The 144,179-nt window shown below is 42.5% G+C and overlaps 2 protein-coding genes and 1 pseudogene across 4 annotated transcripts; 1 reads left to right on the plus strand and 2 right to left on the minus strand.

Moving 5' to 3' along the window:
* Positions 1-26,614: 26,614 nt before the first annotated feature.
* On the plus strand, positions 26,615-61,651 carry ELF5 (E74 like ETS transcription factor 5). 3 transcript variants are annotated; one of them, XM_054439068.2, is made up of 7 exons: positions 26,615-26,732; positions 34,653-34,777; positions 46,740-46,973; positions 50,394-50,444; positions 57,929-57,997; positions 59,460-59,655; positions 60,113-61,651. In XM_054439068.2, the coding sequence occupies exons 2-7, from the start codon at positions 34,657-34,659 to the stop codon at positions 60,207-60,209; spliced, it is 768 nt and encodes a 255-aa protein (XP_054295043.1). In that variant the 5' UTR covers positions 26,615-26,732; positions 34,653-34,656; the 3' UTR covers positions 60,210-61,651. The 3 variants fall into 3 exon arrangements, with proteins under 3 accessions (XP_054295043.1, XP_054295044.1, XP_054295042.1); XM_054439067.2 differs by lacking the exon at positions 26,615-26,732 and adding an exon at positions 28,687-28,867; XM_054439069.2 differs by lacking the exons at positions 46,740-46,973; positions 50,394-50,444.
* A 6,725-nt stretch (positions 61,652-68,376) lies between these two features.
* Positions 68,377-102,316, minus strand: CAT (catalase). The gene is made up of 13 exons (XM_054440009.2): positions 101,814-102,316; positions 91,510-91,681; positions 89,765-89,875; positions 88,661-88,791; positions 87,666-87,770; positions 86,935-87,060; positions 83,894-84,085; positions 83,281-83,433; positions 78,747-78,885; positions 75,902-76,032; positions 72,056-72,163; positions 69,395-69,478; positions 68,377-69,068 (listed from the first exon to the last, which is right to left on the minus strand). Exons 1-13 carry the CDS (start codon positions 101,877-101,879, stop codon positions 69,003-69,005), a joined length of 1,584 nt encoding a protein of 527 aa, XP_054295984.2. The 5' UTR covers positions 101,880-102,316; the 3' UTR covers positions 68,377-69,002.
* Positions 102,317-109,249: 6,933 nt separating this feature from the next.
* LOC129008610 (corepressor interacting with RBPJ 1-like) lies at positions 109,250-110,019 on the minus strand (annotated as a pseudogene).
* Positions 110,020-144,179: the final 34,160 nt, after the last annotated feature.

The raw sequence follows: 144,179 nt of genomic DNA on the forward strand, positions 1-144,179 counted from the left end.
CTGTTGTAATAACTAGAGGATGCTACTGGCTTTCACTGGAAATGCAAAAGACAGTCTCATAAAAAGAAAAGTTGTCCTCCCCAAAATGCTAATAGCACTGAGGTTTATTAGAGAAAAAATTAAAATCAATCAGCATTAAACTGCTATTCAACAAAATGTTCTGCGTGTTGAACCACCACCTACCAGAGTTTTTTAGGATGCTCGCCATTCAAAAATTTGGCAGAATCTACGGGGCAAAAAGTTCTAAGAATCAAATGGGCAAAAAGAATTTAATGGGGAAAAGTTCTATTTACACAATCCTACTTTACAGTTAGACAAAGTTTTGCATAAAACCAATGCTTCTCCACCTGGAGTCAGGCAAAACGTGCTATATTCTGAACAAAATACCTACAAATCAAAAAAAAAATATATATATATATGTTTACTGAACACTCTACTACTACCAACCAAAGACTATGGATCATGAATACTGAATTTCAGCCCAGTATATAAAGAGTTAAGTTCCTGGCTTGTTCTTGGTGTGTGTGTGTGTGCGTGTGTGTGTGTGTGTGTGTGTGTGTGTATTAAGTGCAGTGTACCACCTAATCCTTGTGGTTTCTTTCCTTACCAGCCAGAAAGTATTGTCTTAACTCATATGCTTCTCTCTTAAGCTTCCTTTACAGTCGCTGTGTTTAAGAAATAGCAGAAACAGAAGTATTATTTTCACATTTAGCATTCCCCTAAAGTGAAGCAAAGGATCTCTTGTCCCTGACCACAGGGCTGGGAGCTAGCAAAGTAAATTCTAGTGAAGAAATAAATAGTCTAGAATGCTAATCCATCAGTCAGCCAAAACTACAAACTATTTCCCCAGCATTAATCCTGATTCCCACACCAGGACTGTGAAAGCTGCAGTAGCTTCTATATAGTAGACAAGCAATGAATATGTGTTGAGTGAATGAATGAAATGATGAAACAATGTACACTGGGTAAAGGTGAGGTCTGGATGCTGCCTCAAGCCACCTAGAAGTCAATTCCTAAAACTCTGCCCTATCTCCTACTAAATATTCAGTAGATTTGTATAGATTTATAATAGCAACCACAGCTGTTACTAAGTTTTTCTTACATGCCAAGCACTAGACTAATTCTCCATCATTTTATTTAACCTTCACAGCAACGTTAAGCAGTAGGGTTCATCGTTATCCCTGCTGTACAGATAAGAAAAGTGAGGAGGTAATGAGGAGTTAACCTACATGCCCAAGATCCTATGGCTAGAAAGTGATGGAACAGGTTTTCAATCCCAATCACTCGTCTCTAGAATTTAGCCACTCTGCCCCCTGGGAAGGGAGAAAGGGGAGTTACTGCCTTCCAATTAGCCAAAGCCCATAGGATTTCAAAATGCCTCATTCCACGGTTTTTACAGGCTATCCCAGAGAAATGGGAGTTGAAGAAGTTAATTCTGAAGCCTGAAGCATCACTACCGAATACTTGAGGAGCACAGTGGTAGGCAGTGTGCTCAAAACTCATTAAGAACCAAAGGATAGATAAAGAGCTCCAGAAATCCCACGGCTATAAGAACTAAACAGGCCTGAGAGGGAATAGGGTCAGGGATGGATTCCCTGAGATGGTAGCATCTGACAGCCCTGGAAGATAATGGGATTTGGGGAGTGAGGGGAGCCATGTGGGGAAGAACATTCCAGACAGAGGGAACAGCATGTTGAAACCCCCAGCTTCCAACATCACTACTTCCTGCTATTAGATTGGTGCAAAAGTATTGCAATTTTTGCCATTGTAAAACAAAGGAGCAGGAAGAACCATCTCGAAGGAAGAATTTCACTTTCCTGCCTTCTCATTCCTGCTGTTAAGACCCAGGGGCCAGGCCTCAACCTACTAAGAGTAATCGTCACAAGCCCAGCACCCAACCTCTGGAGGAACTTTTATGAAGGCAGTTACAGGGTGACAGGAAAGAGCCTGGGACCAGCCACCATGATGAGAAGTTTAGAACCCTGGGGTCAAGAGTGAGTATGCACAGGTGCTCAGATCAGAAAAGGCTACACCTCTGCCCTTTAGGAGATTATACATTAGAAGCATATACATCTCCCCGGAGGTTCAGCTTTCATGGGATCCTTTAATTGCTTCAAACTGGCACTGAGTTCCAGTTTATTTATTCATGTGTATTCTAGAATTTCTCACCCAACAACTCCCTGAGTCCCCAGGCAAACCTGGGGCTCTGTTCAAGATGAGTCACTGGAGATCTCCAAGGTGTTCCTCTGGGTTGAGCCAGTCCTGTCCCCAGCAGGGGATGCTGGGAGCAGGTGTAAGGTGTTTATCCTCCAGCTAGGGCAGCCAGAGAAACTGCGGAGGTCACAGAGGGAAGAGGGTGGAAATAGTTGATGAGGGCTCCTGGATCATCAAAGGGCTGGCATTTTGGATGTGCTCATTAATAGTAATTGGCAGACAAGGCTCCTCAAGGATATTCTCAGGGGAGGAGGATTAACAAGATCCTTGTTTCTTTATAGCACAGAACAGTTTCAAAGACTAGGTTTGTAAACTCTGTGCTGCCAAGAATATTGTCCATTCTATTGGTCATGACTCTTCTAATACAGGTAAGAGACCCAACTCAAACTAGCTTTAAGAAAATAAGAAGAAAAAGAAGAAAGAAAGAAAGAAAGAAAGAAAGAAAGAAAGAAAGAAAGAAAGAAAGAAAGAAAGAAAGAAAGAAAGAAAGAAAAGAAAGAAAGAAAGAAAAAGAAAGAAAAGAAAGAAAGAAAGAAAGAAAGAAAGAGAAAGAAAGAAAGAAAAGAAGAAAGAAAGAAAGAAAAGAAAAGAAAGAAAGGAGGAAGGAAGGAAGGGAGGGAGGGGGAGAGAGAGAGAAAAAGAAAGAAAGAAAGAAAGAAAGGAAGGAAGGAAGAAAAAGAAAGAAATGATTGACTCATCCAAGTGAAAATTCTAAGGGGACTTCAAGCATGGCTGGCTCAAGGATCTCAAACAATCAACAAGATTTGGTCTCTCTGTGTGTCAGCTCTGCTTTCCTGTGTGGGTGTCACACTTGAGCATCCTCCTACCACATGATACATTCCCAGCAGCTCCAGGCTTTCACCTTCCCTGCTTCAAATCCAGGAGAAAGAGAAATTCTTTTAAATAGCTCCAAGAAAGATCCCAAGATCAAGTCTCTTCACAGCCTGGTGGCTGAGTTCCAAAGTAAACATCTCAAAAAAGCTATATAATGTCGCTTCCACTGTAGTCATGGTCCCACTCAGACTTGGGGGAGGTGGGGGAGGTAGACTCCAGCTTTCAATGGTTGGCATGTCAAGGAAGAGTACATGGGGAAAGACATATTGTTGCAGCCATCTTTGAAAAATACAATCTGTCCCAGTACTTTGGGAGACCGAGGTGGGCAGATCATGAGCTCAAGAGATAGAGACCATCCTGGCCAACATGGTGAAACCCCGTCTCTACTAAAAATACAAAAATTAGCTGGTGTGGTGGTGTGTCTCTATAGTCCCAGCTACTCAGGAGACTGAGGCCAGAGAATTGCTTGAACCCGGGAGGCAGAGGTTGCAGTAAGCCGAGATCACACCACTGCACTCCAGCCTGGTGACAGAGCGACACTCCATCTCAAAAAAAAAAAAAGAAAAGAAAAGAAAAACACAATCTGCCAGTGACTAGTGTGCACATTAAATTTTGTGAAGCCCTGCACTACAACAATGTTGGGCTCACTGTTTATTTGACACTCTGCTTTCCAAATTTCCTAATATGTACAACCAAAGAAACATAGTGAACGTTATTTATATTGTAAATTCTCCTTCTGTGTGCACATAGTAAGTAGGAAAACAAGATATTTTTTAAAGTAATCTCCATTTTTCACTTATCTGTTCACTCAGTAAATATTTGTAGAGTGTCACTTACATGGACAAGGCACAGTCCCAGATGCTAGGATAGAGTCATAAACAAGATGACATGGTCCCTGGTCTTGTGAAGCTCCAGTCCAGCAGGAAAGACAGTTTTTGTAGGGTAATTGCAGCTATAATGATTGTAATGACAAAGGAAATAAATATACCATGGAATCTAAAACAGGGAGCATTCACCTTGTCTTGGGGTTCAGGGAGGACCTGAAAGATGAGTGGGAGTTACTGGTCAGCTGTCACCTTTTTTTTTTGAGACGGAGTCTCACTGTCTCCCAGGTTGGAGTGCAGTGGTGTGATCTGGGCTCACTGCAAGCTCCACCTCCTGGGTTCACGCCATTCTCCTGCCTCAGCCTCCCAAGTAGCTGAGACTACAGGCACCCGCCACCATACCTGGCTATTTTTTTTGTATTTTTAGTAGAGACGGGGTTTCACCATGTTAACCAGGATGGTCTCGATCTCCTGACCTCGTGATCTGCCTGCTTCAGCCTCCCAAAGTGCTGGGATTACAGGCATGAGCCACTGCACCCAGCCAGCTGTCACCTTCTTATTAAAATTCCCACCACTGGCCCCCACCTACGCACACACCCCATCCCCCTTCCTGGCTTTAGCTTTCTCTATATCTCTTTCCTTCATCTAACATAGCACATAGTTCATGCATTTATTTTTCTTTTTTGTCTTTCTACTCCTACCAAGATATAAGCTCCATGAGGGTGGAAATTTGTGTCTCTCACTGTGGTATCCGCAGTACCTATACAAGTGCCTGGCACATAAAAAGCACTCAATTAATATTTTTTAAGTGGATGCAGAGGATTCCTGGAAGGGGGACTGTCATGCTCACAGGACTTGAGAGAAAGAGTGTGGAACTAAAAGGAGAAGTCCAGCAAATCCAGAATGTTGAAGGAGACAGAAAGTAGAGTCCACTACAAATAATCCAATCATGTATTCACCAACTACTTATTGGATGTCTACTATGTGCCAGGCACTGTTCTGGGCATACATTTTGAGTGTTCAATAAAAGGGCAGAATTCATCACTAGGCTTCAATCAATAACTAGGTTTTATATGAACGTGTAGTCAAAACCAGTTTGTAAAGGCACTGTCACAGTGAATTCTGTAAGCTTAATACATCCCTGCTATGGACAGAATTGTGTTCCCCAAAATTCATATATTGAAGCCCTGACTTTCAGCGTGATACTGTTTGGACATGGGACTTGAGGTAACTAGATATAGATGAGGTCATGAGGGTGGGGCCCTCATGATGGGATTAGTGCCCTTATAAGTAGAGACCAGAAAACTCTCTCTCTCTCTTTCTCTCTCTCTCTCTCAATCTCTCTCTCTCTCTCTCTCCATCCATCCATCTCCACATCTCCATCACTCTCCTTCTCTCAGATTTACTGCTCTTTGCATATTAGCCTCCTTCCTTCATCTGATGATGGCTTCCTCCAGGTAGTCAGGGAAAATGTCCCCGAGAATCACCAAGTTTATTGTCCTCACTATTTCTTCTCCCAGAGGAAGAGAAACCCTCCCTTTCTCAGGACCTCTATCTGTCCCTAGTGAGAACTCTGATTGACCCTGTTGGGGCATATGCTCCCTTCTGGGCCCATCAAGAGACCCAGGAAATTGGAGAACTCTCATTGGCCAGCCTGGAGAAGGGCCAAGAAGTGATTGGAGCAGGGAGAAGTGACTTTGATAAAGGAAGAATGAGTGTTGCCAGAAGAAGAGGAAAGGAATACTGGCCAGGTAACAATTACTGAGATCCCCTGCATCACTCAGTGGCTACTTGCCTCTGGGCCTATGTCCTGTCTGGGACCAAAATGGCATTGCAAATGACAGTGTAATGAAGCCTTCCTCTGCATCCGCCCAATCCTGACACCCTACCAGCCTTCATGCCTCAATCCAAATGCTACCACCTCTGTGAGGCCTTCCCGATTCCCTAAGATCAAAAGTAGTCATCCTGCCCCCATTGTCAAGGATATACAGTGGCCAATGACGGTGCTAGGCTCTTACATCATCTCCCAGATCCTCACATCTCCGGGAAATAAGTACGGTTATTGCCCCCTGTATTTGATGGCTACGGCTGCCGTAACAAAGACCCATAAAAACTAGGTAGCTTAAACAACAGTCATGTATTCTCTTGCTGTTCTGGAGGCAAGATATCCAAAGTCAAGGTGTCAGTCTGGCTGGTTCCTCCTGAAGGCTGTGAGGGAAAGTCTGTTCCAGGCCACTCCCCAAGCCCTAGGCATTCCTTGGCTTGGAGATGACCATCTTCTCCCTGTGTCTTCACTTCGTCTTCTCTCTGTACATGTCTGTCTCTGTTTCCAAATTTCCCTTCTTATAAGGACAACTCACCTTAGATATTGGATAGATATTGGATTAGAACTCACCTTAAGAACTTCATCTTAACTTGATCATCTGCAAAGACCCTGTTTCACATTCACAGGTACTGATGGTTAGAACTTCAACATCTTTTGGGAGGCATGTAATTCAATCTATTAAGCCCCCCTTTTTTTCTCCACATGAGGAAACTGAGTCAGAGAATTTAGGTAATATTCCAGGGCCACAAAGCCAGTAGGCGTCCTAGATGCTAAGGCCTGGGGGTCTTAACAACTTCACTATGTCTCTATTCTTGTTTTTCTCCAGAAATTTCATCTCTCTTCAGAACACTCAACAGACTCAACAGGACACTATTTACGGGATTCGTGTATAATTTTGCGTCACCCGTCTAGACTGTAAGCTCCTTTAAAACAGGAGTTGAACCTATTATTTCTTTTTTCTTTCTTTTTTTTTTTTTTTTTTTTTTTTTTGAGACGGAGTCTCACTGACTTTGTCACACAGGCTAGAGTGTAGTGGTGGGATCTCAACTCACTGCAACCTCCACCTCCTGGGTTCAAGCAATTCTCCTGCCTCTGCCATCCATGTAGCTGGGGTTACAGGTGTGCAACACCATGCCTGGCTAATTTTGTATTTTTAGTAAGAGACAGGGTTTCACCATGTTGGCCAGGCTGGTCTCAAACTCCTGACCTCAAACGACCCACCTGCCTCAGCCTCCCAAAGTGCTGGGATTACAGGCGTGAGCCACTGCTCCTGGCCTGAACCTATTTTTTCTGTTTCCCCAGCCCACCCAGCAAGGGCCCAGTCAACAGCTCTCAGATGAATAGAGGTGAACACCAAGATCAGAGGAAAAGCTGGCTGGTGTTCTTCCTGGAACATTTCATTTTTGAACCAGAGAAGGCTCATCTTGAAGGGTTAATAAAGAAGCTTTTATTTGTCCCTTTGGCTTATTCATTCTCTCAACAACTATTTAATGATCCCCTCCTATGAGTCGAGCATACTGCTAGGCACTGAGATAAATCAGGCAGAACCTACACCCTCTTAGAGCTTACAACCTGGTAAACAAGACAGATGAGTCAATAGATCCTTGTAATGCAATATCTCAGGGAGCACTTATTTCTCAAGTAAAGATTGTTTTGGTGTCAGGAATCCTCAGAAAAACAATGAAGGCAGGACTTGCCTTCTAAGGCAAGGACTTGAACGACTTCTAAGAAGTTGGAGAAGAGGCCCTATAAGCCAGAGACCATCTTAAAACATCAAACTATAGGTCAGGCACGATGGTTCACAACTGTAATCTCAGTACTTTGGGTGTCCAAGTCGAGGACATCACTTGAGCCCAAGAGTTTGAGACCAGCCTGGACATCATGGCAGGACTCCGTCTCTACAAAAAATAAAAATAAATTAGCTAGTCATGGTGGTGCCTGCCTGTGGTCCCAGCTACTTGGGAGGCTGGGGTGGGAGGATTGCTTGAGTTCTGGAGGTTGAGGCTGCAGTGAGCGGTAATCATGCAACTGCACTCCAGCCTGGGCAATAGAGTGAGACCCCACCTCCCAAAAAACCATTAAACTATAATACAAGAGAATTCCAGAAAATAATCTCCCTGCTCCTGGTATGGCAGAGAGCCAGACTGAAAAGAGTATGCTTGAGACACTACCTTGGAGCTTGGTCTAAGCCAGCAAACCATAGAAAAACCTCACATGGGTTTCAAATCCAGGCAAGCCTGGGTTCAGATATAGACTCTACTACTCATTAGCTACATGCAGTTAGGGAAATCTCCTAATCTTTGTCTTAGTTTCTTCGTCTATAAAATGGGATGATAATAACAAATTGACCCAGTTCTTATGTGGATTAGGTGAAACAAATACACAAAGTACATCCTGTAGTAGAAAAGGCACTATAAATGTCATCAAAGCAGATTTTGGACACATCAGACCTGGGTTTGAATTCCAACTCTGCTCAATGCCACCTTGGGAAGCTACTAGACCTCAATAAATCTCAGTTCCCCCCTCATAAAATAGGGAAAATAATGATCTGCCTCATGGAGTTGTTATGAGATTCATGGAATAAATATATAAAACACTTAGTGCATAAAGGTGAGTCATTGCTCTGTTTTGCCTGTCCACGTGGCCCTGTAGCTCTTGCTATTATCTCCTGTTTTTTTCCCATCTTCTTGTCTGGGATTCCTAGATGAGCTCTGACCATTTCCTTTTCTTTTCTTTTTTAATCGTGATAAAATATATATAACACACAACTTTCCATTTTAACCCTTCTTCGATATGCACCTCAGCAATGTGGCGTATATTCACAACGCTGTGCAACCATCACCACCATCCCTCTCTAGAACATTTTAATCATCCCAAACTGAAACTCTGTACCTATTAAACAACACCAACATCCCCTGCCCCGGCATTCCTCCTCCACTGTCCCACACCAGCAACTACCATTCTATTCTCTATTTCGATGTATTGACTCTTCTCAGCATCTCATATAAGTGCAATCATACAGTATTTGTCTTTTTGTGGCTACCTTTTTCACTTAGCATAATGTCTTCAAGGTTCATCCATGTTGTAGCATGTGTCCAAATTTTATTCCCTGACCATTTCTTTTCAAGTTCAAGTCCATTTGTTGTTCCCTCCTCCAACTCAGCCCACCCCTCTGCCGATTGGAAATATGGAGGCATAATAACACACAAGACAGTATCTGTGTACAAACGAAACACAAACTGTCTTTTTCCTGCCTACAAAAGTAATGCATATTCTTTCCTATGGGCATTTGATGACAGTTCCAAATTCCTCTGAAGGCCACATCAATATCACCCGTGGCCCCTTGGATGACGAATGTGTTTCTTGCAGGGAATGGCTTTGTTAGTTTTTCATCGTATAGGGTGGGGCAGGGCTGAAGCAACAGGCAGCTTTTAACCAATGTTTATTCCAAGCAACACCATCACATATCCACAAATCTACATTCACTGCGTCACCTATCTTTCTCTGGATCCAAAGCTGAAAACACCCTATTGCTCTTCTCCTTTGGGACATAAATATTTCCTTGATCCTATTAATTTTTTAAAATAGATATTGTTGTGGGGTTTGAAACCACTCTGTCATGCTAATGAGCTTGGCTTTGCCTGCCCACCACCTCCGTCCCAACCCCAGAGACTCATCTATCACTGGTTCACTGGCTGGGCTTTGGGAGGCTTACCCTGTACTCCTACCCCACCCTGCCCCCAGGAGCTATCATGGAAAAGATTGTGCAGTGTTGCCTGTAACAGTGGAAAGTGGAAGCAACCTAAACATCTGACATTAAGAAATTAGTTAAATAAATGGAAGCACATTCATAAAACAGAATAGCATGGAAGCTGTTACAATTATGGTGAAGAGCAAAAAAGCATGGAAAGGTATTCAGAATAATCCCATTGTGTGTGTGTGAATGTGAGTGTGCGTGTGTGTGAACCTTCACTATGTGAAGAAGAATTACTGTGACTTTTCTTGTCTTCTTTGGCCTTGTCTCCATTTTTTGTGTTAGATTCCCAGAGCTGCCATAACAAATTATCACAAATTTAGTGGCTTACAAAAACAGAAATTTATTTTCTTACAGTTCTGGAGGCCAGAAGTCCCAAAACAAGATATCAGCATGGCCATGATCCCTCCAAAGGCTCTGGGGGGAGCCCCTTCCTTGCCTCTTCCGTTTCTGGTGGCTGCCAGCATTACTTGGCTTGTGTCCACATACTCCTATCTCTGCCTCCACATCACGTGGCTTCTCCTCACCTTCTCTTCTTCCAAGTGTCTGTCTCTAAACTCCCTCTGCCTCACTCTTATAAGGATACATGTGACTGCATTTAGGACGCACCCAGATCATCCAGGATAAACTCTTTTTCTCAAGATCCTGAATTTAAACACATCTTACTTACTCCTGACCACATAATGTAATATTCACAGGTTCCAGGGGATTAGGACATGGACAGATCTTTTGGGGATCCACCTTTCAGCCCAATTCACCTTATAATCAACAAAAAGAAACTTCATGTTTTCCTTTTAAGGACTCACTAGTTCACACATGATTTTAGCTGGAATCCCCACTGCCTGGCTCATGATAGACACAAAGTAAATATTTGTTGAAAGAATGAATAAACTGCCCAGAGTAGGCACTGTGTTCAGGGTGAGAAATTATAAGTGGCTTCCTTCCTGTTTAATTTTTCTTTGTTATTTTTTATTACTACTGTTTTCAGATGCCAAAAAAGATATTTTCTTCTCCCTTTAAAGTTAGGAAGCTAACACTTTCCTAGAGTCCAATATTTCAGCACAGGACGGGGATTTCAGTTTCCTTGGGCTGTCTCCATCCAAAGAGGGGAAACACATGAAGAACTCTCACTCTCGGTGCCTTCCCACCCAGTTTCATTTCTGCAGTCACTTCACAGCAATGTGAAGCCAGACACTGACGTTTTAAGACAGGATCTCTTGTCATTTTGCTCTTCTCCCTTCTGGCACTGGGAACATTGCTGAGCACCAGAGCCAGAGGCTGAGCATCTGAGTGAGATTTATTACCTAGTCTCCCACCTGAGAACCCCTTCCACACAACATACCCCTTAATCCCATTTAAGCAAATAGCACTGAATCTCTACAGGGTCTAGTTTAAGAATGATGAATTGATGCAACTATGCTCCACCTGCCATACACACACACGTGCACACATACACACGCACATTGCAAATTGATTGTGACAATCTTTACACAGAGCAACAAGAGCCTTCTAAACACAGCTCCTTGGGCAACCATGGCCATTGGTCCAATTTGACATGTGAGAGAAAAGCCATTTGCCATTCCTCATCTAGCCTTGGCGAAGAATATCTCTTCATTATCAACAAACAGAAATGGATTGAGCTCCTAACGCTTGTAGGGTTTTACAACCCAGATGTGGATTCAGGGAATGGGATTCAGGGAATGTACAAAAAAAGAGACACAAGGCAAGCCAGGTAGCCTGAGCTAAGGGCCAAAAATGTGATGTACTCAATGTTTTGGAGTAATTGAGATGTCATTGGTGGCCGTGAGGGCTCCAAGAAAGCTGCTGGGAAAGTTATACTAAAGAAGACCATCAGGCTGTGTGGGAATAAGATTTAGATGAGTGGAGGGGGGTGACAGGTGGACCAAAGTCTCAGAAATCACCACTAAAGTACTTATCCATGTAACCAAACACCACCTGCTCCTCAAAACCCTATTGAAATACAAAAACTAAAATAAAATAAAATGGGCTGGGCGTTGTGGCTCACACCTGTAATCCCAGCACTTTGGGAAGCTGAGGAGGGTGGATCACCTGAGGTCAGGAGTTCAAGACAAGCCTGGCCAACATAGTGAAACCCTATGTCTACTAAAAATACAAAAAATTTGCTGAGCGTGGTGGCAGGCACCTGTAATCCCAGCTACTTGGGAGACTGAGGCAGGAGAATCGCTTGAACCCAGGAAGCAGAGGTTGCAGTGAGCCAAGATCACACCATTGTACTCCAGCCTGGGCAACAAGAGTGAAACTCCATCTCAAAATAAATAGATAATAAAATGAAATAAGATGAGTGGAGGAAAATGGAGAGAAGAATTCAGACCTCAAGGAGAGTGTGACCTAAAGCTCAGAGACAGACAGGAATGCATGGGGTGTCTTCCAGGAATAGACAGCAAATTAATTTAGCTGACACCAAAGTCATTCAGGCTCCTGCCCAAAGGTCACCTGTTAACAGAGGCCTTCCCCCACCAGTCCAGCTAAAACAGAGACTTTGATTTTCTTCCTTGTCATCTAGACTATGAGCTCCACCAAGACAGAGACCTTGTCTATTGCGTTCCCCACAGTGCTCCCAGCACCTGGGACATCTTCTGCTCAGAAGATAATTCATTGAATGAGTGAAGGCACCAAGGGCTCCTGCAGGGGCACTTTCAGGAGCTCAGTATGGAGAAATATGTGGGCTTAACTGCTATTGCCTTTGAATATCAAACTAAGGATTTTGGCCTACTGAAGAGTATTCCCATCCAACTCCATGGGATGTACTAGGTCAAAAACAGGAATGTCATGTTAAGGACCCTTTTGGAATACTGGGCTAAACAAAGTTTAACATTTTTTTTCCTGTAGTTCTTTCATACACATACACATTTACCATATCACTGTGGATATCCAAGTGTGCCCAAGTATTAATACATAGCACCCTTTTTTTTTTTTTTTTTGGACAGCAAGTCTCACTCTGTCATCCAGTTTGAAGGGCATGATCTCAGCTCACTGCAACCTCTGCCTCCTGAGTTTTCAAAGGATCTTAGTGCCTCAACCTCCCAAGTAGCTGGGAATACAGGCACGCACCACCATGGCAAGCCAAGGCTGGTCTCGAACTCCTGGGTTCAAGCAATCCACTCCCCTCAACCTCCCAAAGTGCTGGGATTATAGGCGTGAGCCACCACACCCAGCCCCTTTTCCCTTTTTTTTTTTTTTTTTTAATACATCACTCTGGATTTAGTGCTTCCCTGATGACACTTTGGGAAATAGAGCTGCAGAAAGTGGGAAGTTTTAAAAATGCCGGAGTGGGAGGTTCATGCATACACAATGATATGTTAGGATTAACCTGATAGTATAGATTGGCATAGGGGAGGGACTTGAAACAGGGAGCCCAGTTTGGGGAATATAGCGGGGGTCATTCCCTCAATTAGTAAGCCACACATATGATGTGCCAGGTACTGTTCTAGACAATGAGGATAGTGTAAAAACCAAAACAAAGTCCATTCCACATGGACAGGGCAAAAACATGTTCTGGTTTGCCTAGGACAGTCCCAATTTCTGTTTGTTGGCCCTATATCACTATTAAATAGTGCCATATTTATTCTCAAAAGTGTTTTGGTAAAGTTAATAAACAGTCACCCAACTCATGGAGCTTACCTTCTATAGAAGAGATCATGAAGTTAGCCCACCTGGTGCCTCTGTGTAAATTAGACAGAAGGTCTTCCTCTGGGCAGACAGAGCTCACAGGTGTGCAGTTGGACAAGTAGATATGCCCCTTGTGCAAAGTGAATAAAGACCTTTTATGGAATGCTCAGCCTGGGAGGCAGAGCTCAGTGTGCATTTCTGCCTCTGTTCCCTTATCAGGTGCAGGGATTTGCCATCCAGGTGTGGATTCAGGAATGAAACAAAAAGACACAAGGCAATGACCTATCCCTATATGTAGTGAACAGCCTGCATAACAACTAGTTGATGTCCAGAAGATGATCAATAAGCAAATAAATATATAAGCAAATACAATGTCAAATAGTGGAATGTACCCTGAAGAAAATGAAAGTGAAATAGGGACACTGAGAACAATGAGGGCAGCCATCCAATGTGCACAATTCCAAAAAGCACCCATTGCATTGTGGTCTATGGAAATGGCACCCTTGGGGTTGAGCAACATGGCCACCCTGACAGGAGGTACTATTTTAGAGAGGGTGGTGAGGAAAGGCCTCTCTGTGGAGGTGGTAGATAATTTGACACTGACTGTAAGAAAAGAGGGATAAATATGAAAGAAACATCACAGTCAATGTGACATGGTGGCTGGTTTCATGCAAGGGCTTGGGGAATGAGTTTTCAAGAGGACCTCAAGCTTCATGACTGAGAAACTAGGGAAATGAAGGCGCTGCTCAGATCTGCCCAACACACCGAGCCTGCCACAAGTGGGTGGTGCAGAGAACACACTGGCTGATGAAACAGGCACAGTCCCTTCTCTTGGGGAGTGGACTATCTCAATGAGGATTTCCCAATGTGCGTCTGGTGGAACACTAGCTGGGTGGTATGCTAATGGGTGTTACGAGAAAGAGTTGCCTAAATAAATTGGGAAAATGCTGGGCTAAGCAAAATTAAACAGGTTTCTTTACTGAAAGGCTTCTTGGAGCTTTTAATAAGCTGATACGCTTTGTGAACCCCAGGCAGGGAATATGGAGGTCAGCCTCTCCTAACTTAGCTGCCCAAGGAATTTTTTCTTTGCAAGGTATTTCAGGAGGCTCATGTTCCCAGGGAGGGAAATTGGGCTCTAGACAAATGTCAGATAGGCCAGAATAGAAAATAGAGTCAGGGGGCTGGGCACCGTGGCTCACGCCTATAATCCCAGCACTTTGGGAGGCTGAGGCAGGTGGATCACGAGGTCAGGAGATCGAGATCATCCTGGCTAACACGGAGAAACCCCGTCTCTACTAAAAATACAAAAAATTAGCCAGGCATGGTGGCCAGCACCTGTAGTCCCAGCTACTCAGGAGGCTGAGGCAGGAGAATGGCGTGAACCCGGGAGGCAGAGCTTGCAGTGAGCGGAGATCGCACCACTGCACTCCAGCCTGGGTGACAGAGCGAGACTCCGTCTCAAAAAATAAAAATAAAAAAAATAGAGTCAGGGAAGGGATATGAGGGAGACACAGCCAGCAGAGATAAGGGAGCCACCTCGGTGCCTTCTGCACAGCCGCAAGGAGGGGAGGGGTTGGATCCCACAGCTTCATGGGGCAGAGGTGCCTGTGGCTGTCCCCGCAGGCCTGGCTTCACCCAAGCTCCAGTGGTAACTTCTGAGTCAGCCCCGCTCAGGACCAAGTTTAGCCTCTGACTGGCTAAAGTGGTTGTCTGACCTCCCTGGGCCTCTACTTGCCCTTCTATAAAATGGGGATACAAATATTGCCCTCCCTCTCCTGAGTGGCACGAGGCTCTGATAATTACTATTTGGCAGGGTGCTGAGGTGCTGACAAGCCCTGTCTGACACATTTCTTTCTGGGTCCTCCAGACGCTGCACACCTCCCCTCCACTGGAGACCACAGACCCATCAGCAGCACGCGGAGACTTCAGCCACTCACCACAGAGCAAGAGTCTCTCTCTGGCTGTCTCTCTCCGTGGTAGCTCATGTCAAAACAAAAGACTTGCCTAACCCTCTGCTGACCCCTGGGCATTGTGGAGGTGGAAGAGCCACCTGTCAGCTGCCACTCCAGGACCCTGCTGCACCTGGGAGGCTGCTCGGGGCCGGGACACCCAGGGGTGGTGTCCCCTGCCTGGAGGCAGCCATGCAGTGTCCTTCTCACTGAGGAGGAGGGGCCGATCCAGCCGGGGCCCTCGCAGGGCTGGGTGATGACAACATTGGAGGACCCGAGTCCAGCCCAGCCTGGTGGGACGAATGAGCTGAGGTGGGTGCTGCGTGGGTCTGAGTGTGCAGGGAGAGGAAAGGGCACCTAGGGGGAGAGGAAATGCTGGGGTCCAGCGGGCAAAGCTGCCCTTGCCCCAAGCCAGCTGCCAGGGAGGAAGAAGAGATGGCTCCCCTAGCAAATGGCAAGGAAACTAAGGCCTTTTTCCTTACACCTTAGCCTGCAAGCCAGCCCCCAGTGCCCTCCTAAGGGGTGGGACAACCCTCTTTAGGAAGCAGGACCATCTTTCATAGCTACTTTGTCCTATTTAGTCTGCCTGTGTGATGCATTTTTATTTTTACCCAATTTCATCCAGATGGGGAATGCCGGGAGTCACAAAGCTATGCACAGCACACTGGAGCTTGGGCTGGAGTCTCTTGGAGACAGCTCTGCATATGGCTAACGTATGGCCTGGCCCCAGGTAGAAGAATGGAAACAGATGTTGGGTCTCCTTGCATGATTTTGAGATGCCACTGTGCCCACCTGCAGAATGGGACCAGAATGTGAGCTCATTCAGTTGGCTGGAATCAGAACTCATTCCCGTGTCTTGGGCATTTTACTGTGATCCAGTCATTCATATTGACGCATACCTTGCTTGTTTGTACAGACATGCCTTCTGCTCAGCCCAAAAACATCCGCTTAGATAGTGGGCTTTTGTTTGCATGCTTGGCTAAATTCAGCTGCTGTAAAAAGCATAAAATAGAGCTGAGACCCATGAGGATGCCGATCCAAATCTCCAGACCCTTGGTATTGAATGCCAGTCTAAAATCAAGATTTCTTAATTCCCGAAAAATGGGAAGTGGGGTCGGGGCCGGGGGGTGGCGGACAGGAGAGGGGCTAGATTAGGGGCCTGTCTAGCTGAGTTTCCAGACCCATGCCTTCTTTAAAAGCAGTCGCTGTCTTTAGCCCTAGCATGTTACTGAGTGACTTGTCAATGTCAGGGTAGCCACGCAAAGAATCTCCGGCATGTCATTAACCTCGTTCCAACATGTAATTAGCCTGAAAAGCCTCCTTGCTGCCTCCATTCAGCATTACATCATAAAGAATAAGATATTTTACTATTTGCAGCACACGGTGAAGACTTTAAAGAGTTAATTATGGCTCACTGGAGCTCGTCCCCAAGATCCCAAGACACAGAAATTAAACTGATTATTTTCAAGTGTCAGTCTTCAAGAGAGCATTCCAGGCAACTTCCTCTGTGGAATCTGAGGTTGACGCTGGTTTGCAAGGTGACCCACCAGGATACGCAAGGGTGGGTTGGAGGAGGTTATTTGATTTCGGCCTTCTTCTTGTATTTGGCCATGTATTTTCAGAGATCGCATCATCTGTACAGGCTTGGAGAGAAAAGAAAAGCAAGGAGAGCTGGAATTCTACTTACCTTCTTGGTTCTGTGGGGTGAATCCACCTAAAGCCATCTGTAATCTCTGAGCTGGAGAGACCAGCAATGTGGCCAGAGTTCAAAGGGAGTTCAGCTGTAATCTGGATGTTACAATCTGAGCCAATCTAACCATGCAGGCTCTGAGGACATTATTATCAGTCAAGTGTAATTATAGATAAAATAGTTTTATTAATCAGCTTCCTAAGGGGACTGTGTTTATCTGATGGCTGTGTGTATAATGTGTGCATGGGAGAAGAGGGAGGGGTCTGTGCTGTGTGTGGTTGATCTGTACAATGGGGAGGACAGGCTGTCTGTGGGGAGAGTGTGGTGGATGTAGGGGGTGTGTCTAGATGCTAGGTGAACTCTACGCATGAGGGATGGAAGTGTATGTGGTAGCACCGACAGCATGCACACATGCATGTGTGTGTCTGTTTGCCCAGGTTTATTCAGCTGGACTTGAAATTGTGCCTGTTTTATCCACTATACCTTGGATTTGTCATCACCCTTTTCCCAAAAAAGAGGCTTTTCTATAGCTGTACAATAATTAGCTAGAGTCTATAGAGTTCCTAGTTGCAAACTCCACCTGCAGGTGCCCTCCTTGGCTGCTAATTGTCAGCCAAATTTTCAAATCTTATCTCCAGACCTATCATGGTTTGTCTTAAATGTCCATCACCTTAAAAATGTTTGTCAGTTGCAAAGTATCTTGAATGGGTAGGGCTCCTCCTGAATATTGTTTTGTCTGGCCTAAAGTCAACTTCACTCAGCACTGGGTAGGAAAAATGAACTTGCAGGGCCCAGAACTGCAGGTTTGATTTAAATTTGATCAGGCATCAGTGGGGAGGTGGGTATCCAGTAACACTCCGAGGCTAGGTTCCCGCACAGTGAAGCTGAAGGCCAAGAAACTGCCCAGAGACTGTGGAACAGGCACAGCCAGCCTGGTTGCCTCTGCCCTTCCTGGCAATCTACCTGAAGCATTAGTGCCTGGACCAGCCCTCTCCACACACAGCCTTTTTCTGCTGGCTGACTGTGCAACTTGCTGCTCACCCTGGCTGGAACACTTGACCCAAATTATTCCCCACTTCAGAGGGCCTTGTGCAAAATCTGCCCTCTTGCCTTTAACTTGGCCCAGATGACAGCTGAAACCTGGGGTGGATACAGCCTGAAAGCCAGAAACACCAAGTGGCTGCTTCCTTCCTGTAGAGGTAGATAGCATCCATTCTCCCATGGGCACCTCAAAAAGGCAAGCTCACCAAAGCCCCACTATTAGGACTTCTGATGTCACACCTATTGGCCACTCTGCAGAGTGATTTGCTGGGATTCCTGGAGCTTCTTTGCTCCCAGAAGGGCACATAAGGGCCCAGGGGGGAAAAGAACAGTTTAGATAAGGAAATAAACATTTTATAAAACTACTGCTCCATTTAAGATAAAAGAGGACTGTTGGCCAAATAAAGTGGCCTTCTCCTAACTCCCAGGGTTTGTAAACTTTTGATGGATTCCAAATAAACTGAAGGTGAAAAAATGGATGGATGAATATCTACGATGTGCCAGACACATACACCTTTATTATTTCAATTGATCTAGTGAGTAGTTAACATTATTTTCATTTCGCTAATTTAGAAACGGAGACATCACAGTAATAATCATTTATTGAGTATTTAATATATGCCAAGCACTGGGCTAAGTGCTTCATATATTACATGTATTATGTTATCTCATTTAATTGTCACCAAAAGTGTATGAAGTGACAATTTATTTTCAGATGAAGAAACCAAGTCTCAAAGAGATAAGTAACTTGGCTACCAAGGGATAGAACTGAGATTTGAACCCACGTCAATTAGACTCAAATCCCAGTGCTCTTTCTGTTACTGGTTTTTCTTTAACTGCCTTCTTGTGTGGCTTATGTTCTTTGCAAAACCATGGATATCTTTTTAAATTATTGCATCACTCAAAAATATTCAGCCAAGTTCCACATTTCACTTGTTCTTTGGAACCAGAGAGATATCACTGTCCATAGTATATGAAATACCCATCTCCCTTCACACATTGAGAAAGAATTAAAACATAGTTTCATGAACAGGGATGTGGGTAAGAGTGATGTCTGGGACATTGAAGACACCTGTCAAATTGCTTCACAATAATTTCCAAAAATTCCAATCCCAGACATTCACCTTAGGGGTGGACAAGTTCTAAGGGGAGCCCACTTAGGCCTACGGCTTGGGGTACAAGTGAGTCCATGTTGACATGAACCTGTGGGTGAGTCTTGGCAGCTTCCCAATTTTGAGGCCTCTCCCCTTGGATGTGTCAGTACCAGAATCATTGGATTTCTGTTGAGATATGATGTTAAACTCTGTAATAAAGTGACACATCAGAAAACTTCATAATAGTTTTGTAAAAGCATAATACCTAAATTCTTATACCATTCTGTGTTTGCAAAAGAGACTTTCTCTAAACGAGTTCCCAAACAGAACCAAACTCAGGAAATTTCAGTGTATAATTTGGACATGTAAACTTTTTAATGGCCAATGAAACTGTGGAAGATGGTAAAAGATTGCAAAGACATGGATTTAAAAAAAAAACAACAACAACAACAGTACGGGCCAGGTGCAGTGGCTCACACCTGTAATCCCAGCACTTTGGGAGGCTGAGAAGGGCAGATCACATGAGGCCAGGAATTAGAGACCAGCTTGGGCAACATGGTGAAACCCTGTCTCTACTAAAAATACAAAAATTAGCCGGGTGTGGTGGTGTGAGCCTATAATCCCAGCTACTCAGGAGGCTGAGGCATGAGAATTGCTTGAACCCAGGAGGCAGAGGCTGCAGTGAGCCGAAATCACAACACTGCACTCCAGGCTGGGTGACTGAGTGAGATTCTGTCAAAAGGAAAGGAAAGGAAAGGAGAGGAGAGGAGAGGAGGAAGGAATGAAAAGAAAAAGAAAGAAAGAAAGAAAGAGAGAACGAACGAAAGAAAGAAAGAAAGAAAGAAAGAAAGAAAGAAAGAAAGAAAGAAAGAAAGAAAGAAAGAAAGAAAGAAAGAAAGAAAGACAGATGCAACAGTATGACTCCCAGAAAAATGTAGGAGTCATATTTTATTTTATGGGGCAAGAGTAAGAGCAGAATCAAAGCTGGTGACAAAGTCTCGTTTTGCTGCCCCACACAAGTTTGTTCCTATATAGCAGACAAAATCAGAGGCCTTTTCAATATTGAGGTCCCCATTAACAGTCAGAGGTCCCCTTGTTCATAGGTGCTGATATTCCAGACACATGATTCACAACTTACCCAGGACTGTCACATAGTGACACATGTAAGACTTCCTACTCCCATGAGTAGGAAGTAGCAGTCATGGGCTATCCATGCCTACTCTCTCCTTCCATGCACGACCAGGTTTCCTCTTGGTTGAAAGCGCCCCCCAGACACTGCAGAACACAGTGGACAATGGGCCTGAGCTTTGAGTTAGGTTATCCTAGGATTGAATCCCAGCTCTGCTACTTAGGTGTGTGACCTTGGGCAAATTACTAAAGCTCTTTGAGCCTCAGTTTTCTCTTCTGTAAAATGGGTATAATAACAGCCCCTACTCCTACAGCTTTTGTGCTTGGCACATAATAAGCATCCATATCTAGCAGGTCATCCCAATCCTTCATCACCCAACTCAAATACCAAATCCTACAGAAAGTTTTTTTCTGGATGCTCCAGCACTATTAGCTCCTCTTCTCTGAAGTCCTACAGCCCCTAACTCAAAATTTGGCTTGAAATTAATTAATGCCTCTAAATATTTCTTCTTGAATTCTCTGTTAGGTTACCTATTCCTTGAAGGCCACAACTAGGTCTTACTCTTTTTCACATCCCTCTTATTGATATTAAATACTGCCCTATTGGGTTTTTTATTGTTATATTTATCAAATTCACATTTTAACATTTCTGAAATCAGGACAAGCTTTATTATCTATCTGCATATTAAATATAGCGCTTCCTCTAAGACAATTGTTTAAATCAATGACGTATCTTATAACCAACAACATCTTAGCATTAAGTCTTGTTTGACTGATGAGGCTAGATCTGCACGGATCCAGCATCACTTCTCACCTTCCATGCTCCATCTTCACATCCTTCCACTCCCATCTTTTGACCAATGACATGCCTACGGGTGACAGTCGGCAGGAGTGAGGTGTTTAGTCTAGAGATATGGAAGCCAATGTGTGTGGTCACACACATTATCAAGCTGCATGTGCGATCATTCACATTGGACAGGTGAGGAAACAGATTCAGAAAGTTACCTCCTCTCAGCAAGTCCAGTGTTCACTTGCCTGCAGAAAGAGTAAGTGTTTAATAATTGTATGATTGATAAGCTATTGATAACCTTCATTAGCATGATTCCCAGATTCGTCAAGCTAATTAGCCTGATCGGGAGGGACCACCCCATTCACTACCCAAGATTCCAATGGCAGCACCATTACCCCAGTCCGTCCTCTAACAACAGTATGGGCTGGCCACAGGGTCATCCATTCCCCAGACTACCATCCCAAACAACTCTCTCAGAAAGCACACCTCATGCCTGCCACTTCCTGTGTGTGGTAGGAAAACATCTAAAGAAAATCCTGTCTTCAGGAATCCTTCCTATGAGAAGGGTCCTCTTGGCTGTGCCTCTCAGATCTGTGCCTTTATAGAGGCATTATGGCTTCAGATTCACTGGGCTTACCCAAAATATACAAACCTCAAATAGGTTGACTTCCAGTGTCTTTACTGGAAGAAGAAAGACCAGCAATATGGTCATGCAGTTGCATCAACTATTTCACAAACATTATCATAATTAAACCTATAACTATAAAATCATATTTTTGTTACAGATTTTAATGAAATCAAATTCTGTCATTTTATATTACAATATTCTCCATTGACTTTGCCATTGTTTAACCTCCAGGGTGCCTTCAGTACTGGAAATAACAGAGACCTTTACTGTCCTGAGGCTCATAGCCAAGGAAGGGTTATTAAGGGGGGCCACCTAACTGTTGCTCTCAATTGAATCCGGGCTTCTGGTCAGGAAGATGGTAGCATGAACAGCTAAAGAGTGAGTTGGATGTAGGAGGATGAGGGAAAACACCCAAAGAGGAAACAAAGCAAAGAAAGAAATCCGACTAATCAATCAACCAATTGACAATCAACCAATGAGAATTGCTTAAGCACCTACTTTTGCACAAATCTGTGCAAGGCATTTTGGGGGACAAAAATTTATGACTCTTGTCCTTGCTTTCAAGGATCCTACCAGCAATTTGGGATGTCTAAGAAAATTGGTATCTCTTCAACCTAGATTCTGCCTCACCGAGAGGTACCAAATGGTAGCGTAATGGTAAAGCTTGTGGACTCTGGTGCATAGGCTCCATATGTGGTGCATTGGTGTATCCTGCAGAGGCTCCAGTACTGCTTTGTATTCCACATGCTATGTGATATTGGGCAAGTTACTTCAACCCTGTATCCCTGTTTCCTCATCGGTAAATTTTAGGTGATAATAATGGTACCTACCTTGGAGGAATGATGTAAGGATTAAATGACTTAAAACCTGTAGCACGCCTAGACAGTTCTTGGCACCCAGTAAATGCTCAGCAAATGGTAGCTGTTATGATTATTCATTGTGGAAGAGGAAGGGCAACATTATCCTACTTGTTATGGTAATGCCCAAAGGTTGGGGCTCTCAACCAATATCTGTGTCTCTCTCTATAGCCCATTACAATAACTGCCATTTATTGAAACTTACCATGCACCAAGAATCATAGTAGTAGATACTTCACTGGTGAGGAAATTGTGACCCTGAAAAGCTGATAGCTCATCTAATGTCTCCCAGGTGGCAGGTGCTAGGAGTTTGTTGTTATATACACCCACTGACAGAAATCTTTTTGTTCTCAAATATTTGAGCCAATAGAGCATAGAAAATTGCATTTTCTCCAACAGACTCTTTTCTAAAAATAATACGAGAATAATAGTGACAGGGGTCTAATCCAAAGCTAGTGCATTTCACCATCACACTGTAAATCTCTCCTTCCAATGGTATTATCTATGAATCTACCTAAACTTGTTTTTCTAACTCGCTTTTGTTTTCAGCCTGTGCTGCCTCTGGGGATGCTGGTGAAGGTGGCAGGTTGAGGGAAAAAATAAATGACGAAGAAATGTTGACCTTGGTTAAAGAAAGCAGGTTCTAGGAAAAGCATCTGAGATGTGAAGCCTGTTATATGTAGTGAAAAGAATAGGATGGAAGCCTCCAGCCTCTGTCAGATGGTATGCCCTTTAAGTCACATGATTTTATGATCCATGTAGGTATTGAGTGCATTCTTGATCCCAAGAACGATACTAGGCACCAGATTCAGTGAGGTACCAGAATTTCCACTCTATACTAACAGACAGATTGTGCCAGCAATAACCATGAATCCTAGAAATCTTGAGCCAACAGAGAGAGATGGGCCACCTTTTAGGCCAGTGTTGAGGCCAGAGCAAAAGAAGAGAGGCCAATTTAAGCTCCTGTTTCCACAGCTTGCCTTTAACATTGGTCAGGCCTGAGTTTAATGCAGGTTTGGCCACTGACCAACTGGATGAGCCCCAGCAATCGTGGCACCTCTGTTTCTTTGTCTTAAAAAAAGAAAGTAGTGATAGCTACCTCCCACGATAATTATGAAAAATAACCAAGGAAATACAGGTGAGTCATCCTAGCACAATACTTGGTACATCATAGATGCTCTTTAGGTGTGATTCTCTCCTCCCTATCCCCAAAGAACTGCCCCAGGAGCACCCAGAAACTGGTTAGCACAGCAGTTAAGAGGATGGGCTCCAGAGGCAGGCAGCCTAGACTAAAATACTTGCTCTACCACTTAGTTGTGTGACGATGAACAAGTTACTTAACCTCTCTGTGCCTCAGTTTCCTCATCTGTAAATTAGAGATGATCGGTAACTTCCTTGTCGAATATGTATGAAAATTTAATGTAAGGAATACAACAGGTCAAAATGTAAATAAGCCACACTTAGTTAGGGTTCCCTCTACTCCCCAAGTTTTCACTCATTTAATTCACACAACAACCCTGCAGGAAATGTATTCCTTTTTTCCCATTTTACAGATGAGGCAACTGGGATGCAGAGATGTTCAATAGGCTTCCCAGACTCACCCAGACAGCAAATGGCAGATCAGAGATTCAAACTTAGGAAGTCTCCTTCCAGAATCTGTTTTCTTAGCCACTGTGTTACAATTATAAGCCCAATTAGTGTTACTTAGTATTGCTGTATAGCCAGGACACCAGAAGCAGGATAGGCTGGGAGTTCTCAAATGTCTCATTCCTTCTTCTGCCCCCGTCCCCCAACCCTAGTCCTTTTACCTTCCTCTTCCATCCCCAGGCCCCACTCTTGTTGTCATTCAACACTCATAATGCATTTCTTAGATGCTTCGTGTTCAATGTCATCCAAGATCTCCGCTCCAATCAAATTGAAGTTTAAAGTGATAGTTAATTAGAGTCAAATTCCTCTTTTATTTTGGGTTTATCTTAATCGTCCCTTTTATCCACTGGTCCAGAAGCCTGTAATTTCACACACGGGCACCCAGAAATGCTATATTATTCATTTGGGACCGTGAGACAGAGTTCATGGTCTTATACATCCATTCTCAGAAGACTTTTACACTCAATAATTGAGTCAGTTGGGCAGCCACAGCCCCTGGGGAAAAAATTGAGCCAAGAGAGTATAGAAAAAATATAATTTCTCCAAAGACTCTTTTTTTTTGAGATGGAGTCTCACTCTGTTGCCCGAGCTGGAGTGCAATGGCGCGATCTCGGCTCACTGCAACCTCCGCCTCCTGGGTTCAAGCGATTCTCCTGCCTCAGCCTCCTGAGTAGCTGGGATTACAGGTGTGCACCACCACGCCCGGCTAATTTTTGTATTTTTAGTAGAGATGGGGTTTCATCATGTTGGCCAGGCTGGTCTCGAACTCCTGACCTCGTGATCTGCCCGCCTCGGCCTCCCAAAGTGCTGGGATTACAGGCATGAGCCACTGTGCCCAGCCCAAAAGACTCTTTTCTAAAAACAGTATCAGAATAACATGTTTTCCCTAAAAACTTCTCCACTGAGAAGAATGTATATGTTCAGAAAGAAACACTGGTAACATTTCAGAAACCAGTGACAAGATAGGCCAGTGCCCAACAATGGAAAACACAGTGTGTAGGACTATCACAGTCCACAGTCCCCTAGAAACCAAAGAGGAAGAGAAGTTCAGAATTTTAAAGCGCGGAAGAAGCCCAAAGACCATGTAATCCAGCTACTTGCAAACGCTTTCTAAGAGCAAATTCTTTTGTTCAAATGAAATCTTACCCGGAAGATTTATATAAAAGCTGAGATGCTCTATTGAGTCAGGAAGGAACGGGGTGGTCTAGAGCCTAACCCATTCTACTCCACTCCCATCCTCTCACCCGCAAAAGTCCTTGTAAGGGCTCCAGGGAGCCCCTGGGGTTCCTCAAGTCACAGTTTGAAAAAAATCACTATTTCAATCCCACTTCCTCCTTTTGCTACTGGGCAAAAATGAAGCCCAGAGAAGTCCAGGTTACCCAGCCAAGATAGGGGCCTAGGCAGTCACCTATCTTTCTTCAACAATTTTTCCATGATGACACCCCGAATCCTCTCATGAACTGCCTTTTGTTTCTGCAGGCTATATGCGTATTTGTATTTGTGTGTTTGTACCCATGCCCAGTGATCCCAAGAAAACATAACAAACCAGTCCCTGCTTTCGCTTTAAAGCTTGGAGTCTGCCATTTGAATACAACATCTCAGCTGCCCAAGATGGCTAGAAGCAGAATGCAAAAAGGCACAGGGTTATAAATACCTGTCTCATAGATGACCTGGGACACTGTGCTTCGCAGCCTAAATTAGGCAGAGTTTCTGTTGTCACGGAGAAGTACTAAAAAGCGGGCAGTTCTCAGCGAGACACCTGAGAGCTGGCATCCACATCAGGCCCCCTGGTCTATTAGCTTTGGACACCTGACTGGGCCACTAAGCCTCTTCATTTCTCCATCTGTGAAACAGAGGAGGGGAAAGGGAGGAAGCCGCTGCACGGCTCATTACATCCAAGTGTTCAAAGTTTAATAAGTTAATGTGTCTGATGTCCTGATGGTGCTTAGGGAGAAAAAGTGGAAGAAAAGGCCCTAAAATAGTTATCCAAGCTGCCTGTTCCCTTCACCTGGTTGGAAGGTGTAGGTTGGAAGAAATAACGAGGGGGAATCCTGCTGAGCGTGCCCTATCAAGGACAATGCCGCAGTCATCATAGCTAATGGACGGCTTGCCTGGCCTCCTGCGAATCTCATAATAGCCATGAGGAGAGGCCCCATCACTTACATTACACTCATGAAGCCCAGAGATGTTAGCTACATTTTTCTAGGTAGCACAGCTAGGAAATGATGGATACAGAATTTGAATCCAAAGGCAATTAGCTGCAAAACCTGAGGTCTTAACACCGGACCTATAATGTTCTTCCTTCTCACCACATGGGAAAAACGGAGAAAGACATGATCTTACAAAAGCGCTGGGCTCAGCCAGCGTGGGAGAGAGGCAGCGCAGACCGGCACCAGGGTAGAACCTCTATGTTTCCCCTCCAGCTTGCACAGAGGAAAATTCCTCAGCAAACGCACGATCCCGCACAGCTCCCAGGGACAAGAATTTTCTGCTTGTTTACTGAGTCCCCTGGGCTGGGAGTGGGGGGTTGCAGGGCAGGGGTGAGCTGGGCACAAAAGCAGGATAAAGGTAAACTTTCTGCATATGAGAACCATTTCCCCCCTCCAAGGAGCCGTGTCACACTGTATGTCACCGTCATCAAAGGGGCTGTGCGTAAACCTGAAAAACCAAACGGACCTGTCTGTAGGTGTCACTTATATCACAAGGCTACAGGTGTCTTTATTTCCACTGCACGCTGGTGCTGGGAGCGCCTGCCTTCTCTTGCCTTGAAAGCCTCCTCTTTGGACCTAGCCACCGCTGCCCTCACGTAAGCGCCTTTTCTTTGCTTTTTTGGATGAATCGTAAAGGGTGTCAGGGCTCAGAGGCTCGGCCTGGGGCCTGGGTCTGCTCGTCCCTCTCCAGCTCCAGGGCCGGCACCTGCGCTGGGTGCGGTCCCAGGCCCTCCGGGAGCTGTTTGACACGGATGTGACGGTTTGCCTGAGAGAGACCTGTCTGCCTCCGCAGGCCGTGCGGCCACCCGCCCTGCCCACAGCCCCCACTCCCTCTGGATCCCTTAGCTGAACCAAGCGGAATTAAGAGAACGCGCCCAGGCGCTCAGTTCTCTACCCTCCCTAAAGCTTCTTTAGGAAGGGAAGCTGGATTTTACTCAGAAAAATATTTAGCTTCAAGGAAAGCCCCCCACCTACCCTTCTGCCCTGACTGGATTCCTTTCCCCACCGGCCTGCCCACTGTCCCCCACCCCCTCGATACAGAGAACTGCCTTATTATAGTTTGGGGCATTTTCAGGAATTTGTACAAAACAGTTTTAAAAGAAACCCATTTGCCCTCTGACATCTCCCCAGAAGAGAATGCTTCCAGAAAAGCAATGGTTAGGGTTTTTCCACTGTGTTCTCAGGCCTTGTCAGACTCTGCAGTGCGTGGGGTTTCTGTGGGGTTGCCCCCTGCTGACAGCGACAGGTAGCACAAGCTCCCTCCTCAGGCTGAAGCCGGGCCTGTGTATGGATGCCTTTTGTACGTCCGAAAGTGTGTCAGACATCACTAGGTGCAATCGCTTCATGTTACAGATGAGGAAACTGAGGCCAGAAAGGCTAGATGACTTAGGGAGGCAGCTCTGTGTTTCAGTCTAGTCCAGAGACCCAGGGAAAGGGGTGGTTTGCCCATCCGAGTGAACGCTTGATTCTTTTGTCTTCGTGTTCTCTGCGATACTGTTTTTCACAATCTAAGGTATTCTCGGGCCGGAGTTTTCAGTTTGGTCATCTTCCTTTTTCAGAAGTCACCAGAGTGGCAAATTTTTAGATACATTGTTGATGGCTGATTTTTCCCTCTAAAACAGGATTGAGTATATGTATTATGCCCCATCCTTTGCATATATTGGATTGCATGATTTAAAAAAAAAAAAAAATCCCCATTTTAGAGATGAGGAAACTGGAGTTCAAAGAGGGGCATGAATATTTATATACCACATCTATATGAAAAAAAGCTTAAGAATTTCAGCAGGCTGGGTAATAAGAAATATGCCCCACGTTCGCGGCAGCAGAGGTAGGATTTAACCCCTGATGTATGTAATCCAAAACTGGTAAGCTTTGCATCAAAGCCTACAGCAAACTACATGGCATACCTTTTCAGATCTTCGCTGCACCTTCAGAAAAACAGCTATAAACAAACAAACACGCAAACTCCCTAAGTGAGCTAAAGAAAAATGAGGAATCACTTGACAAGAGGTCAGCAAATTGGTTCTCACAGCTGCTGGGGTTCCTCCCAGAAGAACAAACACTCCAGCACCCAACCCTCAATCTTTCTTTAGCAGTAAGTGTTGAAATACTCCACTGGGTTCTCCTCAATGGGCCCCTTCTTAGGGAGGTCCAAGGGCTGGGAAATTGACCCTCCCTTGCTCACAAGGCTTGGGATGGAGTGGACATTTGGGTATCACTGAGGCTTTAGGGAAGGAAAACCGATTTTCTTCCCAATGATACCACTCAGAGGATGGGGTTGAGGAAGCCCAATCTTGGCCCCTTTTTTCTATATTTTGCACCCTATGGCCTTGTTCTGCCCAGTGATGATTTGGCCTGTAAACAGCCAATGTATAGAGGCTTAATTGGGCCAATTTTTGGTCACATGCCCAGAGTGAAGTTGATGATCACCACCAGAGTCAGGAAGGAATTTTCCTCCTCTGGCAAACTGGCCAAGGCTGAGTGGTTTGCTCCTTCCCCTCTCTCTGGGAGGCTGAGCAGGGGTGCCGGGTTGCTCAGGCCATGGGAGCCACACCTGTTATTGCTGCCTCTGATTTGTGTGACGCTGAGAAGCCCACAGGCCTGTCCCTCTGACTCGGTGGACCCTCTCTGTGTGCATTTGGTGTGTGAGCCAGCTCTGAGAAGGGTTCAGAAGCCACTGGAGGCATCCGGGGACCTCAGCTTCCATGCCATCTCTGCCTCACTCCCACAGGTACCTGCAGCCAACTTTCTCACGTGTGAAGTGAGCCCACCTGATTCCTCCACCCTGTGTTAATCATTCTTGAGCCTTTCCTACTTACTAGGCAGCTAGAATGATGACTACATTTGGGGGAAACTGATTCCAGCTTTCACGGATCTATCGGTGGGCAGTGAGTGAGGGTCCAGAGTGTTTAAGGTACCCGGCTAGCCTGGGCAAAGAATATCCAGCTGTCCTGAGATATCTACATACAACTGGGGTAGAAGGCAGTGGGCACAGGAGAAAAGGGAGAAGAGGAAATCAGGGAGCTTTTTCAGCACTAAAAGTTCAGTCTGTGTGTGTAGTGGTTGGATTTTCCTCCAATTTGGTGGACTTGCTTGACCAAAAAAATGAAAATATAATCAATGTGTATGCATATGTGTGTGAGTGCCCGGGTTTGGATGTGTTGGCTCAATCAGGTGGGTGTCTGCAGAAATTCACAGAGTTAGGGCAGACCTTGGGGGCTGTCTTATCTGTGTTCTTGTTTAGTAGTTGAAGAACTGAGATTTGGAGAGGGGCAAGAGGCAGAATCATAACTCCAGGCCCAGGGCTCCTTCCATGATGAGCCAGCTAGTCCCTCACAAAATGAAAAGTATATCCAGAACAGCAGGCCAAGAGACCTCCCAGGAGATCCCTGTCTGTACTGACGCTGACACTAGGTTGATCTATCACAGCGCTTCTCCATCTTTTTTTATCACTTCTCCTAAGGACACTTTTTAGGTCACTTTTTCTTAATCATCTCCCCACCAGAAATGTGAGTACCAGAGATAAACTATACATCTACTGTAGACCTTTGGAGTGTGATAAAACACTGTAATTAATAACTCAGTTTTTTTACCCCCAAGAACCCATTTTTGTCCCCTAAAGAGGGGGGCAATATCACCCCCCTTGAGCAGGCCTGGCCTAACCTCAGGCCTGTGTTCACATATCCCTGGGCCTCAGTGTTATTTCTGAGAAAGGGGGCTCCGAACATCTGCCTTTTCCCACCTATCCTGCTCTACCTCCACTAAAGAAGTCCTTAAGAGCTAAAATGTTCAATTATTGCAAGGACCTTAGAGGGCCTAGAGAAGAGAGGCTACTGAATACAAAGCAGCCACTATTCTTGAACTCTCACACCTACTGCATGCTGGCTAAGTAGCCAAGGTCTTTTGTGGAGAGCCCAGAGTTAATAACACCCACTCCTGCTGTAACAGGAAAAAAACAAAAACAAAAACAAAAAAAAACACCTTTTTCTGCTTTTATAAAAGATATTTTTTCCAAAAGCAAGAAATAATTACAGAAGAAAAATAGCATGCTGTACACCGGAGAAGGCCCTTTACAAAAACTTAATGGATATAATTTGCCTTAGAAGGAATTACCAAAGGGAATCAGATACAGCATTGTGTATAGCACTAGAGAGATTACAGATCAAGAGAGTGGGCCGGTGTAAACAGGAGAAAGAATAACAATATTAAAGGAGGTAAAAATACTATTGATCAAAAAATATTTCTAGTTTTTATATAATGCCATTCAATTTACCAAATGACCTTTTTTTTTTTTAATACCAAATGACTTTTGAGAGTAATTAGTGAGGCATAGATGAGGAAGATCTCATTCCCACTGTCGTGTTTTGTATTTGATGGATTCCTTATTTGACTCTGAAGACCTGGGGACTGTTTTCTGTTTTCTTCCATGTGGAATTCACCTCTCCTTTCTCCCAACCCAATGAAGGTCATATCACAGGCCTGCTATCCTCTTCTTTAGTTTTCTGAGCCTTCTGGCCCAGAAGAAAAGGGATATATTTGTCTTCAGCGCTCACTTAAAGGAACTTTTCTGAAGTCCAGTCCAGAAAGCAGAAGTGGCTTTCAGCACCTGAGGCCCTTCCCTTCCTCATAACCTCTCACCCCATCCCTCAGCATCCTACCCCCTCCCTCCCCCCCACACTCAGGATATAAAACCAGCCAATCCGTGGGAAAATCACAGCCCAAACCCAGGCAGCCTTGACATCTGTTTGATTGGGCTCCCAGGAGGAGATCCATGCCCACGATAATCTGCAGAGCACATTAACCCTCTCCAGGCATCAGCGAAGAGACTTCCCAGCAAAGTCTGGAAACTCTCGGGTGATGGCCCAGAAAAGGTGCCTAAGTGTCAGAATTCAAACTCGGTTATGTATTTACATCTGGAGAGGAGTTCTCATGCATGTTTTTGTTGTTGTTGTTGTTGTTTTTGAGACACAGTCTCACTCTGTCACCCAGGCTGGAGTGCAGTGGCACGATCTCAGCTCACTGCAACCTCTGCCTCCCAGGTTCAAGCGATTCTCATGCCTCAGCCTCCCGAGTAGCTGGGATTACAGGTGTGCACCACCATGCTCAGCTAATTGTTGTGTATTTAGTGGAGACGGGGTTTCGCCATGTTGGCCAGGCTGGTCTCGAACTCCTGACCTCAAGTGATCTGCCCACCTTAGCCTTCCAAAATGCTGGGATTACAGGCATGAACCACCACACCTGGCCTCTCATGCATATTTGATGGTGATGATGATGGTGGTTGGAGATTTTCAAGCATCTGCAAAGAATTGACCTTTGGTTTCAGAATCACACAATCCTTCCCCTCTTAGTACTGAGGTTTGATTTGCTATATAAGTGTGCCTTGGGGCTCAATTGTGTTTTCAGAAAGAGAAGCAGATGGGTCAGAAGCAGATGAGTCAGAAAACTAAGGATCTCCCTGCCACTTAACTCTGGCATCCACTGGCTATGTGACCTTGAGCTAGTTACACAAATTCCGAGTCTCAACTTCCTCAACTGTAAAATGGTGGAGGCGAGGAGGGAAATTGGACTAACTCAGTATTTTCCAACATGTGGTACTTACATCAACTGGCAATATGTCAGATGAATCTGGTTAGGGGTTGCAAACTTTTTCTTAAAGGGTCAGGTATTTTAGGATTAGCAGGCCAAAAGGCAAAATCAAGGATATGATGTAAATATTTATATAACCACTTAAAATATAACCACTTAAAAATGTAAAGTTTTTTTTATTTTTTATTTTTTTGTGAGACGTAGTCTTGCTCTGTTGCCCAGGCTGGAGTGCAGTGGCACAATCTTGGCTCACTGCAACCTCTGCCTCCTGGGTTCAAGTGATTCTCCTGTCTCACTCTCCCGAGGAGCTGGGATTGCAGGCATGCACCAACACACCCAGCTAATGTTTGTATTTTTAGTAGAGACGGGGTTTCACCATGTTGGCCAGGCTGGTCTTGAACTCCTGACCTCAGGTGATCCACCCGCCTCAGCCTCCCAAAGTGCTGGGATTACAGGCGTAAACCACTGCGCCCAGCAGTAAAATTATTTTTAACTGCAGGCTTTACAAAAATAGGTGAGGGACTGCATTTTGCCTGTAGGATGTAGTTTGCTAACCCCTGATTTAGGTGGCGCATGAACCATTTTTATTCAAATGCTTAAATATTTATTTTTATGTATGTTTAAAAAATCCTGACTTTCCATTTATACTGCTGATATAAAGTTTTCCTTTTAATTAGCATATTTATGTTAAAACAAAAAGGGAGTTGATGATTTTTTTAAGCATTTTAAGTAAATAATAGTGCTCATAGTATAGGGATTGAGGGAAATTATCACAGTCATAGGCAAATGACTGAAATTTAGGAAACACTGGACTAGATAAAGATTCGCTCCTGCCAATCTTAAAATTTCATGTGTTTAATATCCCAAGACACTTACCAGTGGTGTGATCTTGAGCAGCTATGTTCCCTTTGCAAAATGAGGAAAGAACCACTCTATGTCATTTCAAGAATCAGAAAAAAGAGTTCGGGTGAACAGATTGTTTTAATTCACCAAACATGGATTATTATTTTTTCTGAATTGTGGGGAGATGGGATTCAGCAGAGAGTGGCATGTGGGAATATGGGAAGCAGCAAAGTTGAGACTGGCACAGGCAAGAATGTGTGCAAGCAGGGGCTCTAGGACTGTTCTTTTCTGCCTTCCTTCCAGCCTCAACCACACACCCTGCCCCAAAGCTCCTTGCCGCCGCCAAAGTGTGTGGGGACTGGAGCACAGCAATTAGAATGGGCTTTTAAAACAGACACCTGAGCCGCCACCCAGCTTCGCTGGCTTTGCATGTGTTACCCGGAATCTCAGAGCCTCCATCCCTCATCTATGAAATGGAACTGCTGCCAGTACCTATCTCAGAGTGGTTGTTCTGAGTAGACCAGGAAGAATGAAGCTAAAGTACTAAAGTACTTAGCATGAAGCCCAAAGTGAAGTGCTTGTTGCAATTACCACAGGTCCACACTCGTCTCCAAAACCTTGGGCCACACATGCTGCAGAATTCTGAATTCTTCACAGATTTAGGAAGGCAAGATAGTACATATACAGTGGAGTACAGATTACCCCTCTGGGTCTAGGGTTGCTCAAAACATTAATATTTCTGCACTGCGTCATAAGAATATTCACTCAGTGCAATAAATAAAACTGTAACGATAGTTATAAAACTGTATAACATATATGTTGTATGTATGTGTATGTATGTATAAAACAGTATATAAAACTATATAACATCAATTCAGGACTGTTTTGTGCTAGAAAATAAGATTGCAGCGAACACACACACACATACACGCACACTTCCTTTCAGTTTTCAGAGCTTTCAGATTTCAGAATTATGGATTGATCATACACAGTAATTCTTATCTTATTTTTATTTATTTATTTTATTCGGCCAGTTTCTGTGGCTCACGCCTGTAATCCCAGGAATTTGGGAGGCCAACAAGGGGAGATCACTTGAGGTCAGGAGTTCGAGACCAGCCTGGCCAACATGGTGAAACTCCATCTTTACTAAAAATACAAAAATTAGCCAGGTTTGGTGGTACACACTTGTAGTCCCAGCTACTTGGGAGGTGGAGGTGGGAGGATCACTTGAACCCAGGAGGCAGAGGTTGCAGTGAGCTGAGATCACACCACTACACTCCAGCCTGGGTGACAGAGCAGGATTACATCTTTTTTAAAAAATCAATTTTATTTTATTTTTATTATTTCAACTTTCAGTTTAGATTCAGGGGGTATGTGTGCAGGTTTGTTACCTGTGTGTATTGCATAATGCTGAGGTTTCAGTTGCTATTGATCTTATCACACAGGTACTAAGCGTAGTATCCAGTAGTTAGTTTTTCAACCTTGGCACCCTTCCCTGCCTCCTCCCTCTGGTAGTCCCCAGTGTCTATTGTTCCCATCTTCATGTCCAGGAGTACTCCACGTTTAGTGCCCCCTTCTAAGTGAGAAGATGAGGTATACGGTTTTCTGTTCCTGACTTAATTTGCTTGGGATAATAGCCTCCAGCTGCATCTGTGTTGCTGCACAGGGCATGATCTTGTTCTTTCTTATGGCTTCATCTCACTCTGTTTCTAGAAGCATATTATTGAACATCGTAAGTCAGAGTTCAGGGGTCAGATGTGAGCAAACAGGAAACACAAATAAAGAGGTAATATTGCATAACCGGTGCCTCCATGCTCCAGTCCCCTCTTTGCCACTTTCTAGTTATATCACTTAGGCAATTGCCTCAACCCTTTTGCCTCAGTTTTCTCATCTAAAATGGGGATAGACAGGATGTGGCAAGGATGGAATAATGTCACTCATAGGTGACAGGGGGTGCCTGCTCCTAGTGAGTGACGTGTTTGTTATCATTTTTAAAAACCAAGTATCACCCTGCTAGGGGCTCCTGCACAGTGTGGCTTCAGGAGTACCTCACCCCAGCCTTCTCACGACCTCTCCCGCTGTTGCAGGGTAATGTTGGACTCGGTGACACACAGCACCTTCCTGCCTAATGCATCCTTCTGCGATCCTCTGATGTCGTGGACTGATCTGTTCAGCAATGAAGAGTACTACCCTGCCTTTGAGCATCAGACAGGTGCGTACGTTTGAAGGAGCCCATCTGAGCGCAGCCAGGATGGGGTAGGGCAGGAGGTGGTGCTGGCCACAGGCGGAAGACAAAGCTGTGCTGGGGCCTAGGAACACCAGAGTTCAGGGCAGAGGGCTGGAGGGCTCCTGGATGGAAGGAAGGGCAACCTCTTGCAGATAAAAGGTGCTGGAACCCTCACCCCCAAACTCCCTACTTCTGTGGCCTCGAGGCCGTGCGAGGCTCAGCTAACCTCTCTGAGCCTCATTTTGCTACCAAGTAAAATGTACGTCTCTTGGAGTTATTATGATATTTAAACAATGTAGTAGAAAGAAAGCCCTTAGCCCAGGACCTGGTATGCTGTGTTTGCTTGATCATGGTGGTTTTAGCCAACATTTACTGAACACGAGCTGTGTACCAAACCATGTGCCAAGCACCATCTCATCCTTGCCAAATATGAGATGAACAATTATTATCCCCATCTTACAAATGAAGAAACTGAGACACAGAGAGGATAAGTGACCTGCCCTGGGCCTCACAGTTAAGCTCCATGCAAGTTGACCCATCTTATAATTGATATCACACTGTGGTTATTGATATTAATATATCATTATTCTCTGAGCTTCTATTTCTTTTTCCCTAAACCAGGGGTGATGAGAGCTACTATAAGGGCTAAGGGAGCCAAAGGGTGTAAATATGTAGCCTGGCACAAAACAAGTGTTCAGTAAATATGAGCCCCTCGCTGTTCCTCAGGCCTCCCTCCCCACCCTTCCTCCTCTTTCTCAGCCTGGATTTCTCCACCTGAGAAGGCAGCATGGGACCTTCAGAAAATCCCATGCCGGAGGGAGGCCAGCCGAGCTTTGCCCCCAGAAACCCTCTAAGGGCCTCTGTCACTGAGGTGCTTGGGTGACCGCACATCACAGCACACCTGGCTGACTGCTGGCACAACAGGAGCACACGCTGCTCAGCGGTCGTGCAAGTGCCAATCAAGCTGTCAGTCCTCACTGAGTGTTAACCCCATGTAGGAGTCCAGACTCAGTGTCCGGAGGCAGGCAGTGTGCAAGAGAGGCCGTGACTCCAGGGGCTGCAAAAAGTCCACTACCAGAAGCCCCTGCCTCTGCGGCCAGGGGCTAGGCCACACTCACAGACTTGAGGCACTTACCTACATAATGCAATCCCACACCTGCCCCCACCCCACATGGACACACACATACACACACGCGTGCGCGCGCACACACGCATATGTGAAATCTCTCACCTTCATCTGTAAGGTCTAGATCATTGCATCTGGACTTGAATCAAACAGATACATCGTACAATTCTCCTTTAGGCCTAAGAAGCACCTTGTTTCCCAGAAAGACATGAGAAATGTACTGTGTCTCCTTCCCTTGAAATTTGGTTAACAAGTTAAATCCGAAGGAGAAAATGAAAACTTTCAGGTTGCCGTGCCCTCCCTATGTGTCCCACAGTGGTGGGGCCCAGCTCCAGGCTCTCTCTGTACCTATGCATAAGGCCAGGCCTCACTTAACCCAGACCTGCCATCGTGGGAGCCCCATCTTTCTGCCTATTCTGCTGGGAAGTAGTTGGGGTGGCAGCGGGAGGGGCGGGCTACAACCAGCTGCCCCAGGCAATGGCCTGGGCAGTGAAGCAGCAGCTCTGTGTCATGAAGACCTGGTGTGTCCCAAATGGGAAGTCTGGCTTTGACACTAGCTGTGTCATCTTAACCTCTCATGTCCTAGTTAGTTTCTCATCTGTGAAATAGGAATGACCACAATGCTACCTTGTAGAGTTGTTATGCTAATGAAATGAGTTATCATATGGGAAGTGTTTAGGACACAGTCTGGTACCTGGTAAGCACACATAACTGTTTAAAAAATTGAAGGATTAGCTGGACGTGGTGGCTTACACCTGTAATCCTAGCACTTTGGAAGGCCGAGGCAGGATTATCACTTGAGCCTAAGAACTGGAGACCAGCCTGGGCAACATAGTGAGACCTTGTATCTACAAAAAATTGTTTAAACATTGGCCTGGTATGGTGGCACATGCCTGTAGTCCTAGCTACTTGGGAGGCTGAGGCAGGAGGATCCCTTGAGCCCGGAAGGCCAAGGCTGCAGTGAGCTGCAATCATGCCACTGCACTCCAGCCTGAGCGACAGAGAGATAAAAAAAAAAAGGTTGGCGAGCAGGCATGGTGGCTTCTGCCTGTAATCCCAGCACTTTGAGAGGCCAAGGCAGGCAGATCACCTGAGGTCAGGAGTTTAAGACCGACCTGGGCAACATAGAGAAACCCTGTCTCTACGAAAAAAATACAAAAATTAGCTGGGCATGGTGGCAAGCACCTGTAGTCCCAGCTACTCGGGAGGCTGAGACAGGAGGATCCCTTGAGCTCAGAAGGTTGAAGCTGCAGTGAGCTGTGAGTGTGCCACTGCACTCCAGCCTGAGCAACAGGGGGAGACTCTGGGTCAAAAAAAAAAAGGATTCGTTTCAGTTTGGGATAATGAACAAATTCTGGAAGTGAATAGCACCGATGACTGTGCAACAATGTGAATGTACTTAATGCCACTGAACTGTACCCTTAAGAAAAGTTAAAATGGTTAAGTGATATATTATGTATGTTTTATCACAATTTTAAAGAATGAAGTTAAAAGAAGTGATCACCAGTGGCATTGCCAGAGTTCCTTAAATCCAACCAAGTCTTAGACATTCAGACACAGCTCTACAGCCAGAGGCTTCTGCATTTCCATCAGCGTCATGAAAGGTTAGACCAGGTCATTGCTAGGATCCCTTCCAGAAGCTTCTGTGATTCCTGCATCAGGCAATATCGAAGACACAGCCTTCTCTTCCCACCACCCATTGAGAAAACAGAAATTCCCATCAAGTCATGAGGCCAGTGAAAATAAAATATCCTTTGAGATTGGCCCAGGTTCCTAAGGCTCCCTGAGGGATGGAGCCAGGCTTTCGAGTAGCCACCTGCCCTCGGGATTTCAGGGGAAGCTGAGTATCACTGACCTCCAAAAGGTCGAAGTTGGGTGCGAAATGTTCATCTGGAGTAAACAGCTGTCTTGGAGCTGCCTGGGCACTGGGTGAGCCTTGTAGCCCCTGTTCTCCTCCACAGGTGGGAGGATTAGCAGGAGGGGCCTTCTGTCTTTTATCAACAAGGACGTTGCCACCCAGAGAGGTGCATCCATTTGGAGTTTCTGCAAAAGCCCCCTCTGCCAGGGCTGGGTCAGCAGACAGCCAGCTTTGCCTCTGGGCACTGCTCAGCCAACTTTCCCTGCTCCATGGCCAGCAGTCTCTGAGACACCTCTCCTGAGGTCCTTACCCACCTCCCAGGAAATACTATCTGGAATTCTGGGCCCCCCTAAAGATTGTCGCAGTGGCAGCTTCCTGTTCACCCAGGTTCATGGGCAGGCACTGCCACTTACCAGCCATGTGACCTGCAGCCAGTTTTTTGAGATATGCTTTCCTCTGCCTCCTAGAGTTGGGGAGATTGAATGAGATTTTGTGTACAAAGTGTTTAGTCACATGCCTGGCACTTGGGAAGTGCTCACCCTAGCCAAGAACTCCTCACCACTCCCTGTTGGGTGGAAAAACAGCCTTCTCTCTCCTCTCTTCATTGTCCATATTGAACAAAAATAACAACAAAATTCCATCTCAAGCTTCCCAGTTCAGAATTTTTAACAGCTTAGATATTTGAGACCTGAGGGAAGGGAAGGAAAAGGAGAAAAAAAATGATGTGCCTTCTAGACAAATGATGTCTGGGAGAGGGAAGGGTGGAATACTCAGCCTATTTAGGAAAACCAGCTGTTCTCAAAAACCCTTCAAATGGCTTGAGCAGAGTACCGCTGAATCTGTGCCCTGGTGTGGGAACCACAAAGGATTCTGAACTGCTCTTTGAAGCAGGACTTCTGCTTGGCTGCACTGCAGGCAGGAGGGTGGACAGTCACAGATTGCAAAATACTCTAGAATTTCATGAACTCACCCTGCCTTGCCTATGGCTTTTTCAAAGTAAAGAATGATGACTACTGGAAGATGTATCCAAGTGGGCGGGAGGGTTGGTGGGGGGGAGGCTGCATGTAGTTCACATGCATATGATATTTTTAAAAGATGGTTTCTCCAGTCGAGTTCCAGTAGCCAACCCTTCAGTAGTCATTGAGTACCCTGGCCTTGCCACTACTTTCTTTCTGGAGTTCTTTCCTTAACCTCCACAGACCCACACCCCTCCCCTAACAGCCAATGTGCCACGCACACATGCAGTGCCTCCTTTGCTTTGGAATCTTGCTTATACTTTGTCAGCTGCAGAGGTTTCTAAACTGAGGTTCCCGAGAGGCTTTAGAGGTTTCCCAGAGGTTCCTCGGGGACCACCAGAGAAGGGAGTGGAAGTGACAGTTGAGAAGACGGGGCTTCAGTCCTTCTCTGTCCACCTCCATCCCTAAGCATGCTTCTCCACTTTAATTCTGAAGACAGTAGAGCACAGTGAGGCTGGGCTGCAGGAGCCAGAATACACCCAGATAACCCACTCCTAGCTCTGCCACTTACGGGTTACATGAGCTTGAAAAGGGTCACACCCGTGAGCCTTACTTTCTCCCTTTGTAAAATGGGTAACATGACAGAGGACTTCATAGCATTGCGTTGAGGACAACATGAGAAAGCACAAAGCATTTAGCATGATGACAGGCACATACTAAGTGCTCAATAAATATGTTAGCTATAATATTATTGCACAATGTGAGATTTTATTCGAAGAAAGCACTTTTTGTAAGAAAAAAAAGTGCAAAACCCACTGGTCAGAGAAAGAAGCATTTGGATCCCCACATGGGCTTTCCTAAGCAAGATTCATGTTTTATGTACAGAAGTTTGAGAGCAGATACAAAGGAAAGAATCTAAGAACTTCTAAGTCAAAACCAGATCAACAAATAGAAAATCATCTGAAAGTCTGAGGTGAGCCCTGTGGCAGTGCCCACACCTCAGGAGGACTCACTGTTGGCCACCTCTAGCCCAGTGGACATGCACCTGAGCCTTCCGGGTGGCCATGGCCCCAGCACTGCTCAGGGCTTGGCTCTCTTGGCCCCTTCCTAATTCCACGCTCCCAAGGCCATGGCTACTTTGCAGCCAGCCCTTCTCCTGTTTTCTCTATCCAGTTTCCTATGCTGCACTGGACTTTACTTTTCCATCTCATGGTCTAAATCTTTCCACAGGCTATGCTGGAAAGCCAGGAAGGGGTATCAAATGGAGCTGGACTGGCTCTGGGAGGAAACTTGAAAGCCATTTATCATTTCAGGTTTTCCCTCGTAAAGTCCTTCCTTTCGGTGACAAAGCTGCAATTGATGGTGCCCCTGCTATCCAGTTCATTCACCACCTCTCTTCAGTGCTGCCCCGGGCAAAACACTTTCCCAACTCCCTATGCTAGTAAATCATGCTAATTATGGTCCAAGTTTGTCTAACTCGGGCCTCCTCTGACCCAGACTGTCTGTCTTGTCCCAGCCAAGCCCTGAGCTTGCTTTACTGTAGTTGTTCCTCAGCTAGATTGAGGAAGGCCCCGTTTCCCTGAGAACAAATGTATTCCCAAAATAATAACCAATAACAGGTGACTTATACTGAAAACTTACTGTCATTCAGATACTGGGCTAAGTTCTTCACCTGCATCATTTCCTTTTCACAACAAACCTCCTAAGATATAGGTACTATTGTTATTTTTATTTTACCAGTGAAGGAAGTTGGGGTCCAGAGAGGTTAGGACAGTTTGTTAGAGTTGCACAGCTAATCCATTGAAGAGCCAAGATTTCAAATCAGGAAGGTCCATCTCCACAGCCCAGGCTCAGTTGCCACACCCAACCCTATGACTTCCATTGGAAGGTCCCTTCCACTCCAATAGGCTCATTGGCAGAGTCCTAGAATGGAGGCTGGGAACAAGAATTGGATTCTTGTACAGAATTCCTGTAGCTGACAGGTTCATCTAGCTTCACAAACTTTCTTATCACTGCTCCCCAATCAGCAGAGGAGAAAGATCAAGTTCCGCTCCAGAGGAACATAACTGAAAGCTCTAAGCTCAAACTTCTTTTAGAACCTGCAAATTTTGCATTCTGCTGCATATCTATTTTGTTGTAATACAAAAATCAGGCCAGGCACAGTGGCTCATGCCTGAAATCCCAACAATTTGGGAGGCTGAAGCAGGAGGATTGCCTGAGCCCAGGAGTTCAAGACCAACCAGCCTGAGCAAAATGGTGAGACCCTGTTTCTACAAAATTAAAAAATTAGCCGTGCATGGTGTTGCACACCTGTGGTCCCAGCTACTCAAGAGGCTGAGGCAGGAGGATTGCTTGAGCCCAAGAGGGTGAGCCTGCAGTGAGCCATGTTCGAGCAACTGCACTCCAGCCTGGATGACAGAGTGAGACCCTGTCTCAAAAAAACCAAACAAACCAAAAATTAAAATTTTCCCTCAAAATTTTTGCTTTGAGTGAGGCTCCAAGAAAATGAACAGTGTGGGTTCCAGGATCTTTATATAGGAAGGGCTTAGGGACAACAATCCATTTGGAAGAGATGGCCAAAGGACTTGTCTGGATATGATTTTTTTTTTTTTTTTTTTTTTTTGGAAACGGAGTTTCTGTCTTATCACCCAGGCTGGAGTGCAATGGCGCCATCTCGGCTCACTGCAACCTCCACCTCCTGGGTTCAAGCAATTCTCCTGCCTCAGCCTCTCAAGTAGCTGGGATTACAGGCGTGCACCACCACGCCCGGCTAATTTTTGTATTATTAGTAGAGACGGGGTTTCACCTTGTTGGCCAGGCTGGTCTTGAACTCCTGACCTCAGGTGATACACCTGCCTCAGCCTCCCAAAGTTCTGGGATTACAGGTATGAGCCACTGCACTCGACCTGGAAATGATTTTTTAAGAACACTGCATAAGATTGAGAAGACATCAGTTATCTATAACAAAGAAGGAGGTGGGGGATTAATGGACCCACCCTCTGATCTTTCTCTTGAAGATGCATAATGAATATTACGTGACTTTCAATTACCTGCTCTGTGCACCCTGGGGATACAGCACCACCACCATCACCCTGTCCTCTGCTCAGTTTCAGAAGCTTTAGTCTTGTGTGTGTCCTGATGATTAAGAATTTTACAAAGTCACACAGACTCGCCTGTGTCCCCAGCTTTTAAACCAAAGATGGCAGCATTAAGGGACCTAACTCAGGCTGGCAATGCAAAGACAAATTAGCTAGGTTTGGTTTCTAAGCTTGGTTTCTAATATAACTCCTATTTTTTTATGAAGAAAATAAACCGAAGGTCTAGAAAGGGACAAAGCAGCTGGCTTACACATTTAAAAAAAAAATTAGAAGTGTTTGAAGGAATGTAATTAAAGTGGGTGACATGGGAAGCCCAGGAGGTAACCCTAATATTGACAAGTATAAGTGGATGATATTTAATGAGCACTTGCCATATGCCTGGCCCTGTTCTAAGTACTTTCCATGTATTAATTTACATAATCCTTTTAATAGCCCAGATAAGTAGGTCCTATTATTTTTATTTTGCAGACAAGTCTGAGGAGGCAGGACCACTAAGTGTGAGAGACCATGTGCCCTTTCAAATTTGAAGGGGAATTCAAAATATAGGAATCCTGGTTTCAAGTTTGAGAACAGTGATTTTCAAGGAGCCTCCTGGAGCTAATACCTTCACCTCCACTCCCAGCAAAACAGGGTTGCTTTTTTCCAGATAAGTTTTAACTTGAAGAAAATATTATTCAACCATAAAAGAATGCTTCAGAGTCTTAGCATGCCCAATCCAAACAATAATCTTGAAGGAGACAAGTGGCCAAAAGCCTGTGAGATTCTTCACCACAAAGTGATGGCCAGGAGTGATCCAGCCCATGAAGACATTTTGACTGGGCTTCCCGTGGTGTTTTGTAAAAACCAAGCCAGTTGCCACACTTGAAAATAGAAATCAGGAGATTTCAGTTAGCAATCTCGTCCTGGCAACACAAGGCCCACCTTTCCACAAGGCAAGGGGTCGGGTAGCCATGCACTTTGGCATGAACTTTCCAATCCCCACTGTCTCCACATGGGGCCACTTCAGGCATAGACATTATCTGCTGACCCTGTGGGCATCTGGTGCATCCACCCAGTTCTGAAAGCTAAAGTCCTCCTTCTGAATTTAAATGCATCTCAGGTTATAGCATCACTTGTGAAAATTCCCCTAGAATTTCTGAAAACTCCTTCTAGTTCAATTCTTCCTTCCAATGCAGCTGGCCCTGAAACAAGTGTTCTGACCCACTTCAGACTTCAAAGGAGCTGGCAGAGCCTGCTGCTTAATAATAGTGACTTACGGGCATTCAGATCAAGCCTACCAGGCCCAGGATGGGCCTCTACTGGTCGACATAGGCAGAAGGGCCTCATGGCTCAACTTTCCCAAAATGTTGAGATTATTTTATAAATGATAGAAGCATTGAGAAAATCACTTCACATTTCCAGACAACACAACCCATTAAAAATAATATATTCTGCGGGTATATAACCCCTTATTTTATTGTCCTGAGTTCGTGTCTTCCAAGTAGCAAAAGGGTCTTCTTCATGTCTTCATTAAGGTTCTAAACACTATCATCTTCAGTCTCTCCATCCTCTTTCTGATTCTTCAAAGCTAGATTGTATTTTTTATTTTTTCTAGTCAGGCTCTGCTTATCCATTATTTATCATTACAATTACACATATCTACCTTCATCCAAATCTTGCTTTAGTCAGTCTTGAGATGTGTGCCCAACTTGGTCCTCCTCAACCAAGAAGAGTGGGGCATGGTAAGAGGGAAAATGCCCACAACCAAGAAGAGTTGGCGGGGCCTAACTCGTTTACTGACAGGCCGTGTGACCTTACAGGGGTCCCGTCAGTCCCCGGAACGGCAGTCTCCTCACGTGTAAAGTGGAGAGAGTGACTGTCAGTCACCTGGTCAGTCAGTCACACTCACTCAAGTAGGCCTGTGGTGGGCTAGGCCAGGCTCCAAGCACTCCTGGTTCAGGGCGAGCAAAAGCTCTAGGTCTGGACGCGGGGGGATGAGGAGGACGTCTGAGGGGCACTCAGTGAGGAGGAGGAGACCCTCTGCGAGGGGGAGTGAGGATGAGCAGAGATTCCTCCGGAGAAGGCAGATGGGGACCACGTTCCATCCAAAGAGAAGTCCCTGTGGGAAGACTCTGGGCCGTGGAGCCTCCTGAGAGAGGGGAGCAGGAGAGGGGCGGGTGAGGAGGGGATGACGTCGGCCTCCCTCGTCTGGGCGGCCTCCGCTCTGCCGCCCTCCTCCCGTCCTAAGGATGGGACCCCCGGAAAAGCGGCCCCTGGAGGCCTGCCATGGCACCAGGAGCAGCCATTTTCCTCCCAGCTCTGGGGCTGTGGAAAGAGCTTGCGGATGAGGAGGGAGCCTCCGCAGGGCTCTGGCTCCCCTCCAGGGGCCGAGGCCGCACACAAAGCCGCTCTGTGGGTGAGCTTCAAAGTGGAGCGCCGAGGAGCAGGGAGCCAGCGCCAGCAACACCTCCCCGGTGTGGGGCCGACTCCCCGCCTGGGCGTTTCTCCGAATCCTTGAGGCCCCCTTGGCTTCCGCAAACAATATGGCCCTCTTCAAGTGCCAAAGAAAATAACAAGGGGTTGGAAGCAGAGCGGGGAGGGGAGGGAAACAGGGGAACAGAGCCTTGGCGAAACCTTTCCGTGAAAAGAAATCAACTGTGCCCTCCGACGGCCGCACACCGATAGCCATCTAGGGCAGGGCCCGGGCAGGACCCGCAGCTGAAAAATGTCAAGGCTCATAAACATCTCTCACAGGACTCCAGTAAAGTCCAAAGGCCCCTTAGGTTTACTAAAGCCAGAAATCAGTAGATGAAAGCTCAGGCGGAACTCAGGAATGGCCCCTTGTTCTGCCAGAAGCCCCTGCCTGCACCAGCCAGTGGCCAGTGAGCAAGACCTGAGTCATCGGTCTCACCGGCTCCCTGGCTCTTCCTATCTGCCGGGTGGAGGCTACAACATCAGCCTCAAGCACCCTGGCACAATATTGACGCTTTGATCTTAATGCTTATAAAATTCTGAAAATTTTTAAATAAAATAAACCAACTGCCCCTCCACCCACCCTTCGGTGGGAAAAGAGATCTCTGGAAGACCTTGAGTTTTAAAGGGAGCCTCTATTTCCTCTTTTGTGGAATAGCCCAATTACACCTACTGGATAGGATTGAGGGGACCTGAGAAACTTGAGACGACAAAAACACGTAGCGCCTCGGCTGGCTGAGGGTGCTGACTGAGTAGTAGCACCTGACCGGCAGAGGACCCACCTCCTGCCTGGAATCATCAGCAACTGACAATGGTGCGAGTTCTACTCACCTTTAAATGCTGCAAATCGCACCACTGCCATTTGCTGTGGGGTATAACATGTGAGGGACCCTTTCTGTCATCGTCATCTTAGCCACTCACTGCTCTCTGCCTTTCTTCTCAGGCCCTCGTGTTGTGTTCTCTCCAGCTTTCCCCGTGCCTCAGCCACTCTTCGTGTTCCATCTCTGCTCTGGGCTGACCCTCTGAGGACCGGTATGGTGGTGTGGGGAGAGCAATGGCTTTCGAGTTCAGGCTAGGGTTCAAATCCAGCTCTGCCACACACTGGCGTGGGTTCTTGGAAAAGTCCTCCATGACTTTCAAGTTCCTCTTCTGTGATCTCCTGGGGGGCAGGGACAAAACGTGTCCACCATGAATCCTTAACACACAATGTGTGGCTGCACACATAGTAGATATTCAATAATAATGTTTGTAATAGCATTTAAATCCTCCAGGCTCTGTTCCAGGTACTTTTATGTATATTAAGTCATTTAATCTGCAGAACAACGCTATGATACAGGTGCTGTAATTATTCCAGTTTTACCAGTAAGGAAACTAAAACTTTTATTTATTGAATGAAATGAATAAATGAATGTTTTACATGGCAGATAAAATAATTGTGTATGTCAAAGAGCCTGACCAAGTACCTAATACCGCACCTCTTCCATACCTTATGTCCACCCCACTTTCCATTTCTCCTAAGAACAGTAGGACAGAACTGTTGAACACCAAATCTCTGCCCCTGGGCCAGGCAGAGCCACATGCCAGCCTCCCAGACAGATGGCACTCACAACTGTCTAGGCATGTACACGACTCCTCTAAAGGAGTGAGGGGCTCTGATCTCAGGATAGAAATTACTCCGAACACCACCACAAACACAAGAACAACAATACAACCAACTCTCCCATGACCATGTTCCTCTGCAGGTGCCTACTATGGTGGCCCAAGGACTGTCAGACTCTGGGCAATGTCTAATAACCCAAGGTTCTTGGCACAAGATTGCCAGTAACTGTGCAGAAACAAATAGCCAGGATTGGGCAGCTGCCCTTTAAAGCATAGGGAATCAAACCAGCTTCAAATGGTGTCTGACACACAGTAGGCATTTAGTAACTATTGAATTGGTTGGTAAGTTTCTATGTACCATTCTACGTACATTAACCCCAAACTCCATAACAGTCCTGGGCATTGAGCATATTATCCCCATTTTACAGATGAGGAAACTGAGACTTCAATGCCCACAGACCTTGCCAAGCGGAAAGTGGTAGAATCAGAATTTCAACCCAGCTTGTCAAACAGCTGAGTTTGTGCTTTTGATATCATGTTATCTGGAATCAAATAACTGAGGGGCTGTTTTCTTTCTTTCTCCACTGAATGCCTTTTTTTGAGCATCAGCACCAAGTCTGGTTCTTTCTTGCCCCTGTCATTCCCTCTCTGATGCCAAAGTTCATCTGTAGGATCCGGTCCCTCTGGTTTTCTCTGCAGAATAGAAGGTGACCTGGGCTCTGCAGAACACCCAGGACTGGAGGCCCTTTCAACTTATTGGCTGAGGAATGAGGATGTTACTTAACTGATGCATCCTCAGGGGCCCTCTCGAAGGCTGTCTTGGGACTGTTGTCCCTCACTTCTTTCTCCTTTGGTGCAGCCTGTGACTCGTACTGGACATCAGTCCACCCTGAATACTGGACTAAGCGCCACGTGTGGGAGTGGCTCCAGTTCTGCTGTGATCAGTACAAGTTGGACACCAATTGCATCTCCTTCTGCCACTTCAACATCAGTGGCCTGCAGCTGTGCAGCATGACGCAGGAGGAGTTCGTCGAGGCAGCTGGCCTCTGCGGCGAGTACCTGTACTTCATCCTCCAGAACATCCGCACACAAGGTCAGTGTTCAGAGGGCCGGGCCTCCAGGGGAGGGACCAGGATTAGGACCAAACAACTTTGAGAAGTCCTTTCCCATCGTGTGACTTGCACAGCAAAATTTTACTAACTGGAGTTCTCGTTAATCCAAACCTTCAATAACTGGAAGCTAGTGTGCCAGAAATGGGGATTTTAGGGAAAAGGGAGCAAGTTACAAAAATGCAAATTGAGTGCATTTAAAAAAAGAAAAAGAAAAACTGACACCACGTTCAGGGACTGCCTAGGCACCAGGCTGATAATAATACAGTATCTTCATAATGATTTGAAACCACACAGGATGGACAAAAAAGAGGTTTGTGCTTCATCTCTCATTAAGCAGAAGAGGAATAAAATTAAATAGACTCCCTTCCCATTTCCATAGGAGTCCAACTAATTATCATTTCATCACATTCCTAATGGTCAAGGATCAAGTGGCCAGAAGGTGGCGCCAATAGCATTATTTAACTCTTCAACAGGCCTTTTGCATGCAGAATGTCGACGAACATTTTTTCAATCCAGAAAGGTTCTTTGAGAACATCGAGCTCTGATGTCTCAAAGTCACACATAGATAAAGGAACTGATATCCTGAGACATTAAGTGACTTCTTCAAGGTCACACAGCAAACAGGGCTGATTCACAGAAAGTCAGTACAAAGCAAGGGCTTGGAGATCCGAAACACCTGTGTTCCAACCCTGGCTCCAATACTCCGAGCTATGGAACCTCTGGCGAGTGGCTTAACCTGTCTGAATCCCCACTGCCTCATCTGTCCAATGGGATAATGACACCTCCATGGGGCTTTTGAGAGGATTCAGGGAAATATTACCTAGAACAGCATATGAAGATGGAAATGCAGTAAATGGCAGCTGTTTCCATCATCATTAATATAACCAAGAGGCATATTATAGGATGTTAAAGGAAACCTATCTCAGCTCAATTTTAAGAAGGACCTTTTTAAAGGTTAGTACCTTCTTTTGAAAAGGTAATTCAGAAGATACAGGAGACAGGACGATCCCCACCACTGGAGATAATCAAGTAGTCTAATAGCCCCCTGCTTGAAGAGGAGGCTATGACAGCAACTCTTGTTTGGACAGAAAAATCACAGAGGACCCTCTGTGATTCTTTGGCCTCCTCTTGATCCTCATCCATCATGAGCGCTTGAGGGCAGAAAAGCTAAGAATGGTGGCCCTTGGGCACTACATGGCTTGGGCCCTGGGAGCCAAAACTCCAGTGACAATGACCTGCCGAGAGCTGGGATCTGTGTCCTGTGCTCAGAGTGGGCACTCCCTGAAAGAGGACAAGTTTGACCAAGTCACAACGGCTCCAGAAGAAGGAGCTTGGGACTTCATTTAGGATCCTCCCAAGGGAACAGGCTTGCACAAAAATCCTAGGGCCACAGAGAGGGTTGTATTTTATTCTGGAAAAAGATGCAGCTTGGCAATGCCAGCTTGGCCAAATGTCAAGTCAACCTCCTTTGTCTCCACGCCCTTGTGCAGCCCCTGTGCTGGCATCTCCCACCACAAGCACCTCTCTTCCCTGGCAATGGTTGCATCAAAAAAAAAAAAAAAAAAGCCTGTTGGCAGGGCACAGTGGCTCAGGCCTGTAATCCCAATACTTTGGGAGGCTGAGGCAGGCAGATCATCTAAGGTCAGGAATTCGAGACAAGACTGGCCAACATGGTGAAACCCTATCTCTACTAAAAATACAAAATTAGCCGGGCATGGTGGTACGTGCCTATAATCCCAGTTACTCAGGGGGCTGAGGCATGAGAATCACTTGAACCCAGGAGGTGGAGGTTGCAGTGAGCCGAGATTGCACCATTGCATTCCAGCCTGGGCAAAAAGAGCAAAATTCCGAAAAAAAAAAAAAAAACAAAAAAACAAAAAAACCTGTCCCTGGTTTTATTACCCCAGGGCTCTGTGCAAAACTAATAGGCTAAACCTAAAAAGCCAGCTGCTTTTTAATAGGTCATACATTACATCTTCTTCTTGTAAGGAATTCCTGCAATCACAATGCCACCTTTAATGGTGGGATTTCAAGCACTCTCTGGGCCAGGAGGGTTCCACGCTGAGCAGTAAAACTATCTACTCCACCAATCTACTCCATTCTGAAATTCCTCTTTTAATGTTTCTCAATTAGACATGTGGATTGTAGATTGTGGAGATATATATATTGCGATCAAAGTTCACACTGTCCCCATTTGCCCAGGAAACATCGTTTCTACCTGTGATCCTGGAGTAATTATTATTACCATAGCACTACCTTTCATTCTCAAAAGTGTCTCCATTTAGATCATAAATTCTACAGTGAACTGGGGGTTATTACCTCATATATGCCTTATACTACCCCATAGGTTTTGACTCTGGCAGAACAGGACACAGAATAAGGCAGTTTTATGGAGGAGAGGAGCTGGAAGGGGGCTGTAAGACCTGGGCACCATCCAGCTCCGTAGGTATTGCAGTAGGATTTAAGGGCCCAGAAACCTGGGGACACTGGTTGCTGGGAAGCAAGGTCAGAGGGTGGCTTCCACAGCCTAGGAGAGGAATGAGCCCCTCTTCAATCTCCCATCCTGTTCTCAGTCGGCCCTTTGGACAGAGTCAACTGAGGCACCTGGCTGACCAAAACCAATGAGAACATGACACCAGGAATAAAAAATCACAACTGTGCCCTGCTCCAGTCTGCTTAGCAAGTAGAAATTAGTCCTCATGTTGGACCAAGCTAGGACATACTTATCCTTCAGCCTAAACTGCTATGTGAAAACACAGTCTCAAACTCCTCATTCAACCCCAACCAACCCCATTCTACAGAGAAGAGAACCAAGGCCCTGACATCATCTTCCACATCCTCATTAAACTCGGCATTCACATAGAGCTTTGCACTTCTTGCAACCTCTTATGCCCGTTCACCCCACTGACCAGCACATAACAGACATTCCTATCCCCAAGGGATTAGAGGCCATGTCGGAGACTATAGACTCTTAGCCAGAGGGGAACTTAGTGGGTATTTTATCACGTGATGTCAATGAGAAAAACCAACAAGCCCAGAGACTGAATGACTGGGCAAGGCTGCACAGGGGTCAGTAGCCCAGCCCAGCTCACAGCCCAGCCCTGGACCCCAGACCAGAGCTTACTCCCCAGTGCCTGCTCAGAAAATCTGCAGAGGCTGCTGGGAAGCCTGGTTCTGGGTGCTCCCTCCAAATGACCTTTAAAAATGAGGAAATTATCACCTCTCGGGGATGGCTTCAGGGTGACACTCTAAGACCAGATGGTCTCCAAGGTTCCCTCTAAAATGTAACCAACCTCAAGAGGGACAGTCACTCCACTTCCCTCCAACACCCCCTCTCCTGGCCTGGCCAGTGGAAACCAGGATTGCATGGTATGGTTTCTGGATTTCTTTTTCTTTCCCAGGTTACTCCTTTTTTAATGACGCTGAAGAAAGCAAGGCCACCATCAAAGACTGTAAGTAACCAAGCGCAAGCCACCCAAGGCTCTGTCAAGGTTGTCATTGGCACATGGGCTTGACCATTCTTTTAGGATCATACTGAAAAGCTGATGAACCAAAACAATCCCAGACCTGGAGAAGACAGTGGGGAAAAGCGTGGTGGAAAGAGTGTGACCGAAAGAGCATGGGCGTGGGTCTGTAGGACCATAGCTTGGATCTATGGATTGCTTATCCTCTGAGACTCTGTTCCCCTATCTGTAAAATAGTGTGACCCTTGTGGGTTGTGGTAAGTTTGAGAAACGATGCACACAAAGAGCCCAGCATGCGCCACCAGTGTAGATGCTCCCAAACCAGTATCCGTTTGTCATACACTAATAATACTATTAGAAGCCTTGTGGTTCATAATGCTTAAGAAGACTCTGAGCTCACTAAGCAGGTAGAGTTTATAATTATAAGACGATGGAGGATCTCAAATAACCTTGTTGATGCTGATGATTAACCTTCCCTGTTTCACTTTGGCAGATGAAGAAGGCTCGGGAAAGGGATCTTTGGTGCTTTCATTTTTTAAAGATGACAATGATGATTACTATTAGTTACTGAGTCCCTGGCCCAGAGGCCAGGAGGAAATGTGGTCCTGGGCAAACCCCATTCCCCCATGGGCTTCAGCTCAGTCATCTGCAGAGAGGGAGCAGAGCACATGGTGATTTCCAAGGCCTCTGAGGGCTGCAAGCTGGAGGGGCAGACACAGAGGGACTGTTCTTATGGGTTATGATTTTTTCCTCCTTAAAGTCCCAAACAATCAACTGAGGACTCACATTACTTGGATCCTAGTTAACAAAAGTTTTTGGAATTTTGTTTTTCATTTTGTTTTTGATGCTTAGCACAGGAATAGCCAGTTCATGGACCACATGCTACGGGCTTAGGCAGGTGCGCCCTGCCCCGCAGACTGCAGCTGCCCTCACACGAGCAGCTCTGCATTCCGCCAGGTTTCATCACTCGGGGCCCCTGGGTGTAGCATCTCACCCACCTGTGAACAAAGCTCACACACTGTTTCCTGGTGCTGGTAGAATCCCTTGTGATCCATCTGCAACAGCCTGGGGGATGTAAATCCCAGCTTTTACCACCCCACCTAACCCAGGCAAAGCCCCTGGAAGAAATGAGCCTATGAAGCCCGGGAGACATTACTGTGGCCAAAGACTTGAGCTACAGGCAGGCATTTGCTTTACTCTCTAAGTAGTAGTGACCTGGACCTGACCAACCCTTTCTCCAGGGGTCAGTGTCTTCACCTACAAATAGGAATCACTTACCAGCCTGCCTTCCACACGACAAAAGGAAGCTAATACAATAGAAAGAGAAGGTGTGTCCAGTAAGTTCTTTCGAAGTAGGTGTAACCTGAATATATAACTAGCCACAGTTAGATTCAATGTGCTGATGATTATGATGATGAGGATAAGGATGAAGATGACAGCTAGCATTTACTGAGTGCTTCCTGTGAACCAGGCCCTGTGCTAATATCTTTATAGACATTGTGTCAGGTAATCCCTCCCCATATGAGACAAGTCCTAGTGCAATAGCCTTTTTATAGGGAGAGAAACCGCAGCTTAGAGGTTAAAGGCAACATGCTTAGAAGGCAACAGATGGCCCAGGTGTGTCTAAATCTGAAGCCCTTCACGCCTTTGCTCCCCTTACCCATTTATTTCTCTCCTGTTTCCTTCATTCTTTGAACAAACATTTATTGGACACTTACTATATGCCAGGCCCAGAGCTAGGCACCGTAGCTGTGGTGATGAGCACTATTTGAGTCTCGCTCTCATTGAGGCAAGGTCTCGCTAGAGATATTAAACAAATAACCCAAATGATAAATACGTAACTGCTCATCACGATGATATTATAAAGGGAAAGATCAGGGTGCTTTGTGTGTAATGGGGAAAGATCACATTTAAACTGGGTCCAGGGACAGCTATTTGGAGGAAGAAATAGTTGAATTAAAGCATGAGCAGAAGTTACCCGGGAAAAGAGAGAAGAAAAGGTTCCAAGCAGCGAATGGCCAGTGCAGAGGCCCTGAGGCAGGAACAATCTTGGTGTCTTAGAGAAAGAACCAAAGAAGGCCAGTGAGTCTAGCATTAGCTTGGCCAATACAGTAGCCACTAGCCACACGGGGCCAGTTTAATTACTTAAGTTATATTAAAATTCAGCTCCTCTGTTGCAGAGCCAAATTTCAAGTGCTCAGTAGCCACAAGTGGCTGCCATCTTGAACCGCTCAGGTTCTACTGAGCGGTTCAATTCTGTGATAGTGGAGGCATAATAACTTGTATAACACTCATGGTATCAGTAGTCTCAGCAGCATTAGCAGAAGGAGGGGTGGGAGCTGAGGCCGAGAGCAGGTAGGGCCAGATCACTCACCACTTTGTGGGCAGCAGAGTTAGGATTTCATTCGGAGCAAGCTGGGAAGCCACTGAAAGGTCATAAGCATGAAAGTGATCAGATCATATTTAAATTTTAAGATCTCTTGGGCTGCTATTGTCTGGGTCAGAAAGCAGTCTAGCCAGGAGGCTCCATCCCAGAGGTGTGAGGATGATGGTGGCCTGGACCCAGTGATGGGGAAGAGGTGGGGAGAAGTTTCTAGAAATAGAAGTGGTGGGGCAAGGGCTCTGGGCTAGCATCTCTGGAGCATGCACTCATGGAGACAAGCCCTCTGCTGATGGTTGGTGCCATGGGCTCTTCCCTGTCTGCTCCATTTGGGAGCCTAGAACTAGACTGAACTCAGGGTTAAGAAGCTAAATCCACCTGAGAGCCAGCCGCTGAGGCTTTGCCATATTCCAGCCTCAATGCCTTGGCCACAACACCATGGCCTTCCCCCGAGACCCCTGAGGACCATCTCTGGCCCTCACCCAACCCTGATGACCATGCTTTCCCCAAACAGAAACCCTAATGGATAGTTCGATGGGCACAAGGGGAGGTATGAAGACAACAGGTTGGTAGTTTATACAATGAGCCCATTCTAGAAAGTCTAGGACACATGGTCACGGTGCCTATGGCTCAGGTGATGTTTCATGGTCTCAGATATTCCCTGACCCAAAAATGAGAGATTGCCTTTCAGTGCTGATGTCCCATCCAAAGACCAAGACCTGGCCAATGAGGACAAAGTGGCATCCTGGGGCTTTCAGCAATGTTCCCATTGGGTCTTCAATGAAAATAAATAGTTCTCCTTACCATTTATTAAGCACTTACTATGTGCTAAGCATAACACTGTGCTAAGTGTTCTGCTTACATTATCTCATTTAATCCTTGTTCTAGCTCATTAGGGAGTGTTATTATCTCCATTTGCATCTGAGGAAACTGGAGGTGTAATAACTTGCAAGTAAGTGCGGGGCTGAGATTCCAACACATTTCCTCAAAGCCTGTGCTTTTACATTGTGCTGTGCACACTCACACATGCACGCACACACACATGCACATATGTACACATGCTTCCAGACCCTTCTGTTCACTCTGCTGCCCACTCAGTTGAGATCCAAGGCCCAGGAACTCCTCAAGGTCTGGGCCCAGCTTGACAATAATTCAAACAACAGGACAATTTTCAACTTAGTGCCCACTGTAGGTGCCCAGACACACAAGCTACAAAACTGTCAGAGCTGGCCAAAGTGAAACAACCCATTACCTCTCTGCTTGGTCTCTTCTCTCCACCTGCCCCACTCCCCACTCACCTCCACTGCAGAAGTGCCAATAGAGGGTATGCTGGGCCCAGGAACCAAGCCTATGGTCCTGGGTTCGCTGCCAGGCATCTCCCTGCTCCTGAGCCTCAGAGCTTCTCTGCACCAGCCTGGCATGGGGTGTGGGCTGCATGGCTGGACTGCTAGTGTCATGGGGATACGATAAACTTGTTTTGGAAACCCTGCAACTCAGGCCCCCACCCCAGCTTCTGGAGTGCTTGCAATCAACAATTGAGGATATATCCTTTGGCCACATTTTAAGTGTCCAGGCTCAAGGCCAACCAAGCCTCTCCAAATCCCACAGACTGCAGAGAGCCTGGGCTATGTCTCCCCTCATTCCCTACCAGCTGCAGGGACATAGTCAAGATGATGAAAGTTGTGAGCCAGGGAAAGCTGCACCCTGAAACACAACTGGCATTTACAGAGAAATACAGTGGGTTCACGGTGGTGCTACAGATCCACCACCCAGTGCTGGTGGAGGTTGATTTAGGAACCTGCCTCAATATTAACATTGCAGTAATGACTTCAGCCCCCTGCCTCTGCCACCACCAGCCAAGTGAGGCCTTGACTAGTCAACCAATGAGTACCTTCAAAGCTATCACTGCAGAACTAGGAACAGACAGAACAGGGTTATCTTGGCAAGACCCACAGAAGAAACCCCCACCAGCCTCATAAACCCCTCTCATGCTGATCTGTACTGTGTTCCTCCTACCAATCCAGATCCCCTTCATCCAAAACACGGGAGAAATCATCAAGATCAAAAGGGCAATGTTTTTCCTCCCACTTCTTGCCATTTTGGCATTTCAGTGAAAGCTTGTTGTCTAGTCACACTTAATAATTCACCTTTGTTTATGACTCCATTTGTTTTCTCTTTTCCTAAAAGATTAAATCAAAACAACAGATCGATCTGGGGATAGTAATAGACACATCTCATAAGGGTGGGGAAGGTTGAGTGAGCATCCGACAATAGCAAATGATCAACAAATCTTAGCTAATAATGGTTCATTAAATGTCTATTGAACACCTGCTGTGAAAGACATGATAAAGTAGTAGTTATGAACATTAGCTTTGGAATGAGAACTCTCTGGTTCCACCACCTGGAAAAAATTGTTAAGCTCTCTGGACTTCCAATTCCTCCTCAATAAAATGAAAATCATAATAGTATCACACAGGGTTGTTATAAGGATGAAATGAGATACTCTACGTGAAGCCCTTAACAAGCACTTAGCATTTAGTAAGTGCTCCATAAATATCAGCTAATAGTGGAGGAGAAAAAGAGATTAATCTTTCCGGTAAGGTGGGCCCAGTGTTGTGATACCAAGGAACACACACAGGTGCTCTCTATGGGGCTCATAAGGGGTCTAACCCAGAGGGTCAGTTCAGAGAAGGCTTCCTGAAGAGGTCTTGTGAGAGGTCCACTGGGTAGAAGTGGAGAGTGGGGAGTCTGTGCAAATGTCCTGAGGCAGGAGAAAGCCACGCCTCAATGGAACCATTTGACCCAAGGGAAGGGAAAACGTTGGGAAGCAGAAAGAGATACGGCTAGAGATCTGGGTGGGGGTCAGTCTGTGAAAGGCCTACCTAATGTGCAGCCTTCATCCTGGAAGAAATGGGGAACCACTGCAGGATGTTTAGCCGGCGAGGTGGCATGACCCAGTGGCACTGAGAGAGGTCACCCTAAGCAACAGTGTGGGGCACAGGGTGTCATTCCGGCCCTTCCTTCATTCAGCAGTGACAGTGTACATACTAGACGATGCAGCAGGGATAGTTGTACAGTATAATGTAGTATAGTATAGTATAGTTCGTATAGTATAGTGTAGCACAGTACAGTATAGTTAGTATACTACAGTACAGTGCAGTATAGTTAGTACAGTATAGTATAGTTAGTACACTCTAGTTCATATAATACAGTATGTACAGTAGAATATAATATATGGTACAGTGTAGTTAGTATAGCATAGTACAGTATAGTATAGTTATTACAGTACAGTATGGTATGATTAGTATAGTATGCTACATTATAATACAATATAGTATAGTTGGTACAATGCAGTATAGTTAGTATAATACAGTACAGTATAATATAGCACAGTACAGCATAGTTAGTAGAGTATACTACAGTATAATACAATACAGTATAGTTGGTACAGTACAGTACAGTTAATATAGTATAGTATAGTATAGTGTGGTACAGTAAATATAGTATACTATAGTGTAATACAATATAGTATAGTTGGTACAGTACAGTACAGTTAATATAGTATAGTATAGTACAGTGTGGTACAGTAAATATAGTATACTATAGTGTAATACAATATAGTATAGTTGGTACAGTACAGTACAGTTAATATAGTATAGTATAGTACAGTGTGGTACAGTAAATATAGTATACTATAGTGTAATACAATATAGTATAGTTGGTACAGTACAGTTAGTATAGTATAGTACACTGTAGTATAGTGTTAGTGCAGTACAGTACAGTAATAGAACATTAGTGTAGTGCAGTACAGAACAGTGCAGTATGATATAGTATAGTATAGTTATGGTATACTACAGTACAGTCAGTATAGTTAGTATGGTATAGTACAGTATAATGTAGTTAGTGTAGTGTAGTATAGTACAGTATAGCATAGTTAATATAGCATGGTACAGTACAGTATAGTTAGTATAGTATGGTACAGTAGAGTATAGTTAGTACAGCATAGTATGTCCAGCACAGGATAGTATAGTATAGTACAGTATGGTGTGGTATAGTCAGTATAGTACAGTATGGCATGGTATAGAACAGTATAGTTAGTATAATGTGGTACAGTACAGTTACTATAGCATAGCCCAGTGGCTGCTCGATGATACTGAGCACCTACTATATGCCCAGCAGTGTGCTAGGTGCTGCAGGGTTATGTCGGGAAACACAAATCCCTGCCCCCTCGTGTGCACAGACAGACAGTGAACTTCATGAATAAATACACAATAGAATATGCTTGAATATTCTACGTAAAATGCGGAGCAGTGGGGAGGATGTGCAGACCCAACTTGAGTGGTCAGAGGAGGCCTCACTGGAAGGTGATTTTGAACCAGGATTGAGAGAGGGCATGCACCACAAGTATCCAAGGGAACAACGTGCTGGACAAGTGGAAGAGCAACTGCGAAGCCCCTGATGTGGAATGTGCCTGCACATTTCCAGAGAGCCTGAAGCCAGGGTGGCTGGGGCAAAGCAAGCAAGGGGCTAAGAAAAGCAGTGGAGACTGAGTGTGAGCTGGAGGGGCAGATCTGGTGCCACCATTTTAAAAACTCATATACTACTCTGGGACAATGCTTGTCCAGGTGTCTCAGGTTGTGACTCACAGCCTGAGTTATCATTTAAATCAGCACAGAGTTAACGTCTTGCTTTCTACCCTTCATAAGCTGTAGTCTCTTTGCTTCTACTTGTGTCTCTTCCAGTCTGTTCTCCACACAGAAGCAAGAGAGATCTTCTTAAATTGAGGATCTTTGCTCTAAACTTTGATATAAAGTCCCAAGTCCTTACCATGGCCTCCTAGGAAGGCCCTGCATGGGTCTCGATAAAAACCGATTTATTTATTCTCATCAGGGTGAGGTGAGATTGAATACAAGTGCTCCTCAAAGGCACATCTTAAAGCATCTTGACATCTGCCACCTAGTAATCACCCCCAAAGTGCCTAATGTGGTGTCTTTTGCTACAAAGGCGTTCAATTAGTATTTGCTCATTTGGGTATGACTTGAGGTCTGAATGTGACCTCTATATCCCTTTCCACTGCTATATTCTATTTCAGATGCTGATTCCAACTGCTTGAAAACAAGTGGCATCAAAAGTCAAGACTGTCACAGTCATAGTAGAACAAGTAAGTGCAGGATGCCGGTTTTCATTTCTAATTTCTTAAAACCATTCCTAAGACAAAGTCATCTACTTTAATAAGCTTTGAAACTAAACATTTGAGTTGGGCCAGTTACTCCCCAAGGAAGGTAGTAAAGAAATCAGTGATTGCTTTTATACGTATTATCAAAGTCAGATTGATTTCTTCTCATAAGAGTGGGTGAGACTGAGCATCTGAAAATAGCAAACGCTAAACAAATCATAGCTAATAATTATCCATTAAATGTCTATTGAACACCTACTATGAAAGACATGATCATAGTTGTGAACATTAGCTTTGGAATGAAAACTCCCTGGGTTCAAGTTCTGGCTCCACCATCTGGAGCCAGATCCAGTCCTGGGTCCACTGTGGCTTCTTCTCAGAGGAGGATAACAAAGAAAACACTGGGAATTGGCAAACCTATTAGCTTCCCCAGCACTAAGAGATCAGCCCAGAGCAGTGTCAAGCTTGTAATTTCACAAATGTGTGTGTAGAAAACAATTGCTATATGCTGGGCATAATTCTAACCGCTTGGTATGTATTAAATCATTATATCCTCTAACCTATCCTAGGAGATAGGTACTCTTATTATCCCATTTTATAGATAAAGTAACCATAAGAGTTTATGGTTATAAAAGTAGGAAGAGGTGAATTCAGGACCCAGACCCAGGCAGTGGGACTCTAGAGCTGGTCTTAACCCCCATATCATAGAATAAGAGAAATACCAGCCTTTCATGAAAAACACAATTGCAGGATCAGTCCACCCAGACAGTTGTGGCTATGGAATCAGTACAACCATGCCGCCTGTCAGAAAGAAGAATGAAAAGATCATTTGACTGTCATTTCATTCATTCCATAAAAGTTAAACTGTAGTTCCATAGAACATCTGTGAGTCACAGTGCTGCCAGTCAATGTAAATTGGGTGTCTCTGAATGTGTGTTTCACAATTGCTTGGATGGGAGACACAGACATGTCACAGCTCAGTAAGTTTCCAGGTAGAGCAATCAGTCATAACAAAGGGAAATATTCCACAAAGCAGCAATTCTCATGAGCTAGTGAGAAATTGTACATCTCTTCTCTTAAAATTAAAAAAAACAAGCCGGGCACGGTGGCTCATGCCTGTAATCCCAGCACTTTGGGAGGCTGAGGCGGGTACATCACCTGAGGTCAGGAGTTCAAGGCCAGCCTGGTGAACATAGAGAAACCCATCTCTACTAAAAATACAAAAAATTAGCCAGGCATGATGGTAGGCGCCTGTAATCCCGGCTACTTGGGAGGCTGAGGCAGGAGAATCGCTTGAACCCGGGAGGCAGAGGTTGCAGTGAGCCGAGATCGCACCATTGCTCTCCAGCCTGGGTGACAGAGCAAGACTCTGTCTCAAAAAAAAAAAAAAAAAAAAAAAAAATTAAAAAAAAATTGTAAATAGCTAATGTTTTCCCCTTTTCAAAAGGCCTCCAAAGTTCTCATCTATGGGAATTTGTACGAGACCTGCTTCTATCTCCTGAAGAAAACTGTGGCATTCTGGAATGGGAAGATAGGGAACAAGGAATTTTTCGGGTGGTTAAATCAGAAGCCCTGGCAAAGATGTGGGGACAAAGGAAGAAAAATGACAGAATGACATATGAAAAGTTGAGCAGAGCCCTGAGGTAAGTTAATAGCATAAAATACCATGAGCCTTCAAGAAGAGTTATATAAAATGGCTGGCTGTAGAAAATTACTCTGTTTTTGCAGGTTTTTTACTTGATAATGGAAAGGTCATGAAACAAAACTTTGGTTCTTAGTTACAGGTAGGATTATGGCTTGTAAATCGACACGCTGTCCTTAGCATTCTTGGCAGTATTCCCCAGGGATCACTCTGAATCCAAGCCATCTCACACACCCACACACACAAAGAAAAACACATTTTGAAATGAGAATGGTGAGGTTCAGTCTTCAAGATGTCTGGGAAAGGTTTAAGTGTAAGTTGATAACAGGGCATGAAAATACCAGGGTAACCAAAGACCAGCCTTGTCACCTGAGAGGAGTGAGGAGACAGTGTTTGTGTTCTGTTGTTTTCCTAGGGTGCAAACTCTCCCAGAATTTCTCTTCTGCTTGCTTTTTCAGATACTACTATAAAACAGGAATTTTGGAGCGGGTCGACCGAAGGTTAGTGTACAAATTTGGAAAAAATGCACATGGGTGGCAGGAAGACAAGCTATGATCTGCTCCAGGCATCAAGCTCATTTTATGGATTTCTGTCTTTTAAAACAATCAGATTGCAATAGACATTGGAAAGGCTTCATTTTCTTCTCTTTTTTTTTTTTAACCTGCAAACATGCTGATAAAATTTCTCCACATCTCAGCTTACATTTGGATTCAGAGTTGTTGTCTATGGGCGGTGAGAGCAGCAACTCTTAAGAAATCCTTTGTTCTCCCTAACGGGATGAGGGGATGATCTTTTGTGGTGTCTTGATCAAACTTTATTTTCCTAGAGTTGTGGAATGACAACAGCCCATGCCATTGATGCTGATCAGAGAAAAACTATTCAGTTATGCCATTAGAGACACATCCAATGCTCCCATCCCAAAGGTTCAAAAGTTTTCAAATAACTGTGGCAGCTCACCAAAGGTGGGGGAAAGCATGATTAGTTTGCAGGTTATGGTAGGAGAGGGTGAGATATAAGACACACATACTTTAGATTTTAAATTATTAAAGTCAAAAATCCATAGAAAAGTATCCTTTTTTTTTTTTTTTTTTTTTTTTGAGACGGGTTCTCGCTATGTTGCCCAGGGCTGGTCTTGAACTCCTATGCTCAAGCGATCCTCCCACCTCAGCCTCCCAAAGTACTGTGATTACAAGTGTGAGCCACGGCACCTGGGCAGAAAAGTATCTTAATTAATGAAAGAGCTAAGCCATCAAGCTGGGACATAATTGGATTTAACATAGGTTCACAGAAAGTTTCTTAACCAGAGCATCTTTTTGACCACTCAGCAAAACTTCCACAGACATCCTTCTGGACTTAAACACTTAACATTAACTACATTATTAATTGTTGCTGAGTTTATTCCCCCTTCTAACTGATGGCTGGCATCTGATATGCAGAGTTAGTCAACAGACACTGGCATCAATTACAAAATCACTGCTGTTTCTATGATTCAAGCTGTCAACACAATAAAATCGAAATTCATTGATTCCATCACTGGTCCAGATGTTAAACATTTATAAAACCGGAAATGTCCTAACAACTCTGTAATAGCAAATTAAATTGTGTGTCTTTTTTGTTTTGTCTTTCTACCTGATGTTTATTCAAGCACTAAAACATGTATTTCCTTGACAAAAACAGTGACAGTGAATTTACACCAATAAATGTTCATGGGTTAAAGTCTGCACTGACATTTTCTCATCAATCACTAGTATGTAAGTTATCAGTGACTGACAGCTAGGTGGACTGCCCCTAGGACTTCTGTTTCACCAGAGCAGGAATCAAGTGGTGAGGCACTGAATCGCTGTACAGGCTGAAGACCTCCGTGCTTAGAGTTGAACTTCAAAATAACCTGTTTTAAAAAATGTGACTTACTGTAAAATAATCTATTTTTGGATTCATGTGTTTTCCAGGTGGATATAGTTTGTAAACAATGTGAATAAAGTATTTAACATGTTCAATTTTCTGTGTATCATTCAATTCAGCATGGTAGCCTCAGCAAAACACTGACAACCTGTAAAACCTTTGGTGATTCTTCCATTTCCTAGCAGTCGTGGTTGGAGATTTATCTTTTATTTTTGGAGATGGGTTCTTGCTTGTTGCCCAAGCTGGCCTCTAACTCCTGGGCTCAAGTGATCCTCCCATCTCAACCTCCCAAGTACCTGGAATACTATGAACCTTTGCTAAATCCACACCACACCTGGCAGGCTGGAGATATTTAAAGAGCCCAAAAAGGTGCAAGAAACATATGGAGTAATCTTACCCTCCACCTTTAATATCATAAGACAGAGGTTCCCATCACAAAATGGAGTTCATTGACACACACAGCCTACAGATGCATTTTTGTTTGGTGCACATAGTATTGTCTGCTTTCTTGAGGTTTTCTTTTATTTCTTACTGTTGCTTCATGGCCTAATTTAGAAATCGAAAGATTCACCTAAAAATCCAGATTTCTAGCTTCTGTTTTAAAATCATATCTGGCAACACTAGTTTCTCAGTCTTTTGTGGTGTTAATTTCCTGGAGCTAAATTGAAGTTGCACCTTTGGACAGAGGATTTGGTCACTTCCTATTGCCTTCTGGACACTCAGGTTGTCAGCTGCCATTCAACTTTGTTCTTGCACTATTGATGGTGGTTGTTAAAACATCCAGAATGCCTTTACATTTTGAATGTGGGACCCATGTCCTGGCCACCTGAAGAGGTAAGTACCATGTTAATGGACCACAGCCAGGATGAAAGGAAAGACTGTCCAGGAGAAGAGAAATTAGCTAACAGGAGGGAAATGGGGAGTTTTCAGGCAAGAGCTTGGCAGTGACAATAAAGCAGAGCCAAGCATCTCAGGGGCATGGCAGGGACTGGGGTGGGACAAACAGGCAGAAGTGGGCAGGACTGCAGAGAAACATACTGTCTAGATGTGGATGCTTTCCCTCCCACTCCCTGGGCACCAAGCAGTTCAGAGAACAAAAACATTCATCCTTCTTGCTAGTCAAGAAATTTTCGTTTCAAAAAAACCATTAACTAGCTCCTCTTTGCTTTCTAGGGCTGCCTGTGACAAATTATCAAAATTGGTGGCTTAAAACAACAGAAATGTCTTCTTTCACCCTTCTGGAGGCAACAAGTCTGAAATCAAGGAAGCCATAGGCTCTAAGAAAGAATCCTTCCAAAAAAAAAAAGAAAGAAAGAAAAGAAAAAAGAAAAAAAAGAAGAAAGAATCCTTCCCTTCTTCTTTCTGCTTCTGGTGACTCCAGGCATTTCGTGGCTTGTGGCTGCAAAACTCCAATCTCTGCCTCAGTCTTCACATATGCTGCTCCTTCTTCTCCCCTTTGTCTCTTAGAAGGACACTTATTATTTGACTTAGGCCCCACCTGAGTAATCAGGATAACTTCCTCTTAATTTTATTTTTCTTGACACAAAGTTTTGCTCTTATCACCCAGGCTGGAGTGCAGTGGTACAATCTTGGCTCACTGTAACCTCTGCCTCCTGGGTTCAAGCGATTCTCCTGCCTCAGCCTCCCAACTACCTGAGACTACAGGCACACACCACCATGCCCGGCTAATTTTTTGTATTTTTTGGTAGAGACAGGGTTTCACCATGTTGGCCAGGCTGATCTCAAACTCCTGACCTCAGGTGATTCGCCTGCCCAGGCCTCCCAAAGCGCTGGGATTACAGGCGTAAGCCACCACACCCAGCCCTCTCTTGATCTGTAACTTACAACATTGCAAAGATCCTTTTTCCAAATGAGTCACACTCACAGTTTCCAGGGATTAGAACATGGATATATCTTTTGGGGGATCACTGTCCAATTCACCACACTCTTTAAGGTAAAGAGTTTTACTTAAACACATAGCTCCATAATACAATTCATTGAAGGACGGAAAATACAAGGGACTGTTTAAAATGCTACACTTGGCCCAGCACCATGGCACACACCTGTAATCCCAGCACTTTGGGAGGGAAAGACAGGCAGATCGCTTGAGCTTAAGAGTTCGAGACTAGCCTGGCCAACATGATGAAACCCCATCTCTACAAAAATTACAAAAATTGGCTGGGCGTGGGGGTGTGCACCTGTAGTCCCAGCTACTAGGGAGGCTGAGGTGGGAGGATGGCTTGAGCCCAAGAGGTTGAGGCTGCAGTAAGCTGTGATGGTGCCACTGCACTCAAGTCTGAGTGACAGAGTGAGATGCTGTCTCAAAAAAATAAATAAAATATTACACTTTGAGCAAAAGATACCAAAGCAAAACAACAAAAAATTAAAGCAATAGATAATGCAAAATTCACTTATCAAATAGTCAAATAAGGGAATAAGTACTTGTTTTGTTAAAAGGATCTGCAATAGAACTTTCCATAGCAAACTTTCCGTATATTAATATGTGATTGTTTACATTTTTCAGAGGTTCAAAATTATACAGAGCTGGCCACGTGCAGTGGTTCACACCTGTCAATCCTAGTACTTCGAAAGGCCAAGGCAGACAGATCACTTGAGGTCAGGAATTCGAGGCCAGCCTGGCCAACATGGCGAAACTCTGTCTCACTAAAAATACAAAAATTAGCTGGACATGGTGGGGTGCATCTGTAATCCCAGCTATTCGGGGGCTGAGACACGAGAATCACTTGAACTCGATTCAAGCGATTACAGAGGTGGAGGTTGCAGTGAGCCCAAGATCATGCCACTGCACTCCAGCCTGGGCAGGAGAGTGAGAATCCACCTAAAAAAAAAGAATTATACAGAACTTTTTAAGTTGACTTCCACTAACCCTTCGCATCTTTAAAAGCACTGATTAAAAAAAAAAAAAAAAATGTTAAGGCCTTCAATTTGGCTTACCAGAGAGTTTAAAGTGGAATTTGGCCCTTTGCCCTTTGGTAATGCCATGAACTAAGAGGCAAAGAAATGGCCCAAGTAGCTTGCTTGTGGCTTTTCTCCCAGAAAAATGAGTGCTAAGAAGTTCTTAAAACACTTCCATGGTACAAATCACAAATCAGAGTGATGCCCTTTATCCAGGAAAGAAAACATTAATGTGGTTGGTCTTGTTTTTATTTTTCGTGATTGAGTCTCACTCTGTTGCCCAGGCTGGTGTGCAGTGGCACAATCTTGGCTCACTGCAACCTCTGCCTCCTGGGTTCAAGCAATTCTCCTGCCTCAATCTCCTGAGTAGGTGGGACTACAGGTGTCTACCACCACACCCAGCTAATTTTTTGTATTTTTAGTAAAGATGGGGTTTCACCATGTTGGTCAGGCTGGTCTCAAACTCCTGACCTCAAATGATCTCCCCTCCTCAGCCTCCCAAAGTGCCGGGCTTACAGGCATGAACCACCATGCCTGGCCGAATTAATGTGTTTTTAAACCAAAATTCTGACATTTATTTGAAACAAACTAGGCGATCCTTCACAGTGCTTCTGAAAGCCCAGACCAAGTCCTCCTTTTAGAAGAGCAAGTCTCATGAGCAGCATGAGGTCAGAGATGATCAGGTCCATGCACATTTGTGTCTTTCCACAGTGTCTGACTTTCATTGAAGTAATCTCAATCACAAAAGCAACTAGCTGCACAGAGTTCCCAAGGAGGGAGTTTGCCTCAGTGCTTCCCATTCGCTCGGTAGTCAGAGCTGCAGGCACACAGGCTCAAGCCACTCCACAAGTCAGTCAATACGGCAGACCATACATAATAGTATACTTAAAATATAAATGTTATAGAGTAAACATTCCACAACAAAGTAACATTGAACATCAAAAGAAGAAGGATAGGAAGAAAGGGTTATTGAATCAGTTCAGGGAGAGCGACTAAGGCAAAAAGAATCTCCTGGTCTGGGCCAGGCAGTCCGAGAGCCTTCAGTGGCAGATGCCAGGTGATTATCATGATTAACAGCAAGATGGTGTTAGTTAAGATGGCTATTTCAAGCTGCGCAAGTCCTGTTCTTTTTATAGCCACAGTCCTCTGGTGAGGACTGATGGTGGAAAAGTTGATGTCCTCATCTGGTTGGATGCAGTCTTTATTTATTGAGCAAACATCTTGTCCCTGTTCGCAAAGTGCCCTATGAGATATAAGATGGAGTCTCTAAGATGGAGTTACTTATGTCAAGGGTGCTTGACATAGCAAAAGAACAGATTTTTAAATATTGGGAGTCTAATATTTACATTTTTAGATAGTGGTGTGGCAGAGTGTAGGTGAAAAACACCTTTTTTTTTTGAGACGGAGTCTTGCTCTGTCACCCAGGCTGGAGTGCAGTGGCGCAATCTCGGCTCACTGCAACCTCCGCCTCCCAGCTTCAAGCAATTTTCCTGCCTCAGCTTCCTGACTGGCTGGGATTACTGGCGCCCACCACCATGCCCAGCTAATTTTTTTTTGTATTTTTATTAGAGATGGGGTTTCACCATAGTGGCCAGGCTGCTCTTGAACTCTTGACCTCGTGATCCACCCACCTCAGCCTTCCAAAGTCCTGGGATTACAGGTAGGAGCCACCGCGCCCAGCCCGAAAAACACCTTTTAAGATGAGAATGCAAGAAATGAAAATGTTATGTCCACACAAAAATATGTACAGAAATGTTCATACCAGCACTATTCATAATAGCCAAAAAGTAGAAACAGCCCAAATGTCCATCAAATGATAAACGGATAAATAAAACATAGTAAATCCATACAATGGAATATTATTTGGCAATTTAAAAAATGAAGCACTCATAGATGTTACAATATGTAAGAATCTTGAAAATATTATGCTAAGTGAAAGAAGCCAGACACAAAAGACCACATACTATATTATTCCATTTAAATGAAACATGCAGAGTAGGCAAATCTTAGATTCATGATGGCCTAGGGCTGGGGGCTAGGTTAAGAAAGAAATGGAGAGTGGCTGCTGATAGGTACAGGTTTCCCTTTGGGGTGATGAAAATGCTCCAAAATTGATTGTGGTGATGGTTGCACAATTCTGTGAATATACAAAAAAAATTTACTCGTACACTTTAAATGGGTGGTTTTTACGGTATGTGAATTATATCTCAATAAAGCTCTTATTTTAAAAAAGAGAGAGAAGAAAAAAGGAAGAAGGAAGAAAAGAAAAAAGAGGAGGATGAGGGCAAGAAGGACAAGAAGAAGAGAGAGGAGGAAGAGGAAGAAAAAGGAGGAGGAGGAGGAGAAAGGGAGGAGGAGGAAAGCTGGGCATGGTGATGTGTGCCTGTAGTCCCATTTACTCAGGAGGCAGAGGCCACCCTAGGCAACATAATGATATGCCATCTCTAAAATAAATAAATAATGAAGAAGGCAGTGTGAATGACCAACTGTGTCAAACACTGCTGAGAGGCCATGTAAGACAAGGACTAAGAATGGACCGTTGGATTTTTGTGTGGTAAAATAAACACAAAACTTACCATTTAGCCATTTTTAGGTGTACAGTTCAGTAGCATTAAATACATTCATATTGTTTTGCAACCATCACCACCAACCATCTCCAGAAGTTCTCACCTTTCCAAATAAAAAGTGCAGTGGCGCAGTCTCGGCTCACTGCAACCTCCGCCTCCTGGGTTCAAGTGATTCTCCCCTCAGCCTCACGAGTAGCTGGGATTACAGGCACATGCCACCACACCCAGCTAATTTTTGTATTTTTAGTAGAAATGAGGTTTCACCACGTTGGCCAGGCTGATCTCAAACTCCTGACCTCAGGTGATCCACCCGCCTTTGTCTCCCAAAGTGCTGGGTTTACAGGCGTAAGCCACTGCACCCAGCCCGATAAATCTATTTTCTATGTCTACAAATATAACAGTCTCAAAGCATACTCAAATACAGGGGGAATTCAGGCAGGAGGGTTTGACAGAGGAGTAAAGAAATTTGAGCTAAAAGACCAAGAATGAGTTTGTATCTGTCTGCTAGTGGTCTCATGGTTTCCTGAAGCCCATAACTCAGTAACTCCTGAAAGTATAAACTGGTTTGGTTTTTTGTTTTGTTTTTAGTTGTTATTGTTGTTGTCGTTTTGAGACAAGGTCTCACTCTGTTGCCCAGCTGGAGTGCAGTGGTGCAATCACGGCTCACTGCAGCCTCAACCTCCTGGGCTCAAGAGATCCTCCCGCCTCAAAAGATCCTCCCACCTCAGCCTCCCTAGTAACTGGGACTACAGGCATGCGTTACTATACTCGGCTAATTTTTGTATTTTTTGTGCAGACAGGGCTTTGCCATGTTGCCCGGGCTGGTCTCAAACTCCTGAGTTCAAGTGATCCTCCTGCCTTGGCTTCCCAAAGTGCTGGAATTACAGGCATATGAGCCACCACACCCAGCACAAACTGGTTTTGAATATGAACAGAATAAAGATTTTCAAGGAAAACAAATTTTCATTTAGTATTCAGAACTCATCTTTAAAGTCTTCCACGTGATTTTCAACCATGATAGGCAAATATGGGTTTTAAAAAGAAGGAAGAGGAAAGTGACTAGTGGTTCTGAGCCCTTATTTTAAAAAGTCAATCATAGGTAAGTGAGCAAATGGACAAGAGATTAAAGTAATTTTCACAGTTAGGGCATTTGCTATTTTATCAGTGTCTCAGAAGGCTGTCCAAAGGCTATAGATTTAAACAAATAACATGGAGTCCTCGAGATACTGGCATTTCCATTTTTAAGGGTAAACATCTGAAAATGATGATGTTCAAATTAAGAGTCTGGTGGCAGTTTACAGTTACACATGGAGTCGAAAGAAATAAAACACCAACTCTTTTCTTATGTACAGATTATTTATTGTAAAAATGTAAGCAATTACAAATTGATCTGTTGTGAAATCAGTGCTGAATTAACATTAATGTAATTCCAAGTGAAAAAAATGAATTTGATCAATTATTATCAGGAATAAACATTAAGCCATGATGGTGCTCAAGTTATTTTCTGACGACACTGGTGTATTAAATGTGCTTTTCCTATGAGAACCTTAGAAAAATAAAAATTTCTGAGTGGATCTTTATCTTTTCTTTTTATATATTTATAGCCATATTTTAATATAATAGGCCATGAGATGATATGTAAACATACATAATTTCAACAAATTTTATCAAATAAAATCATATTTCTAGCTAGAAACTTTCCTTCTAATTATTTTAAATGAATAATCCAATCATCTGTCAAAACAAATTTTTTTTTTTAAATGACTGTTAAATCCTAACCTTCATTTTCCCCTGGGGAAATAGCATTAAAATTGTTACACAATCTGCTATAGAAAGCGGGATTCTCTATTTTGAAGCCACTAGCTTGCATTTGCACATCTAGCACAGGAGAATCTTCATCCAGTGATGAGCGGGTTACACGGATGAACGCTAAGCTTCGCTGCACAGGCGCAGGGCCCCGGCCTCACAGATTTGCCTTCTCCCTTGCAGCCAGGTGAGATCCGGACTGCACAAAGGTGTGAATCGCATTCTGTTTTAAAAGAACAAGATGGGCAGGTTAATCACCTCATAGGCAGCAACATGATATTTACTTAGTTTTAATATGTATGCAAATGAAAATAATAATTCAGAATTCATTCACTTTAACTGTCTTAAATTGCCCAGGGCTAAAATGAAGAGTATGTGTTTTGCCAGTGAGTTCTTTATCTCTCAAATGAATTTCTGCACAGCTGTCTAAGAAATCTAACAGTGGCAGGTAATGGACCCTGCAGACTGTAATGCTAAGTGGTAACTAAGTCACGCCTACTCCAACCCAGCACACACAGCCTCTGCATGGCCAGGCTGCTCCCAGCTTACCTTAGGCTTCTCAGCATTGTACTTGTCCAGAAGAGCCTGGATGCGGCTCCCGTAGTCAGGGTGGACCTCAGTGAAGTTCTTGACCTAAGGCCAAAGGAAAATAAATGCAAGCATTACTCTAACTCCCTACTATATCACTCCCCAGTGACTGTGGTTTCCCAGTGTTTATTCCATAGGGGAGGAAAGATGTTTCAGCAGGAGGCAGTACTATAGGTGTTAACAATGCCAGCCTCGGAGTTAAGATGCAGGTCCAGTGAACGCTCTGACATATACTGGCTGAGCAACCTCGGATAGGTCACTTAACTTATCTGAGCTTATGTCCCTCTGCCGATATGCACAAGAAAATGACACCCAATCAGTATAATTTTAAAAATACTATTTGGTCTTTGTCCCCCATTCCTGACACAGATCTAAAACCCTTCGAATGTACTGTCTTTTATATACTACTAAGATGATTCATGGCGGCCTAGATAGCTTCCCGATGGACGCTGGCACCAGGAAGAACAAGCATGCGATCAGAAGGTTAGAACTTCTAGCCCCACCCCCAAACTTCCAGGGAGGGTACAGGGGCTGGAGATTGTATTCAATCACCCATAGCCAATCATTTCATCATTCATGCCTATGTCATAAAACCTCCAGAAAAACCTGCAACTGGCAAGGTCAGGGAGTGTCTGGATTGGTGCACACATCCAGGAGCTGGAAGAGTGGTCCACCCAGGGAGGCACAGAAGCTCCGAGGCCTTCCCCTGTGCCCCTCTTCCATTTGGCTATTCCTGAGTTGTATTCTTTATAATAAATCAGTAATCATAAGTAAATCATTTTCCTGAGTTCTATGAATCTTTCCAGCAAATTATCAAACCTGAGGAGAGGGTGTGCGAACCCCTAATTTGCAGTCAGAATCTGCAGAAGTGTGCATAGCCAGGGTACCTCATTTGTCATCTAAAGTGGGAAATGACCCCTAAATCTTTGGGTTCTGACTCTAGCTCCAGGAGTTACTGTTAGAATTGAATTGAGTTATAGGACACACAGTTGCTGTCAAAGAATTAGAGAATTGCTTATTGTTGGGGAAAAAAACCCATACAACCTAGGCCCGGCGCAGTGGCTCACGCCTGAAATCCAGCACTTTGGGAGGCCGAGGTGGGTGGATCACCTGAGGTCAGGAGTTAGACCAGCCTGGTTAACATGGCAAAACCCCGTCTCTACTAAAAACACAAAAATTAGTTGGGCATGGTGGGGCATGCCTGTAGTCCAAGCTACTGGGGAGGCTGAGGCAGGAAAATCTCTTGAACCCAGGAGGCAGAGGTTGCAGTGAGCCGAGATCATGCCACTGCAGTCGAGCCTGGGTGACAGAACAAGACTCCATCTTAAAAAAAAAAAAAAAAACCCACACAACCTACCTCACAGGATGCTGTGAGAAAAATGCCGAGAAGTGAGCTGCATTTACTGCATGGAAAGAGCTGACCTCAGAGTAAGCGCTTAACAAATTACAGTGATTTACATTGAGAAACGGGCCCAGACACAGCCTAAAGTTAATGTGAAGGATACAAGAACACTGGTACATGCAACATAACTCCACATACTTCAGGCAGGAATTCCCCAGTGGACAGCAAGAGGAGGCAGGGCATTGGGAACCCATAAAAGCCTTACAGTTTCAGCATATGTGAAAGGAGAATGCCAAGGGTTCCAGCCCAGTTCTGCTATTTACAAGCTGTCTTATCCGTTCTCTCCAGTAAAAGGAGATAAATCCTGCCCTGCCTACCACACAGAGCGCCTGTCAAGCTCTCTGCTGATACTTGAACCCAGGCTCTTGGACACAGCCCAGACAGCTGCTAGCCCAGCTGCCCCTAGGAACAGAGAAGCAGCAACTAGGGGCCAAGGAAAAAGGGAGATTTATAGATTTGCAAAAAGTTTAGCTCTGGGACAGGCCAGGAAACCAGAAGTGAGAGGGCTTCACGCAGCTCGATGAGCGGCCATCAGAAATACCCCAGCACCTTAGCACGAAAGTCTAGCCTGCCTTTTGGAAGCATTGCAGTTCTTACTCCAGAGATCATGCAAATTTCTAGTTTGCATCTGAAGGAGGATCGAGGCATCATGACATTAAGCCTTTAAACCATAAAAATACAAAAAAGAAAGACAGACTGATTGACTGATTGACTGATTTTAGAGACAGGGTCTCCCTATGTTGTCCAGGCTGGCCCTGTATTCCTGGGCTCAAGTGATCCTCCCATCTCAACCTCCCAAGTAGTTAGGACTACAGGTGCATGCCATCACACTGGCTGATATATTTATTATCATCCAAAGTTTAAGTAGAATTGCAGCAAGACTCACATTTTGATACTGCATAGCCAGATATTGCATTGCTATCTTGCACAGAACTTGGCTGCAGCTGAATTAAACAGCATAGGACAAAATTCACTCTGAACACAACTAAATTAGTACACACTGGACAAACAGCTAAGGACGATGGATATGCCGGACCAGATAAAACATGGAAAGAAAATAATCAGAAGTTGGTTGGGGATTACTAGTGTTTTTTTGTGTTTTTTTTTTTTAAGTTCTCTTAAGTAAAATAGAAATGGCACTTTCTTTTTAGGGTTCTCCCACACAGCTACACTGTCTTCCCAAGCCAGAAGAGGGCACCCTTCAGCTTACAAAGACTCACCGCTTTCTTCTGGATGAAAATTTGTGCATCTTTCAGGTGGCCGGCAATGTTCTCACACAGACGTTTCCTCTGTTCCTCATTCAGCACGTTCACATAGAATGCCCGCACCTGCTCAGAGAAAAGAGCAAGTGCAGAGAATCGAATCACCAGTTTATCACCAACAAAATTCACCTGCTACAACACTTAGGAAATCAATGATAAAAAACTTTAGAAGTTAAGAATAATTTTAAATTTTAAATTTGGGTTGTTTTCTTCACTTTTTGTTTTAAGCAAAATAAGTAAAATTCATTTGTTAATAGCTCATAACTATATCCTTTATAGTAACTGCTATAAATCTCTTATAAACAGATCTCTTATAAATAGATCTACAATTTAAAACCTCACCACATTCTTAATACTGACAAGTCTAAAATGTGCAAGCTGCCTTTGAATGTAAACTTAGCACAATACCTTTGTTCAACTCACCCAGAACCATGGAGGAAAATTAACTAATCTAGCTAGTTAGAGATATAATTTGATATATAGATAGATAATTATATCTATATAGAGATAATATATCTAAAAAACTACCTCATTTATACATGTGTATCTGTAGTTATTCAGAAGCCAATATTTCTTAAGCAAGACATATTAATAGTGATATTTTGCTAGATTATTGGGTTTACCTCTAAAATAAATATCCATAAATTAAAATGAAAAATAGGAGCTTAGTATCAGGTATGTGAATCAAAGCAGGCTCTGCCCAATTCTGAAATCAAAAGGTTGTAGCTATGATTTTATTGTTACATTTCATTCATTCATTCCACTCATTCAACAAATATTGAGTATCTATAATGTGCCAGACTCTGTTCTATGTGCTGTTCTATTAATATTTATGAAGTCCAATAATATCCAATTTTCCAAAGTATCAACTTCATAAAATATTAAGAGATGCATCATTTCCGTAAGTCATCAAATATCAGGCTATAATTATATTTTTAAATTTTTAAGTAAAGTTTAAACCTGATACCAAAACTAATCAGACATTTTGGATTAACACAATCTAATCAAAGTACTATATCCTGGGGATTTCCTCAGACCTATCTCCAATTCACTAATTCTCTCTTCAGCTGTATTTGACATATTGTGCAAAAACATCGACTGGGTCACTATAGCTGTTGAGTTTTTATTTCATGGATTGTAATTTTTGTTTCTAGAAAATATTATTTGGTTCTTTTTCAAATCTACCTGTTTTTCTCCTCATATCCTATTGTCTTAATAATATTCCTTTTTTGCATCTCTTTAAATATGTATGTTTATTTTAAAGCCTCTTTCCAATTATCATGTCTATGATTCTTCCATCTATTATTGCATGTGTAATTTCTCATTGGATTTCCTTGTATGTATTATAATTTTTCACTATGGCTCATCAGATGAAGTAGTCTTGATAACATCTATTGTTCTATCTTCCAATTCACTAATCTCTTCAGCCATGTTAACCTCCTTTAAAAGCCATCTACTAAATTCTAATTTCAGTTGTTACATTTTCTAGTTATGTCCATTCAACTCTTTTTCTATAGCTTAAAGTTCTCTTACTAAATTCTTCAAGCTGTCATCTACTTTCTTAAACCTATTAATCAGTCATTTTAAAACCTGTATCTGACAGTTCCATTATTTAAGCTTCCAGTAGGTTTGTTTCTGCTGTCAGTTTGAAGGGGGTTTTTTCTCCCTCTTGATTTTCAGTCATAACGTCTTAATGTATTAGGTGCCTGGTCATTTATTGTTGAATGCTGAACATTTCCATATAAAAAGGTCTAGAATCATTTGAGGTTCTATTTTCCACCAAAGAAAATTTTGTTTGCTTCTGACAGATGGCGTAGAGAGTGATCACCTTAATCCAATCTGAGACTGAGCAGAGGCAAAGTTGTGTTTCCTGTTTTGTGAGAGCAAGTTTATTTCATGTTTGCCCTTATTCCTAGGCATGGCCCTTTAGGGATTTCAACTGAAAGCCTTGAGTGTAACTAGAGGCTCTGCTTCTTAGCAGACCTTGAATTCCAATTTTTGTCCCTTCAGACTCATGAGACTGCTGTAAACACCACTCAGCTTGCGACCAGTGCTCACAAATTAACAAATACTTTAAGAGGAAAGGAAACCAAATGTCAAGCTTACTTCACTGCACTTTTTTTTCTGCACTTCTTTTCCATCTTTGATCTTGGTCCCTTAAATCCTTGTTGCTTTGTTAGCTCTCCAAAGCCTTCAAACAAGTGCTTTATGTATTTTACCTACCTTTTCAATGTTCTCCATGAAATGGTAAGTATGATACAAGCTAGTCTGCCATAGACAGATGCAAGCCCAAGTGAATCATTTTTAAGAGAATAAATCTGGACCTTCTTATGTATTTCCCATGTGATACATCATCACAGAATTATGCTATGAATCTATAACAATAGTATTGTGATTACTTAAAAACCACACTATATCCGATATAGTGATAAGAAATTCTCTCAATAAAATAAGGATGAGCACATAATAAATTTTCATGTGTAAGCAATAGCCTCATTAATTTTTGCAGGGGTTGTATGAGCTGGGTTAATACCTGTATTGACCTCACATAGGCAAAATTCTTTGAGAGGCAGTGAATGTACTGTAATATACTTGGTGTCATCTGCATCACCAAAAATAATGCAGTTACATAAAAGGTTTGCAGGAAATGTTTTAAGCTCATCTAAAAATAGTTTATATCCCACAATAATTTCTTTTTTATCTATGCTTTTCAAGCAAAGATATCCTCACAGTGAATTAATTCATGTATTTAAGTATTTTTCACTTGGAACCCACATTCACAAACTGAGAAACTAGAAATAGGTTCTAATCTAATTTAAATACTAAGTTTAACACTAACTGCTCAAACAGAGCTCTAGAACAACTATACCTTTAACTTTACTATTTTATTGTGTGTGGCATAAGTTGTACTGGACACATTAAGGAGGCAGCTGCCCACCCACGGGCCCTTCCAAGTTCAAGGGCCTCCTTCATAGCATGTGCTGAAACAGCCCTTAGGGCAGCCATAGGCGACTGGAAAGAGAAGGAGCACTTGCCCTGGGGCAGTTAACTAGAGGCTGACCAAGGCCAATGGTGCAACCTGGGGTGAAAAGATTAGCCAAGTCAATAGGATTCCATCCCTCTAGAATCTAGAGATAGACATGTTGAGAGAAGGAGTAAAAGGTGGTCCAAAACAAAAAGTAATACATGGAAAAAGTTGCCATAAAGGAGAGCTGGATGCCATAAAGGAAAGTTTTCCATTGTTGTGGAAGAGCCACAACAATGATAAAACAGAAGCTCTGACTCAGATAGGAGAAAACAGGAAGCTGTGGTAAAAATAATCAATTAGCATTGGCAAGCAGAAGCAGACAGATGGAGAATAAGCCACGCGAAGGGCGAGCCCTGCAGTGGAAACACCCACACTCTTGTGGCCGAGGCTCCCAGAGCTATTTTGGATCTCTAGTTCTAGTCCTTGAACCTGGGCCGTCCTGCCCAGATTCTTAGATTTGTCTCCATGTAAGCTGTACATGCTCATTTCTTAAATTCCCACGAGATTGCTGTTTCCCCAATGACCCCTCCCCATATCCCTTCAATAAAGTTTGAAATAACTGAGACGGAGTCTCCATACCTTGAGGCAAAAGACCAGAGTGATATAACCCTTCAACTCCACCCAGTAAGGGGCCCAATTTACTATTACAGATGAGTCTTCCTTGAATTCAATTTAAGATACATCAGACAGTTGGGCGTTTGCGGGGAGGGGCATTATGCAGGCATTGACAAGGAGAATTAGCAGGTGACTTCCATAGCAGACAAAGAAGTCATTACCTGAGTAACGTTATCATCACTGGCAGTGTTGAATCTCTGCACTTCTCCAGAACATTGGGTGCTATGCTCCAGGGCAGAAGGCTGTTGTTCTGGAGCACCAAAGCTGTTGGGGTAGTAATTTGGAGCACCACCTTCAAAGCAAAACCACCCAGATGCACTTAGGAATAAGAAAAGTCAAGTAAGCCTGCAAATAATCACTGTGATGAGAAATAAATTCAAGTGGTAATCAAATATACACGTACACATACACAGATATAAACACAACGCATACATATTATTTTTAATTTCCCGCATTTAGCTACAGGTAGTATGAAGATTCTTAGGGAACATTGCCATCTGCTAAATTCTTGCACAGGCTGCCGCACTTTATGAATGAATCTCAAAGTCCCTTTTGACACTTCAAAGGGTCTCATCTATCAAGTCTTCTGAGGCTTACAGCACATGTAGAAGTTTATACAGCTTGATTTGGCAACCATATAGGGATGAGGCTCAAAGACACATTTCAAAATTGACTTGAAAAATTGTGTCATTTGGACTTGGGCTCAATTCAAACACTGCATCACAAAATTCTTGAGGGAAATCTGAAAGTTCTGGTTCTGCTCCTTGAATCTACCGACACAAGCATGGAGCTCTGTGATGGGACCTGACTGCCGCAAGCTCATACAGTAGCCAGTGGTATAGATATGGGGTTGGAACTCTGGGTTTTTTGTCTTCTCCAGCCCAGCATATACAGTATTTCCATTACAGAACTCTACTTTGCTATTCCGTAAAGTATTTTTAGGATTCTCAGGGTATCTCTCCTTTACTGATGATGATGACTTTGTTCCATTGTAGCTTCACTTTCATACCCTCCACAGACCAATAAACAAATAATTTTTTAAAATGTGGTAATTGTATATCAGCACTTACTTATCTGGACTTACAAGAAACAGTGACAAATACAATCAAAATATTTTCTATGACTTTTGAAATAAACTATAAGGCTTTTTTTCGTTTTAGCATATTTATTTTCTCAACTATGCTTTGGCTGACATTAGCAGAAGCTTTCATTACCCGAGCACACACTGCCTAAACAGGAGTGGCCCAGAAACATATCAAGCGGTTTAAGCAAACCAATCTGGGGTTGGAATTTTAGCCAGCTCACTGCCATAATAGATTATCCACAGTGGATAATCAAGAGGTGCCTATGTATGACACTCATCAAGACACCAAGTGTGTGTGTGTAGGGGAAGGAAGAACACCATACTATTATAGAGCCCAATTATTTGCTCAACAAATTCAACAGATCAGTCACATCTACATGAAAAGCAAAATGCTCCAAAAACCAGCCATCACAGTGTTTTCTTCATTAAGAACTAGCTCTTTGAAATATGCCTAGTTAATTTTTAAAATCCTACTTCCAAATGAGCTCTGACCTTTACTCAAAGTGGGAGTTGTCTTTAAGGCACTGCACAGGAACAATTAAGCTCTTTCATGGAGCTTCAAGGTCACAGCCCGAATGCTCTACTTTTAAAATCAGGCCAGGCACAGTGGCTCATGCCTGTAATCCCAGCACTTTGAGGGGCCAAAGTGGGTGGATCACCTGAGGTCAAGAGTTCAAGACCAGCCTAGCCAATGAAACCCTGTCTCTACTAAAAATACAAAAATTAGCTGGCGTGGTGGCACACTCCTATACTTCCAGCTACTCGGGAGGCTGAGGCATGAGAATCTCTTGAATCCGGAGGCAGAGGCTGCAGTGAGCCAAGATCATGTACTGCACTCCAGCCTGGGCAACAGAGTGAGACTCTGTCTAAAAAATAAATAAATAGATAAATAAATATAGCAAAATGTAATAGCTATGACCTTTGGGTGTTGGGACTATATGGGAATTTTTCTTTTTCTTCTTTTTCCTATATTTTCCAAATTTTCTTTAGGACACTTGTATTATTTTTATCATAGAAAAATAAACTTTGTTTGAATATAGACATCTGTGGCTATAAATATAAATCATCAGTAAAATTTCTAAAGGGATCAATGCATGCAGTCTATATTACTAAAACACGTGTCCTAAATGGGAAAAGAAAATAACTAAGATCTATATTAAACTGTGGAATAGTAAAAGGAAAAAACTTTAATCAAGCATTCTGCTTGACTTATTAGAAAAAGTAATTAGAACCAGAGGCTGTTTGTATACGACACCAAAAAAAAAGTAGTTAAAAGAAAAAGATCCTAAGTTTGATAAATGAGTTCCAAAAAACAAAAAGTGGTAAGTTGATTCACCTGACTTTATTCACTTAGGAAAAAATGAAGGGAGGGGAATCCTTTGACTTGCTCTGCCTCCCCTACTCTCTTCTCCCCAGCCTTCCCTGCTAATTCTAGCTCCCCTCCAAATTCTAGCTAGACCTGCTCCTCCGGGGCCACAACAGAACTGCAAAGAGAAACAGAATACTCCAACTCTTGGCTTTCGCACTTCCAAGGGTCTAAGTCTTGGTGATTTCACAGTGAGTTAAGGAATTGTCCATTTTGGTGAAGTGTCTTCAAAACCTAACTCCCAAGCTGGATGTTACTGTACTCTAGCCAGTGTGAAAGATCTTTCTCCCTGCTTTTAACTACTGGATACAAGTAACATCTGAGGTGGAAACTCTCAATAAAATATATAAAATAGATAAAAAGCATGGAGAGTCCTCAGGCAGCCTAAATCTTCACTGCTGGGCAAAAAAGCGCCCAGTTAGCAGCACCTGGGGAGCACCTTTACCTTACAGGAGGTCCTGAGAGGCCAGCTTGAGAGCCACTGGCCTGGCCTCCCACCCATCTGCTCCACATGCCCTCTGCCCACGCAGGGGGAGCCCAACATCTTTAGGCCTACCCTGATTGTCCTGCATGCACATGGGGCCGTCACGCTGGTAGTTGGCCACTCGAGCACGGTAGGGACAGTTCACAGGTATATGAAGATAATTGGGTCCCAGGCGATGGCGGTGAGTGTCAGGATAGGCAAAAAGGCGGCCCTGCAGTAATAAATACAATAGACACTGACTAGAGGCAGTAACATATAACATAGGAATGGGCTGTAAACTTCATTCTGAAATTGGAAGTACAAAGCACTCTGTACATGGTTACCACAAAATTCTGCCTTTCCCCCTACTTAAGAGTGAAGCCTCTACTCTTATGAAATGAGTTCTCCCTAACTGAACAGTTCTTAATTTCCCAGGCCTTATGGCCAACCATAAATCTTCACATCTGTTTTTGGTAATAATATCTTTTTTTTCCCCTTCTGCATAATAAGTTAGTGTCTTGTCTTATACAGTATTACTTCCTATTCCCAAGGAAGTATTGCATTATAAAATAAATGTGCTAGAACATTAAATAACTGAAATATTGAATTAATTCTATTTCTCCTCATTCCCCCACTCCAGGGGAGGAACCAATCATTTGCTCTTTACAAAAAGCAACACATTTCTACAAAACCAACAGTATGGGAAATTCTTCAAATAAGCACTTCCAACTGGGCACAGTGGCCCATGCCTATTATAATCCCAGCACTCTGGGAGGCCAAGGTGAGAGGATCGCTTGGGCCCTGGAGTTTGAGACCAGCCTGGGCAACACAGTGAGACCTGTCTCTACAAAAAAAATATTAAAACATTAGCCAAGCATGGTGGCATGTGCCTGTAGTCCCAGCTACTCCAAGATGCTGAAGTGGGAGGACTGCTTGGCCCAGGGGGTTGAGGCAGCAGTGAGCTGCAATCGTGTAACTGCAATCCAGCCTGGGCAACAGAGCAAGATCAGGAAAAAAAAAAAAAGGTACCTCTCATGCTGCCTTCGGAATTATCTCAGATACAATTTGAGCTCTGAGACTTTCTAGACATAAACAACAATAACAAAAAATCTATGGCTCAAAATGAAAGCCCTACAATGCCAAAGGTAATGAATCTAAGATTAAATTATGTTTCATGTTAACCAAGGCAAAGATGTCAAGCATTTTGAAATTTCTTTCAGTTAATGCTCAAACAAAAGCTTTATGATAAATTCTGCATTAATCTTAATATCTAATTATTGAACTATTCTCATTATTCATACTTCTTTTCTATGAGCAATTTTTCTTCCATTGAATTTATCATTGGCCTTGAACCTTAAAAGTATTTTTATATCCCTAATTCTATGAGGCAAAATAAAAACCAAATTGAACAGGGCAACTTAAGCAATAACCTTGTTCCAAATCACTGATACCAACAGACTTAATCCAGTCCCAGTGTTCTGTCAATATTTTGCTTTTGGCTGAATGACTCCCTCTTATTATAATTTCAAATAGCCTAAGGTCATATTTAGATGACCGGCCATGCGGCCATGACCAAAACTCAGCTATAGGTTGGAAGCTGGTTGTCTCCTTTGGCTCAAAAAGTTGTGCTCTTGACTCTATCAACAGGATAGGAGATATAATCCTGCCATGGGCCTCTATCACATAATTCTGATTTTGTGTCACCCTGTGTTTATCAGGCAACCTTACCCCACCTATGGGTGGAGACCAAGAAAGGTTGGGAAATGGGCACAGTGAGGCCATAACCTGACACCAGCTTGAAACTAGGCCTTCCCCAAGGCCCTGTGCCTGAACTCCCTTGCTGGACCTGCGTGAGTGGGAAAGCCTTTCCCACCCAAGCAACTGGCCCAACTTCTCCAACTCTTGGCAAAATGCAGAGAATGAGAGCAAGAAAGGCTGCACCTATGTCCTCAGGTACTCAGGAGACAGTCTCTCTATGACTTGTATTATATTATTTGTCCATTTCACCATGGTGTGGCTCACCACTTTGGATAAAGTTATAAAACTTATTAACATGACCTTGTTAAAAGGCACCTGTAAACACTGCCCATTAATATATCAACCGTCACTGCCTAGGCTACAATACTCATGAGCTCTCAGCAGGAATAACCCCAAAGCCCCCACTAACTGGCTTTCCACTTCCTGTCCAACAAGACAATCTACATACTCCCTACTCACCTACTCAAAAAATCTCAAATCATTCCTTAATGGTCACCAAATGGCTAAATGAGTACAATAGTCCTTCCCCAACTGTACGGCTCCTCACAGGCTCCATGGTATTGGAACTCATAGCTAAATGACCTAAGAAAGATGGGGAAAAGCTAGGCTAGAAACAATAACTCGACAAACTTATGAAAACTCTTTCAAACACTTTCTAAAACTCATTTAAAAAAAAAACAACCTATAAAGAGTACACTGAATTTAAAATAGATATATTTGCCAGAACTAAAATTAATACTAACAGAAATTATATTACTTTCTACTTGTCATCCTTTTTCAGAACTCTCCTCCCCACTGTTTGAATAGCTGCCTTACACATTTGCTTTCTTAGGAATGTAGAGAATATGTATTTGCTTTGCAGTCCTTTCCCCGGGGGCCTAGTTCTCCATTCAAATCTTCATTGTTCTTCAAATTATATGACTCAGTGCTGCTGACTGCCTCACGGTCCCACTGTGGTTCCAGAGACCCATGGTGACTTGGATTCTTGTGAAAAGAGTTTAGGTAACCTTGTATTCCTCAATCCGTTCCCTCCCTGGGTAATGAGGGTTATGCAGCCTTAGCTCTGCCCACGACAATTTCATGCCTTGGCAAATCCCATTAGCCTCATCCTCTCACAGTTCAGCCACCAGGTAGGGAGTTTTAGGGCCCAGGATCACCTTGTTTTGGCTTCCTCTACTCCCTGGTTTCAATGCAAACTTCTGCTTTTCCTCTGAGAACTGCCTGACTTTCCTTTTGCTATTCCCAATCCCTAGTTCTCGCTTTTTCTATTTATCATCAAGAGGAGTGATTCTACTCAATATATCCCAGACCACATTTCTCAAAACTGAAGAAAGCTTTTCACTCCTACTCAAGTATTTAAGGTCCCCTCTGACATATACTCAATGAACCTATCCAAACTCTATTCTTCTCATTCAGGAAAGAGTGACTATTTATAGTTTCAACACACCTAACATGTTCCACCTTTGTGCCTATACTCATGTCCTTCTCCTGCCCCATTTTACCTACTAAAAATCAAAATCCTATCTATTCTTCAAAACAATCTCAAATGCTACCTCGTTCATGAAACTTCGTGGCTGACCTCCCATCAGACAAAATTTTGCCTTCTGGATCACCACGGCATTCTGCCTTACATTATGGCACCCAAGACAGTCCACCATACACAACGGACAGGTACTCAATTTGTAACAGTTGAATTGAAATAAAAACTAATGAAAAACTTGCTTTCTATAAAAGCCTCAGATGTTCCCCAATGTCATAAGCAAAAAAGTTATTTTTTAAAAATGGAATCTTAGCTTGTCCTCCATGCAGACTGAACTCTGAACTGGAATCAGATACTTACATAAGAAGTAACCTTCAGTCGCTGTGGTCTGATTTAGGGTACAATCTTTAACCTTTGTTTCAAGGTCACAGTCCAAAACCACAAAAGATTGATTTATACAGTAATTATTAAGCCAATTATTTTCTTACTGATTCTGATCCAAAGTACAATTTTTCACTCTTGGTACTCTTGAAAGAGCATATTAAAAAGTGATGTAAAACATACTGAAGGCTTAACAACATTAGCAAGGTGAATGGTTAATCCACTGCTTTTATCACTGGCAGCATACATGCAGTTCATAAAGATCATCCCTAGATCTCTTTTTACAAATGGAAAAATTCAAGCATCATCATGAAATAGAAAATGAGGCCAGCTGCGGTGGCTCACACCTATAATGCAGCACTTTGGGAGGCCGAGGCAGGCAGATCACTTGAAGTCAGGAGTTTGAGACCACCCTGGCCAACAGGGCGAAACCCCATCTCTACTAAAAATACAAAAATTAGCTGGGCATGATGGCAGGTGCCTGTAGCTAATCAAGAGGCTGAGGTAGGAGGATCGCTTGAACCTGGGAGGCAGAGGTTGCAGTGAGCCGAGATCATGCCACTGCACTCCAGCCTGGGCGACAGAGCAAGACTGTCTCAAAAAAAAAAAAAAAAAAAGAAGAAGAAAATTAATAAAGTTAGGCTTACTAAGGTATTATAATTAATTAACCATACTTCAGCTACAGACCAAACAAACGATGCTTCACTCTATCAATACTTAAGGTATTTCTATTATGTCTTTTTTTTTTAATTAAGAGACTAAGTATTCTTGTCTTCACATATGTAGGGATCTTACCATGGACTTTTGTTTATACTTGGTTTATTCAAGGAATGCTCATTGAAGAATAGTTCACCTCAGTGAATCCCACAAGGTAACCGAGCACCCAGATTAAAGTTTAAGTAATGTTCTCGTTAATTCCTCATATAAAGATCATGCCAAGCTGCATATTTTGTGTGTGCGTGCTCACATGGACACCTGCCTCAGAACAGCACAATCCACCAGGCTCACCTGAAGCATTTTGTCAGGACTGGCCTCAATGCCAGGGGGCATGTTGCTTGGGTCGAAGGCTATCTGTTCAACCTCAGCAAAGTAATTAACTGGATTCCGGTTTAAGACCAGTTTACCAACTGGGATGAGAGGGTAGTCCTTGTGAGGCCAAACCTGAAAATGATGTCATATACACAATTACCAGGCAATCAACTGAAGGAAATCAAAGCTACCCACAAAAATACCAGATTTCAAATACAATCAAGCCAATGAAAATAATTTTTAAATCCAATAAAACATAAGAATTTAAGATGAGTGCCTTAGTTAAATCTTTCACAATAGTAAGTGGTAAACGCTGACAGTTTCCCCAGGAAAAAGTACATCAGCTTTTCACAATCTGTTCCCTGTTAATAACAATATATGAAGACACATACACATACTCAATGAAATGACAAACAGGAACATGGAAGTAAGATGCTGGTAAGCACTCATTCACAGCTTAGGACACTCTGAAGTGGTACCCTCTGTATTTTGTATATGACTTCCCCATTATTATAATTGTTTGACTAGATTTTTTTCTAATTAGGTAAGAAGAGACTTAAAAAAGAAAACAATATAGTTGCTACTGACTCACCTTGGTGAGATCAAATGGATTAAATGGAAAAGTTTCTGCCTGATTAAATGTCATGACCTGGATGTAAAAAGTCCAGGAGGGGTACTTTTCTGTGGCAATGGCGTTAAAAAGATCCCGGATGCCATAGTCAGGATCTTCCTGGGAAAGTCTCGCCGCATCTTCAACAGAAAGGTTTTTGATGCCCTGGTCAGTCTACAAAATGAAAGAAAGAAGCTCCAATGGAAACTTATTGGCAAAGTTATCAAAATTTCATCAGTAATTCATTGAAGGATTACGAGTAACACTGCCCAAAGAATGAACTTTCTTTACAACAATACTTCCATTGTTCAAATCTGATACTAATGAATTTATCAACAAGAAATTCTACTTGATTATCCCAATACTTTTAAATGTCAAGGGAATCCCATCTACACATTTCATATTTAAAATCAGTCCTATCTTTCCCTTTACGTATTCTATTATTTGAATTTTTACACTCATGTTACTTTCCAAATCAGAAAAATCAAAATATATCTTAAAAGTAGGCAAAGGATTAATAAAATTAAAGGACTACTTCCCTTTTATCATGAAGTAACGTTTTCCATTTCATGACAGCTCAAATCAATTACTGAGACTGTGCTCGGCCAGTATCCCTTCACCCCTGTCCTATTCCTTTTTTTTTTTTTTTTTTAATAAATCATAGAATCATAGCTCATAGAACTGAAAAGAACTTCAGTACAGCCACCTGGAACTAGTTCTCTGAATATGAGCAGGCAAAATTAATATTCTGACTTTCCAAGCAAGACATTAAAACCCAGAGAAGCTGTGTCACTTCATAAGTGCTCCTGTTATCATATCATACTGTTCTTTGATGGACTGACCATGTGATCTTATTCCGAAAGACCTCCCAACAAGCCAAGTGCCGCAGAAAGATTTCCTTAGCAAAAATCAACTCTGAACGCGGGTCTATTTCTACCACAGAAATCCCAACTGTCTCATCAGTGAAAAGGTTTGAACTCTTACTACTGAACCACAAGTAAAGCCACCTTCAAGATTAAAACAATGAAGGTCACCATGTACAGATCACCCAAAAAGCTAATATATTAAGTAGTACAATAACATTGCAATACCTTTCTGATTTTAACTGAATCCTTTAGGTTTAGAAAAGAATAATCTTAGGTCAGAATAATCCAGACTGATGAATCCATGTAGATCTTAGGCTACCTTAGGGCCCTAGGATAAAAGACCCACAAGCAATCCAATCTTTCCAGGACTTGTATAGCTGGTAATATTATGCCAACTTTACAGTGAAAAGAACTGGAGCTCAAAGAACTTTTAATACTATGCCCAAGGCCACAATTATCTAGGAGAGTAAAAATTTGAGTTCAGGCTGGCATAACTCCAAGGCTACCAACTAGAATGGCTGTCCCAGATACAACCATTTAGTCTTACTCTAAGTAACACTACATTGGCCCTTTTGGCAATTACAAGCCAATGGGTCGACTGTTTCATAAAATTTTTCCTTGTCATATATTATAGATCCAAGTTATGAATATAAAAAGAGGTGGTAGTTTTCCTGTTTGATATACCTACATTAAATTGTTCAAATAAAGAAGAAAACAGGATAGAAGAAAACAGGATAGAAGAAAACAGGGCTTTTGGATGTCATTAAGAGAGAGATTATCCAGTACTGGTCACGAGCCCACTTCTTTCTGCTTATCTTAGCAGCAGTATTTGGAAACAGAGGTTCTCAGGCTTGTTTTTAACTAGCCCTCGGGAGTTCTCTGGGAATATCACTAACATGCCAGGGTTCACTGGTAATATTGCTCATTGTAACAAATGCCATGCTTATACCAAAAGAGGGCCCTTTATAATATTTCAGTTGATTAAAACATTCTCAAAACCCTCCCCAGATGTAACTGATTTGATCTGGCTATATGAATACAAATTTTTAAAAACAGTATAATTTTGTTTTCTGACATTGGTAATTGATTTTACTTATATGCCTTGTTCATAATACAACCTCAATAAATGCTAAGTAAATAGATGGATGACTTAAAAAGTTAAAAGAAATGATATTGGAAAGATGCTACTGGATGTTGGAAGTGATGTTGAGATTGGGATATGCTCCAAGCTGTCTTAGCCCTCTTCTGGGCCCTAAAAGGTATGTATGCTCAGGATAATGACTCAGGGCTAGGAAAGGCAAAACATCGTAGCACTTTATTATTTTCTAGAGCTTGACTCCAAACTCCAACAAGAACTCTAGAAAAGCCAGGCTAGGGCCAGGCACAGTGGCTCACACCTGTAATCCCAACACTTTGGAAGGCCAAAGTGGAGGACGCACTTGAGGCCAGGAGTTTGAGACCAGCCTGGGCAACAGAGCAAGACCCCATCTCTATAAAAAAATTTAAAAATCAGCCAAGCATGGTGGTGCACGCCTGTAGCCTCAGCTACTCTGAGGCAGGGGGATCCCTTGAGTCCAGGAGTTCACTGCAACCCAGGAGTTACTGTGAGTTATGATCATACCACTGCACTCCAGCCTCAGTGACAGAGCGAGAGCCTATCTTAAACTAGGTGGAAATTATTTCCTTCTGCCTAGCCTACAGGTCTATACTATCTTCTTTGAGCCCAAACCAAAAGCTTAGATAGTCCCTCTTCATGGAGAAAGCTGTACTCAACATGAAGCTGCTAGCCCAGAAACATTAAACCAGAAGCAGCACAAAAGCAGCACATTTTCTAAATATTTATGACAAGGGACACAGGATCCAGAAAAAAGAAGCTTCAACTGTTGATCGCAGCCATGTGCCTTACCTCTGGCCACATGTAAAAGGGAGACTAAAGAGGAACCACACACAGTTCTAATAGGACAGTGTGAAGTTATATCCTCAGGTGGGAGCCAACAAAATATTCACAGTACTGATCAACGAGATCAATACTTCCCATCTTTGGGGATGAAGGTGAGGGAAAGTGGGAGAAGCCTTAATATTTGCTCAATCCTTCAGGAAAAATAAGGAGGTGTGTGGTAGGAGCCTTGTACCCTCTGCCCCAAAGGTAACACGTACCTTATAATGGAATTTGCAATAAACCGCCTCTCCATTTGCATTAACCAGCTTGAAAGTATGTGAGCCATATCCATTCATGTGGCGATGTCCATCTGGAATCCCCCGATCACTGAACAAGAAAGAAACCTAAGGAACAGAAATATAAAGCCTAAAATGTTTTCATTTAAATCAAAACATCCTTGATTTTTAAGATATTCCTTAGTTTCCAGAAAGTCCCTTAATGACATAAAACATACTAGCCAATTTCCCATGGGAAGGGTTACCATTATTATTTCACCTGTAGAAAATAACAAACAGAAAAAGTTTAAACCAAAATGTTATGCAAATCACTACACTATGACTCAAAATTCTATGAAGGAAAGCTAAAACAACCTGAAAACTGGCCTAATTTGTTATTCAAAATTTATTTTCATAGCAAATTTGTTTGGTACTACTTTCCCCTCACTTCCCTAATACAGAGCTTTACCTTATACTACAGACTTTCATCCTTACTATTGCTAAATATCAACTGACAATGTTGCTAGCTATCTATCATCATCATTATCATCATTTAAGGCCGATGAATGGGGGATGATTAGTAAAGCCAGTTATTACAAAACTCTTCATGATCAAGAAATCTGAGGAAGCTGATTCCAATAAAATAGCCAAAACTGAAGAGACACTTTATGACGAGGCATAATTAAACACTGCATCCCAGGTGATATAATACAATGGAAAAAAAGGTTTCACACCTGATGCAGAGACTCAGGACGTAGGCTCCAGAAGTCCCAGACCATGTCCGGATCCTTCAGATGCGTCTGAGGATTTCTCTTTTGGCTGTGGATAAAAGATGGAAACTAAATAGAAAAAAGAGAGAAAAAAATCCAAAAACTAAGTTTACAGGAATTATGGTGTCTTGCATTATACATGCCTATTACTAGGTTTATGGATTATAATTCTAAATACAATCCTAGAATTTTAAACTGCCAAACCATAATATGAAATTTACTCAGCACAGACAACTAGCATCTAAGATACCCTAAAGTATTTCAAATATACTCAAAACTATAGTCTTTTCCTTTTTTTTTTTTTTTTTTTTTTAAGATAGGGTCTCACTCTGTCACCCAGGCTGGATTACAATGGCATGATCACAGCTCACTGCAGCCTTGACCTCCTGGGCTCAAGCAAATCTCCCACCTCAGCCCCCCAAGTAGCTGGGACTATAGGCATGAGCCACCACACTTGGCTAATTTTTGTATTTTTTTGTAGAGATATGATTTTGCCATGTTGCCCAGGCTGGTCTCGAACTCATGGACTCCAGTGATCTGCCTGCCTTGGCCTCCTAAAGTGCTGGGATTTATAGTATTTCTTCATGGAAAAAATATACCCACCCTCCCACATGCGCGCACACACACACACACCCTCCTGCTGACTCAGAGCATGTAGAGACACCCTCTGCTTGTTTCCAAAGTAAAGTCCCTCTTTTTGCTAATCTTCGATGCTCTGCAAGGAAAATTAACTCACTTCCCATTAAGTCAATCTGTCTTAAAATCACAAATCTAAGACCAATGGTAACTGTTGTTACTTGACCTTATTAAATACAGAAAAATGTGTTGAAAAAAATAATCCAGACAACCCATATTCTTTTCTTTCTGCCTTTCCCATGGCTTCTCCTCAAATGCCAACCTATTTGAAATCAATTTAAGTCAACAAACATTTGTTGAGTGCAAAATACTCTATTACCTACCAATAGGGGATCCCTGATGAAGAAAATGGGGGTGTTATTTCCAACGAGATCCCAGTTACCATCTTCTGTGTAAAATTTCACTGCAAACCCACGAGGGTCCCGAACTGTGTCAGCTGAACCCGATTCTCCAGCTACAATATTCAAACAGAAACAGGAAGCATAAGCCACAGCACTTTGCATCCAAGAAGCCTGGAGACATAAAGAAGCACCTGGATCCATCCTTTCTAATCCACTTCCAAGAACTAAATTAGGTATTTAAGTGCCCGGGTTATTATTTCTCACCACCAGCTAATTCAGTCCACAAATCAAACAAAATAATTAATTGAGAGCAATAAGAGAACATATGTAATAACAGCTGACAATATCATTCATTTACCATAATAAGATAACTTTGTTCAAACAGGTAATTGAACTTTTAATTAAAATAAGGGAATAAAATAATTATGAGGCTTAAAGTAGTGACAAACAGAATAAGTGAGTTGTCAAAATGATGAGGTTAACATTAAGAAAATGAGTTAAAATATTGGTTCTTAGTTCTTAATTTATTTTTACATTCCACAGTACTTTTAAAATGCAGAGACTGACACAGAAACGGAACTAGTGAAGCACTAGGTATGTTGAAATACAGTATGATAGATCTAATACTATCTCTGTAACGTGAGAAACATCACTTAGCCTCTCAAAAATGAAAAGAATCCCACTCTGCAAAGTAGATCTACAAATCAGAGATTATATCTGTAAAGCACCTAACGACGGTTGGCACAGAGTTAATTCTCAATAAAGGTCAGCTGTAGGCATAGTTATTAAATAAGATTTCCACTCTATTCTTCTGTTAGAGGCAACCACTTTTAGGAAAGCTCTTTCCAAATGTCACAGAATTGCAGAGGTGGCCTCTGTGTAAGTGTGATTTCCTAACACCTCAACAAACAGAAATATAAGTAACTTCCTATGTGTCTCCAAATATGTCTTCTACTGTAAAACCTTGCCATAATTTGGAGAAGTGCTTGTTTCCTATTTTCTAATAACTTTTTCTTTAAGTTATAAACATCCCCAAAATGTGAAGTTGACTTAAGCCATACCAATCACGCCAATAGACCAACTTACCAACAGTGGAGAACCGAACTGCGATGGGAGTCTTCTTTCCAATATGCTCAAATACCTTTGCCTTGGAGTATTTGGTAATGTCATGTGTGACCTCAAAGTAGCCAAAGGCCCCTAACAAGAAAGACACAGAAATCCTTACCATGAGACCATTACTCAGACATTCAGGTCCTCAACAGGCACCTGGGTGACCAGAGAAAATGATGGTTAGCACCAGCCTTCTGGGAGCTTCCAGTATGATGGGGGAAGGGGAAATGCCCAAACACAAAATAAAGAGGGTGAAATGCAAAGCCCTATTCTATCACTCAGTGCTAAGTTGAATGCCTCATAGCTGGAGCCAAGAGAATGAGGTGAGTGAGGCTAGAAGTCGTCAAGGTTGGCCCAAGGACACAGGGCCTCAGAGGGGCCTGAAGTACTGGTAGGACCTATGAGAGAAAGAGAAGAACAGAGAGAAGAGGAGATGAAAACACAAGAGAAAGAGAGAATCTTTTCAACACTTAGCAACGATGATACAAAGCAAGCAATAAACTAAACAAGTCAAGATGGAAAAATACACACAAACCACTGGAGAAGATGGGAAGAAACCTTACCCAAGAAGAAGAGATGAAGAAATGCAGAAGTCCTAACTGGAAGTCCAAGTCAGCAAGCTAAGAGAAAAACTTTCTTTCTGTGGAGCATTTTTTCCAACTGAGTTTTTCACTTTCTTTCAAATACCACCCCCATCTTTTGTGTCTGATATAACAGCAATAAAGAAAGTTTTACAGAAATTGTTGGAAAAAAAGGAAAGGAAAAATCATCACAAACCCACCACCCTAACACAACTACCCCAAATTTTGCAGCTCATTCCAGTAATTACCCAATAAGTACACCATTTAAACTTAGTTGCAATTGCAGTGCATGTGTCTATGTCTGTATTTCTGTACAGCAGGCCCTCAAATAACATCATTTTGTTCAACATTGTTTCATTATAACGTTGATGAGAAAAAAATCTATTCCTAGCTGAGGCCACTATCTGTGTGGAGTCTGCATGTTCTCTCCATGTCTAGATAGGTTTTCTCCTGGTACTCCAGCTTCCCCCGACATCCCAAAGATGTGCGCATTAGGTGAACTGGCATGTCTGAATGGTCCCAGTGTGAGTCCACCCTGCAATGGACAGCATCCTGTCCAGGGCTGGCTCTTGCCTTGTACCCCAACCTGCCAGGGCAGGCTCTGGCCTCCCACCACCTTGAACTGGAATAAGCTAGTAAATAACTATCTTATTTTACTAACCTTTCTTAAAGGTATGTATGGCTCAGATTTATTTCATTGTTTAATATAAGATGTATTTTGAGTCTCTATTTAGAAGTTTGGTGAAGTTTTATCAATCAGAAATATGCCATTGGAATTTAACTCTTGCTTATGTCAATTAGCCTATCATAAAATTGGTTTCATTACATGTCGTTTAGCTTAAAGTCAAAGTTTCCAAGAACCTATTGACGTTAAGTGAGGACTTACTGTATTTTTATTCCTTCAATGATGGGAGAAATGGAAGATTGCTATTTTTAGAAGAAACTATTTTATATATAATGTTTAACCTGAGGAAATAACCATCATTTATTTACTAATTTCCCTACTGCTGGATGTTTTTCCTTTCTCCCACAAATGGAGATTTGGCACTTGTGTTAAAGGTCTTCCAATCCTTTGGGAAATAATACTTGACCCAGGTGCTGTGAAACAATCTTTTTACAGCAAATAAACACAGCACTTACCTGCTCCTTTAGCATGCACGACTCTCTCCGGAATTCTCTCTCGGTCAAAATGAGCCATTTCATCAGTGAAAACCACATCCTGAACAAGAAGGGGCCCACGGGGCCCTACTGTAATAACATTAAGTTTGTCTCCTACTGGGTTACCAGCTCCAGTGGTCAGGACATCAGCTTTCTACAGGAACACAGAAAGAAAGTGCAGGAGAGTTAGCACAATCAAACCTTTCATTTACACTGTCACGGGTACATAGCTTTGCAATGTTTATACCATCTGCCCTCTTTTTTAATTTCCTGTGTCCAAAGTACTAAAATCTGACAAGATGGGCCATTGCCTGAAACTTTTAGTCATGCCCCAGAAACCCTTGACAAATCTCAACACCAATCTGCTAAGAAACTTGCTCTTAAGAGCAGAAAGATGATTTTGGAGCCTGAAAATGTGCTCAGCACCTGCTCCAGAGAAAGCCACTGGGTTCTGCAAAGCTCCCAGTCAGAGAGGTGCCCAAAAGCGTCCTACAAGCTTAACAGTGAAATGTCCAACCCAACAATGAGAAGATGGTCTCCAGGGAAGCTGTGCTGGTCAATACTTTACTCAGAACTTACAAACGCTTTACTACTGCCACAATGTTGAAGTGTGCTACCCTGTTTAGTGCATCTCAAGCAATGTACACCAGCTATTTGCAACATCTCTTTTCAATTAAAAAAAAAAAAGTCAATGGCTTTCACTGTCACTAAAAGTAAACTGTTACTGGTAAGGTGGATTATAGTATTAGTGTTTTAAAGATAGCAAATGTCTCTGAAATTGGATAGGTTATTTTACTGTAATAAATAATTAATTTTAATCCACCTGATTCTCCAATTTCAGTTACATCAGAAGACACTCAGCTGTCCCTCCTCTAGGGTGAGAGCGGCATTCTTCTAGCCCCACATGATCCTGGAAGTTCTTAGCTTCATCTAGTTCCATGGTCAGAGAACACTTTTGACCACAGACAACTGCCTCTGCAGTGTCTTCCCCTGGTCACTGGAAATCAGGAGAGACATGTAGGTGATGCAAAGCTATGCCACCTCCATCTGGGAGAGGAACTCAACGGTGTCCATGACAAAACTCAACAGACCAACTTCACACACAGAGAAAAGCACTAGTTTTAGTACTTCCACACACCTAGAGTGGAGTCTGTAGTTTTACTCCCCATGCATGTCTGTCCTGTACGTTAAAATAAATTCCTGCCTCTTCTCTAGAAGGCAATATGGTGGGGAGTAGGCACTTACAAAACCACAAAAGACCTGTGAGCTGTCTGAAAAAAGACACTGAATAAAGGAGACCGTCCAATTTGCAAACTAATAAACAAAACCCTCTCACACACTAGTAAATGCCCTTGCCACTAGAGTTATATCTTCATCCAAGTGGGAAGAGGCCAACATGGCAGCAGGGAGAAACTATGAGTGCCAGCATTAGAGCCTGGGTCCAACTTCCAGTTCTACCAATTACCAGCTACGTAGCTGCTGGCAAGTTACTTATTTATGAGTCTCCATTTTCATCTGCAAAATAGAATGATAAGTACCTCCTAAGGTTAACACATGAATTAAAAGAGCTAAATGCAAAATGCAAGCCACACATTCAGCACATATATGCTGTCACTTCACTGGCTGTGAGAACATGACCTCGTAGCAGAAGGAGCAAAGCATTTGAAGTTTTTTCTAGTAATCATGACAGATGCATACTCCTCCATCCACTCTCTCACTCTACCATCTCTGTCCCTAAACCCATCTAGCAAAGCCCCTTCTAAACTGTCACAGTTTAAGGGTCCAATCAACACCACCCAGTCACACCACTCTTTTGAAGATACATATGTTGCTAATACGTATGACCCTCTGTGACATGCTAATACGTGTGACCCTCTGTAGGTTTATTTTTAATTTAAAGTAGAAAATGAACCAGAAAAAAAATTTCTGCTTTCTAAAGTAGAAAATTAACCAGAAAAAGAGCAACTTCACCTTTAGTTTAAACCTAAAGCTTTGGTTTTCAACCTTGGCAATGCACTGAAATCACCTGGGGAGCTTTTTAAAGCCTCCTGATGCCTGGGCCATCCCCCCTAGAGATGTCTGATAGAAGTGCCCTGGGTGAGGCCTGGGCTATTTTTAAATGATTCCTGTTCAAGCTAGGATTGAAAACCACTGACCTAGAACTATTGGGTGATAATGAAGTTAAAATAATTAGAGAGCCAGAGCAAACCAAATCTGTCCACTTTTTAAATGCTCTTTTCAACATATAAACAAGGTATTTAAGGAAGCCTTTAAAAAATAAAGGGACATCCAGGCTGGGCGCGGTGGCTCACACCTGTAATCCCAACACTTTGGGAGGCTGAGGCGGGTGGATCACCTGAGACCGGGAGTTCAAGACCAGCCTGACCAACATGGAGAGACCCTGTCTCTACTAAAAATACAAAATTAGTACCAGGTGCGGTGGAGGGGTGCCTGTAGTCCCAGCTACTTGGGAGGCTGAGGCAGGAGAATTGCTTGAACCCAGCAGGCGGAGGTTGCAGTGAGCCGAGATCGTGCCATTGCACTTCAGCCTAGGCAACAGCAGTGAAACTCCGTCTCAAAAAAAAAAAAAAAGGGGGACATCCCATAAAAGACACAAGAATGAGAAAAGATACCAAGAAGCTTAGTAAAAGGAACACTAAACAGACAAGAGTGTTATTTACATGCCAGCATCCTCAACGTGGGGAGGGAGCTGCCCCCAAGGGAGAGATGAGAGCATATCACATGTTCCCTTCTGGTTACCGGGTCAGGGTGATATGGTCAAGAATAAATACCACACCCAAAGGCAGCAGGTGCAGAGTTGGATACATGAATAAAGTACTAAAGCTTGAGGTGGTCTTTCCTGATGACACTGACTATTAAGAGTGGGAATGCTGGAATTATGGCAGTCTTCCCTCCTGCCCAATGAAGGAATCCCCTCCTTAACATCAATCCTGTTAAGAAATGAAACCTGAGTTTTTAAGTTACAAATGGAGGCTTCAGAATCTCTTCCATTTCCCCACTCTAATAGTTAGATCAATTGTCCTCATTTATATAACAGCTTTCCTCACACAAGCGCATGTATATACAATTTACCTTCAAAGCCAGTGGGACAGGAAAGCTTCAACAGTCAGCAACAGAAAAGGGAAGCCAGGGAGCAAAAACTAGAAAGGAAAAGATCCCCCAACTTCAGGGGATGTTTAGCGCAACACTGGATAAGAGGAACTGATCTAAACTGAAAGATAGAGTATTTATTAATATTAGAAGGTGAGGAGCAGGATACGGTGTATTTAAGATGAAAATAATTAATGCAATGAACATTTACTGGATGAAATGAGAGGGTGGGGCTAGAAAATGGACCACACAAGTTATCTCACTTAAGCCTCTCAATAATCCAGAGATCGATGTTATTAATCTCATTTAATGGGCGACACTACAAACTCAGAAAACTTAAGTAACTTTGCAGAGATGTCAGTGTTGTGGCACAGGTTTCTTTGTGACATGTAACGAGTAACGACAGGCAAAGAGATTTCCTCCAACTTGCAATTATTGTTTTTAACTCAATGAATAACTTTAGAGCCAGAATATTTTTAAAGATAGAAAAAGCTTCTCTATGGCTGGACAATTTTAAGACCTCTCTCTGGAAAAGTAGCATTGGTTCTTGTTAACATGTTTATATCTTCCTGGCTGCTAGCTCCCATGACATCCATACGTGCCTCTCCTGAACTGCTCTCTCTATCCTACCCCACACCACCCATGAAGCAGGGCCAAGGGCATCTTCTTGTGCCCCATATAACAAAATATTGTAATTGCCTGTTTACGTCATTGTTTTTGTTTTTGTTTTTGTTTTTGAGATGGAGTCTTGCTCTGCTGCCCAGGCTGGAGTGCAGTGGCACGGTCTCAGCTCGCTGTAACCTCCGCCTCCCTGGTTCAAGCGATTCTCCCGTCTCAGCCTCCCAAGTAGTTGGGATTACAGGCGACCACCACCACAACCAGCTAATTTTTGTATTTTTAGTAGAGACGGGGTTCCATCATGTTAGCCAGGCTGATCTCGAACTCCTGACCTCAAAAGATCCTCCCACCTTGGTCTCCCAAAGTGCTGGGATTACAGGCGTGAGCGACTGCGCCCAGCCTGTCACTGTTTTTCCTCTCTAGACTGTGTACTCCTTTTACATCTGTATCCCTGATCCCTAATACACTGCTCAATATACTAACAAACATACAACAAATGTGTGTGGATTCAGCATGCAAATAAACTAAACCATGGACCAATATGATATGGCCAAAAGCCTTTCTAACGAGCAGGAGGAAGCAGCAACAGCCTATCCCTCTCCCTGCATCTCCCCTCCAAAAAATGAGAGAAATATTTTAATTTATAAATTCTGATCAAACACTTTTAGACAAACTTGTTATGAAAACTGCCGCAGAAATTAGCTTGGCTAAAAACTGGCACAATTATTAGAGGTAGGGACTTAAAGTAAAATTCTATTTTGACTTTGCTGCCTTTATAGGCTTCTTTTGGCCAGAACTAATACATAAATGAAGAAATTTTCCTGGGAGGAGTAAGGTTGGCTTCATCTGGTGAAATATTTTATCAACATATTACACTTTCCACTTAGTAGTTCCCTTTACTCACAGAAGTTTCAAGAACCTAAACATGTTCTTCCACTTTTAATTAAAAGATTGGTTAATGCAAATTGCCCCTGTCAGTCCCAGAGGAGTCATAATGACGTCTTCTCATTCTGTGATAAAGAATGTGCCTAGCGTTTTCTAGCAAATAACTGCCTAACATTCTCCATTTATTCAACAAAGATTCAAGTGCCTACAACCTGTACACCCACGTACAGGAAACCAAAGACTGTCCTGACCCTCAAATTTCTTAGTCTATGGGAAAATAATAAGGGTGGTCTAGATATTGGCTGCTGTGGAAGCTAAAGCAATTCCATCTTAGATACTGATCCACCATGCTGACTTCTGATTAACTCCAGTTTTAAGATTTCCAGTATCTATTATTCCTTGTGAAAGAGCCCCTATTTACTATAAATCCTGCCCTGAGGTCAAACAACCTTGATATTATCATACTTCAGTCATGCCATACCTCCCTTCTGAATTGCCCTTCTCTATGGTATTAAGCCCTGGGTCTGACGGGTAATGGTGTGGGATCCACCATCTTGTCTCGCCAACACGCAAGACACGGACATGGTTTCTGGACGTAAGTCCCTATTAAACATTTCTTTCTGAGAAACTTGATTTGTCAACCTCTTTCTTTGGCCTCTCAGCTTCCTCAGACTTTGGGGGTAGGTTTGCATAGACCTACCCACCATGGAAAAGCTAAGAAAAAGAAATGAAACCTTAAAAATTTCTATCCCATCTCCCATAGTCTCTCCCACTGCACATAATGACTTAGTGATCCCATGCCTAGGTATATTTCAGGAGAAATGAAAGCACATGTGGACCAAAGGTTAAGTCACTCAGTCACCCCTTCTCCATCCCAAATGTTGCCAGTGTAACATCAATGCAGTTATTACCAGGGTTACCCTAAAAAAATATAGACCCTCACAGGCTATAATGGATAGGCAACTCACTTACAGAAATGGATAGTCTAAGACTTAACCTCTCTCCCAGGTAATACGAGAACCGTATAAAAAGGTAAGGTTTGAAATGTTCAAATTCTCCCATTTTAAAGGGATCAGAAGCTACTTATTAACATTTCCCATTTACCCCCAAGAAAAGAGCACTGGCAGCAAGCTGCACTTAAAAAAAAAAAAAAGAAAAGAAAAAGAGGAAATGGGTTAAAGGTAAGTATCTCAAAAGAAGAGCCCATGGCATTCTAAGCAGCGAGCAATAAAGTTCCCATTTAAGTTCCCTTCAAAGTGGCTGGGAATACCTGCAGAACCATCTCCCTCCTGCCAAGAGAGAAAAAGAAATAAGAATTTTTAAGTGGATCAAGGTCATACTCATGAACACATCTGACTCAATGCTCACTTATTAAAGTTGACAAAACTCCCAATTAACCTGTCAGCAAACCAAATCTGGCCACAGAAGATATGCCCAATAAATTGCTTTCACATTGGTTGACTGTGTTTCCAAAACAGGACACTCTGATTCTTGAGAGAGGAGGCAACAGAGTGTTCTCCTACAGTAGTCCCAAACCGTAAAGCTCTCCTAGATCAGTAAAGCATCAAAACTAATTGGGAAGTGGAAGAGAGCATATTAGCACAAAGCTGCCCACTTAGATAAAAGCATTTACCAAGCAAGGGGAGATTTTTTTTTTAAATACCATCTGTTACTGTCATAATTTTCTAACAGAATATCTTAATGTCAGAAAGTAAAAATGACATATTCTTTAAAAAGAAATTATGTTGCATGTCCATTGCCACATCACAAGAAAATGGCTGGACAGATTTTCACCAAATATGAAATGTATGCTTTGGATAATATAGTAGAGTCAGCTTCCTAGACAGGGGGGTAGACTACCCCAGGTGTGGCCTGTAACAGAGTTCTAGCCAACAGAATGTAAGTGGCAATGACCCTGGGCCCTAAACCTCCCCACACTCATATACCCTTCTCCATGCTTTTGAGCCTTCTGTGCTGGACAGTGACGCCCATAAAAGCCATGTGTTGACCAAGGGGGAGCTTCCTTCAGCCTGGTGCCCTCAATAACTGTGGGAAGCAGAGCACCCACCCACCTCCTTCAATCTCAAACCACTTTGGGCCATTCATGTAGGAAAGGAATACATTTCTTTTTTTTTTCTTTTTGAGATGGAGTTTCACTCTTGTTGCCCAGGCTGGAGTGCAACAGCACAATCTCGGCTTACTGCAACCTCCACCTCCAGGGTTCAAGCGATTATCCTGCCTCAGCCTCCCGAGCAGCTGGGATTACAGGCATGTGCCACCACGCCCAGCTAATTTTGTATTTTTAGTAGAGTCGGGGTTTCTCCATATTGGTCAGGCTAGTTTTGAACTCCCGACCTCAGGTGATCTGCCCACCTCAGCCTCCCAAAGTGCTGGATTATAGGAGCGAGTCACCGCGCCCAGCCATAAATTTCTAATATGTTTATACCATGATACATATTGAGATTTATAACACTTAGCCTACACGATTCCACATGATTTAACTTAAAATATGGGCTATGAATCAATAATTTAAAAGCAATTCAATTTTTAAAAGGACAGAAAATTTGAACATATACTTCAAAGGAATACATACCAATGGTCAATAAGCATGTAAAAAGATGCTTTGCATCATTAGTCATCAGAGCAAAGCAAATTAAAACCATAATGAGATACCACTGCACACCCAACAGCTAAAAGTAAAAGACTGACAACACCAAAAGTTGGTAGGATGTGGAGCAATTGGAACTCCCATACACTGCTGATGAAATATAAAATGGTACAACCACTTTGGAAAAAGGCTCAGCAGTTTCTCATAACACATTCACTTACCTTATGATCCAATAAATCTACTCCTAGGTATTTCCTAAGAGAAATAAAAGCATCTGTGCACAAAAAGACTTATGTAAGAATTTTTATAGCAGCTTTATTTGTTTTTCATTTTTAAGACAGGGTCTCCCTCTGTCACCCAGGCTAGAGTGCAGTCGTGTAATCATGGCTCGCTGCAGCCTCCACACCCCAAGCTCAAGCAATCCTCCCAACTCAACTTCCCGAGTAGCTGGGACAACAGGCATGTGTCACCATGTCTGGCTACTTCTTTTATTTGTTGTAGAGATGGGGTTTCACCATGTTGCTCAGGCTGGTCTCAAACTCCTGAGCTCAAACAATCCTCCCACCTCAGCCTCCAAAAGTGGTAGGGTTATAGGCATGAGCCTTCATGCCCAGCCACAGCAGCTTTACTTACAATAGAAAAAAAAATTAAATAGCCCAGGTATCCAGCAACAGGATAGCCAAATGGTGGTATATTCATATAATGGAATCTTACTCAGTAATGAAAAGAACAAACTGCTAATACATGAAACAACTTGAATGAATTAAAGGATGGACAGACAGATGGAGTAACATAATAAAAGACACAAGGCAAAATGTTCCTTGTAGAATCTAGATGGCAGATATATAGATATACACTGAAAAATTTTTTCAACTTTTCTGAATATTTGAAATTTTTCATTTAAAAAAAGTATTTGAAAATTATATAGGCTATAAGGCACATGCATAATTCCTTTTGGAGGGCCCTGGGGGGAGGCAGAAGTGCCTCAAAGAAGTAAGCGGTTTTTACTCAGAGCAGCTAAAACTGAGGAACAATAAGACATCAATGTGACTGCCAATCAGGACGATGTACACAGTGCCCTGAGATGTCATGGACAAAGGGGATGGCCATATTTCAATTAAGAGCCTCCCAACTATAGATGTGCTTTTTGAGTCAGCCATTTCTCACATGGGCAACTATGTAAGGTAAATCAACAGCAGGGACTTCAACAGTTCATGATTCTCCCAAACAAGGAAGAAGGCAGCTAGTCTCAGAATAAAGGGGAGTCCTTTAAAAATGAAAATATTGGCCATGCGCGGTGGCTCACACCTGTAATCTCAGTACTTTAGGAGGCCAAGGCGGGCGGATCACCTGAGGTCAGGAGTTCCAGTCCAGCCTGGCCAACATGGTGAAACCCCATCTCTACTAAAAATACAAAAATTAGCTGGGTGTGGTGGTGGGCACCTGTAATCCCAGCTACTCGGGAGGCTGAAGCAGGAGAATTGCTTGAATCCAGGAGGCGGAGTTCGCAGTGAGTGGAGATCGTACCACTGCACTCCAGCCTGGGAAACAGAGCGAGACTCCGTCTCAAAAAAAAAAAAAAAAAAAAGAAAAGAAAAGATTTTGTTTTGTAAAAATCTCACTACTTTGTCTACACTTTTCTCAATTCACCAAGTATTCATGAAAACTTCAGTGTGAACCAGGATTTGCACCCACTGGGTAAGGAAAGAGTCCCAATTGGGTCCAAGAAGCTGAATTCTAACCTTGTCTCTGCCACTAAGTAGTGGCACATCCTTTACTAAGACTCTACGTCTCTCTGGTTCACTTTAAGAGCTCATGAACCATCCTAATGGTATATAACAAAGAACAGGGCCAAGAGGGGAGATTTTCCAGGCCCTTGGAGGAGAATGGCAGCCTTTTCCCAAACAGGGAACCATTAAAGCAATCCATGAGCCCTTAGCATTAATACCCCAGTTCACGAACCTGAGTTTTGAGCAAGAGCACTAGGCAGAATGGGGAAAACAGGGCTGCAATCCTCTCTCTACCATTAATCAGCAGCCAGGGAACAGGGCAAGACCTTTAGACTCCCTGGGCCAATCTGCCAACAGAAGACTCAGACCAGATGCGGTCTCATCTAATCCAACCTCCTCATATATGCCCTCTTGAGACTCTGCACCCGTGGGCACAGGCCAGGAATGTCTCCCCCACCACCAAGTTAAAATCCTACTCATTTAAAAAAATTCCTGTTCAAATGTCACCTGCTTTGTCTGGCCCACCTGGTCACTCCCTCTACATTCTACAGATAACCTATATTAGAGCCCTCACCACGCTGGAGTGTAATCATCTGTTTATGTGTCTTGTCTCCCAGACTAGACTCTCAGCTTCTCAAGGGTGTTGTTCTTGTCTCACTGGAATTTGTACACCTTGCCTCGGAACAGTGCCTAGCACCTACAGGCGCTCAAAGAATAGAATAAACGCATTAACCAATCCCTAATGTCACCCCCCAACTCTAAAATGCTGGGCTCGATATTCTGAAGTGCAAATGAGACAATGGATGTAAAAATTCTTTTATTTAGTCGTTTAATAATGTGCATAGTACGTACCAGTCACTGTGACTGGTGCTGGAGACATCAAGATTGTAAAACACAATCCCTGCCCTGCTGGAACCCACAACTATGAAAGCGTGTAAACAGTATTTCAAGAAGGGCAGCGTTAGAGCCTGGTTCCACTTCTCCCCTCATTGACTTCCTTGCAGCTGCAGCTCTCTGCCTCTTTCCCCATGAGCCCTCATTCTGTCCTCAAGTTGCGACCTCTGTCCCAGTTGGCAAAAGTGTAAAATTCTGAAGCAACCACCCGAGCCTGTTGCGGACAACAAAGCCTGCAGTCCCGCGCCCCACTACCCGGAACCCCCTCCCCTGCTCCCGCGCATGTAAGAGTCTGTCTGCAACGAAGGGGATACCCCCTGCCCAGTTAGCCGCGGTACAGTCCCTCTGAGCGCCGCCCCGGGGGAAGCCGGGCCGTCACTTGCCGACGCCCCCGCTTTCTAAACGGACCCTCGGGCCCGCTCGGGGAGCACAGGGTGTACCTGCGCGGCCCGCTGCTCCTTCCAGTGCTTCATCTGGTCGCTGGCGGGATCCCGGCTGTCAGCCATGGCGTGCGGTTGGCTGTGCGGAACACTGCAGGAGGCCTCGGCTCGTGGGTCTCCACCCTTAGCAGGCAAATGTGCCTGTAGCCCCGCGGCCGTGGCGACTTCAGGCTCAGCCAATCAGCACCACCCCCTCGTCCCGCCCCCTCGGGAGGACTGCCTTGTGATTGGCTGCTCGGCGCTAGGCAGGCCAAGATTGGAAGCCCAGTGGGCGCGGAGCAGGGCTCTCCGAAGGAGGCCTGAGGACCCGGAGATACCCAGGAGGGTGCGGAAAGGAGGGATCCCGCGCTGGTCCAGCAATTGGAGAGCCTCGCCCCGCCGGTCCCAGGTGCCCGGGATAGCCGAACCCAGGGCGGGGCTCCCGGTTATCAGCGTCCTTCAGGCCGCCCTGGGACGCGGCCGTTGGTGGCCTGCCAGTTTTGCAGACGGAATACTTAGACCCTGCTGGGTGGGGCTTTGCGCTCTATAACTATGCTTTCTCAGCTCTTAAAAATTGAGCAATCCTGGGTTAAATTACTCTGTACAAAATTAAATTTTGCCATACGCTAATGTAAGTATTATTTGCAACCAAAGGATGGATGGATGCTTTTCTTTTTCTCTCTTAGCTCTTCTTATTTGTGGATTATCACTTACTAAACTAGTATACTAATTATTTAATATAAAAACACTCTGAAACGTTTTTCTCCGTACAGATGTGTGTTGATTTCCTCCTTTACCAGAGAAAAACAACTTAACTTAGATGGGAAAAATGTATTCAACTCCGGTACACTGCCAAATTGGCTTCTTTAAACACTGGAGAAATCTGCTTCCCCAAATTTTACTCGCAGGTGACCAGGAATTTTGAAAAGCTTTGTGTCTTTAAAAAGCTATGTTGAAGAATAAAATACTTAGTAATATTTAGTACAATATTTAGTAAGTTACTGACTAGTTTGTCATTGTAATCAAAGAGTTTAAATGATTTCTACACCTCCTCAGGTGCTAGGATTTATCTTTAAGCACCTTAATATATATACATAGTATATACCATCATCTTCAAATTAAAAGTTATCAGCTTTTGATTTTTTCCAGTACAACTACATATAATGGGTGGATATATAATAGTGGAAAGTTCACATGTTCTTGATCTTACAAAAGTTTGATAAGAATCTTGGGCATAAAAGTGGAACTTTAGCAGTTCATTGGAAAAGAAAGCCACAAATTAATCTTTAGCACCCTATACTTTTCCTATATTAAAAACAATTGTAAAGATGCTGTTGGCTGTGTAATTTGGTGTCTTTTTCTACCTGCCCGATCCATACTGTCAAGACTGTAAACTCCATGTGAGTCGGAATCCTCCCATCCATAATTTATTGAGCACTTACTATATACCAGGGACTATTCTAAGCTTTTTGTATATTTGCTTAGTTAACCCTCCCAACAACCCTATGAGTTAGATACTAATGTTATCTTCATTTTACAGGTTAGGAAACAGAGGTATAGGGAGGTTAAATAACTTGCCCAAAGTTACACAGTTGTTAAGGGATAGAGTCAGGATTCTAACTTCAGCTGTTCATCTCCAAAGTCCACAGTTTGTTGAATAAATAAATGTTGAAATAATGGAGCAAATCATCTTCTTAACTAACCAACACAAATATCAACAAAATAAATAAAAGACCTGCAGTCATATGTTAACCTTTGTTCATTATATAAACACTGTCCAGCATGTGTTTTTTTTTCCTTTGTTTTTGTTACTGTGGATTTGGATTCCTAAAGAATCATTTCTAGAGAAAGAAATGGAGAAACAAGACTGGTTTCTGATCTTGTCATATCTTGTATTTTAAAATAAAGGGCAGGCTTACAAGTAATGACAATAAATTTATAATGTTACATAGGAGGCTGGGTGCGGGGGCTCACGCCTGTAATCCCAGCACTTTGGGAGGCCGAGGCAGGCGGATCACTTGTGGCCAGAAGTTCGAGACCAGCCTGGCCAACATGGTGAAACCCCACCTCTACTAAAAATACAAAAATTAGCTGGGCGTGGTAGCACACACCTGTAGTCTCAGCTACTCAGGTGGCTGAGGCGAGAGAATCGCTTGAACCCAAGAGGCGGAGGTTGCAGTGAGCCAAGATCGTGCCACTGCACTCCAGCCTGGGTGACAGAGTGAGGCTCCATCTCAAAAAAATTAAAAATTAAAAAAAGTCACATATTAGATGGAAGTTCTATCGACTATAATTACAGCTTAAATGAAAACACTTCTAAAAATCAGCCCTAGTTAAAAAATACTTGAAACCAAACCAATACAATTACCTAAAGGTAATTGCAAGTGATTGGTTAGGTAAACAAATTGGGTTCTAGGTTTTAATATTTTAGTCATATGAATTCATGGGTATTTTTATTGATATAAATAAAAATTTCATTTAAAAAATGCTGTTCTCTGAAGTCAATTTTCAGAACTCAATGAAAATAAAATATACTGGCACAAGACATACTGTTATTAATCCTGGTATCACGAAATTTGAAACCAAGCTTGCAAAGTAGACCATGTAACAAATGTTCAAGAAAAACGTTTGAGTACTCAGCTAGGAATCTTTATAGACAAATTTTATTTCATCAGTATTGCAAGAAAAGAATGGCGAGAATGAACATTATGTTTTGTTGGATGACAGGCATACAAAACAGCACAAGGGGTAATTACTCTGTTCTGATTCCACCCATCCTTAGAGAGGCCGAGAATGTTCTACATATTTCAGTTTCATTCTCTTCACAGTGGCCTTGTGAGGTAAATTCAGAGTTAGGCAAAAAGGAAGAGAAAAGAACACAACAAGAAAAAAAGAGAGTTACAATTCAGTATTGGCTGCTGGCTTTAAGGGAAGAGAGTAAACATCACCACAGCTCCATGACTCCTATTCACTGTGGAACAGGCTTGAGCAAGCAAGAGAAGAAGGTGGGATTTGCTTTAAAAAGTAGCGGTGGTGTTATATGCAGTAGCAGCACATACCTTCTGCTCTGCCTATTTGGCTGTACCATATCTTTCCCGCTTTAATATGAATAATTGCCTACTTGGGAGGAGGCAACCCAGATATCCCCTGGTGTCTGGTGATGGCCATAGCATGAGCTATCCTGAGGAGAAGAACATGGATGTGCCTTTTTCCGCCTGGGCCTCACGTGCCATGCTACTGATCTGATGTTTGCAATAAAAGGAAACATAGGCCAGGCCTGGTGGCTTACGCCTGTAATCCCAGCACTTTGGGAGGCCAAGGTGGGTGGATCACTTGAGGTCAGGAGTTCAAGACCAGCCTGGTCAACATGGCAAAACCCTGTCTCTGCTAAAAATACAAAAATTAGCTGGGCGTGGTGGCGCTTGCCTGTAGTCCCAGCTACACGTGAGGCTGAGGCAGGAGAATCACTTGAACCTGGGAGGCAGAGGTTGCAGTGAGCCGGGGTCATGCCACTGCACTCCAGCCCCAGTGACAGACCATGACTCCGTCTCAAAAACAAAACAAAACAAAAAAACAGAGGAAACGTAGAAATAATAATTGGGAATTTGTTTTTACCTTCACTTTTTTTTTTTTTTTTTTTGAGACGGAGTCTCGCTCTGTCACCCAGGCTAGAGTGCAGTGGCGCGATCTCGGCTCACTGCAAGCTCTGCCTCCCGGGTTCATGCCATTCTCCTGCCTCAGCCTCCCGAGTAGCTGGGACTACAGGCGCCCGCCACCACACCCGGCTAATTTTTTTGTACTTTTAGTAGAGACGGGGTTTCACCGTGTTAGCCAGGATGGTCTCGTTCTCCTGACCTCGTGATCCACCCGCCTCAGCCTCCCAAAGTACTGGGATTACAGGCGTGAGCCACCTCGCCCGGCCCTTAACTTATTTTTTATATTTACTAATGGAGGCTTGGAAAATGCAGGATAAAATATCAGACAAACAATCATTCAAAGATTATGATAAACAGGTAACATTTTTACCAATATTTTCTCTCTTATATGTATGTAAAGCAGTGTGTGTGTGAGTGTGTGTGTGTGTGTGTGTGAGAGAGAGCGAGAGAAGAAAGTTTTACAATGGATCCTACAGAATACATAATCTTATATCCTGCTTTTTCCACCTAACATTATCAGATAAAACTTTTTGCAAGTCATTAAATCTTCTTCCAAAATGTGATATTTTTCTCCTATGGCTACACAATTTGCAATCAAAGGACTATTCCTTTATTTACATACTCCTTTACTGAGAACATTTAAATTGTTTTCTTCTATAACAGTACAGTGACATCCTTCCTCTACATTTGTATTTATTTCCTTAGGACCTATTTTCAGAGGTCATTTTTGGTTCAAGTCATTTGAACATTTTAAGGTTCTTGTGACATATTGTTGATTGTTTTCTGCAATGCTCGAGCTAGTTTACACTCTCACTGGCACTGAGAGTGTGGCTTGGAAGTGCAATTTTCAAGATAGGGGAATATCTGGATTCTGGATGTTCATCAATTGCATATTTCATCACATTCTTCTGAGAGAGAAGGCCTCTCGTGTTATGTTCATCCATAACCACTACCCCATGGGAGTCATCCAATATACTGAATGTCTGCTGTGTCCTGGGCCCCCTGCCTATTGGGCTCTGGGAGTACAGCAGCAAAGGACGTGGACATAGACAAATAATCAGGCAACAACACGGGGAAAAAGTGCTGAGAGAAGGGAAGGCCAGCTGTTGTTAGGATTACCTAAGAAGGTCGCCTAACCTGAACCTGCTAAGTCATGAAGGCTTTGAGTAAAGCTGAAAAACTGAATAGGTGTTAGGTGTGGTGTCAGGAGTAAGCATTATATGATCCACCCTGCTACCGCAGAAATCCAAACAGATTGTTAACCACTTTTCCCTAAAAGTCTGACTTCATTCATGGTGATATGGAGACGACTTGAGCAGGACTCAGTAGCAAGCAAATATTTACAACAGTTGTTGAGCCTTTTTCAAGTTTGTGCAGGTCCACTGGCCTCTGAACTTGACTTTGACTAGCTTAAGCTCCTGCGGCTCACCCACATTCCCTCCTTGCCTCTGGGCTCCTGCAAGGCCTGGGTCAACCAGTCATGTTTAACTACTGGGATTGACATGCTTGGATTGAAGTTATTTTCCAGTGCTGCTGTCTTAGAGGTAGTTTGCTTGCCTCCCTTGTTTATGCTTTAAATGTTGCACCTGGGCTTGACCTTGGGTTTAAGTCTGTTTGCAGAAACCAGACATGGGTTCTTGTACTCTGACAATCAAAATAAAAAGTCAAACCTCATAGACAATCAACACATTCATTATGGACTGAGAGCACACACAGTTATGCATCTATGGAGAAATGAATAAAGTATACGTGTTTGGGTGGAACCATTGGTCATAGCTAGGAATGGTCAACTAGGGGGAATGGAACAGGCGTCTCTCTTCTATTCTTTCCCATAAACCCAGATCATTACCTTGTAGGGCTCAAGAGACAAAATAGCATGGTACATGGTTAACAGCCCCAGCACTAGCATCAGAGCACTTGGGGTCAAATCCCACCATGGCCATTTACAAACTGTGTGAACTTGGGTAAGTCACTTAATTTTTCTAAGCTACCATATTGCTTTTGTAAAATGGAGATAGTAACACCTTCTATATTAGGTATCATCCATGTTGCTATAACAAAAAGAGCCTCCCAAAAAACCAACAAAATAGCATAGACAAGATCAAAGCTTATTTCTCTCAATAAAGCATTTCAGACCTAAATGGTACAGGGCTGGTTAGGCAACTCTGCTATCCTCAATACACAGCTTCCATCTCTGAGTCCAATGTAGCTGCTCACTTGATCATAACTGCATGCCAGCCAGTGGGAAGGGGGACAAAGGAGCAAAGGGAGCCCATGTCCTTTCCTTTTTAGGGCACAATTTGGAAATAGCACACTTTATTTCTACTCACATTCCATTGGCCAGAATTTAGTCATGTGGCTATGCCTAGCTATACAGGAAACCAGGAAATGTAGTCACTGGCTGGGTGACCATGAGCTTGACAAAACTCAGGCATTCTATTATAAAAGAAAGGGGAAGTGAATATGGGTGGCTGATCAGCAGCACCGGCCTCACTGACCTCCAAGGGTTGTTGGAGGATTAGGGAAGATCATATGAACCATATGAGTTAGTTATCTGTATTCTCTGATTATTAGTATTTCTATTTATTCTGGAGTGCCATGTAGCTCTTGCATGAGTTGCAACACTGTTCAGAAAATACAGCAAACTTTGTTGTAGGATATCCTATTATACTCATCCTTGTGGGATGTGCTGTAGTTAAGAGACTGCCTCTGGACACTGAAGTTTGGCTCCGAGGTCACGTTATGATGAACAAAGGCCAACCACTGCGCTAAACCAAACCTTCCTATCCCACAAAACCATCCATTCAAAACATGTTTTGTTTAATTAACAAACACTTAATATTGCTCCTACTATGTCTAGGCTCTACACTAAGGGATTTTCCAATATTAACCCATCTAATCCTTATAACAATCCTACAAGGGGGAATGAACTCTTACTACCTTCACTTTACATCTGAGGGCACTAAGGTACAGAAGGGTTAAGTAACCTCCCGAAGTTACCCAGATAGTTTGCAATGGGGCCAGGATTGGAACTAGACAGTGTGGCTCTGGAGATCACATCTCCACTCCTACATTGTTCTGCCTGTGACAAAGTGGGCAGGAATACAGGAAGATCTGGAGTGAGCGTTCTACATTCTTAGAATTCAACTCCAGCATTGTACTACCCTCTGCCCACCTGAAGATGCGGTGTTATGGGAAGCACCCTGACTAAAGCAATTGTGAAATCCATGTTTTGTACCCACATAGTTGAGAAGAACCACAAGAAAATGACATTCTTCTCAGTCTTTAAAAGACAAAAAATGGGAAGTTGTTATGGATTTGTAATATAAGAGCATGACAGGCCTAGAGAGCCACATGGGATTGAGGAACAGCCAAAGGCAGGAACAAGAGTGCTGGAGAAGAGGCAGCTTGCAGAGCAGCAAGGATGAAGAAGGAGGAGGAAGATCTCTAGCTGCCTCTCCTTCCTGACAGCAAAGGGCAGGCAGAGACTTAGCTAAACAAGTCCATTCAAAGAATCATTTTCCACCAAGCAAGAGGACCTGTTGCCCTGTATCATCTTATATGCAGCTCCTATTCCAGGATATGTAGACATAAACAGATTCAGTTCTGAGACACTGTGACATGAAGCAAAATTCTCCTTCTTGTGTCAAATGTCGAAAGCAATTGCTCCAGGCAGCCTGAAAATGAAGATCTATTTACTTCTTTTTTTTTTACTGAGAAAATAAAGAGAAACGTTATCTTATTTCCTTGTTTGTCCTCTATATAAATTCTGAAACAAATAAATCATGTCTAGTGCCTACCTTACTCATCAGTGGGAACTGAACTTGCATTGATTCCAGAAAGACCAAACAAAGGACAGTCTCAATCTGCAGTGACATGATCCCATTTGTGACATTTAATGCAGTTCATATTTCTAACCTGAATATCAAAGGGCTAATTTTTTTTGTTTATGTAATCTTTGGTATATTTTTCTCATGGAGCTTCTTTCTGCCATTTAAATTTGTCTTCATTCTCTCCTGTTTTCTTTTTTCTCTGTTTCCTTTTTTAGCTCCTGGTGGGGCCTCACAAATGAAATTAAGGCCATTCTTTACACATTCATCTCCCATAAGCAATCTGTTTTCATATGATTCTTGTTCTTTAAGATACTGCTGCCTTCATTCTTCTTGTTTCTTCTTATCATATACTTTCTGTTCTGCCATTCATACTTTTTTGTTGTTGTTGAGATAAAAGTCTCACTCTCTCACCCAAGCTGGAGTGCAGTGGCGCCATTTCCGCTCACTGCAACCTCCATTTCTCGGGTTCAAGTGATTCTCCTGTCTAGCCTCCCCAGTAGCTGGGACCGCAGACACACAGCTAATTTTTTTATTTTTATAAGAGAGGAGGTTTCGTCATGTTGGCCAGGCTGGTCTCGAACTCCTGGCCTCAAGTGATCTGCCCGCCTCAGACTCCCAAAGTGCTGGGATTACAGGCATGAGCCACCGCACCTGGCCCATTCATACTTTTTTGATACTGGATTTGGAGGCAAGATGAACATCCTTCTTGCACATGACATTGTCAGAGGATTTCCCCATCCTTGAGCCAGAGCTGGGGAAAGCAGTGGCTAGCTCTGTAAGCAACATAAACGAACTACTTAGCAAGCACTAGCTTAATTCTCTGAAACTTCGTACTGGGATTTCATTTTTCCCAATCCCATCCCACCCAATATTCTAAATGTCAATGAATAACAATCACCGTTGCCTTTCTCTTGTCTGGCTGGCCCCTGAGGTGTGAAACAACTTACTCGATGGGCAAATTATAGATGATACAATATTCGAATTTGTATCATCTTTCTCTTAATGCCCTTTTAAACTCTGCATCCTCAAAAGAAGCCAGAAGCCACATGGCTCAGCTTGGAGCCTGTAGTTTACCATGTTGTCTTCTCAGGAAGACCTTCCTTGACCACCTCTTCTAACCTTATAGCTTCCTCTGGCACTTCCTGTCATGCCTTCCCTGCTTTATGTTTTCTCCATGACCCTTCTCCCTTTTAACATACTATATAACCGATTTCATTTGTTTATTGTGTATTTCTACTACTAGAATAGAAGCCCATGAGGATTGGTGGGTTTTGTTTCTGGTTTTGTATTTTCTGATTATTCTTAGCACCTGCAACAGTTTTCTGGCACCCAGGAAGTGTTAAACCAATATTTGACTAAATGAATGAACAAGCAAGTGAATTAATAGATGAGGTAATACCAGGATAAACCATGTTACAAATAAGCAGAGTAAGTGACAATTTGCCTTGAGGGATTTGAGAGAGAATTTGATCAGATCCCTGGCTCGAATACAGACACCCTCCCATTTCATTTTTAAATATATTTTCCTTTAGGACTTGAGTACTTTCCCATATTCTCAAAAAGAGTCCTCTTTTAAAAAATAGATATATTGCCAGGTGCAGTGGCTCATGCCTGTAATCCCAGCACTTTGGGAGGCTGAGGCGGGCGGATCACCTGAGGTCAGGAGTTTGAGACCAGCCTGATCAACATGGAGAAACCTCATCTCTACTAAAAGTACAAAATTAGCCAGGCATGGTGACATGCACCTGTAATCCCTGCTACTCGGGAGGCTGAGGTAGGAGAATTGCTTGAACCAGGGAGGTGGAGGTTGCAGTGAGCCAAGATCACGCCATTGCACTCCAGCCTGGGCAACAAGAGTGAAACTCTGTCTCAAAAAAAAAAAAATACATATATTACCCCCATTATGAACCTGCTGACATGGTACACCGGGAAGGACTCAACATCACTTCTGTGGCATTCCTATCAAAAACGCATACTCTGAATCTAATCATGAGGAAACATGAGACAAACTCCAACTGAGGAACAGTCTACAACTGGCCTTTTCAAAATATCAAGACCATGAAAGTTAAGGACTAAAGAACTGTTCCAGTTTAAAGACTAAGGAGACATGCCAACTAAGTATAAAGAGTGTTCCTGGATTGGGTCTTGGAACAGACGGAAAAGACTTCAGAAACATTATGGAGACAATTTATGAAATTTAATATGGGCCATACACTTAATATGAATAAGAACATTGTATCAATGTTAGATTTCCTTGTTTTGATCATTAGACTGTGGTTATGTAATCTCTTACATCAGAGATTTATTTTGTATCTTAGAAAATACATATTGGAGGGAGGAGCCAAGATGGCCGAATAGGAACAGCTCCGGTCTACAGCTCCCAGCGTGAGTGACGCAGCAGACGGATGATTTCTGCATTTCCATCTGAGGTACCATGTTCATCTCACTAGGGAGTGCCAGACAGTGGGCGCAGGTCAGTGGGTGAGCGCACCGTGCCCCAGCCGAAGCAGGGGTGAGGCATTGCCTCACTCGGGAAGCGCAAGGGGTCAGGGAGTCCCCTTTCCAGGGGTGACAGACGGCACCTGGAAAATTGGGCCACTCCCACCCGAATACTGTGCTTTTCCGACGGGCTTAGGAAACGGTGCACCAGGAGATTATAGCCCGCACCTGGCTCAGAGGGTCCTACACCCACAGAGTCTCGCTGATTGCTAGCACAGCAGTCTGAGATCAAACAGCAAGGCGGCAGTGAGGCTGGGGGATGGGCGCCCGCCATTGCCCAGGCTCGCTTAGGTAAACAAAGCAGCCAGGAAGCTTGAACTGGGTGGAGCCCACCACAGCTCAAGGAGGCCTGCCTGCCTCTGTAGGCTCCACCTCTGGGGGCAGGGCACAGACAAACAAAAAGACAGCAGTAACCTCTGCAGACTTAAATGTCCCTGTCTGACAGCTTTGAGGAGAGCAGTGGTTCTCCCAACATGCAGCTGGAGATCTGTGAACGGGCAGACTGCCTCCTCAAGTGGGTCCCTGACCCCTGACCCCCTAGCAGCCTAACTGGGAGGCAGCCCCCAGCAGGGGCAGACTGACACCTCACACGGCCGGCCGGCTGGGTACTCCAACAAACCTGCAGCTGAGGGTCCTGTCTGTTAGAAGGAAAACTAACAAACAGAAAGGACATCCACACCAAAAACCCATCTGTACATCACCATCATCAAAGACCAAAAGTAGATAAAACCACAAAGATGGGGAAAAAACAGAGCACAAAAACTGGAAACTCTAAAAAGCAGAGTGCCTCTCCTCCTCCAAAGGAATGCAGTTCCTCACCAGCAATGGAACAAAGCTGGATGGAGAATGACTTTGACGAGCTGAGAGAAGAAGGCTTCAGACGATCAAATTACTCCAAGCTACGGGAGGATATTCAAACCAAAGGCAAAGAAGTTGAAAACTTTGAAAAAAATTTAGAAGAATGTATAACTAGAATAACCAATACAGAGAAGTGCTTAAAAGAGCTGATGGAGCTGAAAACCAAGGCTCGAGAACTACGTGAAGAATGCAGAAGCTTCAGGAGCCTATGCGATCAAATGGAAGAAAGGATATCAGCAATGGAAGATGAAATGAATAAAATGAAGCAAGAAGGGAAGTTTAGAGAAAAAAGAATAAAAAGAAACGAGCAAAGCCTCCAAGTAATTTGGGACTATGTGAAAAGACCAAATCTACGTATGATTGGTGTACCTGAAAGTGACGGGGAGAATGGAACCAAGTTGGAAAACACTCTGCAGGATATTATCCAGGAGAACTTTCCCAATCTAGCAAGGCAGGCCAACATTCAGATTCAGGAAATACAGAGAATGCCACAAAGATACTCCTCGAGAAGAGCAACTCCAAGACACATAATTGTCAGATTCACCAAAGTTGAAATGAAGGAAAAAATGTTAAGGGCAGCCAGAGAGAAAGGTCGGGTTACCCTCAAAGGGAAGCCCATCAGACTAACAGCGGATCTCTCGGCAGAAACCCTACAAGCCAGAAGAGAGTGGGGGCCAATATTCAACATTCTTAAAGAAAAGAATTGTCAACCCAGAATTTCATATCCAGCCAAACTAAGCTTCATAAGTGAAGGAGAAATAAAATACTTTACAGACAAGCAAATGCTGAGAGATTTTGTCACCACCAGGCCTGCCCTAAAAGAGCTCCTGAAGGAAACACTAAACATGGAAAGGCACAACTGGTACCAGCCGCTGCAAAATCATGCCAAAATGTAAAGACCATCGAGACTAGGAAGGGACTGCATCAACTAATGAGCAAAATAACCAGCTAACATCATAATGACAGGATCAAATTCACACATAACAATATTAACTTTAAATGTAAATGGACTAAATGCTCCAATTAAAAGACACAGACTGGCAAATTGGATAAAGACTCAAGATCCATCAGTGTGCTGTATTCAGGAAACCCATCTCACATGCAGAGACACACATAGACTCAAAATAAAAGAATGGAGGAAGATCTACCAAGCAAATGGAAAACAAAAAAAGGCAGGGGTTGCAATCCTAGTCTCTGATAAAACGGACTTTAAACCAACAAAGATCAAAAAAGACAAAGAAGGCCATTACATAATGGTAAAGGGATCAATTCAACAAGAAGAGCTAACTATCCTAAATATATATGCACCCAATACAGGAGCACCCAGATTCATAAAGCAAGTCCTGAGTGACCTACAAAGATACTTAGACTCCCACACATTAATAATGGGAGACTTTAACACCCCACTGTCAACATTAGACAGATCAACGAGACAGAAAGTCAACAAGGATACCCAGGAATTGAACTCAGCTCTGCACCAAGCGGACCTAATAGACATCTACAGAACTCTCCACCCCAAATCAACAGAATATACATTTTTTTCGGCACCACACCACACCTATTCCAAAATTGACCACATACTTGGAAGTAAACCTCTCCTCAGTAAATGTAAAAGAACAGAAATTATAACAAACTATCTCTCAGATCACAGTGCAATCAAACGAACTCAGGATTAAGAATCTCACTCAAAACCGCTCAACTACATGGAAACTGAACAACCTGCTCCTGAATGACTACTGGGTACATAACGAAATGAAGGCAGAAATAAAGATGTTCTTTGAAACCAATGAGAACCAAGACACAACATACCAGAATCTCTGGGATGCATTCAAAGCAGTGTGTAGAGGGAAATTTATAGCACCAAATGCCCACAAGAGAAAGCAGGAAAGATCCAAAATTGACACCCTAACATCACAATTAAAAGAACTAGAAAAGCAAGAGCAAACACATTCAAAAGCTAGCAGAAGGCAAGAAATAACTAAAATCAGAGCAGAACTGAAGGAAATAGAGACACAAAAAACCCTTCAAAAAATTAATGAATCCAGGAGCTGGTTTTTTGAAAGGATCAACAAACTTGATAGACCGCTAGCAAGATTAATAAAGAAAAAAAGAGAGAAGAATCAAATAGATGCAATAAAAAATGATAAAGGGGATATCACCACCGATCCCACAGAAATACAAACTACCATCAGAGAATACTACAAACACCTCTACGCAAATAAACTAGAAAATCTAGAAGAAATGGATAATTTCCTCAACAAATACACCCTCCCAAGACTAAACCAGGAAGAAGTTGAATCTCTGAATAGACCAATAACAGGAGCTGAAATTGTGGCAATAATCAATAGCTTACCAACCAAAAAAAGTCCGGGACCAGATGGATTCACAGCCGAATTCTACCAGAGGTACAAGGAGGAACTGGTACCATTCCTTCTGAAACTATTCCAATCAATAGAAAAAGAGGGAATCCTCCTTAACTCATTTTATGAGGCCAGCATCATCCTGATACCAAAGCCGGGTGGAGACACAACCAAAAAAGAGAATTTTAGACCAATATCCTTGATGAACATTGATGCAAAAATCCTCAATAAAATACTGGCAAACCGAATCCAGCAGCACATCAAAAAGCTTATCCACCATGATCAAGTGGGCTTCATCCCTGGGATGCAAGGCTGGTTCAAAATATGCAAATCAATAAATGTAATCCAGCATATAAACAGAACCAAAGGCAAAAACCACATGACTATCTCAATAGATGCAGAAAAGGCCTTTGACAAAATCCAACAACCTTTCATACTAAAAACTCTCAATAAATTAGGTATTGATGGGATGTATCTCAAAATAATAAGAGCTATCTATGACAAACCCACAGCCAATGTCATACTGAATGGGCAAAAATTGGAAGCATTCCCTTTGAAAACTGGCACAAGACAGGGATGCCCTCTCTCACCACTTCTATTCAACATAGTGTTGGAAGTTATGGCCAGGGCAATTAGGCAGGAGAAGGAAATCAAGGGTATTCAATTAGGAAAAGAGGAAGTCAAATTGTCTCTGTTTGCAGATGACATGATTGTATATCTAGAAAACCCCATTGTCTCAGCCCAAAATCTCCTTAAGCTGATAAGCAACTTCAGCAAAGTCTCAGGATACAAAATCAATGTACAAAAATCACAAGCATTCTTATACACCAATAACAGACAAACAGAGAGCCAAATCATGAGTGAACTCCCATTCACAATTGCTTCAAAGAGAATAAAATACCTAGGAGTCCAACTTACAAGGGATGTGAAGGACCTCTTCAAGGAGAAATACAAACCACTGCTCAAGGAAATAAAAGAGGATACAAACAAATGGAAGAACATTCCATGCTCATGGTGAGGAAGAATCAATATCGCGAAAATGGCCATACTGCCCAAGGTAATTTACAGATTCAATGCCATCCCCATCAAGCTACCAATGACTTTCTTCACAGAATTGGAAAAACTACTTTAAAGTTCATATGGAACCAAAAAAGAGCCCGTATTGCCAAGTCAATCCTACGCCAAAAGAACAAAGCTGGAGGCATCACGCTACCTGACTTCAAACTATACTACAAGGCTACAGTAACCAAAACAGCATGGTACTGGTACCAAAACAGAGATATAGATCAATGGAACAGAACAGAGCCCTCAGAAATAATGCCGCATATCTACAACTATCTGATCTTTGACAAACCTGAGAAAAACAAGCAATGGGGAAAGGATTCCCTATTTAATAAATGGTGCTGGGAAAACTGGCTAGCCATATGTAGAAAGCTGAAACTGGATCCCTTCCTTACACCTTATACAAAAATCAATTCAAGATGGATTAAAGACTTAAACGTTAGACCTAAAACCATAAAAACCATAGAAGAAAACCTAGGCATTACCATTCAGGACATAGGCATGGGCAAGGACTTCATGTCTAAAACACCAAAAGCAATGGCAACAAAAGCCAAAATTGACAAATGGGATCTAATTAAACTCAAGAGCTTCTGCACAGCAAAAGAAACTACCATCAGAGTGAACAGGCAACCTACAATATGGGAGAAAATTTTTGCAACCTACTCATCTGACAAAGGGCTAATATCCAGAATCTACAATGAACTCAAACAAATTTACAAGAAAAAAACAAACAACCCCATCAAAAAGTGGGCAAAGGACATGAACAGACACTTCTCAAAAGAAGACATTTATGCAGCCAAAAAACACATGAAAAAATGCTCACCATCACTGGCCATCAGAGAAATGCAAATCAAAACCACAATGAGATACCATCTCACACCAGTTAGAATGGCAATCATTAAAAAGTCAGGAAACAACAGGTACTGGAGAGGACGTGGAGAAATAGGAACACTTTTACACTGTTGGTGGGACTGTAAACTAGTTCAACCCTTGTGGAAGTCAGTGTGGCAATTCCTCAGGGATCTAGAACTAGAAATTTCATTTGACCCAGCCATCCCATTACTGGGTATATATCCAAAGGACTATAAATTATGCTGCTATAAAGACACATGCACACGTATGTTTATTGCAGCATTATTCACAATAGCAAAGACTTGGAACCAACCCAAATGTCCAACAATGATAGACTGGATTAAGAAAATGTGGCACATATACACTATGGAATACTATGCAGCCATAAAAAATGATGAGTTCATGTCCTTTGTAGGGACATGGATGAAATTGGAAATCATCATTCTCAGTAAACTATCGCAAGAACAAAAAACCAAACACCGCATATTCTCACTCATAGGTGGGAATTGAACAATGAGAACACATGGACACAGGAAGGGGAACATCACACTTTGGAGACTGTTGTGGGGTGGAGGGAGGGGGGAGGGATAGCATTGGGAGATATACCTAATGCTAGATGACGAGTTGGTGGGTGCAGCACACCAGCATGGCACATGTATACATATGTAACTAACCTGCACATTGCACACATGTACCATAAAACCTAAAGTATAATAATAATAAATAAATAAATTTTAAAAAAATTAATAACAGCTCTTTAGCAGAACAAAAGATTATAGAAAGAGTGGTAAGTTTTGAATTTAAGGAAATGAATGTAAGTTTGAACAATAAAATGTATTAATTATAGACAAGTCTAAAAAATGCCCTGTCTCAATATATGGCAATCTGCATTATACATTATAATTTATACCAGTTTGTAGTAATTAAAAATAAATCTAGTTTTATGATTTCAGTGTTACATATTAATGAGAACTAGTATGATCAATTATCTGGTATACATCTTTTAATTAATTGCTTTAATGAATAAATAAGCACATTTATAATTAGCATCCATTTTGCAAATAAGCGCAAAAAAAACTGTGAAAATTTTTTCTTTTTATGAAATGAAAAAAAATTCTCCAGAAGTCCTGTTTAGAAGGTCAATTTGATTGTCAAACACTGCATAAAAATCTGCTTAAAACTCCCTGTGGAAACAAAAATGGTGCAAAAGCGGGCTTGAATTCAGCCCCATCTGAATTTCATGCAATATGCCTTTGAAATACAAATTTTGAATTGTGGAAAAAAAAAAAAAGAAAATACATATTGAAGTATTTAGTGGTAAAGACGCATGATGTCTGCAACTTACTCTCAAATGGGCCAGAAAAAAATATACATCATATATATCCATATCCACATGTTAGTAAAGAGAGCAAGCACATGACAAAATAAATAGAGCAAAATCTGGGTAAAGAGTAAACTGGAGTTACTTATACTATTTTTGTAACTTTCTGCAACATAGTATTATATCAAAGTAAAAATTTACAAATAAGTATACATATATTCCTAGGATGAGTCATACAGGAGCGTCTCAGGTAATACCTTCATTACAAGTTATTCAGTAGCTGAGAGCAAGAATTGGGCACTCTCACTTTTGTTACTTCTTCACCCCAACCTGAGGACCCCCACATGAAGATGAGGAAGAAGTGGAAGACATTAAATTCAAACTTCACCTACATCACCGTTTTACCTCGGACCCAGTGACTTTTGCAGAAACAAATTGAGACACAGAGAAGTTAAATAGATTAAAAGATAGAAATATGGATTAGGGCCAGGCACGGTGGCTCACACCTGTAATCCTAGCACTTTGGGAGGCCGAGGCAGGTGGATTGCCTGAGCTCAGGAGTTCGAGACCAGCCTGGGCAACATGGCGAAATCCTGTCTCTACTAAAAATACAAAATATTAGCTGGGCATGGTGTTGCATGCCTGTAATTCCAGCTACTCAGGAGGCTGAGGCAGGAAAATCTCTTGAACTCAGGAGGCGGAGGTTGCAGTGAGCCAAGATCATGCCACTGCACTCCAGCTTGGGTGGCAGAGCAAGACTCCTGTCTTAAAAAGGAAGAAAGAAATACAGCTTGGGATGGCAACTCACACCTGTAAGTACAGACCTCTGGAAAACTGAAGCAGGAGGATTTCTTGAGCCCAGGAGTTCAAGACCAGCCTGGACAACATAGTGAGACCTCATCTTTACAAAAAAAAAATAAAAATTAGCTGGGCATGGTGGTGCACACCTATAGTGCCAGCTACTCAGGAGGTTGAGGTGGGAGGATCAGTTGAGCCCAGGAGGTGGAGGTTGATCAGTCCACTGATGATAGCTCACTGCACTCCAACCTGGGCAAGACAGCAAGACCCTGTCTCAATAAATAAATAAGTAAGTTCAAAAGTAGGAATATATAAACAGTTAACCAGACACTCTACACAGAGAAATTACCAAATTATTTTCTTAACCCTTATACATTATGAGATTTAATGTGTTAATACTTATAAAACCCTGAGGTCATCTGACAAAATGTATTCTAAGCTTGCCTTTTATTATCCTGAGATAAGGAATTACTTGACAATGAACATCGTTTCTGACGTTTTTATGACAATATAATTGGTTGACATTAGTTTAAGAAATATCAGTCACAATTTTCAAAATAGGCCCTGATTTTATGTCTGCCTTTGGTGATGTTTGGAACACACCATGTCTTGCGCTATTAAGTTTACAGATTATTCTGTGTATTGTTCTGTTAGCAAGAACTCTAACAACACAAGTCTTGATGTCTGAAGTTAATTAAGTGCAAGAAAGCACCCTATCTTGTAACAACTTGCATTCCTCAAACATCTGAGCTTCTGTTATTTGAGTGACCTCAGTAATCATCAACCCTAAAGTAACCCTTGAGCAAGGGAAAGCAGGGTGTTAGAAAGGAGCTGGGGCAGCTGAAGCCCACAACAACAACAACAAAAAGATGCCAAAAGTGCCAGTCATCAAAACTCTTGAGTGCTGTAATGAACCCTCCAGGGAGAATGATTCAGCAGTGGCTGACCCTAGGCTACATGGACAGATTCAACGTACGTTTATGGTCAAAAGCATTGCACTGGCTGGGGGCAGAGGAGGTGTGTGGTTTGTAACAGAAAAAGGCATTTGTCCTCCTTACATCATATTACCCTGTGTTATTACTCTCTGCCCCTCTCAAACATAGCAACACGAAAGCTCTGTGACCTAAAGATGAAAAGAAATCATTTGCAAAGGTCAAACATTTGTGTGTTATGAAACACAAAAGTCTATGAAATCCACCACATGCATTGTGAAACCAAAGTCAAGGTTCTATTTGTTCTGTGCCAGTTCAGTGTAGGAAGAAAAAGAAGTGATGAGGCATATTTTTAAAGACAAAAACTTAAAAAAAATGGACAAAATTATGACTGCAGACATGTGGAGAGTCCTATCTACACCCTGTCAGATGGTCCAAACACTCCACTCCCAACCATTTAGCCACACTTTTCATCTGTTTATGGCTACATCTAGGAAATCAAAAGCAGATGACAACATCATCACTGCAGCCAATGTTTGTAGCAAATATTCCTTCTCTCCAAAGGCTTAGAAATTTGTGAACGTGGAGCCAGGAAGACGGAATCATAATTAAATGCAGATGTGCTATCATTTTATGCTATTATGCACCTAAAAGAAACAATGACCTGGAGTGCAAAACCAGTGTCTCCCTGAGAGAGCCCCAGATGGCACAGTCGGGCTAAGGACAGATTTTACTGTGGGGACCTGGCTGTGAAGGAAGGCCTAGAAGGAAACTAAAGAGATAAACATTGAAATTAGAGAGTCTGCCTTCATCAATTTAAAAAAAGAAGAAACAAAGATATTAGAGAAAACTCATATTGATCAAGACTAGATCTCAGCTCTGAAATTCTGAGGAAAGTACTGTTTGTCCAGAATAAAAGGAGGGAATTTGCAAAATCCAAAGAATAGTGGATAAGGCATGGATTAAAATAGCTTCAGGCCAGGCACAGTGGCTCACTCCTGTAATCCCAACACTTTGGGAGGCTGAAGCCAGAGGATCGCTTGAGCCCAGGAGTTTTGAGACCAGCCTGGGCAACATAGTGAGACCCTGTCTCTAAAAAAAAAAATTAAAACTTAGCTGAGCATCATTGCACATGCCTGTAGTCCCAGTTACTCTGGAGGCTAAGGTGGGAGGATTGCTTGAGCCTAGGAGGTTGAGGCTGCCATGAGCTGTGATTGTGCCACTACACTCCAGCCTGGGTGACAGAGTGAGACCCTGTCTCAAAAACAACAAATAAACAAAAAATAGCAGCTTTGGTAGAAGCACATTTATCCAGAGGTGGAGGGAAGGAGGCCTGGCTACAAGAAACCTTCATGCTCAACTGGCAAATTCAGCTCTGATTGTAAAGTATAAAAGGAAGTATTTTTAGAGCAACACTTACTCAGGAAACAGTAAAACTGAACATTGTGTTTCATCATAACTGGTTCTAACTTGCTGTGGCTGATTAGGACCATAAATTTTGAGTGATTCAGGTATGCCAGACCCTCAAAGAATCTAACTGAAAACTGTTTATTGACCAATGAACCACAGGACTTGTTTTAACCAACATACAGGCCTGTGGACTCTTTCCTCTCTATCCACAGTGCTAGTTTTCAATCCTTAATTTGTGGCCGTTAACAACCCCTGATTTTTCCCCCCTCAGTGAAACTACTCAATCAACTTTTTTCTATAAAATATGTTCCATTGTCTGGCAAGTTTTAAAAAGACACTTGATTTTTTTTTAAGCGCTGAGGATCTTTACATATATATGTGTATATACATATATATACACACATACGTATATATACATATATACACACATACGTATATATACATATATACACACACATACGTATATATACGTATATACACACATATGTATATATACGTATATACACACATATGTATATATACGTATATACACACATATGTATATATACGTATATACACACATATGTATATATACGTATATACACACATATGTATATATACGTATATACACATATGTATATATACGTATATACACACACGTATATATACATATACACACACGTATATATACATATACACACACATATGTATACATACATATACACACATATGTATACATACATACACACACGTATATATACATACACACACATGTATATATACATACACACACATGTATATACAAATACGCACACGTATATATACATATACACACATATGTATATATACGTATACAGACATGTATATATACGTATACACACACGTATATATACGTATACACACACGTATATATACGTATACACACGTATATATACGTATATACACACGTATATACGTATATACACATATGTATATACGTATATACACATATGTATATACGTATATACACATATGTATATATACGTATATACACATATGTATATATACGTATATACACATATGTATATATACGTATATACACATATGTATATATACATACACACATATGTATACATACACATATACACACATACGTATACATACACATATACACACATATGTATATATACACATATACACACATGTATGTATATATACATATACACATATGTATATACACACATACACATATATGTATATACACGTATATACACATATGTATATACACACATATACACATATATGTATATACACACATATACACATATAGGTATATACACACATATGTACACAGATATGTATATATACATATACACATATGTGTGTATATACATATGTGTATATACGTATATACACATATGTATATGTATATACGTATATACACACATATGTATATGTATATACGTATATATACATATGTGTGTATATATACATATACACACATATGTGTATATATACATATACACCCATATGTGTGTATATATACATATATATATTTTCAATAGCTTTAGGGGTACAAGTGGTTTTTGGTTTCATGGATGAATTGTATAGTGGTGAAGTCTGAATTTTCAGTGCACCCATCACCCAAGTAGTGTTCTTTGTACCCAATAAGCAGTTTGTCATCCCTCACTTCACTTCCACCCTCCCCCTTCTGAGTCTCAAATGTTCATTATACCACTCTGTATGTCCTTGCACACAAATAGCTTAGCTCCCACTTACAAGTGAGAACATGTGGTATTTGGTTTTCCACTCTTGAGTTACTTCACTTAGAATAATGGCCTCCAGTTTCATCCAGTTTGCTGCAGAAGACTTTCTTTTGTTCTTTTTTATGACTAAGTAGCATTCCATGGTGCATATAGACCATATTTTCTTTATCCATTCATCAGTTGACAAGCATTTAGGTTGATTCCGTATCTTTGCAATTGTGAATTGTGCTGCAGTAAACATATACATGCATGTATCTTTTTGATTTAATGACTTTTTTTTCCTTTGAGTAAATAGCCAGTTGTGGGATTGCCAGATTGAATAGTAGATCTACTTTTAGTTCTTCAAGAAACTTCCATACTGTTTTCTGTAGAGGTTGTATTAATTTACATTCCCACCAGTAGCATATAAGCATTCCCTTTTCACCACATCCATACCAACATCTATTGTTTTTTGACTTTTTAATAATAGCCATTTTGGCTGGGGTAAGTGATATCTCATTGTGGTTTTAATTTGCATTCCCCTGATGATTAGTAATGTTGCACTTTTTAAAAATATGTTTGTTGACTATTTGTATATCTTCTTTTGAGAAATGTCTATTCATGTTCTTTGCCCACTTTTTGATGAGATTATTTGCTTTTTTCTTGCTGATTTGTTTGAATTCCTTGTCGATTCTGGATATAAATCGTTTGTTGGATGCATGGTTTGCAACTATTTTCTCCCATTCTGTGGATTGTATGTTTACTCTGATGATGATGGTGATGATGATGATGATTATTATTATTATTATTATTGCTGTACAGAAGCTTTTTCGTTTTTGTTGCATTTGCTTTTGGGGTCAGTCATAAATTTTTTATGTAGACCAATGTCCAGAGGAGTCTTTTCAAGGTTTTCTTCTAGAATTTTTATGGTTTCAGGTCTTAGATTTAAAGATCTTAATCAAATATCTTTTTTTAAAAAAAGAGGAACGTGAACAAGAAAGATAAAGGATGACATGTGTAAAAATCTAAAGGTGACTCTAGCCCCTAAAAGCTGTATAAAGAAGGGTAGAGTTTGGAAAGTGCCAGCTAATGCTTCCCCATCCCAGGTGTGAGGCAAGGACAATGGAAGGGATGTGAGTACACAGGGATCATTAAGAGATATGTGGCCTCTTTGGATGTAATTCCTGGAGTCCCAGCCACCACTACGGGCCCCTACCTCCATCCCAATGCTTTGGATTTCCTGGTTACAACAGCAGTGGGAAAACTGAAAATCCATTTTTTTTTTTTTTTTTTTTTTTGAGCTGGTGTCTTACTCTGTCGCCCAGGCTGAAGTTCAGTGACACCATCTTGGCTCACTGCAACCTCCACCTCCAGATTCAAGTGATTCTCATGCCTCAGCGTCCCATGTAGCTGGGATTACAGACACCCACCCCCATGCCCAGCTAATTTTTGTATTTTTAGTGGAGACAGGGCTTCACCATGTTAGCCAGGCTGGTCTCAAACTCCTGACTTCAGGTGATCCACCCACCTTGGCCTCCCAAAGTGCTAGGATTACAGACATGCCCGGCCTGAAAAGCTATTCTTGCAAGAGCTGTTGGTTCGACTCTTCACTTGGAGTCCAGGTTTCTACTGCCAGGGGCACCACCACATCCTGGCATCTCTCCTAGTACCACACCATCGTCACCACGGCAACTGTTGCCTCCTCTCATTTAGTTGCCATCACCTCTACAAGCTTTCACTGCCCCAGTGAGGTACCTCTCCCAATCATGTTGATGTGCCCACAATACAGGGAGACCAACCATCCTGGTTTACCTGGGACAGAGGGGTTTCCTGGGATGTGGGACTTTCAGTGTTAAAATGGGAAAAGTCCCTGGCAAATCAGGATAGTTGGTCACCTTACGACCATAGTTGCCACAACTGCCACCGCCACTGACTGTGTCTTTGAAGTCGAGGTGGGAACAGTGGAGCATACTTCTGTCCTATGAAACAGTGCTAGGGCAGCTTTTACTTCCACCTTGAGTGCCCTGCCAGGCCCTCAGGGGAAATTCACACATCTCCATTTCCTTGAATGGAATCATGCAACCCTAGGAGGCTGCACTGCCTTCCCTCAGGCCATTTCTCGGTGACAGCTGTGTCCACCCCACTGTCACCCCAGCGATGTTGGCTCCAGGCTGAATCTGCCCATCTTTCCCGCTCCGTTATCTCTGAGGAGGACCTTCACCACACAACCTGAGGAAGGCAAACTGGACTTAAAACTTACTGCGATTGTCTATACGTGTGCACCAATATAATCCATAAAATACTCACGATTTTTAACCGTAAAATCTGCTCAAGTGTTAATGCTAAATGCTAAAGGGTGGAGAAACAATGCTTTCAGATAGTTTTTTTCAAAGAAAGAAATGAAATCTTTAAAAGAGAAATTTGTTAATCTCACCAAAAGCCTCTTTTTTAAAAAATTGAAATGATACTAATATGCTGTTTTCATAAAGCCATATATATTCACTTAAAGTGCTTTAGAAAATAGAGAAAATCATATAAATTTAACCTCCCAAAATCACCCCCAAATTTTACCATCCCAAGATAACTATTGTTAACATTTTTTCACAATTTGATGTATACTCTTCTAGTTTTATCTATGAATGTTTATGCACTTAAATATAGAAGGCTTTAAATAAAATGAGATCATATATATTATTTACAAATACTACATATATACATACTATATAACTTGTGCTTCTCACTTAATATGTCATAAACGTCTTTCCATGTTGACAAATAAAAATCTCCATGATCATTTTTAACGGCTACGTGATATCCCATGTATTCCACAGTATTCCATGGATGTTTATTCTAGGCCTTCTTAGCTGGGGTAGATAGCAGCAGAAATTCCCCAAGGAGAAGCTTTTAAGAAAGCATTTATCTTAAGGGCTGCCTCCACTTCATTGCAGTGTTGACATCTCTTAAAAGCCTGCCAAAACTCCAATTCCCACAGTTGTTTACAGAGTAGCCCATAAAATAAGATATCTGAAATGGCGTCTTTATCAAACATCACCAAAAAGAGGAAATAGAAAACCCAGAGTCACTCTGGTCTAATAGCCGTGATTCTTGTAAGTGGATTATTCCAGAAAACAAAAACAAAGAGGGGAAAGTAACTGAACTGCCAAACACTGGCAGTGCAATCCAAAGAGGTGAAAAGCAAATTCACACGAGCTAAATAAAGAAACTAGCAATCAGGAAGGAAGCACAGAGGAAATCACAAGAGAAAGCAGAAGAGCAGCCCTTGAGATACGAAAGGGGAGGCAAACATGAGAAGGGTTCTTCAGAACTTGGAGATCACTGTAGATAATAGCAGAAACACGGCCCGGCACAGTGGCTCATGCCTGTAATCCCAGCACTTTGGGAGGCCAAGGTGGGCAGATTACCTGAGGTCAAGAGTTCGAGACCCACCTGGCCAACATGGTGAAAACCCATCTCTACTAAAAATACAAAAATTAGCCGGGCATGGTGGCACGTGCCTGTAATCCCAGCTACTCAGAAGGCTGAGGCAGGAGAATCACTTGAACTTGGGAGGCAGAGGTTGCAGTGAGCCGAGATCACGTCACTGCACTCCAGCCTTGGTGACAGAGTGAGACTTCATCTCAAAAAAAAAAAAAACCCACAAAGCAGATGCATGAAGAAAGAGAAACAAAGGTATAGGAAACAAATGCAGGAATGCAGATTAATACTTACATGTCTTTTTTGGTCAAGGCTTTTAGTTGTGAAATATTTTATACTTAAAAATTTGAATATGATATAATTTGTATATATGCAATACATACACATATTATAGAGAATAATAAAATCAAACATCTGTGATTCACCACTCAGCCTAAATAGAACCTTACCAATATGGGTAAAACCTTTTGCATATCCTTCCCTGATATTCCCCTTCCTCTCCCTTGCTTTCTTTTATGGTTTAGTCACACATATGTGTTCTATACATAATATATAGGGGGGAGAGTTAACCTGTTTTTAACTTTACATAAATGTTATGTGTTCTTTTGTAAACAGGAAACCTGCCTGAACAAAGTCCATCTTTAAGATTTAGAATGTCTGAGTATGTGTCATCAGTGGTGGGGGAGGCAAAACGAAAGTCCCCTTGCATGAAGGCTAAGATGTCTCCTATTAACCACATAAACTGGGTGCCCTGTTGGAAGTTGGATGTATATGTATCTGTACATGTCTAGTAAACTCGTAGAAAGGTCTAACACAAATTTTTCTGCAGGGCCCTGAGAATCCTCTTATGAAATGATTCATTCTAGAAAGAGCATGAATTGCTGGACCCAGGAATAAAGCCTGAGCTAGGAAGGAGAAGCGGTGATTCTGTGCTGTGCAACCATTGGGTGCAAGTTTAATCCCAAGGGAGATACAGTGCTATAAAACAAAAGATGGAAGACTTCTTCTCCTATATTCTGTAACACACTGGAGCCCAGGCAACACTGCTATGGCGCGCCATCATAACAGATAGCAACATAAAAGGGAGAGAGCCATTCTTCCACACTCTACCCAGTGGCACCGACCAGAAACAATGGGAGACTCCCTGGGACCCAGAAAAACAAAGTAGCAGCAGTCCTGGCCAGTTTAGATACCACTTTAATATCTTTCCTTGCTGGGATTCTCATAAATATCTGGGAGGAGACTTGGTAGTGGTTTGGACTTCTGTATCTGATGAAGAAGTGAAATTTGGGTATTGATGTCAATGTGGTTCTGTTTTCATCCTGAGGCTGGTGAGGTCTGAAGAAATTTCAAATTACAACCATAATATGTCAGAAGGTAACCTAGAGAAGAAGTAAAGCACTGTTTGGGAAATACAGGGCTAATTCAGTTTGCCTGGAACTTAGAATCTATGGAAGTTATTGGAGAAGTTATTGGCATGAAAGGTAGGTTCTTTCAAGGTGCTATGCTACCAACCTGGAAGTCCAGGCTAAGGGGTATGGACTTTTAAGACTTATTCAATAGGAAAGGAGAAGTGCTGAAAATGTTTTAACATACAATGGCATGCTTAAAACTGTGTTTTAGGAAGATTAATTTTCCAACAAGATCAAAAAAGATCATAAAATGGAGAGAGCAAATGAAGATCAGAAAACAAGTTCAACCACCTCTGAAAGAGTCCAGGTCAGCCAAAATAAGGGCAGTTGCTATGGGATTGATTCAAGAGCAACTGTGAAGTAGAATTGATGAGGACTTGGCATTACATCAGACACATCACCAAATGATATTTGCAATCACACAATATACCCATGTAAAAAACCTACACGTTTACCCCCTGAATCTTAAATAAAAGTTGAAATTATTTTTAAAAAATAAAATAAAGAGCAAATAACTGATTTCATTCACAATGAAAAAAAAATTCCAAATAATGATATGCTATGACATGCTAATATATATTAAACTTTCTGAAATTTAATGCAATTGAAATTGAATCCATAATGACACCTGGAAAATCTGTACCTGTTAAATTCTTCAGTGTTGTCATAACTTGAGTATGAAAGCCCTAAAAGAGAAACACTTCCTTTATATACATCCTACTTTTTTTTTCTTTTTATTTATTTAAAAGGAAAAAAAATGTCCTTAAAAGAGAGGTGAAAATACGTCATTTTCCAGACCTTCAGATTGCTACACTGGTCACATGGACAGAAATCTGAAAACTATACAGATGTCTTGTTCTAAAGAATCTGGGAAGTCAGACCTCAAGTGTCATTTCTCCAGATTCTGTGTGTTGAGGATTGGAGTGGGAGTTGAAATAGGTCCCTAATCACACGTCTATGAGACATCTGGGGGTAAGAACTGTGGATTTCATGATATTATAGGCTATGAGATTGTTTTATATACTGGCTATTAGACCTAGGGCCCTGTGAATAGGCTGAGAGTGAGGGCAAGCCTCAAATCTTCCTGAAAGACGACCACTGGCTCTGTTTTGAGATGGCAGTTTCCCTAGTTCAGAGAAAAGGGATTTATACATCAATTGAATAAATCATTCTTCAATTAAGTGATTCCAAAAGGAGATGAAGAAAGCAGCCTCTCCAATAAGCTTAATAATTACACCATTCAAGGGTACATCTCTCCTGTTGGAAAGCCATTCCCAAAGATTAACAGAATAGCTGGTGTCCACTTGCTGAGCAGCATTCCTGTAACCTGTGTCCCAGGATTACGATGTGGTGAGAAGACCCGCTATGTAACAAACTGGAGGAGGAGGAAATCTTCTAATTTCTTTGAACTTTAAGAGTTATAAATAAATGTGTCTTTTAACCACGGGTCTTTTTATTTACTTTTGTTTTTATAGGTAAATATGCTTCTTGTAAAATAGAATACAACAAAATATAAATGTACAAAAACTTGCTTCTTATTACCCACTCTCACCCCCAAACTCCTCTCTCTTTCTTTCTCTCTTCCTCTCCTTCTCTCTCTCTCTCTCTCTTTCTTTCTTTTTTTTTTTTTTTTTTGAGATGGAGTTTCACTCTGTCGCCCAGGCTGGAGTGCAGTGGCACGACCTCAGCTCGCTGCAACTTCCACCTTCTGGGTTCAAGCAATTCTCCTGCCTCAGCCTCCCCAGCAGCTGGGACTACAGGCACCCGCCACCATGCCTGGCTAATTTTTGTAATTTTAGTAGAGACGGGGTTTCACCATGTTGGCCAGGATGGTCTTGATCTCCTGACCTCATGAGCCACCCACCTCGGCCTCCCAAAGTGCTGGGATTACAGGTGTGAGCCACTGTGCCCAGCCTGTTTATTATTAATATATATAATATAAATAAATAATATTTATTATGAATATATATAATATAAATAAATAATATTTATTATTAATATATATAGCTCCACCTTGTTCTTTTGAGTTGCCACATAACATTCTACAGTGTGAACACATCCTATTTACTTAACCTTTCCTTTATTAACAGACATTTAGGTTTTCTCTAGTTTTCACTTTTATAAACAATACTGCCCTGAACATCCTTGCAGGGACAACTTTGTATACTGCTGTAAGTCTTCCTGTAAGACAAATTTCTAGAAATTGAATTGCAAAACTCTCCTCCCTTGTGAACAACACTCCATTCTGATTAATCCACAGGATCCCATACTGGCCAAATGTCAATTGTCCCAGCCTTAAAAGTCAGGCATCCAGTAGTTCTCTCCCCATTCTCCCTCCACCTCTTACTTCCTTCTGCATGCTGCCACTAGCTGGTCCCGCTTGAGGCAGCTTGTTTCAGTCTACTAGTTTTATGTGCAGGGGATCTGGCTGAGCAGAAAGAAGCAAGAATTGGTGCCATAAACATAAAACCAGCTTTCAAAACAATGATCTGAGAAATAGGCTACTGAGAAATAATAGACAATGAAATAGGTACCTTTAGATCATAAAGTAGACTAAATGGCTTCACATAGTCCCCATTAGCTCTGTTTTGATTCTTTGCCTCATTGCTTCAAATGCTGAGTACTGGGTAGAAGGAGGAATTTCTAGATGTTTCGGTAGATTATCTTTTCTAACTGATAAATTTTTTAAATTGGGCAACTTGTTCCTGATGTTTTCACCAGGAGAAACAGATGGACACCAAGTATTCACCATAGACACCATACCTCATTTAATCCTCACAACACTCCTGGGAAGGAGTAGATGATGTAACTGAGGCTCAGCAATGATTAGGTGACTTGCCTGCTATTGAATGAGTCTCAAGATTCTAAAGCAGGTCACCCCTATGCCAAAGCCCATGTTTCTTTCACTATTTGATAAAAGTGTCATAGTCTTAGCCCAGATCACTTTCTCCAGGTAAGTCGTCAAACAATCTTTTACTAATGCATCTCCTCCCCAGGATAAGGAAGGAACCAAAAGACAGAATAGTATTTTATTTCTGAGCTGGACTCTTGGTCTGTTTTTTGCATTTATTTCTAACAATTATTTGCCATATTTTTGCATCATTGCTATGGTATTTTCTTCCTCATCTTGCTCATATGTGGGTAACTGTCCCAACATTTTATTTGCTCTGATACAATGTTGGTGACTTCTTTACTTTTGTTTTCTAATGAGCTGATATTAAAATAACAATGGAAGAGAATGTTGAAGTTGTTTGCTCTAGATTTAGGGATTAAATTTTTAATATTCCTAGTACCAGTTTTCTCTAATTACTAGAAAAACACCATACTGGCCATAGAAAGAGCCCCCTAGAGGCTAATTGGCATTTATTTGTTTCTGTTGGAATTCAGATCCCCTCTATAGACAGATAAAAGGATAGAAGATAAGAGGAGTTCAGATTCACAGTCTACAAAGTCATAAAATTTATACTGGCAAAATGTAAGTATATACAAGAAAGATTTCGATACATTTAAGAATGATAGCTCCAACAAGGAACTATAGGGAAGATATTAAGAATTTCTTGGTTATTATACATAAACAGAGACTGACAAGAAAAAGAACAACTACCACATGCTCCCTCCCCTCATAAGTGCCTCTTGGTGAAACTGAGTAGTAATATGATTGATCTGAGACAGAATGGTATTTTTTATGTTCACACGTGTTCCCTTTACTGGCTCTGGCATTAAGGTTCTCTCTATCCAGTGATGCAATAGACAGTTGCTGGTTTTGCAACTCTATGCACTCTACATTTTGTAATATCATCCTAATTTTGCTTTGCAGAATTATTCCCTCCTCTACTCTACCTTTTATTTACACTTGAAGTCTATCTGCACCAAGTCAGAATGAAACCTAAGCCAATGGGTGCATTCTGTTGCTCCTGCCATAGCAATACATTTACAGATAGACACGTGATCTAACCTAGTCCAATCAGAAACAGAGAGGCTCAATTACAGGACTTTTGTGTAACTTTTCATGAGAAAACAGACTTTCTGGCTGGGCACGGTGGCTCAAGCCTGTAATCTCAGCACTTTGGGAGGATGAGGCAGGCGGATCACCTGAGGTCAGGAGTTCGAAACCAGCCTGGCTAACATGGTGAAACTCCGTCTCTACTAAAAATACAAAAATTAGCTAGGCATAGTGGCGGGCACCTGTAATCCCGGCTACTTGGGAGGCTGAGGTGGGAGAATTGCTTGAACCTGGGAGGCGGAGGTTGCAGTGAGCCAAGATTGCACCACTGCTCTCCAGGCTGGGCGACAGAGTGAGACAGACTCCATCTCAAAAAAAAAAAGAAAGAAAAAGAAAAAAGGAAAACAGACTTTCTCAACAGACTTGAATCTGAGAGGATGCAGGGCCAGAACAGCTGTAGCCATTTTATTGCCACATAGAATCTGAGAATAAAACTAACACATGGGGAAATGCAAAATAAAGCCAAGAGCTGGGAAGAAACCAAGACATGCTGATGATGTGTTTTCAGTGCTCAGTCTAGTTTCATCCTATCTACCTAGGTATTCAGCCTGGATGTATTATTTATATTATCCAATGCATTTTCTTCTTTAAGCTAATTTGAGCTGGGACTTCTGGTCACTTGCAACTGTAAAAGTCTCAAGTGATACAGAAATGCCCAGAAGTAGGGCATTTTTAAATGACAGGTTCTAAGATGTAGAATTAGCTGAACTGAGGTGATGTGGAATACATTAAACCCACCTAAACTGCAACACTACTATTTTTGATAGGAAACATGCAGGATATTAGAATGGATCGTCTAACCTTTGGTTATTTCAATAAGAAATAGAAAAGCTTAAATTGGAACTGGTCCTTGTGAAAGTACAGACTGAAGAAGATATATCTTTGCCTTGGAAAGCTCACCCTTTTCGGCACGTAATAGAATGTGGAGGCAGAATCCAAGTTCAACTGAGGGCTGGACAATGGACAAAGCCCTATCCTATTTTTAGGAGAGAGAAAGTTTCAGGCTGGATTATAGAGTCAATGATTAACTAGTCATTGGTTATTTGGCATTGGAGTTCAGTAAACAGAAATAGGTTGAAATTTATTTTGTTTTAAGAAATGTATATTTCTAGAGAAACTCATGCTTGGTAAACTATAAGAACCCATGATTACTTGTCCATTAAGGCAATCCATAGACTCCTAAACCAATGAATTATGAAACAGACTTGTAATTGTTACAGCCCCCATGATAGCTTTCTCCCCAAAGCCCTTTTTAGACATGGCCGCATTTGTCAATCAACAAGGTATGTCCTCCTGTAAATACACGATAAGTAAACTAGATTGGCTGACCCCAGAGCTCACATTTCTGGCAAGAAAAGGGAATCTTATTATTCCCCTTCATTAAGATTATGTGCTATAAAATGGTGGCCACTGTGTAATGTTTCCTATGTTCCCTTTTTCCAAATGAGTTTAAATTATTTTTATTGTAGTTACTCTTTCCTTTTCTATCATTCAATATTGGAATAATCAAACATCATTCAGCAGTAATTCATCCAACCATGTAGAGCAACAAGAGCAACATTCATATCCAACTGAGAGAACTGAACGCCACTGAAGAATCTGTATGTTGAGGTTAGATCGAGTTACTTGATAATACTTTGGGTGGTCTTCTTTCAGGGGAAGGGGAGAGCTGGATGACAGGAACTAAAATCATCCCCATGCATAACAGAGAATCATATCCAATGTCACACTGTGAAATAGGAGCTGAGGCAGAACTTGCCCACAGGGAAAGGGGACATTGTTAACTGTGTATATGTGGTGGCTGGAGACAGAGAATGCCATGTGGACAGAAGCTGACAAGCTCCCTGCCAGCTGAATGACTGGATCTGTTGTCTCTACTACCATTGCAGGACAGGAACCCTAAATTTCCAACTGTACACCTAGTTCTAGATTGCAGGTCCTGAGATTAGTGGAAGATAACTTCGAAAATGCCAAACAGGTTAGAATTAGCATAGGGAAGAAGACAAGAAATTTCCACTCAAGATAAAGATGTAAATAAAAATTTCAGAGCAAGTAAAGAGAATGAACACAAAGGGCCAGCCAACAAACTTAATTATGGAGAAATTAATTCATGGCTCTCAAAATACAATTGTAGGCCAGGCACAGTGGCTCAAGCCTGTAATCCAAGCACTTTGAGAGGCCAAGGTGGGCGGATCATGAGGTCAAGATTCAAGACCAGCCTGGCAAACATGGTGAAACTCCGTCTCTACTAAGAATACAAAAATTAGCTGGGCGTGGTGGTGTGTGCCTGTAATCCCAGCTACTCAGGAGGCTGAGGCAGGAGAATTGCTTGAACCCAGGAGGTGGATGTCGCAGTGAGCTGAGATTGCACCACTGCACTCTAGCCTGGGTGACAGAGCAAGGCTCTGTCTCAAAAAAAAAAAAAAAAAAAAAATACAATTGTAAACTGCACTCAAAAAATCACTTTAAGTATGTACATTGAAGAATTTCAAGAAAATAAGTGAAGCAATAACATGCTTTACAATCAACAAAAAAAGTAGGGAAAAGGCAGATTAGATTAAGAACCAATGGACATGAAAAATAACCAATTGAAAATTCTGTAAATGAAAAATATAGTTATGGAAATACAAACATTTAATGAATTGGATATACAGGTGGTCCTCACTTTGCACAGTGTTGTGCTAGCCAAACCTCCTGCAACCATGCCTTCACTTTGCATGATTCTGTGATAACTGAGGACAGGGTTCTGATATGCATAGGTTTCAGTTAACATAGCATCACGCAAACCAAGGATGGCCTGTACTCTGGCCTGGGCAAAATAAAAAAATGAATTAGTGAACACTGGAAACTAGTACAAAAATTTGCTGATAAATACAGACCAATAAAGATATTAAAATATGAATGAGAAATGAAGAGAAATAGAGATTAGATTAAAGGATTTTACTAAATGTATAATATATGAGGCTCTCCAAAAGAATAGAACAATATTGAAAGACTGGTAAAGGATTAAGAATTGAAGAAAAATGTCAGATTTTTTAAGTGCCTATTAAATGATAGAAAGGATAAGTGAAATAAAACCTAGCTTGAGAAAGCAAAGGTAGCACAGTTGTGGAACAAAAGGATAAAAAAAATCATAAAAGCTAACAGAAAGAAAAGACAGAAAATCTTAGAAAGTAAAAATTATACTTATAGCAGACTCCCCTTTCCCAGCAATACATGCCAAAAGACAATGAAGTAAGATCTTCAAAGTGTTAAAAAGATATTACTAATAAAATGTAATTTGATACCCAGCTAAAAATCATTCAAGAGCACTTACATAATATAGACATTTAAAACCTACAAAACTCCACTGATGCTTGATAAAAGAACTACTCAAAGACATATTATAGCAAGGAAAAGAGAGTGAGCCCTTGGAGAGGAATGCAATAAACAACAAATAAAGCCTATGAGAGAGATGTCAGTGAAACCATGCAGAGAACTTGATGTCTGATTTCTGAAGTTCATAGATGTCTGACTCACATATTAGAAAGCTAAAGTAGCCTGGGACAGCAGAGTAGAGGCTATGTCTGGGAAGCAATGGACTCACCTCCAACCATAGGACAGAGGTGCGTGAATCCAAGGGATTAAGTAGGGATCTGGAATAGCTATATCAAGGGAGCAAAAATCAAACAGAATTAGTAGAGGAGTCCTCAAAGAGCCTGTAAAAGTGCTCACGAGAGAAAGATTTGTTCTTAAATACCTGCCAGGTCCAGAGAGCCCAGAACAATCTTTTAATAGTTCTGGTCAAGAATTTTCCAATCTCCATTTCCTCTCTCCCTCCTCTTGCTTTAACACGGGTGGGGAAAGCAAGAGCAATGGATGGATAAAGGAAGAAGAAAGAGAGGAGCTCATGATGTCTTTCCTTCCCAGATGGCATGTTCTTGTCTGCACCAGAATGTGACTGGGAGAAGAGCAAAAACACAAATACCACATTAAGATGGAAGTTTCACCTTAAAGTAATCATAACTCTTTTGTTTGTTTGTTTGAGACAGAGTATTACTCTGTCACCCAGGCTGGAGTGCAGGGGTGCAATCACTTCAGCCTCAACCTCCCAGGCTCAAGCAATCCTCCCACCTCAGCCCCCAGAGTAGCTGGGACTATAGGTGCTCCATCACGCCTGGCTAATCTTTTTTTAATTATTATTATTACTTTTTTTTTTTAGAAACAGGATTTCACCATGTTGCCCAGGCTGGTCTCAAACTCCTGGGCTCAAGGGATCTGCCAGCCTTGGCCTCCCAAAGTGCTGATATTACAGGCATGAGCCACAGTGATTGGCCCATAACATTTTATTATCTGTAACCATTGACTACCCAAGTTTTCGACCAGGAGTAGGGAAAGGATCACCCTCACTGAGAAAGTTCAGCAAGAGACAAAAATGAAGTTGCTTTTGGCTTTTACCATAACACCCTGGTTCAACACTAATTTCAAATACTGCTAGTAGTTGGGGCCACAGATCTAAAACAGGCCCGTAGGCCCTGCCTTCACTCCTTCATGTGGCAAAGAAAACTGCTTAACCTACACAAGCAGAATATCTCTTTTCCCCTTCACGTCCCAGTTCCCCAAAAAAGGGAGGAAATCTTTCCCTCCCATATCCAACACCCCTTTTCTACCCCAGGATGATCAATGGTGGGAAAAGAAAGCATTTCCTTAAGAGAGAAATTCACTTCCTTCTCCCCACAGGGGTTTAATCTGACCGATGACTCAGACAAGAAAATGATGAGTCCAGAGTGAGTGACAATCCAGAGTGAGTTTCCCAAAGTTGTTTAGTCTTAACTAACACTTCATGCAGAACATTCTTAGTTCAGTGCAGGTTGAGCTTGAAAGTACAACCAAATCTTTGTCATGGTATCTCCCACCATGTGAAGTGGAAACAATCAGACCATAGTCCCTCCTTACATGGCCTCATTTCAGATTTTAACCTGGGTTTTAATCTCCTGTCAATTTACACATGAAGATATTAACATCTTCTGAGAACAAGTAATTGTCAGACATGGAATATTCAAATTCAAGAATAAGAAATAAAAAATATGTCTACAGAGGCATGGTTTTAAAGATGGACCCAAATTATATTCCTAAATACCTGTTTGGGATAAGAAAAACCAGTGTTTTTCTTACTTTCACTCTCATTCTCATATCACTTCTGACACCAGATGTATGGGGACGGTTTCCCCTACATATTAAGCAATTCTCCAAAGAACACCAGCTGGGTGTCCTACAATGTAAGTCAGTTCTGACACTATCTACTTGGAGACAGCATCAGATCCCACAGGTTAAGGGCTCAGTCTCTCAAGTCTGCCCCACTTCAAATGCCAATTGCAAACCCCAGGCTGTGACCTGTGCTTCTAACCAACTGGCTATAAATCAGAGTTCCCATGATCTCCTCCTCAGGTTTGATTATTTTTCTGGATGACTCAAAGAACTCAAGGAAACACTTAACACTTCCCAGTTATCATAAAGAGTATTACAAGGGATACAGATGAATGAACAGATGGAAGAGGTGCGCAGGGCGAGGCATATGGGAAGCGGTGTGGAGACAGTCCATGTCCTCAATAGGCATGCCGCCCTCCTGGTACCTCCATGTATTCAACAATCTAAACCCAGTTCTTTGGAGTTTTTACAGAAGCCTCATTATGTAGGCATGATTGATTACAATCCCTGGCCATTGGAGATCAATTCAACTTTCAATCCCTTGACCCATCCCCTCCCTGGAGGTTGGTGGGGTAGTCTCCATCATCTAATCACACCTTGGTCTTTCTAGTGACCAGCCCACATCCCGAAGCTACGTAGGGACTACTAGCCACCAGTCATCTCATTAGCATACAAAAGACACTCTTATTACTATGGACATTCCAGGGGTTTTAGGAGTTGTGTGCCAGGAACCAAAAGCAGAGACCAAATACATATTTCTTATTATAACACAATATCACAATACCATTTGATATCTTAATCTAGAGTATCGCCATTCAGGTCATTGTGTAAATAAAGGAAATCTATTCAAAAGTTTTTTCAAAACATCTGCTCCAGAGTAAATTAAAATTTTCACTTCCAGGCCAGGCGCGGTTGCTCACGCCTGTAATCTCAGCAATTTGGGAGGCCAAGGCGGGTGGATCACTTGAGGTCAGGAGTTTCAGAGCAGCATGGCCAACAGGGTGAAACCCCAACTCTACTAAAAATACAAAAATTAACCAGGCATGGTGGTGTATGCCTGTAATCCCAGCTACTCAGGAGGCTGAGGCAGGAGAATCACTTGAACCCGGAGGCAGAGCTTGCAGTGAGCCAAGATTGTGCCACTGCACTCCAGCTTGGGCCACAGAGCAAGACTCCATCTCAAAAAAAAAAAAAAAAATCATTTCCAAAAACAGATATTAGTAGCATTTTTAAAGTGACATTTCACTATCTAAAGAACTAAAACCATTAGTCTCACCAAGTGTCCCATTATATCCATCTTTTCAGCATCTGGAGTATTGACATGCGCGTCTATAGTGGAAACCTCGTCCTTTTGTCACATATACAGAGGACACCTGATTCACTGATTAGTGTTAGGTGACAGGGTGACAATGAATGTAAATAGACTAAACCATCACATTTTCCTTCCCAAGTCCATTTTATCTTTTAAGGTTTGACCCAGTGTTTTTGTTGTTGTTGCTGTTTGTTTCTTTGTTTTTTGTTTTTAATATACTATGACTTGCTTTTCAGCAGAAGAAATTTTGAATCCATCTCCCAAAATTATTTGATTCTTGTAGGCAGCTAGTTCTGCTCTGCCCCTTGAGTATCAGCTATTGTAGATGGTGCAGGACTGTCACAAAATTTGCTGCTCAGGTTGTTCTCATGTTATCAAATGGTCCTTGACACTGTCAGGTCGGGTGGGTGTTGTGCCATTGCTTTTCCCCCATCTGAGGGTAGTGCCATTTATAAAAACACTCTGAAATCTCTAATTCCCGCAATGACCACTCCTAACTGCTGCCTCCTTGAGCTCAACAGAGATTTGTGCTCCTACAACTTCTCTTACTAGCGCCATAGCATGGATCTTTCTTCCTTCCACTCTGTGAACCTCGATAGTAGGGCACCGCCTTTATCCCTCAAATTTATTCTCGTTTGTTTGTTTGTTTTGGAGATAGGCTCTTACTCTGTCACCCATGCTGGAGTGCAGTGGCACAATCACAGTTCACTGCAGCTCACTGGGAGGATCACTTGACCTCCCAGGCTCAAGTGATTCTCCCACCTCAGCTTCCCCAGCACATGTCACAACACCCAGCTAATTTCTGTATATTTTGTAAAGACACTACAGTTTAGCCACGTTGCCTAGCTGGTCTCAAACTCCTGGCCTCAAACGATTCTCCCACCTTGGCCTTCCAAAGTGTTGGGATTACAGGCGTGAGCCACCATGCCCAGCCTCAAATTATTTTCATCTTCTCCTCAATTATTTCCATCCATGTTGTGGGGCCAGGGATTGCCTAACTCCAGACAGGCTGTCACTCTTTTCTCCTTTGACTTCTTAGGTAACATCACTTTTTATGCTTGAGGCTGGCTTTGAAATGTTAATATCCTGTTAAGACTCCAGTCACATTTGAATGAAAAGGGATTTTTATGGGTAGATCTGGAAATCTATTGCTTATAACATCATTGTCATGAGAATGAGTATTTCAAGTTTAAATATAAGTGAAAGGAGCTAGCTAGGGCTGCCAGACATTTTTGCCAAGTCAGCAGACCGGTTAGAGAACCCTAAAGAAGAAACAGAAAGCAAGAAAGAAAAAAACAGAGTCCACAGAGAACATTCAGGGATCCAATAATGGACAACGTTTCTCCACTGGCTCTTATGTAAACCCTTATCTCCTGCATGCACTGCTGTGCCTCTCCTTAGGTTAAAGTCCCTTCTTTCTCCAGGCCTCTGTTGCTCTCTGCCAGGACCTTTGATCCTTTCCAGCTTCCACTGTGACTTGGATCAATTGCAGTTTGTCTCCAGGTCATTGCTTAGCTTATTTCACTTGACAACTGGACATTTTCTGCTTGCTCCTCCAGATTTAATCTCCATCCTCCTCCATCCTAATCTGTACTCTGTCTTTTTTTTTAATTGACACAAATAATTGTATCTATTTATTGTGTAAAAGATGATGTGTTTTGAAATACATGGACATTGTGGGATGGCTAAATCGACTAATTAACCTGTGTGTTACCTCACATACTTATCATTTTTTTGTTGTGAGAACATTTAAAATCTACTCTTTTAGCAATACTCAGGAATACATTAACCATAGTCTCCATATCGTACAATAGATTTATTGAACTTTTCTTCCTGATGAACTGAAATTTTGTGTCCTTTGACCAATATCTCCCCAGCACCCTTCACCTGCAGCCCCCAGCAATCACCATTCTACTCTCTGCTTCTATGAGTTCACATTTTTAGATTCTACACATAAGTGAGAATCTGTGCCTGGCTTATTTCACTTAACATAATGTCCTCCAGGTTCATCCATGCTGTCACAAATAACATGTGACACCTTGTAAGTTAGTTAATGAGATGTCAGTATGGTCCATCTAAATATTAATGGAAGGCAAGTGCTCCCCTACTGTTGAACTTCACTTCTGAAGGCAGGTATCAGAAACATAAAGGAGGAAAAAATTATAATGTGTCTAACTATGACTTAAGTTATTGAGAAATTAACATGCAGATTGAAGCTGTCATCTCAACATTGCCAACCCTCATTCAAACATAGGATGTTTTTATGATGAAGCATCTTAAAGCATCCTGGGAAAATTACAATGATGACTCCCAACTTTCCATTAGCTAGGAATGTAAAGAGTTACAAATATGTGTCCAACCATAAAGATACTTGACATGAATATGTTGAGCTCTAAACAAGAAAAGTAATTTTGGACAAAACAATATTATTAAATGCTGAGAGTTCATCTATTTTAAGAACTGAATTTAGGAAAAACAAGCCCCTCTGCTGTTTGCTGGCTGGATTGGGCTAAGGGCGGAGCTGGTTTTTATAACTCTCCCCATCCTTCTTGGGATGTGTCCAGCCCAGTGGGCAGCCTTGTTCTGGAATATCCAGTTAAGCTGGATTGCTGGGGGGGGTGGAGTTACAGTTGCACTTTTTCAACCTAAGAACAGGATGCACCAACACAATCCCTGATTTTCCTTAATTTTTCCAGGGCCTTGATCTTCTTTCAGGATCCACAAAAAACTACCACTGGCACATGGGGGAGTTGATGGTGATAAATTCTAAGGGTAAGTGGGAAGGAAAAGTACCAAGATCCACTGGAGAAGTCAGTTATTGTTAGGTCAGGCAACATCAACACAATAGACATCTGTTCCATTGAGAAAAAAGACCTCTGTTGAACTGATGGAGCTGTCAGCATAAGTCATGCTCTTTGAGCATGTCGTAAAATGACCTGACCTTCAGAGAGTAAGCTGGAGTATCAGAATCCTCATTCCTACCATCAGTGGAATCTGTCATGCCAGAATTTCATTCCCCGTGTAGTTTCCCCAAATGTACGCTGATTATTAACTTTTAAATTCATAGCTTAGGAACTATAGGAGGATCTAGCTCTGCATTGAAAATAATGAAATTCTGCTGGCTAGCCAACCCTCAGTTGTTCCAGATTCAACAGGTTTCTACTGGGTATCTACAAATGCAAACACCAGAGGTTCAACAGTTAACCAGACAGTCATGATCCCTGTGCTATGGATCTTATGATCTAGTTGTCATCCTGTTGGCAATATCACCTTATCAAGACTCAATCAACTGTTCCCAATTGACTGAGCTGGAAGGAACTGCCCAATCCCCTCCATTTATCAATTTAAAAATAACTCTGAAAAGATTATATCTGTGTATATAGGGTTCAAAACTAATTAAAAGAGAGGACTAGAACCCAGGTCTACTGACTCCCAGACCTTCCCTGTTTGTTGATACTCTACCCTTCTTTCTACCTACTCCCAAAAAAAGCCTAATTTCCAATGTAGAGTCCTTACACTGGTAAATGTCTGTGGACACATGCAGGAGTCAATGATTATTGACTCTGGCAAAAGCAATACATTGTCTAGTATATTTACCAACTACTAGAACACAGTGGTGACATAAATTTGTTTTTCATGAAACTTTCTCTATTTCTAAAACCAAAGTCCAATAGAAAGCTGAACTGGTGGAAAGTATTTCACAAAAAATTGTATTTGATGGACAGACTTAAAGGGCAAATATTAAATAATGGCTTTAATCTCTATTCTTTTATATATGTCAAGAAAGCCTCATCAAATCTTACCTTTAATATGCATGAAATATTCCTTTAAAGTTGGCTTATCAGATTACTAAAAGAACTTTTGTACCAGAGATTTTTTAAAAATGTGCTAGGCTAAGATGACATTGTGAGATATATTTAGGAGTAGGAAAAAAGGCTGAATTTCCCTTTCTTTTTTTCCTTCTTCTCCTTTCAGGGATCCAGTGAACTCAATGTCCTTTAGTCAATGTACCAGGTAGAGCAGTTGAATTCATGAGATAATTGTCAAGTAGTCAATATTCTAGTTGTCTCAAAAGGATTTCTTTTTTAAAAAAAGAAGACTCAAGGAAAACACTATCAATAGAAAGCATTGAATGCTCACAAGGAATTTAGGCAACACCAGGAAAGTGTGTTTGGGGTGAGGGGAAGGGTGAAGAGGGAGAAGTGGAGAGATGGGAGGGTAGAGGGAGAGAGAAGCGGAGAGATGGAAGGGGTGGAGAGAGAGAGAAGTGTGGAGAAGGGAGGGTGGAGGGAGAGAGAAGTAAGGAGATGGGAGGGTGGAGAGACAGAGAAGTGGAGAGATGGGAGGGGTGGAGGGAGAGAGAAGTGGAGAGATGGGATGGTGGAGGGAGAGAGAAGTGGAGAGATGGGAGGGTGAGGGAGAAAGAAGTGGAGAGATGGGAGGGTGGAGGGAGAGAGAAGTGGAGAGATGGGAGGGTGAGGGAGAAAGAAGTGGAGAGATGGGAGGGTGGAGGGAGAGAGAAGTGGAGAGATGGAAGGGTGGAGGGAGAGAGAAGTGGAGAGATGGAGGGGTGGAGGGGGAGAGATGGAAGGGTGGAGGGAGAGAGAAGTGGAGAGATGGAAGGGGTGGAGGGAGAGAGAAATGGAGAGATGAAAGGGTGGAGGGAGACAGAGGTGGAGGGAAACAGAAGTGGAGAGATGGAAGGCGTGGAGAGAGAGAGAAGTGTGGAGATGGGAGGGTGGAGGCAGAGAGAAGTAAGGAGATGGGAGGGTGGAGGGAGAGAGAAGTAAGGAGATGGGAGGGTGGAGGGAGAGAGAAGTGGAGAGATGGGAGGGGTGGAGGGAGAGAGAAGTAAAGAGATGGAAGGGTGGAGGGAGAGAGAAGTGGAGAGATGAGTGGAGGGAGAGAGAAGTGGAGAGATGAAAGGGTGGAGGGAGAGAGAAGTGGAGAGATGGGGGGTTGGAGGGAGATAGAAGGAGATGGGGGTGGAGAAAAAGAGAAGTGGGGAAATAGGAAGGTGGAGGGAGAGAGAAGTGAGGAGATGGGAGAGAAGGGAAAAGGAAGTTACTTTCACGTTTTCTCTCAATCCAGTGGGGAAGATGTTGATATCAGTCCTATGTCATGGATGAGGAAATTGAAGTTCACATTTGTCGCTTGCTGAAGGTCATGTGACCAGAAATGCAAAGCCTGATCTGACTCATATTCTCCTGATTATAAATGTTACGTGCTTTCTATTACCCAGGCATTGCTACTCTTTCGGTTGTGTCAGGAATGGCATAACCAATATTGTGTTTGATTCTCACAGCAACCCCAGAAAATGAATGTTACTCTAAATCTCAAAATTAAGAAACTGCCTCAAAGAGGTTAGGTCATTTTGCATAAGGCCCCACAGTAAAAAGAGCATTTAGCAAATAAGTGGGGGCAAAGCTCTGCCCTTTTTGTTACTTCAGTGTTTCCCAAACACACTCTGGGGATGTGAGGCGAAGAAATGCCACAATATCCTAATCCCTTTGAACAAGGTGATCTCTACATAAAGTTTGATGTGAAGTGTCCTGAAAACAACTGGATCAACCCAGACAAACGTTCTCAACTAGAAGATCTGCTGCCATCTAGATCAGAAGTTTCTAACATAATTGGAGAAACAGTGGCGGTAGAGCTTCAAGAATGTGATAACACTTGAGGCTGAGGGGGTGGTCAGAGGCATGAAGCCTAAATCATAGCTCTGATGAAGAAAGCAGCAGCCCTCATGTTCCT

Source organism: Pongo pygmaeus, chromosome 9 (genome assembly GCF_028885625.2).
Source record: "Pongo pygmaeus isolate AG05252 chromosome 9, NHGRI_mPonPyg2-v2.0_pri, whole genome shotgun sequence".
Lineage (NCBI taxonomy): Eukaryota > Metazoa > Chordata > Mammalia > Primates > Hominidae > Pongo > Pongo pygmaeus.

What these genes read in the sequence shown, in the direction of transcription:
- ELF5 (XM_054439067.2), top strand. Translation starts at nt 28,842, where the DNA reads ATGCCATCTCTGCCTCACTCCCACAG. An exon ending in CAAGGCCACCATCAAAGACT is followed by an intron (nt 50,445 to 57,928) that starts GTAAGTAACCAA and finishes ATTCTATTTCAG; the next exon opens with ATGCTGATTCCAACTGCTTG. An exon ending in AAGTTGAGCAGAGCCCTGAG is followed by an intron (nt 59,656 to 60,112) that starts GTAAGTTAATAG and finishes TTGCTTTTTCAG; the next exon opens with ATACTACTATAAAACAGGAA.
- CAT (XM_054440009.2), bottom strand. Translation starts at nt 101,879, where the DNA reads ATGGCTGACAGCCGGGATCCCGCCAGCGACCAGATGAAGCACTGGAAG. An exon ending in GTGCATGCAGGACAATCAGG is followed by an intron (nt 76,033 to 78,746) that starts GTAGGCCTAAAG and finishes TTTGCTTTGAAG; the next exon opens with GTGGTGCTCCAAATTACTAC. An exon ending in TTTTCATCCAGAAGAAAGCG is followed by an intron (nt 69,479 to 72,055) that starts GTGAGTCTTTGT and finishes CTTTGGCCTTAG; the next exon opens with GTCAAGAACTTCACTGAGGT.